The sequence below is a fragment of the Lytechinus variegatus genome, chromosome 6, assembly GCF_018143015.1.
Source record: "Lytechinus variegatus isolate NC3 chromosome 6, Lvar_3.0, whole genome shotgun sequence".
Lineage (NCBI taxonomy): Eukaryota > Metazoa > Echinodermata > Echinoidea > Temnopleuroida > Toxopneustidae > Lytechinus > Lytechinus variegatus.
The window spans coordinates 6,308,236-6,436,335 of record NC_054745.1 but is presented as its reverse complement, the minus strand read 5'-3'; the positions used below and the strand labels follow the sequence as shown (position 1 = coordinate 6,436,335).

The following is a 128,100-nucleotide window of genomic DNA, read 5'->3' as shown; positions in this document are numbered from 1 at the left end:
CTCTGTTTTGTTGACGATCAGCCATGCATTAAATCTTTTGTTCACCATGCGAAAGCTTCTGTGGGAAACCGGTGAAAACACGTTTATCTCATGAAATTATGGAAATACAAGCCTTATTTCAAATGACCAGAACTTTTTTATTTCTTGACCATTTTCTGTAATTTAGGTACCAAATTAAAGAGCAGATATTGAACTTTTCAGAAATGTGGTTTTTTTTTTTTGAAACCCAGATACCCCCCGCCAAATGAGTTTTTGGTATCCTTTCTTCAAATTGTTTTTGCTCACTCATGCGTGAATAAGAAATAGCCTAAGTAATATCAGATGAAAGAGGAGATTCTAAGCTTTAAATTGGTAGGTCATTTGTCTATTCTATTTATGATTAAAATATGATAAATGATCGCTAAATCTCGGTTTCGTTTATTCTGGGACGCACTGTATATACGAGCAGGTTCATGGTTGCTATAGCGACAGAACAAGAGAGGAGCAAAGTAGGAATGCACCCTCCACGTTCGCAATAAATATGTATTGATTTTAGGATGAAAACGATAGACGGGAATTCGAGTATCAGCGAACGATTCAACTCTCACTCGACCATTCCCTCAAATCCTTAATCAGAAATGTGCACGCTAAAAAAAAACGAAGAGCTACAAAGATCTAATTTAGCTCTTAAAGGTCAATTCCACTTCGATAAATGTTGATTTGCATCAACAGGGAAAATTCAGACAAGCAGTATGCTGAAAACTGCATCAAAATCGGATGTAAAATGAGAAAGTTATTACATTTTAAAGGTTCGCTTATTTTTCACAACATAGTTATTTGCGCAATTTAGTCACAAGCATTTCTTCCAGATTTGACAATAAGGACCAACTTGACTGAACCATGTAATATTATGAAATGTTAATTACACATGTTCAGGGAGAAATAAAACTGTTTTTCACAGGCAATGATGAGGAAATTAGAATATTTCATATTTCATCTAATAAAATACAAAAGAAATAGTGAGTGGTGATCAGTTCCCTTCATTGCATACCGATCATGATGTACATATAACTATTATGTAAAAGTGAGCGAAACTTTAAAATGTCATAACTTTCTTATATTACATCCGATCTAGAAATTTTCAGTGTTATGCTCGTTTGATTTTCTCTTTTTATTCAACTTTTTATTGGGGTGGACTTGTCGTTTAAAGAGCATGTATAGTGACTGCACTTCGGAGTGCTGATTTGTCTAGTTCAAGTTTTACGAGAAAAAATCAGCACTCGTGCAGTCACTATCAGGGGCGGAAATCTTTCCCAAAAGGTAGGGGGACATGGGGCTGGAAAATTTGACTTGTACTCGGTATATCACCCCCAAATTTAAGGTCATTTCGACGAAAATGAATTTGACAAGCAAAAAAAAAAGGGTTATCGGCCCAAAAGTAAAGCCATCTCGTTCTATAATAATGTTTTATAGAGGGGTGGATCCAGCCTTCGCCAAAGGGGGGGGGTGAAATACTTCAGCCATATTTTCCCCGATCGGCCGCTCGAACATGATTTTTGTTTTGTTTTTTTGAAGTGGTAGTTCTTATAATTGCTTCTTAGCTTTACTCTTATAAATCAACATAAACATATATCATAATTATATAATGCGAGCACGAAGCGCGAGCAAAATTTTTTTGGAAATGTTATGTAGTTTCCCTAAAATTGGGACATTCTAGGCAATGCTTGTTATCCTGAAAAAGATGTCTATGCAACTATACTATGAACGCGAAGTGCGAGCGGAAATTTTTGATACACGTTTCGAACTGATCGAAAAGGTAGGCCTACCTACTGCTTGCAGTTAGCCATGAAGACGTTACATATTTCAACAATCAAATAATGCGAGCGTCATGCGCGAGTTGAAAATTTTTACACTTTTACCTAAAGATTGGAAATTCTATGCACTTTTTGTGACTTAAACAGAATAGGTATATAACTAAACAATTGATGCGAGCGCGAAGCGCGAGCCGAAAATTTTTACATACGTTTTGAACTGATTGAAAAGGTAGGCCCTACCTGATAAGGACTACTTGCACTTAGTCATGAAGACGTTAAATATTTCAACAATCAAATAATGCGAGCGCGAAGCGCAAGCTGAAAATTTTTTATATTTCTAGTACATAAAAAATGGAAAATTTCAATCAATATTGTAATCGTAAAAACTAAACAATTGATGCGAGCGCAAAGCGCGAGCAAAAATTCCAGATTTAGACACTCTATTCATGTTTTGTAAATCATGAAAATGATGAGTAATAAGGGGATCCATCTACATTAAAGGGATGATCCGGACTGAAAATATTTATATCTTAATCGAGTAGAATTCACTGAGCAAAATGCCGAAAACTTCCTCAAAATCGGATAACAAATAAAGTTATTGAAGTTTAAATTCAGCAATATTAAAAGAAAAAAACAGTTGTCATGAATATTCATTAGGTGGGCTGATGATGTCACATCTCCACGTTCCGTATTCTTATATTATTACACAAAATCATAATTTTCATTAATTCATACTTGTGTGAATAATATGTCTCCTTTATATGAAATAAGTTGCAACAATAAATATCCAATGCACTAAATCAGTTGTCAATCCAATTTTCCTAGTTCTTGGAAGAACAAAAATTTAATAAACCTAATTTCATGTAATAAAATACAAAAGAATACTTTGTATGATACGTCATCAGCCCACCTAATAAATATTCATGACGACCGTTTTCACAAAATATTGCTAAGCTTTAAAATTCAATACCTTTGTTATTTGTTATTCGATTTTGATTAAATCTCCGCCATTTGCTCAGTGAATTCTACTCTATTTATAAAGCGCGAGCAGATGCAGGCGCGTGTTGCAGATTGAATCCAACAATCTAGGCATTCTAAATACAACTTTTATCATGGAAATCAAAACGAGCGCGAAGCACGAGCATAAAACTATGATATTCCGAACTAAAAAGGGTCAAATTCAGCTCAATATATTTCAAGCACTTTGTCGGAAAATGGTAAGGTGGATATGGATTGCACTTTATAAAGAGCTGATATTTTTCGTCATTATTACTTTGAGTTTTGACATAGGACCGGGACATCCTTAGGACAGTCATCATATGAACATGACTATCTTTCTATTCCTCTTCCTATGCGCGAGATGAAACAAAAGGGACAATTTAATTATTGAATTGATTTCTTATTTATTAATGTATAATGAGGGCGCGGAATTAACGTGAGTGCAAATTGCGAGCCAAAAATTTGTGATAAACAGTCATGAACAAAGGATTTTAAGTAGTTTGTTGCGTTATCAATATTGACACATACTACATACATAACTCGAAAATAAAAGGCGAGCGTGCAGCGCTAGCTGATACGTTTTGACAATCAGGCCTGACTTTATTTTGACAACTTTATGGCATACACGAAAATAATAAGTACCTGATAAATCAAAATTTGCGAGCGCGTAGCGCGAGCAGATAATGTTAATTTAGACCATAAAACTGACATTTGTACAGAACACTTTATAAAAATCTATTTGTAAATCACACAAACTAATGAAAGTTTGATTTCCGAGGTGAAATATGTCTTGAATATTGACTTCTAAACTTGATATTTTAAGCTCAATATTGAACAAGTTATGTAAATCACCTAACAGTGCGAGCGCTGAGCGCGAGCGAAAACTTTATATAGTGGCAAGAAAGATTTTTTATTTTACAAGTCTTCCCCTCATTTATTTTTTTTTATTAGTCACACGTCTTCCTCCTTTTCTTTTTTCTCCTCTCTTTACCTTTTTTCTTTCTTTCCCTTTGTCCTTTTTTTGGCTCCGCCAATAGACCCCCTGGATCCGCCTATGTTATATTATGTACAAATAGTAGGGGGGCATTTGATATTGTGTCCCCCCTACTATTTTGAGTAGGGGGGACGCGTCCCCCTGTCCCCCTGGGATTTCCGCCCATCATGGTCACTATTCACGCTGATTAAAGGGATGGTCTGGGCTGAAATTATTTATCGCTTTATAAATCACTGAGCAAAATGCCGAAAATTTCATCAAAATCGGATAACGAAGTTATTGAATTTTAAACATGTGAAAGTTTAGCAATATCTAGTGAAAACAGTCGTCATGAATATTCATTAGGTGGGATGATGTCACATCCCCGCTTGTTCTTTTGTATTTTATTATATGGAGTTTGGTTTATTCAAATGTTTTCCTCCAAGAACTAGAAAATATGATTGAAAACTGATTTGGTGCATTAGATATTTATTGCTGCAACTTATTTCATTACTTTATACGAGAGACATATTCACACAAGTATGAAATAATGAAAAAAAATTATGACTTTATGTAATACCGTAAGAAAACGGAAAGTGGGAATGTGACATCATCAGCCCAACTAATGAATATTAATGACGATTGTTTTTCACAAAATATTGCTAAACTTTAAACTTCAATAATAAATATTTGTTATAACTGCAGTCATGATACATTTTTCACTAATAAAAAGAGCGAGCGCAAAGCGCGAGCTGAAAATTTTGGATATTTTATAACTTGGCTGAAAACGATAAATTTTTACACGTTTTCGCTTTTCAACAAACATAGTTTCTGCTTCTGTACCTGAACAAGTCGTGTACCTTAAAAACATAATGCAAGTGTGAAGCGCGAGTTGAAATTATCGGTATTATAGTATTGACCCGAAAGTGAAATTTTGAGCACTGTCCAACATGAACGAAAATATTATTGTGGAGAGAATTTTGATCTCACTGAATATACGATAAGAGCGCGAAGCGCAAGCTGACAAATTTTTGAGATTTAGACTATAAACATGGCTATTTTTATCACTTTCGGTTAAGCGCGAGCTGACATCTTTTGATATTTTGACTTTGAACAATAACATTTTGACTTAAAACTCAATGGTTGTGCACATTTCATTTTACAAAAAGAACAAACTGAAGTGCGGCATTCGAAATTTAACAATCTGTGTATCTTAATGCAAAGCGCGAGCGAAAATTTTCGATATTCTGAGAGAAAATTTAAGCACTGACGAACATGAATGAATAATGTGGAGAGGAAAAATTGGATGTCACTTTGGAACGCGAAGCGCCAGCGTAGCTTTCAGTGTAGATTTAGACGTAAAAAATGAGGATACCGCAATGAAAAATGGAATAAAAGACATTGAATATCCAATGAAACAATAGGAGTTGATTTTTTTTAAGACCTGACAATTGGACATTCTGTGAACTGGCTTATTACATCTAATCTTTATATACTGTAATTAAAAAATACTTTCTTACATTTATCAAAAATGTTTGAAATCTTACCTAGATCATCGTCTGTATCATCAGTGTCAGCGTCAACTGGTCTCAAATCCATCATCAATGATGCGATGAGAAATAGAAATATTACAAAGCGATGCATTGTGGGAAATCTACAAGGCGTGAGAAAGGGGGAAAATAAAGTTTAAAGGAAATTTATGTGCCTTGGCCCGTCTTACAAAGAGTTACGATTGATCCAATCAATCGTAACTCTACACTGTAAAAACTGTGGTGTTAAAACTGACACCAACTGGTGTTAATAGAGGACCACACCCTGAGGTGTTAAAATAACACCCTAGAGATTGAACATAACACCAAAGAGTGTAAATGTATTGTAATAACACCTATAGGTGTAAAACTACCACCTCCAATTTAACACCGGTGTAAAATAACTGGTGTAGTCATCTGTGTACACCGGTTAACACCACAGTGTTTGCTGTGTATGGAAATCCATCAGTGTCATTATTTTTTTCTACAGAAAATTCGCACAATGTCCTTTGTAAACAAAGAAAGCATAGCGAATTTTCAAGAAAACAATGAATGCATGAATATATCATAGTAAGAAAATTATGTTTAACAAACATTCATGTTAGATGTTGACGTTGCTGGCCGTCCATAGTTGTGATTGATTGGATCAATCACAACTCTTTGTAAGACGGAGCCTTGGTGTCGGGCTGTCACAGTCTGTGGACTTGGGGTGGTTTCCCGAATGGCCCCAGAATTACTCTAAAAATCGAATGTTAAATCAACATTTGAAAGGTTGGAGGAGTGACAACCTTTTCCAAATGTTACATCCAACCTTGTATAAAGCTGAATCCAACATTTTATGTGTTGGGTAGAACCATTTAAAGTGGTAAATGTACCATTTAGAAAATGTTGTCACTCCTCCAACCTTTCAAAATAATGTTAAGTTAACATATCTTGTTTTTAGAGTGAATGATTATGTTCTGAAATGGTTGCCCTTTCTCACTCTTTGTCATATGATTAACCCTTTAAGGGAGGCATGTAAATCAGTTTGATTCAAGACTCTAAGTGCTGAATTTGTAATTGAATTTATTCTCAAAATTGATATACTCACTCGTCTTGACATGCCTGATCGTAAGACCAACAGGGGCCCGTTGCAGAAAGAGTTGCAATCAATCGCAACTCTAAAAATCAATCGCAAGTCCCAAATGCGCGTTGTTGATTGGTCGGAAATCAAATTGTGCATGATTTTTAGAGTTGCGATTGATTGCAATTAACTCTTTCTGAAAAATTAGTTTCATGCATTGGTGCTAATAGGCCATTACACATGTTACACACATGTTCGCGATCCAATTTTGGAACAAATCTCATTTTTCTCATTTTCTGAAAATGTGAATGGAACATATCATTTTATTTGAGGTTAAAATCAATCGAAAGAATACCAATATAACCATTTTCTTGATTGAGCTTATGTTGGTAGTAAAAAATGAATAAATCATTAAGTAAAGAAAAAAAATAGCCTGCACTTTGGGTTTCAACGGTATCAGTCACCAATTATAGGTGCGAACAAACTGAAAGACAGGCTTTAGTTTGAATGGCAAATGGTCATGATGGTGTAGAATCTCTCTTTACCAGCCTTAAAGGACAAGACCACCCCAACAAAAACTTGATTTGAATAAAAAGAGAAAAATTCAACAAGCATAACACTGAACATTTCTTCAAAATCGGATGTAAAATAAAGTTATGGCATTTTAAAGTTTCGCTTCATTTCACACAACAGTTATATGCACATCTCGGTTGGTATGCAAATGAGGAACTGATGACATATTTTTATTTTCTCCTCCCTGAAAACGCGGAATTCCATTATTTTAACATATTATGCTTTATAGGCAAGGAGATCCTAATCGTCAAATTCGTAAAAATTGAAAAATTGTACAATTCAAACAATAAAAAACAAAAGAAATAGTGAATGACATCATCGACTCTCTCATTTGGATGTACAGTAACTGGCTCGTTCATATAACTATTTTATTAAAAATAAGCGAAACTTTGAAATATCATAACTTTCTTATTTTACATCCGATTTTGATGAAATTTTCAGCATTGTGCTTGTCTGCCTTTTTTCTATTGATTCCTTTAAACAATAAGCTACTTGTCGATTATCATTTATTACAAATGTCAACTGTTAGCTCCGGTGGCTCTCTTTTTTTATGTCATAATTCTATTTCAGTCGACTTATTAACGCTTTTTAACCTTAAGTTCCATATAGAGCTTTATAGTTTGTAAAGGAGCACTTAGTCTCCATGCGAAACAAAACCTTATAAGCTTAAAAATCATAACACTCAAACATAACATCTCGAGCAATATGCTTGGTATTTAAGCAATTAGGTTTACATCTGCATGTTGCATCATTATGTTTGGCTAAGGCTCTTGCTTGCGTGCATTAATACAATCAACCTTTGCAAGCATCATGTTTGTGTATCCTCTCCAAGGTTTTATTATTGATATTATTATTTTATGACTTTCTAGGTTTCATATCGTAATTAATAAAAAGAAAAATAAGTCTACAAAAAGGGTAAGAATTAAGGAAGAAATATTTTACCTTTCTATAGAATAGATAGTCAGCAAAACGACGGCTAAAATATTTTACGTTCTGACAGCTAGGTGTTCTGCTTCTTGTTTGAAGCTTAAACCGATGTGCATCATCAATGTTGCATCTTCGTAACTTCGGAGTGCTGCAGTCCGTTGATGAAGTTCTAATCAATCGAAATGAAATGATATCCTTTTCAAATCATTCTAACGGATGAACGGTCCTTGTATAATTTGAAGGTGTTTACATCGTTTAGCATACGCGATGATATCTGTGGGATAGTTGTTTTTTTATGATATGGTGACAACTTTTACTGTCTTCTCCTATAGGTTGATAGGTATAAACTAGTTATTATGATGTCAGGAGCATGGCTCTAATAATGTTACCGATCAGATCAGGTGATGGCAAAGTAGCGACTCGTCGAGTTGACGACATGTCATGTCTCTTAAATAATAATGAATTGTAATATTTTGCCCGCTCGCTCACAGCCAATCACCGATCGGATAAATCTCGGGGCGTGTCGGTGTGTATTGCCTCTGTATCTCTAATTTGCCGCCACATTTATTTTCTGGGAATTTTATCTACCCTTCGCATAGGGGTAATCAAGTATCATTGCCAAGTCTTAGGTCACATGATCGAGGTCAAATATCAGTTAGGGTCAATGAACGTATATTGTATCATCATGTGAATGGTGTCTTTTTGTGAATAATCATTGGGGTGGACTTGTCCTTTAAATGGACTTTCTATTTTTAATTGAACGAGGGTAGATAGAAAAATATAGACATTTCCCTTTTTATACATTTTTCTTCTTCTAGGCCCCAACATTGATTTTTTTCACCCGTTAAATTTTCACTAATTGGAACTTCTGCACATGATGAAGATTTCTTTTGCCATATTTTGTGGAAAATGTTATCAATTCCCTTTTCAAATTGAAGTAAGCTGAGAAAACTTATTTTAGACTAGTTCATCATATAAACTTTTACCCATTATTAGGGATTATAGAGATTTATTCTCCGTCGAATAAGGCCAAAACATCCTCTTCCTTGGTTACATTTTAATACATTGTCTATGACTATTAAAGTGTTGCTTATATGTTTAAATAAATAAGTAAAATTCATTAAGCAAAGTGCTGGAAACTTATCAAAATCCGATAACAAACAGCAAAGTTAATGAATTTTAAACTTTATTAGCAATATTATTGTGAAAACATAAATATGCACGTCGTCATGAATATTATTTAGATGGGCTGATATAGTATCACATCCTTTTTCTCATACATGAAATTATAATTGTTTAATCTTTTTCATACATGTAATGATGTGTCGATCGCTTGTAATAAATACACATCACATGTTAATGAAGACATGCCGAGAACCGTTCATCTTTTCATACATGTAATGATGTGTCGATCGCTTGTAATAAATACACATCACATGTTAATGAAGACATGCCGAGAACCGTTTTGAAACACCGGAATAATGCAAATCTTATACTTGCCATAACTTTATTATTCCTTGTCTGATTTAAAAAAAAAAGTAATTTGTTTGTCTTATTTTTCTTTATGTGTTCAAATCCAATTGTTTTCAAACTGGAATATACCTGTAAGGCAAAAAAGCTAATTATCTGGGAAAGGCCAACTTGCTTCGAATGCTTTGCCCCATTTTTAATGGACTCTTTCTAATTCTGTTAAGCCAACTATAAACAAATATTGAAAAAAAGTTTAAGATCTACTCTCAAAGTCAGTGGAAAGGGGTGCTTATGCCAAAAATGAAAATAAATGTTTTTAATTTTATATTTTAGTGCTTTATGATTTGGAAACAAACAAGTATGATTGATACTCTTAATTTTAGGAAAGATAAAAGGTAGAAATAATTCAGATTTATTTAGTCTCAATTATGTGAAGTCTAATGACCCAGTGCAAATTTACAGCAAATTTAGGTCTAGCGCCATCTGCGACAATATGTGACGCATTAATTTGAAGGATATAATTTTTGATTTCTGAGTCATAATTTTGCAGTCGTCTCTATTTTTGTCGAAATGAAACGTACATTTTCTTGTATAATTTAATTTAAAATGGGTTTCCTTCTTCTTACACGAGAAGTTTAAACAGAGTAAGGATGGAAGTTGACGATTATCACTTTTGTAAGTAAACTATTCACCCGAAATATTAGATTTTTTGTGCCGTTGTGGTCGCGATGCTTTGTAAATTGAATTGTGTGTTGCTACTGACGCGGGCTAATCGTGCGTAGCAAGGTGTCGTGATTCATGTGTGTGATGCCGTGAGCGTGTGGCTGAGTGTGTCTGACGTCTGTGTAAATTGTGACGATGTGAATATTTGACTAGAATCTGATATTTGTTGTAAACATTGTAAAGATCATTGCCCAATTCCTACATGTAGAAGATGAAGACCCATATGTACATGTACATCTAGCCTGGAATTTGAAAGTTAAAAAACACACAAATTTTGCTGACAAGTGACATGGCAATTGGCATGTTTTCCAATTCCAAACAGTGAACACATGGTTCAACAACAACATTTCTGACCAAGACAAATTCTGAGAAGAGACAGTGTCACTGTCAGTGAGAGATGACACCAACGATAAGGGGGGGGGGGGGGCAGTAACAAGTTATCTCTGACTCAGAGATGCCAAGTCATGCATATTGCAAGTTCAAAGACCAGCTATGTGTGAGATTTTCTGTGAATCTGAGTGAGATCACAGACATTGTGTACAACAGCGTTCTCGCCAGGATTTTTCTTACGCGTGTCGCAAACCCGCCGATTCGGTGGTGGCCGATTTTACACGTGATGTTTTGATTTTCACATGTGCTTTGATGATTTGATCCCGGTAAAGTCAAGTTTCATTGCCAATCCGCGAAGTTCACTGTAATCATGGTAATATTGTTCTAATCGGCGGCGCACACCAATACCTAACTTAGAGTTGATATCGGCAAAATGTTGAAATGTTAAGCTGCTGTTTATCTAAAAATGTATGGGTCTTTTTGTCTGGAAATGTTTTAAAGTGTTTTGAGCTGTATTGACTTAAAATATATTTGAAATACCTTTCGTTATGGACTCCCGTTCTCCGAGAAGAAATATAAATCACGCATCTATCAGGACATGTTTTAACATTGTTTTGAGGTGCTTGAGTTGAAATATATTTGATATGCCTTTCGTTACGGACTCCCGTTCTCCAAGAGTAAATATAAATCACGCATTTTTCTGACAACCGCGGGAAAGAAAAATAAAAGAAAATAGAAGTCACAAATATCTCAGATTAATGAACGATCTATTGGGAATGTTTTAAACTTGTTTTGAGGTACTAACGAGTTAAAATATTTTTATATACCTTTCGCTATGAACTCTCTAAGAATAAAAATCACACATTTATTCTGACAACAGCGGAATTGAAAATAAAAGAACAGAAGTCACAAACATCTAAGTTTAATGAACGATCTATCGGGACATGTTTTAACATTGTTTTGAGGTGTTAATGAATTAAAATATATTTGATATATCTTTCAGTACGGACTCCCGTTCTCCGAGAGGAAATATAAATCACGCATCTATCAGAACATGTTTTAACATTGTTTTGAGGTGTTTGAGATGCCTTTCATTATACATGGACTCCCGTTCTCCAAAAATAAATATAAATCACGCATTTTTCTGACAACCGCGGGAAAGAAAATAAGACAAATTACACTCTAAAAAATAGAATGTTAAATCAACATTTGAAAGGTTGGAGGAGTGACAACCTTTTCCAAATGTTACATCCAACTTTGTATAAAGCTAAATCCAACATTTTAAATGTTGTGTAGAACCATTTGAAGTGGTAAATGCAAAATTTAGAAAATGTTGTCACTCCTCCAACCTTTCAAAATGTTGATTTAACATTCCATTTTTTAGAGTGTAGAAGTCACAAACATCTCAGATTAATGAACGATCGATTAGGTATGTTGTAAAATTGTTTTGAGGTCCTAACGATTTAAATATATTTCATATACCTTTCGTTTTGAACTCTCAGAAATAAAATTCACATTTATTCTGACAACAGCGGAAATGAAAATGAAAGAATAGAAGTCACAAACATCTAAGATTAATGAACGATCTATTTCAGGACATGTTTTAACATTGTTTTAAGGTGTTGAATCAAAATATATTTGATATATCTTTCAGTACGGACTCCCGTTCCCCGAAAGGAAATGTAAATCACGCATCTATCAGGACATGTTTTAACATTGTTTTGATGTGTTTGAGTTAAAGTATATTTGAATAGCTTTTTGTTACGTACTCCCGTTTTCCAAAAATAAATATAAATCACGCATTTTTCTGACAACCGCGGGAAAGAAAATAAAACAAAATAGAAGTCACAAAAGCTCAGATTAATGAACGATCGATTAGGTATGTTTTAAAGTTGTTTTGATGTCCTTACGAGTTACATGTAAGATATATGTTATATACCTTTCGTTTTGAACTCTCTAAGAAATAAAAATCACACATTTATTCTGATAACAGCGGAATTAAAAATAAAAGAACAGAAGTCACAAACATCTAAGTTTAATGAACGATCTATCGGGACATGTTTTGACATTGTTTTGAGGTGTTAATGAATTAAAATATATTTGATATATCTTTCAGTACGGACTCCCGTTCTCCGAGAGGAAATATAAATCACGCATCTATCAGAACATGTTTTAACATTGTTTTGAGGTGTTTGAGATGCCTTTCGTTATATATGGACTCCCGTTCTCCAAAAATAAATATAAATCACGCATTTTTCTGACAACCGCGGGAAAGAAAATAAAACAAAATAGAAGTCACAAAAATCTCAGATTAATGAACGATCGATTAGGTATGTTTTAAAATTGATGCAGTATTTGGTACCCTGGGGTACCAAATGATAATCCGCCATTTTGTTGAATTATTTATTTTATTTTTTGCGCTGTACCCTGGGTTACCAAAAATGTGTACAAGTATATTTTAATGTTTTGTACAGATTTTTTTTTCTTTTTAGTGATCTTATGTAACAATTAATGCATGCAAATGATAACTTTATTCTATTTGTTTACTATTATTGGCATAAGATTGTATCAAAGAAAGGAAATAGGCTTTGTGATCATCATTGTCCCCATCATTGTCATGATTGTCGCACCGATCGTACGACCGTGATCACAATGACAACAATGTAACTGTACACTATTACAACACAAGATGGCGCTGCACAACGCCGTACCCCGGGGTACTACGGTACCCCGGTGTACGGCGTGGTGCATCAATTGTTTTGATGTCCTTACGAGTTACATGTAAGATATATGTTATATACCTTTCGTTGAACTCTCTAAGAAATAAAAATCACACATGTATATGACAACAGCGGAATTAAAATAAAAGAACAGAAGTCACAAACATCTAAGATTAATGTACGATCTATCTCAGGACATGTTTTAAGGTGTTGATGAATTAAAATATATCTGATATACCTTTCGGTATGGACTCCCGTTCTCCGAGAAGAAATAAAAAAACACGCAATTTTCTGACAACAGTGGGAAAGAAAATAAGACAAGATAGAAGTCACAAACATCTCAACGATCGATTAGGTATGTTTTAAAATTGTTTTGAGGTCCTAACGAGTTTAAATATATTTTATATACCTTTCGCTTTGAACTCTCTCAGAAATAAAATTCACACATTTATTCTGACAACAGCGGAAATGAAAATAAAAGAACAGAAGTCACAAACATCTAAGATTAATGAACGATCTATCTCAGGACATGTTTTAACATTGTTTTGAAGTGTTGATGAATCAAAATATATTTATTATATCTTTCAGTACGGACTCCCGTTCCCCGAAAGGAAATATAAATCACGTATCTAACATTGTTTTGAGGTGTTTGAGTTGAAATATATTTGATATGCCTTTTGTTATGTACTCCCGTTTTCCAAAAATAAATATAAATCACGCATTTTTCTGACAACCGCGGGAAGGAAAATAAAACAAAATAGAAGTCACAAAAATCTCAGATTAATGAACGATCGATAAGGTATGTTTTTTAAAATTGTTTTGAGGTCCTAACGAGTTTAAATATATTTTATATACCTTTCGCTTTGAACTCTCTCAGAAATAAAATTCACACATTTATTCTGACAACAGCGGAAATGAAAATAAAAGAACAGAAGTCACAAACATCTAAGATTAATGAACGATCTATTTCAGGACATGTTTTAACATTATGTTAAGGTGTTAATGATTTAAAATATATTTGATATACATTTCGTTACAGACTCCCGTTCTCCGAGAAGAAATATAAAGCACGCAATTTTCTGACAACAGCGGAAATGAAAATAAAAGAACAAAAGTCACAAACATTTTAGATTAATGAACGATCTATCAGGACATGTTTTAACATTGTTTTGATGTGTTGATGAATTAAAATATATTTAATATACCTTTCGGTACGGACTCCCGTTCTCCAAAAATAAATATAAATCACGCATTTTTCTGACAACCGCGGGAAAGAAAATAAAACGAAATAGAAGTCACAAAAATGTCAGATTAATGAACGATCCATTAGGAATGTTTTAAAAAATTTTGAGGTCCTAACGAGTTAAAATATATTTTATATACCTTTAGGCTTTTGCTATGAACTCTTTAAGAAATAAAAAAATGAAGCTACAGCCAAAGCATGTGATACCTCCTTCGTCATATATATAAGGTACATTGCGTAATACCTTGGGTGAAGCACCTGGGATAGATCTGTCATCAGGACACTCGACAACAAATTTAGATAATCTGCCAAGATTTGCTGAACCATTAAATCAGGTAAACATGAGATGAAAATCGTTTCTCTTGGGTATCATTTGGGCATCCACTGAGGTCATTTTAAAACATGAGCCACGAGAGCGATTGCTTTGGGTGGTGACGGACATTTCATTGATTTTTTTTCAATCAGCGACTATACAAAAAAAAATTATACAAATTCTAATAACTTCTAAAGTCTTTGATGGATTTTCGTAAAACTTTCATCAGTGCTTATCATTATGTTTAAGTTCTGCTATGTTTACAGTAAACTTTTTGTCAGGGTGAACTCCCGCTTTAATGCTTGGTCACTTGAAAATGACACCTACGTATCACGAACGTGTGTTTTCAGTAAGTTAATTTTCAGTTGGGAAATATTGGAAATATACAAAATCACTTATTCATTTTTACCATGCTTTATTTTTTTTCAGGTTGAGACTTCGAAAATGTGTTGACCATTTTCATCATTTTGCAATTCAAATTCCCTTTAGAGAGATGTTGCAAAGTCTTAGGCATATTTCTGATCTGTACGATGCAGGATCTAGGGGCGGGGGAGTTGGCATGGCATATCGATTCAAAATACCTAACATCGATCTCACGCCACCCCCCCCCCCCCCCGAACATCAATCAATAGAACTGTACACACATGTGAAAAACAATACAAGAAATTATAGTCTGTTTTAGATGAAAGAATGAAAAATAAATGGTGAATCCAGCAATTAGCTGTCATACAAATAACATTAACATCTCGCTCCCGGGATCTCGCTTTTTTCCTTTCACAAAATCATCCACATGTACATGTATATCGCAAACCGTTTTAACATTCATTCACATTTTCTAATATCAAGAATTAATTTCTTGATGTCAAGTATTAATTTCTTGATATTAATAATTCATTTCTGATTTCGAGGGTCAATGTATTGCAAGAAATCATTCTGATTTTCAATCAGAAATTCTTGATATCAAGAAATTAATTCTTGATATCAAGAAATGAATTCTTGATATCAAGAAAATCATTCTGATATTTATTCAGGAATCAATTCTTGATATCAAGAATTCATTTTCATTTCTGATTTCGAGCGTCAATGTATTGCAAAAAATCAATCTGATTTTTTTAAAGAAATGAATTCTTGATATCCAGAAATTATTTTTTTATATCAAGAAATGAATTCTTGATATCACAAGAAATGAATCTTTGATATCAAGAATTCATTTCTGAATTCGATCGTCAATTTATTGAAAAAAAAATCATTCTGATGATTAATCAGTAATGAATTCTTGATATCAAGTTAGAAATTAATTCTTGATATAAAAATGTTTTTTGGTATCAAGAATTAATTTCTTGATATCAAGAAATCGTTTTATGATATCAAGAAATGAGTTCTTGATATCAAGAAATGAGTTCTTGATATCAAGAAATGAATTCAAGAAATTAATTCTTGATATCAATAAATCTAATAATTTTTGATATCAGAAAATGTTAAAATAGCTTGCCATACGCATGTCGCTGGCCGGCCAAGCCTATTACAGTTCATACATCCAAGAATTTCAACAATTATTTCGTTGTTACATGACAGCAGAAATTGAGAATGAACGTTAAGAATATACTTAGCAAGTAATTACCAGGAAAATTATATGGAACAATTCATTTTAAAATCAAAATTTCTTAAAAGTTATCAGAATACGGTATCATGTAAAAATGAAAAGTTACGTCGCATCGCGGACAATTCAGTTCCAAACATTGCGTGCAGGTCCGGCTCTGGCTCAGCTAGCTACCCGCGCCAGCGGGCTGGCAAAGCTAGCGTGGCTGGCTAGCCGGCTGGAAGTGGAAATGCGCCAGTGAGTGTCTATGCATGGATATTATCCGGTCAAGTGATAAGATCGTAGTTTGTCTGTTGCCGAAATGATTCTTAAACATTCTATATTTTTGAGGATTGATGATGAATGATGCAACAATTATTTTCGATGATTTTCCCTCATTCTTTATAATTTTTTTTTTGCCCGTGTCGCTCACTTTTTGCGCGTGACGCACCAGGAGCTTGTGGGATTTGCGTGTGTCGCATGCGACGCGTGTGTTCTACACTGGCGAGAACGTTGGTGTACAATGTATATGGGGATAGGCTGTGATAGTTGCGTGAGACTAGCCTGGTCCTGGAGGCGTTCGGGGGTAAAAATCATAGTACTATTCGTACCATTACCCCCTAACGCCTGGCGCTTGGGCCTATAGGGTCCTACATCAGAAGGGAAAATGCAAAGTTAATGCAAACAGCACCTTATAATTTGAATCTGACGTTAACACTTCTGTACATGGCCATGGGTAAAAATATCGGTTAGCAACGTTTGGTTAAAATAAAATTTACTGAAAGGGAAAAAAATCGCAGAAATGCGATGAAGAAATAAAAGTAGAAGAGAGTTTACTCACATTTGTTGTCTTCGCCATCTTGGATCCATTGTTAATGCAACCTAGTTACGTGACGCTTATAGAGGGCGGCAAAATCAAGTGCTAAAATGTCCCGCTTCAACCACTGAACCAGGGGGGTGTTTCATCAATCAGCGCTGACAGTTGTCGCGCGACAATATTGATGAAAGCTGACAGTTGTCGAGCGACAATATTGATGAAACACCCCCCTGGTTCAGCAGTAGAGGCGCACGGCCAATATTGGAGACTGTCTCCAATGTGGGAAATTATCTCCAATATCAGAGACTTTTGTAAAGAATTTGGGTATCCAATTTCAGAGACAGTCTCCAGTTTTGGAGACTAATTTCCTTTGTTTACATTTGCGGCAAGAGGATTACCTTGGCGGCAAATAAAAATGTGATAAGCAGATTCCTCATAAAAAATTACCCCTTTTCACCGTCTACTTTAAAAATTCACCGTCTACTTTTGTTTTGATAAGGATTTTTGTTGTCAATCACACACAAAACAAATGGGCTTCTGACCTCAGTGAGACAAAATTTTGGGTGGAAAAATCATGCTTTTGTTGGTGTTGTTTCTTTTGTCCTTTTGCAAAGGAAGTCTCCAATGTGGGAGATTGTCTCCCCTATTGGAGAGAGTCTCCCATATTGGCCGTGCGCCTCTACTGTTCAGTGGTTGAAGCGGGACATTTTAGCACTTGATTTTTGGCGACCCCACTTCTTGAATACATGTACCATATGACTATCTAAGCTAATGTCAGCCTCATATTTCTAGGCAGTTTAAAAGCAGGGAACAACTAAATGTTATCAAAACAAAACCGGAAAGTTTGCAAATTTGACAATTAACCAAAATTCTCCAGTTTACTAATTGATAAGATTGCAGATCAGAGCCATCATACACATGTTGGCCTATTTCATTCTTGCATATCTTCAAAATTGTCAAATTTTTATAACATTTAGTTGTTCCCTGCTTTTAAACTGCCTAGAAATATGAGGCTGACATTAGCTTAGATAGTCATATGGTACATGTATTCAAGAAGTGGGGTCGCCAAAAAATGCGCTAAAAATGACGACAATGTACATGTATGGTTTTGTTTTGAGACCGCGAATGTTATCGCAGTCTTTAGGATCTTTTCTTCAAAATTACCAATCTTTCCAAAAAAAACGGAAATCTACTGTCTACAGCATTGAATTTGCACACAAATCAAGTTTACTGCATGCTAGCGCACAGTGGCAAATTGTCCATTTATTGTGTACAACAGAAAGCCAGCTCCGCACAGCGATTCGGAGGCCGCTGATTGGTCTATCGCGCAGATAATATCATGACCACATGGTCACCAAAATACTTCATTCAGGTCATATGCAGAAGTATTGTTTGCGATAACGATATCTGGTCATATATCTGGTCTTGGTTTGTGATCGGATCGCAAGGTATCGATCAGAAATTATTGCAATTTGGAAATTTCATGCATTTTCATGCAATGTTGTGAAACACAGAAATAATTTGACTTTTTGTGCATGTTGCGATTGAGTATCGATGCTACTTTTTATAGTTTAAGGAAAATAAGAAGTAATCAAAATTTGCTTACCTTTGCGGTATCGTTGAGAAAACAGATCCTCCGAAAATACCTTTCTATAATTCATATGTAGGAAAGAGATATTCTATGTTGATTTTGGTACGAGGTGATGAGAATTGCAGACATGCTCTGATGGAATACTTTGTGGGGCACTGGAAGGCTTGCATTGCGCATGCTTTAATACTATTGGCTTGCGGCAATGGCTGGATGATGTCATGTTATAAGCAAAGCGTTGTCGCCCGCTAGTGGGGAATGCGATGCTATCCGTTCTATAAAATTTGCAACTCTGTAGCGGCAAGCCTCCATTCGACATGGCATAATGCACAGAATGAATGGCTGCTGCAACTTTCGGGTTGCCTATTGAATGCGTTGCAGCGCTCGCCCGCAATGACTTGAACGCAGGATGCGCAAAGTTGAACGGAGGGCGGCATCTGTGGAATTGCGGGCTCTGCCGAATTAAGGGCACAAAACATGGCAATACATTCCAAGATTTTATGAAATGCTGAGATAGAAGTTGAAAATAAATATTGCAGTTAAAAATAGATAAATATATTAAAAAAACATTGGTGCATAGTTCATTTTGTGAAAAAAACATTGTAGAATAAATAGATTGTAGATGATGTCAAATAATGTGTCGGTTACTCCAGCTAGGAATATCCAGGTATTTGATTCACCATGCACCTACATGTATATCTAAGTTGTTAAACACACCCTCAAACCAAGTATTCCAGACTTTTTGCATTTACTACGGAGACACCTTGACAATGCACCAGTTCCTTGGAAAAAGCAAGTCAAATCACAGTGGGAGCTGAGCGGCTTTTGACGAAAGTTGGTGGACCTGGATATCATCGGAATCTCTTGACATTGTAAACAACATATTTGCTATTGTTCGTCCGGTGCAAATCTTCGGGTGATCAGCTGTCCCAGTCTACCAACATTTGACAGTCTGTGATCACAGGCCGTTTTATCTGACCTAACAAAAGAAAACTCAAACGTACAATGACCCACATTTGTTTGTTTATATTTTGTTTAGGTGAGTTGTTGAAGATGGAGCCCGTGGCCAGGATGCCTGATGAGGAGCTTCTACATTCCGAGGTGGCCATCATGTCAGGTAGGTCAAAGGTCATGCTGTATCTTACGGAAATAGGGGGTATTTAAGGATGGTGCTCCAGAAAGGTTAGGTGGGCCTCCAAAACTATCAGAAAAATGAAGAATATTAATCTATTTCCCGACTCTGATTTTAATTTAAACTCGGTAAATATTGCAGTCCCATGTAGTCCCATATGTAGATTTTCATGGCAACACCATGGAAGTCTACATGTAGGACTACAATATTTACCGAGGTAAGTTCAAATCAGAGTCGGGAAAGAGGTGAATATTCTTCATTTTTCTGATTTTTTTTAACGAAATCAAAGTAATTTCAAGGAATTATGGACAAAAGAAGGCCATTTCATGGATTTAAAAATGTAAAATGTGAAATTTAGCAATTTTTTTCAATTTTTTCAATAAGGAGAGCGATTTATTGAGCTCCACGAAATTCTAAACGTGAAGGACTGCAAACGTGTAGTTTAGATGTTGACATTGCTAGCTTTCCACAGTTGTGGTTGATCGGATCTATCTTAACTCTTTGTAAGACGGGTCCAATCTCATGCTTGCTCAGTAGGGCATATATCAGAGAATGTTACCATGTGAGGCTTCAATGGGAATGTACACGTACAGGGCATTAGAGGGCCATGTTGCTATTATTGTAACTTTGCCATCGAATGGTCATTTTCATGGAATCCTCGATTTTGATTGGCTGATTGTTCTCATGGTAGTTACCATTGGCTGGCAAAGTTTCATGGAATCCTTGATTTGATTTGCCAATGAGCATTGTTACTGTGGTAGTTGCCATTGTGTGGCAAAGTTACTAAAATAGTTACTTTTCTGCAACCGGGCCCTGCAGGCCTGTTGATAATGAAAGGGGATTCCATTTGAAGTGATGGATATTACCCATTGCTGACTTGATACTTGATGTGGTAATCCCTTTGGCAGCTCATACAAGAAGCTATACTGAGATGATGAATAAAGTGAGCACTTGAGGAGGTACTTGAAAACTTACGAGTCTGACTTGATGTAAAGGACAGCATTTCATTAATGATGTTTTAAAAGAGATACATGTATATTGTTCATTGTCAATTATGTGGGGAAAATTTTACAGGAGAGCATACTACCTCAGCATTTTATAAATCTATAACATGTCGTATATAGTACAGATTATATAATGAATTTTTTACACAATGTAGAGTGATAATTTTAAAAATTAATGCAATTTATATTCAAACTCTTTTTTTTTACCAGGTGGGCGGGATCAGAACGGACGACCTCTTGTGACCTTTCCTGCACAGAATCATGGGATACTGGGGTCAAGGGTCATGGGCAGTGGGCTTGATCGCATCCTACGGTATTACATCAATATCACAAGGTGGGTATCGGAATGCTACTTCCAGTATTTCACTATGTTGGATTTAATCTTGGGTGGGTCACTGTAGGGAAAAAAATTACACAGGGGCTGTGGGCAACTTAGCCCCAAAAATACACAAAAGAGCTTTGGAAACTAAAAAAAAAGGAGCCCTTGAAATCCCCATTCATCTGAATGGTAAAGCTTGTCCAATGTTGCAGATTTAGACAGTAAGTTGTGAAAAAAAAAATGAATTTTCACTTTTTACAGGTTTTGGTCCACTGCACAAAATAGCAGCAGCTAGATGAAAAGTTTGGTATGTGCACGATAGACCCCAAAACATTGTAAGATACATGTACATAGATGCTTAGCATGAATTACGGTAATTACTATTTATTGAAGTAATTGAATGAAAAGAAAAAAAAAAGGTTGGGAAGGACATGATAAAACTATATTAGAAATAGCTTTTTCAATATCAATGCTTTTTTTTTGGCTTTTGAAAATAATTCTGCAATTCATTTGTCTTTTCTCTTGGTTCTTTCAGCCCTACCACCAAAGTACATGGTTTTGCTTTCATCGTTGATCTTCGGTTTTCGTCGTTAGATTTCATATCTATGCTCAAGTCTTCCTTAAACAGTTTACAGGTAAAATCAATAATAGTAATAATGATGATAAATAGTTTTTGTATACCGCATATGGCATTATGATCATAACGTGTCTATGCGCTTCCAAGGACTTTTATATTATTTCCCCAGCTGTAGCTTGACAGCAGTAAATACTTACAGCACATACGCATTTCAAGGAATTAATTCGTACCAGATACCCATTGAGCTCACCTGGATCGAGTGCTGCACAATCTGGATCAATTTCTTGCTGATGGAAACTACCCCATAACTGGGATTTGAACCCAAGATCTTCAGTTTGAAAATTCTGAAGACTTATCCACCGGGTCACAACGCTCCACAATGTTACATGTATCTCTTTATTCTGAAGGCAAGAAATACACATGTCCATATACACTATCATTTTATTGTGTCATTGCAAAAAAAGTCCTGATCACAACATTGTAGTGCAACAAATAAATTGTGGTTGAAACAGACATTGCAGTTGGTCATCTTGGTCCCTTTGTCATAAACCTGATACAAGCTTACAACGAGAAGTGCCTCAAAGACACTCATCTTGAATCACATTGCTCCTTATAACTTAACAAGCTTCTATCAAGTAATAGATGGTCACCTAGTTTTTGTCATTAAATCTTTGTAAGAAATTATCTTTGTGTTGGTTGAGACAAGAATTAAGGTAGAATATAGATGTACATCTCCCTTTGATTGATTCACCCATATCTTGAACCAATCTTTATACATGTACTTCTGTATATTTCTTGTTCTCGCAGGCTGAAACAAGCAGTGTAGTCGGTCCATTTGTACTGTACCTGATACAACCGATCAACAAGAAAAGCCTCAAAGACACTCAGACCTTACTAGCACTCAGGCAGAGCAAGAAGAAGAGCAATAAACACATGCCATCTACACACTTCCAGGTAAATGAACATGTAACCTGTAAAAGTGGAAACTTTCGCGGCAAATTCGGCGAGCACGAATTTAAAAACACGCAAATTTATGAGCATCTATTTTAATGCAAGTTTCGAACCACGGGTCAATTGCGTGTATGGTTTTGGCACTATTTTTTGAACTATAGGAGCGACATTTAAGCAAGCAAGCTTGAGCTCCAAAATCACATGCATCACGAGAATTAGTTTCAAAGCAATGCGATCATTTTTTTAACAGTCGCAGATCAGTATTTAAATTATCATTTGGGTTGATAATTGTTTTTGCTGTTTGACTTGGATTGGTGAGTGTTTGGATCTGTTTAGTTTTTGAGATGTTGGGTCGATTACCCAGGTTAGATTGATCCCATGCACTTCGAATAGCCATAGTCCCCCGGTGCTCGGCGGTCCACACCAGGCCAGCAGCGCCTCCGTTTTGACTTCCTTGATGTCCGCCCCGCAAAGAAAAGTTGCGCTAATTGTCACAAAAGATCATGATAAGATCAAAACAATGCTGAATTACGCTGCTTCAGGGCTAGAATTATATTCATTAAAGCCATTCACAGATGGGAAAGAAGGAAGTGGCTTTGTGATTATGAGTGTGCAGCGCGAATTCAAGAACCCGTGGATATGTTTTGAAGCCGCCAGGCGCGAAAAATTAATCCCACGAAAATTACTGCGTTTTACAGTAGACTTGAATCCATGGTATTTCAACTCTGTAAATATTTATAATTTTTATGTATTTCTCACAAGGGAACGATGGCTTTAGATCTTCCTTGTATTATGTGTAATTCCAAGGAAATCTTGAGTGAAATCACGAGTTTAAATGTGACGTAAATTTCTTGAATTTGCAATCAATTACAGAATTAAAGTATATTCTATTACGCTCCAGGAGCTTTCTAGATCATAATAAATAAATCATATTTGATATTCTTTCCCTGTCTTATATATCTGTTCCTATAGACTACCCTCGTCGTAGATGAGATGGATCTGTACAATCATGTTGATAAGAGCCAGCTGACAGCGGATCTTGGTGGTTACCTTCAGTACTCACACAGCGCTTGGGTCCGCTTCAGAAAGGTGAGTTCCTTGGAAACGATTTCCATGATTTCCATGATTTAGATTTATTTTAATGACAAATGTTTGTTGGCAGGTATTCCTATGACAAACCTGCACCGAATGATGATTGAATAAAAGGAAAGTAATGACTAAAGCAAGACTGGAGTTTATAGGTGAAGCAGCCACAGACTGTTCATAGTCTCTTGCATCAGAGTCCCATTTCATAGAGACTTGTTTCTATTACAAAGTTACTATCAGCCAATCAGATTGAAGGTATTCAATAGCTTTTATTAAACTGTTATTGCAAATTTGTTGTTATACATGTAACAATTTTTGTGAAATGGGCTCCAAGCGTGTGTATCACTTGCATTTTGTAACAGCAAATATATAACTGCAGCCTTTCACTAGATAAAACAGATTATAGGCTCCCCCTCCCCTTCCTGACTGTATAACCTTTACAAAAATACCCTGGTCTAGTTAGGAACAAATATCCTATTATAGACCTGCCAACCAGTACATTTTTGGCGTATTTAGTACGTTTTTGCAACCAAAATATGGTAGTACGTTTTTTCTTCTTTTTTTTGTAAAAAAAAAAAATTAAATTGTAATTTATTGAAAAAAATCATCTCTATATGTCTATTTCATAAAACGTACACAAATATGGTTATTAGATCAAAGTAATTTCAGGTAACTTGTTTCTCTTTTTCAATCATTTTGTTAAAACCAGGGTGAGAAATGCACATGTTTCAATGTTTTTGTTTTTTTTTGCATCTGCAAGAGCGGTGTGCATTTTAACTTGCATGCAGCTTGAGCACCACAATGAGCGAGGGATCCAAGCATTTTATTATGAAATACCTTTTTTTGGGGGAAAAATACAGTTTTTTTATCACAGAATACAGTTTTTTATTCCCAGAGGTTGGCAGGTCTGCTATAATGCCTATCTGTGAACAATAGAATAGTTTGTTGAAGGCTAGGCTGGGAAGTTTGAATTATGATGTGAAGACATTTCTAGCTGTCACCTAGTAGACTAGTTGAAAGTGTTGCTTATGATTTTGCCTGAGTCATTACATGCGTTTATTTCTAAACACGTTTGATCACTTAATAAACTGGCGCTGAGTATTAACCTGTGGGTGAAAAAAAAAACAATAAAAAAATTGCTGAAATGTCACATCTTTTCATCAGTGTTGTGCCTATTGATTTTCAATATTTCCTTGAAATTGTTTTGATTTACTTTGAAGAGTACTCTGTTCTTTCTTTGCTCTTAAAAGAGCGTTTCAATTGATGTCAAACTCTGTCTGCCTACATGTGGGACCACAATATGTACAATATTTATTTTAATGATCGTTTGACAGGTGTTAAAACGTTTTGACTCAGCCATGCATGTTTTGTTTCTACATTAGACTGTGGAGCCATTCTTTGTGTGTTATGAGGAAGTGATCCCAAAGCTGCCTGATGCCTTCTCCAGAATCGATGATCTGGAGAGCTTTGATCTCGGAGAAACGAGAGAGGATTTAGAAAGACAGCGGGAGAACATACAACATTTGATCAAAGACTTATTCAGGTGTGTTTAGTTTTTCATGTGTGATACCAATATGGGATAGACATTTGAGGGAAGTTGATCAGGAAACAATCCGTACAAGTATTGGGCTCGGTACAACTTATCAGACATCAAGTAACAGTCTTGCAGTCTGACTTCCCTTATCTTTTCGAGAAGTATTAGGAAGAAAAAAAACAGCATACAACATTTAATCAAAGACCTATTCAGGTGTGTGTTTTGTTTTTCATGGGTCATTCCATTCAGATAGAAGGTGAACATTGAATTGGGCATTTGAGGGACGTTTTGTGAAGAAAAATTGCACAGGTATTGGGCTCTGTTTAACTTAAATATAAATAGAGTTTCGCAGTCTGACTTCATTTATTTGTTGGAAGAGTATTAGGAGGAACGCGTGAAGCTGCTCGGCGGTGCACCATCTTTCTTTCATAGGCATATGATGGTCCTGAAACAGACCACTTAAGTATAAGGAAGAGAGAAAAACAGATAAAAAAAGCAGTAACACTTTCAAATGAAGATGTTTCTTAAAATTGTTTGACTTAGCGTTCTGTGGTATCCAAATTCTAAGAAAGAAAGGATCGGCATAAACTAGCTGGCTAGAATTGTATATCTAGATCTAGTTCATTTCATTATCCTATCTTTGCGAAATCATGAAATCTTATATGAAAAGTGATCACACTGAATATCGCCAACATAGTGAAATACACGTGGGGCAGTGCATTATTTTTGCATCTTATAAAAGACCCTATACCTGGCTGCAATGCCATGTGTAGTTTGACAATTTCTCAGAAATTTCAAACTTCACATTTTCTATCAGAATTATTTAGATAATGATGACCAACAGAATTGTATACCGTAGTGCCATTTATTCAAAACATTCAAATCTGCCAACTCCCCAATTCGTCATTCAGAACATATGTTATATATGGGAGGCCTATATAATGACATTTGTGATGACATTTTTTTTCAAGATTGTTTCCATGTCTGGCATTCATGTTTAAATGTCTATCTTTATAGGGAACTTGACCTAGAATCTCTGAGCCACAAGTGCGATGATCTCTTGTCCAAGATCACACAGTCCGACAGCGACGAGGTCTTCGCGGCAGTGGCCCAGAAGCCTGTCTTCCGTGAGGTACGTCTGCTGGCTGAATACTGCAGGGAGAAGCTTACTATGATGAAACAGAGGCTAGATGCGGCCAAGGATAGGGTCGAAGGTCGCGTCAAGGACGAGATGAAACGCATCAAGCTTCTTGAGGATGTACAGAATGTAAGTTATTTACAAGAAAGCCATTTTGTACATTTTGTTTCTATCTCTTGTTAGCTTTCTTTCTTCATCTCATTCCAGGTATATAATTTCACTTTACTTGCAGTGGCCCCAAATACTGCTACACTTTAGTCCTGTGACTGCCACTCTCGTTTTGCCTGATAATGACTAAATTATGGAAAATATATTTCATAGCATTATATGCAGAATCTTCAAAAGATGACACATTCACCATGGTAGAAAACTATTTACGTAGCTGGATCCTAATTTTGTTTAAATTCTTTTTCTCTATAGCTTTCCAACTGGTTGCTGAATGAGGGTCCCACAGGTTTAAAGAGACTTGAGATAGCAGACTCTATAGGCAGGGCAGAGATGTTGTGTAACCACTTTGAAACGGGAGTGGCCTCACTCGCATTGGTAAGCTACAGTGATCCACTTTATTTTGTTCTCTATGTAAGGTTGGTATTCATTGTATCTTACAGTATTCAACACATCAGGTACATTCAATCAGGGGTAGCACCGCAGTGGCGCAGGCATGAGTGAAACAGATGCCAATATTACACTTGCTATGCATACATATTTTGGTGTCCTGGGGCCAGTTGCAGAAAGGGTTGCAATCAATAGCAACTCCAAAAGTCACGCGCAACTTGAATTTCTACCAATCAACAGCGCGCATTTCGGACTTGCAATTGATTTTTTGACTTGCGTTTAAATGAAACTCTTTCTGCAACGGCCCCCTGGTCCCAAAATCAGATTGATTCATTTATTGTTCCATGAATTTGCCCTCCATTTACCCATTGAAATTTATCTATGCAGCCCCATAGATCATATCACATTATTGGTACCCGGCATGCACTGAGCGTTGGTGATGGTTGCTCAAGCTAAAGCCGGGGTAATAACAGGGCTTTGTATCCTCGGGCAAAAAGCGCTTTATAAATTCAGCTATTATTATTATTTTCTACCATCTTGTAACTTTTGTGGTAACTGTGGTTGAGATCTTAATGGGGACGCAATGATACGACCCCACCCTCCCTGAATCCGGAATTTACCTTGCACCATGAGATCCACAAATATGTGGATGTCATGTGACATATCTAGCCAATCAGAGAGGTTCCATGCATACGGCACTTTGACAGAGTATATAAGGCCTGCTTTTACAAACTATGCTCATTCTAGGCGTTGTGGCGTGCGCCTGTAATCCAAGCTATGTGGGGAAGTTACAATTTGATTTTGAGGTTCGAGCCCCGGTCACGTCTTTCGGATGGTGACGTTAAAGGTAGGTTCCAGACGTAAACAATCATATCTGATTGATACACGTCTGACAAAACTCAAATACACACACAATATGCTCATTCTCCTGAGGACGATAAGAGCACACTTGTCGAAACGTCAAGATTGGGTGGTCCTTTTTAGGACCAACACTTGCCCATGGTGTACCGCGAAACCTAGTACGCCCATGGAAACCTTCAGAAGTTAGAGGATGTAAAGAAACCCAATCTTTGGAACAGTGTGGACAATTACCAGAGCAATGCCCCAATAAACAGTTTAAAATGGTCATCTATTGTTCCATTCTTACACTGTATCCAAATACCTGCTCTTCTAATGCTCTGCTGCAAATGACTGATTTGAGGCCCTAGGATTTTGATACTGTAAGGACGAGACCACTTTTCACTCAGGCACATTTTTACATTGTGTAGAGCCTTATTTTCATAGGTCAGATAACTTTGCATTTACATGCACAGGTTAAATGCAGGACAGAGAACTTGCTATAAACAAGTTGGAATGTTAGATGCAATTCAGTTCATCTGCTCAGTCTTATCTTATTCGTGCAATGGTGCGAGATTTTGCATTCGGTGAAAGAAACGCTCTATTCAACTTGGCTAACGCCTTGTTGAATAGAGCATCTTTCTTTCACCTCATGCGAAATCTTGCACCATCGCACTCATGCCTATTCGCTATTTGTATATTGTCCAAGCTTTCCGAGAAGAAATGATTCCTAAGCCTTGTACGAAGATAACATTCTAATTACATATTCTATTTTGATTTTACTTTCCTTTAGGACAAATTAGGCCAAGCAGAGAGCTTAAAGGATGACGTCCAAGCACTGGTAGGAGAAGGAACTCAAGGCTTTGCTCTTCTGAGGAACGCAATCAGGGCTCTAGAAGGCCATGCAGAAAACTACCAGAGGATGCTGGATGATCGGCGCCACCTATTGTCCACTGTGAGAAATTTCTATGGTCTATATGACAAGGTAGGTCTGTTATTTCTGGGTTATCATTCTGTTTAATGTTATCACTTCAGTGATGTTTCATATACTGCACTTGTTATTGATCCATAATTAAAATAAAGGTCCTTATTTCTGGTAATCTTTACTCATTAGCATTATCCTTTTGAAAGTAAGATATGAATGGATAAGTACTGCAGGTTTCACAGTGAGGAATATGCTATTTTCCCTCCCTTCTGTAGTCGTTTTCTTTCTCTGTTTTGCTCATTTGTAGTCATTTTGGAAATGGCTGTAAAACAGTGAATTTGCGCAAGTTTGTTTTGATATCTCATCCCTCACAGATTGCAAGATGGTGTGTCCGAGCACTCAAGTTTGTTTTGATATCTCATCCCTCACAGATTGCAAGATGGTGTGTCCGCGCACTCAAGTTTGTTTTGATATCTCATCCCTCACAGATTGCAAGATGGTGTGTCCGAGCACTCAAGTTTGTTTTGATATCTCATCCCTCACAGATTGCAAGATGGTGTGTCCGAGCACTCAAGTTTGTTTTGATATCTCATCCCTCACAGATTGCAAGATGGTGTGTCCGAGCACTCAAGTTTGTTTTGATATCTCATCCCTCACAGATTGCAAGATGGTGTGTCCGAGCACTCAAGTTTGTTTTGATATCTCATCCCTCACAGATTGCAAGATGGTGTGTCCGAGCACTCAAGTTTGTTTTGATATCTCATCCCTCACAGATTGCAAGATGGTGTGTCCGAGCACTCAAGTTTGTTTTGATATCTCATCCCTCACAGATTGCAAGATGGTGTGTCCGAGCACTCAAGTTTCTCCCGCACGACATCGCCGACATCCATGATGACATCCGATCGGAGCAAACCAGCAGTCATCGTCGGCGGCAGGACATAGGAGACGCGGAGTACCGCTGGGTGGAGGACGTGGAGCGGTTCCTTCGTAAGCATCATCCGCCGAGAGAGGAGGATGTGACGACGATGATGGAGTATGCAGAGACCATAGGGGAGAGGGTGAGGAAGAAGAAAGCAAAGCACTTGTCGAATAGGTGAGAATATTTCTTTTCCATTACCAGGTGGATGTTTCAAGCTGTTAGTAAGTTACGTGCAGCTTTATGAATGACTGCTAATAAATTCTATAGGTAAATATTGACTCCAAACATTTTTTTGCCTAACAAAGGATCACAAATACTAGTAGTTGGTAAAGTCTCACATAACTTTTGAACAGCTTTATGAAACACCCACCTGCTGCTCATTCTCTTGAAGATAGCAAGAACGCACCTGTCCGAATATTGAGTTGTGGGTTGTCCTTTTACTGGACCAAACATATGCCCACAAAAGGATACTGGTGTACGGTAAAGCTTCCATACTGGATTATTTTATTGTAATCATTTTCAAAAGTCTTATCAAATTTATATTTATATAGTGGCTGGCTGAAATGCTAATGCAGGAGCATAGTTGTAATCTCTATATGAAGCATTATTTAAAGCCTAACGTTTGGTTAGAACTATCTGTTGATCATTCTGCCAGCTTATTGATTAATGGTAACTCAAAGCAGGTCCAGTTGGTCTATGTTCACAAAGTCTCTAAGCATTTGATCTATTTCTCAGATATTCTAATACCACTTGGGCTGGACCCATCCAAATTAAGCTTTATAGCAAGCTGATTTTTAATAGGTTGTTGATCTGTTCTGTTCACAATGCCCTGTTACAGGTATACTGTTCTTCTAAGAGTCCTAAACACCAGTACCCTTGCAGATGAGAAAGATGTCCTTCTGGTGAAGAAATGGAAGGGAGAGGTAGTTGGTTCTCAAGATGAGGGCCGGCAGGAGAAGACCCAGACCAAGGGTGCCATCCGGGAGAGGAAGGATGGTGATGGGGTGGAAGAATCAAGGATGGAAGCGGAGGAGAAGAGCGAGATGGAGTCTGAGGTTGATGACCCGCTGCTGAAGAGGATCGGGAGGCACACACCTAGCAATGAGCTTGAAGTGAAAGGTCAAGGGTCAAAGAGACGATCATCTAAAGGGAAGGTTGACGAGAAGGTGGAGAATCGGGAGAGCGATTTGGATGGTAGAGGGAGGAAAGGCAAAGATGAAAAAGGAAGAACTGAAGGTGGAGGGAATGAAGAGGAAGATAAAAGGAAGGAGAAGGTAAGGGATGATAGAGAGAAGGATAGAGAACAGTCGCAGTGGATCCGACCCAGTCAGGATTTCTGGGCGGGACGGATTCCAGGTGTGGTTCGCCCAAATCAGCAGCACGACGATGAACTTGATGGTAGGGCTGCACCGGGTTATGATAAAGTTGGAATGCCAGTCCAGGATGTCCATCCACACATTGCCAGCAGACTGCCAGCTCCAGATCCAACATCGCTTGATTTGAGCTCCCCTCATCTTGGTGTTGGTGGGATCCGGCACCACTTGAACAGAAACCAGAATGCCAATCCCTCTCCTAGTTATGTTACAGGACAACCTCTGCATGGGCTTCATGGGAATATTGCCTTACCCCTGAGTCCACAGATCGGTCCATTCCAGGGCGTGCCAAGCCATATGAACCAATCACACCCCAGTACTTTTCAAACTGGCCAATCACAGTTCTCTATTCACAGTATGAACCAATCACTGTACAGTGTTCCCCCCGGGATAGACCTAGCTTCCAGACAGCATGGACCTGTGATGAATGCATCAGTGCAGACGTGCACGTTGTACGACCCTGTGACCGGCATGCCTTATCAGTCATACATCCAGTCTCCACACAGTTCAAGCTTGCAGGGAGATCGACATTCAATGGACAATCTCTCAGATTCCCAACACAGTTATCCTAGGATGGGGCATCACAGTGGACTGGTAGATCCGCACATCTCAGGGATGCAAGCTCTTAAAGCACTCGTTGGACATCCTCAGCATCAGGTCACTGGTCAAGACAGCCTACATGCCCTCAACATAGGGTTGTCCTCCGTTCAGGATCAGCACAGCAGAAGCAGCACGCCTCACAGTGAACACAACAGGGAGCTCTCACCTTACGAGGATGTCCTAAATCGAATTGGGCACATGCGTGCAAGAGCACGCCGCAGCAAGAAGAGCCGTAGTAAGTCTGCCAAAAAATCAGCAGAGATGCGAGCAGCAAAGTCGGTCCCTAACTTGAGCAACTTGCTAGCACGTGTGAACCTTGGTGGAAGTGAATATGGCGATAACAGTCTTGGTGTTGATCGGGATCAGCAGAGCGATTACTACGCCAGATTGACGCACCTTGATGACCGATCAGGACGTCGGTCTTCGGAACATGCCACCAAGAAATGGGTCAGCCGCCTTGTGGCTGATGATCTCCATTATGCAGATTCGTCCAGTTTCCGATCAGCCTCACCAGCTTTGCCTTCGAGGCGTGAACAGCGACCTCTCACACCCCAAGAAAAATATGAACTTGAATCACTGACTTCGTTTCTGAATGAGAGCGATGATGACAACGATGACTCTGCACCTTTGGCCACTTCTCCAACCAGAGACCAGTTTAGCCTTGGGGATTTGTCCACTGGCCAGTTGCATAGTAGGGTCTTGCAAACAAGACCCCCAAACATTGACTTTGATGCAGATCAACAAGAGCTGGATCAAATTAGGCAGAATCTATCGGGGTCATTTGCTACTCCAGGTAATCCCAACTTGAACTTTGATCATCTTCATACAAGTAAACTCTCACCAAATGAGCATCATGGTAGCTTCTCATCATATGACCTCTCACCACATCACATTCCCTCTAGCCATAGCTCTCAAATACACCCCCATTCAACAAGTCGATCCTCCCACGGTGCCTACCATTCAGCCAATAACAGTTCTACATCATTTGGGGGGACCAGTCAAGGGAGTCCCCCGTACTCATCACGCAATCAACACCAGAGTAGTCCATTTGATAGGAGGGGTGGTCATCAGTCTTCTGTAGTGGCGGAGGGAGCAAAGCTTGCACCAATGACAGAGCAGCTGAGGGAGTATTTTGGGGAGGTGGGTGTGACGGAAGAAGAATTGGTTCAACAAGGTTTGGAAGGGAGACTGAGGAATGCACAGGTTAATCAGGTAAAGATATTTGAAATTCTATCTCGAGCAACAGTTGTTAACCATCATGATTAGCAGCATCAGTATCAACATTATCACCCTCATCACCATCGTCATCGTCGTCATCAAGGTCACTGTTATTGACATCATACACATACACTCTTAATTATCATCAACATTGTAATCATCATCATCCAATACCTTAATCATCAATGTCATCATCATTATTCTCATTTACCATTAACAATATTATATCATTTTCATAATTACAAAGTGATCGTTACCACGGCTGAAATTCATCTTTAATCCTGGAGCGGCAGCAAGGGGGGGGGAGGGACAGTGAAAAACTGGACGTAACATTCGTAATACAAATTTGCTGACCACGGTCTCTCTTTTCGATTTAATCTTTGATCTCTCTGATGCCTCATTTCAGGTTCAGGAGAGAGTGACCCATGATGAACTCAGCACACCAAACTTCTTAGCAGAGGCAATGAACACCCTGGTCAAACTAGACTCGGTCAACTCCCAACTACCTGTAGGGCTCCCTCCTGAGGCGAGACATAGGCTACAGCGCAACCCAAGCCTGCAGTTCTCCGACGAGGGCGTGATCATTGACGGTGCATCATGGGATGGGACGCTGGAGGCGGGTAGTGTGGCCACGACTGAACGAGGGAGCGTGGAGAGCGGAGTTGGATCAAGAGGTCAAGCCAGTAATCCCTAAACGTTGAAGGTTGTATACGGGTAACTGAACAAAGCCACATCTACAAACAAATTTGCTTGCATGAAAACTAAAAATTAATCACTATCAAGAGTCCCAGGTATTCTCCAGTTGATATGAAGCGACCAATTATTTTATTTCACTGAGCAGATATTTACCACAGTAATTCAAATCCATTGATTTAGATCTAGTTTTAAGATGAATTCAGATTAAGGTTCTACTTCCTTAGAAGAACAAGTAAAAGGTGCAAATTATTGGTTTCACTTGGGTATGTTGCTGCATATTGGTGCCACTCCTTTTTATAGCCTGTTTTAGCTCTCTTTTTTTAGCCATTTTTGTTGCATTTTTTAATCATTTAGTAATGCAGAATTCAATGTAATAGTCCTGATTTTGAACCGACTCATTTTATACCATCACTCACTTTTTTTACACGTAGTTTGACTGGGATAAAGCTACAGCACTGCAAGGGACCAACTTTAACTTTGATTATAAAAATAATTATATGAAACTCTTTTGTTTACAGATATGATAGCTTCAGAGTTACAAATTTCTTGTAGACCATTTTATAGATGACATTTTTATCATTGATTCATTTCAAAAAGCAAATGATGCAGGGAAAAAATTACACGTGGGCTGGGGTGATTTCGCCCCCAATCGGCTCAAAGGGATTCTTGAAAATCCCAAGTAGTTGTAATGTTAAAGATTACCCAATGTTACAGATTTAAGCAGGAAGTTGTGAAAAGTAGCCCTCGAAAAAGAAAAAAAAAAATTGCCTGAATGGCAAAGAAGTTAATGTGGATGACTTCTATCTCTGCGATAGCTTCATTGTACCTGATATGCATTACTCTGGTAACTGTATCAAATCTTGTGTATTATCTTTCTCTTTTTAATTTGCTGTTGACGAGCATTCGGAATAAGGAGAGAATGACGATGTGAATTTTACCGTAGACCTCTTCTTAAAATGGACACTGGAATCTCCATGTGTTTTATATTTACATATTACATTCGGTGTGTTGGACACAGATGAGATAAAAAAGGCAGAGAGGTAATGCATTGTAACTTAGTTCCAACAAAGCTTATTTCCAAGTCCAAATTTTCGATGTAAACCTCACGTCTTCGTCAGGGATACAAAGCTCACAGTGACAAGATATTGAAATAATAGATGCATTCATGTTTATGGTAGTCCTGGAAACGCGCAGGTTAAAAAAGCATCACCATCATAATGAAAGTATACTTGAGGCGCAGGCTGTAAATATTATTGCATAAGTGAGGGCATTATTTTTATGTCATAATCACTTGCTAATGACGCAACCACAATCATGAAAGTGCATGAAAAGAACAAGATAATGGATAAAGGCCTATATATATATATAACAAAATAATGCTGAAGATAATGCTTTCATTGCCAATAAAGTTTTTATTGTTCACTCGAATATATATATATATATATTTGTGTGAACAATATATATCATGAAACTAATTTACGATAAAAGCAGATGACAATGACCTTCAAAATATATATAGGGCATGTGTGATACAGCGAAACTTTCACAGGGGGGCCATGGGTGATTTTACCCCTGTAAAATCTCCATTCACTGTAACGTTTAATCTTCCTAAACTTTTAACAAAACAAAAAAAATTTATGATACTCTTTTGTTAAAAATATAGTAGGCTTAGAGTTTTAACTTTTTATAAGCTATTTTGATAGTGACATATTTTTCCCTGACTTGTTTCAATAACCAAATCATGTGGATTGAGTTGATGTGGAGTTTGTTGTTGCAGGGACTTCCATTGCTGCGATAGCTTCAAATATGTTGTCCGAGTTGTTAAGTAGTATGCAGCTTCACATACCTCAAGAGGCTCATGGGGGAGACACGAATGCCCAGTCGGGCCCTCCCAAACGATCAAACTTCCTCTTTTTCTTACAAAGGCCTCTGTCAACTTTTTCTTCATGGCCACAAAGTTTCCCTACATGTCCGGTAAGAAGGAATCCCATAGGAGAAATGCGGACCCATCCAGACGGGACGGAAGTAGGCGTGCCAAATCCACATTTCCCATAGATGAACCGGCCACCTCAAAACGTCGACACCATAGGGTAGTCATCTTTCCCCATTAACCCTATCGTGGAGAAGAAAGGAGGGGGAGGTCAATGTGTGATATAAAAAGCTTGTCCTCGAAGGTTCGATCTTGACGTTTGAATACGGCATCGATGCAGACGACGACAATATCGATTTCAATGTATGCATACATCAGTTCTTGCAGAGCCAAGCTGAGCTCTCTACCAGTGCGACTCTTAAGTGTCTAAGTGTCCCACATTTCGAAACTAGTTATAATTTTAATGTGTCCTGACATGAATTTTAGGTACTTTCACCCATCCTTTTCTTTATCTTCTTCAAGCATAAAGCTTATTGACTGTGTGGGTCGACAGTGCATTAGCTCAGGACCGAGGCTTACACTAACCCACGCATCTTCGCAAAATCCCTAACATGTGAGGGCCGACAGTGCATTATGTGAAAGTAACATATCACATGGGTCTTGTTGCCTCTCCCGAAGTGGTTCACGGCATCTTGGTATCCCTTGTTTGTGTCAAGAATGTTTGCCACATCATTTATCATTCTCATCCATGGGTGTGCGATGACCCTACCAAACAGTAGCTAGAGCATGAAGAGCTGTTTCAAAGTGCGGTGACAAGATGTATTGTAGAATTACTGACTGAAGGTCATATAATGGTTTGTTGACTTTTGTGAAATGCTCATGAATATGTTTCTTTACCAATATACATGTTGAACAATCATATAAAATATTGAATCTATTACCGACCCATCTCGGGATTGAGTAGATAGGGCATCCTGCTGATTTCAGGAATGCTGTGAGTTCACTGCTACATCCAGTTTGTTGGTTGTGGAAGAGGTCACAGCACTTTCTAACGAAACATGAAACCATGCTCTCTCCTTTCTTTTTGTATGATCTATTGAAGTGCTCATTGAAATATTTCTCTTGAATTACCCATGTCACATGCTTTACCTACTGTGGCTAGAGGATGCATGCCACATCTGAAGCTATTCAGTCTTGTTTCTTTAATCTCTCTAATTTTTCGATCTGAACAATTATTTACATTTGCTCTTCCCGTCATTGTGCTTGTTACAGACATGAAAACAATATTACACAGGATTGAATGACAAGTAGAATAATATCCACTGATGCCACTTTTAATTTCTAAGCCATATCAACATGTGATTAATTTCTTGTTAATAAGATGAGTCCTCTGATCACTGTACTTCTTCGCCTTTGATACCATCTTTTGCCAGAGGTCACGGACGTGGGCCCTGGCTCCTTTTTTTCCAGTTGAGATTGGCATACCTTGCTTTCCCCCAGGAATCTCTCAATCTTTGTGTGGTCTGAAACAAGGATATGCTGACTCCGTGGTGCACAGCGCTATTATCTAGCACCGAGCCCGTTGCATAAAATCTCGGTGCATTAAACACTTGTAGACTCGGTGGAATTGCATGATTCCTTCTTGTGGGATTTCCCACCGCCCCTCCCCCAGGCTTCCGCCGCCTATTTATACAATATGCAAACATTGTTCATATAAAAATTATATTTATTCTGGTCTCATGTTCTTTGATTTTTGTATGTATAACTCTCAGTGCTGCTTTTTAAGTCATTCTTTGATTTTTTTAACTTTAACATTCGCCAATCAGATTAATTGTAAATTTTGTGATATGAAATTGATTTCCTGATAAAACATAAAAAGTACATATCTCTGTGGTCCATACATTAGAAAAAATACATAATATCCAAGTCATGAAATCGTAGGAAAATGAGGGAATAGGGATACTTACTCCAAATCTGTCATACTCTTCAGGTGAACCCAGCATCTGTGGCTCAGATGGGTTGTTTTATTTTTGCATTGCCTCTCTCGAGGTCCTCTATGAGCAGTCTGGGCTTGACACCTTCTGACGATTTCGCCATATTCACGTTCAGGCCTTTGTCTAACCATCTACATCAAGAAACAGAAATAGGAAAATAATCCTCCACAAATCAATTTTTAGGGGAAAAATACATGTCAATAGTCGTATCTATTAAAAGTTTTCAACTCGATGTTAAGGTAATAAAATTTCATCTGCCCAACACCTTTCCCTACCTTCTCCTGCACCTTCCCCAAACCTGTGACTACCACATCCTTCTCGGCCATCTGCCCAACACCTTTCACTACCTCCTGCACCTGCCCCAAACCTGTGACTACCACATCCTCCTCGGCCATCTGCCCAACACCTTTCACTACCTCCTCCTGCACCTGCCCCAAACCTGTGACTACCACATCCTCCTCGGCCATCTGCCCAACACCTTCCACTACCTCCTGCACCTGCCCCAAACCTGTGACTACCACATCCTCGGCCATCTGCCCAACACCTTTCACTACCTCCTGCACCTGCCCCAAACCTGTGACTACCACATCCTCCTTGGCCATCTGCCCAACACCTTCCACTACATCCTGCACCTGCCCCAAACCTGTGACTACCACATCCTCCTCGGCCATCTGCCCAACACCTTCCACTACATCCTGCACCTGCCCCAAACCTTCATCTCCTGCTCTATGTTCTTGGAGGTGCCTCTCGGGGTGGCATTGAAAATAAATTGCCACTTGGGTTGGCAGGGGAACATTCTCCTGCACCACCCCCCTCAGCTGCGAGTCGCCGAAAACATAACACAACTGTAAATTTATGTTTAATTCAATATCACACAAATGAATAGGGCATAGACACACTTAACCATATATGATTTTTTTTCTAATTACAACATATCAAGTAAGGTTTTTAGGATAATGTGGTTAAGAATAACCACGTTATCTATCTGTACATGTTCATAACATTAAGATGATTTAGCATGTTTTCCTATTTTCATTCTTAATGCATCAATGATAATAAATAAATAAGAATGAATTAATAAATGAAAAAAATTAAAAAATGAATAACATTGAAGTTTTATACAATTGACCATAAATTTGGTTTATGGTGGCTTGTAAAATCACTAAGTTTTGTTGGCTAAAAGTAAAACAGTGATTACTTACATTACCTTTCTTCTTCGGTCAATTGGCTTGCACACCATCTTGTTTTGTTTCCTGCTGCTGGTATGCACAGAATATGCCAATGCTTGTGGCTGATGCACCATATGTATGCATCGATGACACTTTCATGCAACTTCCAATTAATAGGCCTTCTCAACCATTCTCCCGCCTCCTCTCCTATCTCCAGCCTCGGCACTGTCCACCATTCCTCTATCTCTTCATACACCTCCTCAACACCTATCTCCTTCATTGCCCCCCAAACCACCTCCACCTCTACCAACTCCTGACCAACACCTTTAACATTTCCTCAGCCAACTGGCCGACACCACCTCCCACCTCCACGGACACCTGCCCCAAACCTTCGTCGACCACCTCGTCTGCCGGCTGCCCTAAACAAGTTGGGGAAGTACACAGATGTCAATGCCTGTGTACAGGGGGCCCAAAGATGCTCGATGGGTTTGTATGCAGATTGGCCAGGACAGTATTGGGTAATAATCAAGGCATCTAGGTTCTCTTGGAAGAAAGATCGGCCATTGAAAAACAAATTGACATGGAAGTTTACATTAAAGTCTGGGCCACCGTCGACAAGGAGGAGGACTGACTTTTTGGAGGGAGCTATTGCTTGGGAATGTATAATGTGGTGGAGGTCGTTGAGGTGAGCAGCTACATTGGAGGGATGGTGCGGACCGCGAAGGAACACAGTTGCTTCTGCGTTCTATGGGAGCCTGAAATAAAAATTGAGAGAGAAAAAGAGCATTCTCCTGGATCCTCTCCAGTCTCGGCACCGCCCACCATTCCTCTACCTCTTCAGTATATCTCCTCAACACCTATCTCCTTCATTGCCCCCCAAACCACCACCACCTCTACCCCCTCCTGGCCTACACCTTCCTCCATCTCCTCCTCCGCCAACAGGCCTACACCACCTAAGTTTAGCATCCTATTTTCTCTTGTGTCACGTCGACATTGAATGTAGAATCTGAGCCGGGATAGAGCATGATGTTGGGTTCTGCAATTTTCAAAACACTCCGTATGTATAAAGTATGAACAAACCTATTGCACAGTATGCCTCTTGCAAATGTAATAATTCTCATCACCATGCTTGTACGACTGGGTGGCATGAAGTGGTCTGTAGTCAAGCAACGTCTTAATATCCTGTACAACAACATGTCTTGGTCTCTGGGGGAGAACAGTATAAGCATGGCAATGTCTTTCATAGCCAGTTGTGAGCCATTCCTCTCCAAGTCTAGGTGTTCCTGCCTTCAGGAAGTCTGAGCCATTGTAGGCTACAAATAGGCATTCAAAGCCAAGCTGCTGGAAACCCTTCATCTGGCGAAAATCGTGGAGTACCATGAAAATATTTCATTCTACCATGCATGACACCTAAATAGAAGTGAGCTTTTTAATGCAGTGTATTTTCTCACTCATAAATTAACAGAATAGTTCCAGAGTAGGTCCAGGGTTCCACTGTGCGGAAACGATTCTACATTCGGAGACTTGGTTGGGAGTTCACAAAAAGTTTGATTTGGACTCGTTCGTGCTGTTAAATGGCCATTGTGCATGCTGGTATGCATAGAATAATTATGTCTATGCTTATGGCCTGTGGCATACAATTTGAAGTGATGGGCTTAGTGCATCGCTCCTTCTAGTTGTATGTTTTAATTCATGTCTAATTAAGTCTACCAGGAAGCTTACTCCATCTCTCGTAAATCTGTATTTCTTGAACATATATCTGTCTTCATATAATTCAAAGGGATTTGATCGGTCGCGAAATACACGTTCCCTCCGCAGTGCAGCTCCAACAAGAGTATTTACCAATGCCCTCTTGGTTGTCATGGGCAGTGGAATTGTCGGATTAAATTGGCATTTGTCGGCAGGTAAAGAGTGACCGACCAAGTCCTTTCATGAAATCCCCCCCCCCACGATACACCTGCATGATTTATCCCAAAGAGAAGGGGCTGAACAAGTAGCCACCTTCCCTCTTTTACTGAGAGTGTAAATCTCATCATTTTTCCTCTTTTAGGCGGTCTTGTCCGGTGGTTGTCTTTTTGGTGGATGGTATGTTATAGTAGGATTACCACTTGAGATGATCACTTAGGTCATATCTTTACATTCTTGGATTCTTTCAAGAAGTTCATTCTCTTCATCTCGAAGGATAACAGACAATCCCCTATTATACAATGAATCTCCAAGCTGTAAGATATCTCCTACTAAGGTTAATCTTTGCTCATTGAGAGATTCAAGCATCTGCTCCATCTCAGTATATGTTCTCAGTATCTCTTCTCTGGAGCGCAGCTGCTTTGGTGTCAGGGTCACAGCAGCCTCCAGTGTTTGAGTGGGAACATTTGGTTTCTGTTAAAACAAGCATAAATATAGAACAGTCAAAAAATTATGCTCGACTGTTCATAAATGCTTAAACAAGTATGAAGTTTGGGGAGATGGGGGTTGTTTGCTGGGTTTAGAAATCTGGAAGACCTTAATGCCACTCGTAGGACCTGTATTGAATTACATACACAACAAAAATGTTATTCCATCCTAGTTATTTCACAATGAATGCACGTAAACATATACAGTATCATCTATATTATTACATTGACATTGACATGAACTTTAAACATATCTTTACACTCTTGAATTCTTTCAAGAATTTTATTCTCTTCATCCCGAAAGATAACAGACAATCCCCTATTATACAATGAATCTCCAAGCTGAAAGATCTCTCCTACTAAGGTTAATCTTTGCTCATTGAGAGATTCAAGCATCTGATCCATCTCAGTATATGTTTTCTGGATCTTCCCTTGAGCGCAGCAGTTTCTTTGTCAGGGTCACAGCAGCCTCCAGTGTTTGAGTGGGAACATTTGGTTTCTGTTAAAACAAGCATAAATATAGAACAGTCAAAAAATTATGCTCACCTGTTCATAAAAGCATAAACGAGTATGAAGTTTGGAGGAGGGATGGGGAATGTGTGCTGGTTTTAGAAATCTTGAAGACCTTAATGCCAGAAACACAGGACCTGTATGGAATTACATACACCAAAAAAATGTTATTTCATCCTAGTTATTTCACAATGAATGCATGTAAACATATAACATCTATATTATTACATTGACATGATCTTTAAACATGTCTTTACACTCTTGAATTCTTTCAAGAATTTTATTCTCTTCATCCCGAAGGATAACAGACAATCCCCTATCATACAGTGAATCTCCAAGCTGAAAGATATCTCCTACTAAGGTTAATCTTTGCTTGTTCAGAGATTTAAGCATCTGCTCCATTTCAGAAAATGTTTTCAGGATCTCTTCTCTGGAGCGCAGCTGTTTTTGCATCAGGGTCACTGCAGACTCCAGTATACTAGTGGGAACATTAGGTTTCTGTCAAATCAAGCATAATATAAAAAAAGTCTCAAAATTATGAATTGATGGGGTTAGTGCATCGCTCCTTCTAGTCGTATGTTTTAAATCGTCTCCAATTAAGTCTACCAGGAAGCTTACTCTATCTCTCGTAAATCTGTATTTTGTTTAACATGTCCCTGTCATAATTCAAAGGGATTTGATCGGGGTGAAATACACGCTCCCTCCGCAGTGCAACTCCTACAAGAGCATTTACCAACGATCAATTATGTTTACAATTTCATTTTGCAGCTTACTGTCACGGTAGAAGCATGACCCTCTGAGAAATCTCTTATTCAGTCCAACGAAATGGCACAGTACTTGAATTTCTTTCAATTCTCCTCTCCTCTCTACCCCACTTCAATTCATTTGTGTGCTCAATATCCCTGCATTCAGGATTTCCTATTGACAGTGATTCAACCCTGCTGGGTGAATTAAATCTTCATTGAAAGATTATTAAGCTCGAAAGCCAGAAGGGGCAATACTTGACTTTCGCAGATGCTCCCGCCATGCGCGCGCAAATACATAAGGGAATCTTGTTCTCATGACATTTTTCCTTCTGAGGTATCCTATCCACAAAGTGATATACATGTAACTCTGCTAGGCAAATTGATTCTTTATTGAAGGATTTTATAGTGAATAGATTCCCAATGCAGCTTGAAAGCCAGAAGCAGCAACACTTGGAAGTTCCTGCCACGCGCTTGCATACAAGTTTACGCACAACTTGCGCAAGACTGTGGTACTCCCGAACGGCTTTATTACACTTGCCGCACTTCAATTTTTATTCAGTTTTGGTTTCTTTGTCAAATGAGAATGACATTGTGTCACTACAAGGTAGCAAACCATGGTGACAATCATGTCTAATTGAAGCCCCCTGTCAAACAAAAAAAAAAGATTTTTCCATTTTCGGGGGCTACTCTTGACAACCTGCCTAAAAAATCTGTAACATTGGATAAGCTTTACATTGTAAGATAGGACCCTGTACTAAAAATGAATGAAACCTGTACCATAGATGAGCCATTTCTCATTTTATTGTAGGAAGTGTATCAAGTTTTACAATGCCCTTTTAAGAGAGGAGTCTTAATAGAACAGTGTTACCGGTATTATATATACAACTCAAACTTTTTTCAAAAAGTTTTGTAACTTTATATTAGAATGTATATATACTACAATAATTTGAATCTTTTTTTAATATGATTTTAATTTTTAATCATATTTATATTATTATAATTGTTTTTCAGTTTGTTTTATAAGCACTTGAAGATCAAGCGCATGCATCTTCCTTTTGACAGTGTGATTTTGTAAAGATATACATGTACAAAAAAGCAATATTTGAATCATCTTGAATTATTAACACATAGCAAAACCTGCCCTTTTCATCCAAAGAAATAAAGGTAAAAAATGTTTGTTTTTTTATGTACTGGTATGTGTCCATGATATTGACAAAATTTATTCAAGTCTCATGGCCCTGTTGAACAAAGGTTTATAGTGATCAGTCTGTATTATGAAATGGCCTATCAAGATCATTGTTGCATGCATATTTTGCTCAGAAGACTGACCAGCAACCAATCAGAATTGGTCTTTCAAACAGTGATTGATCACTACCCAGGGCTTTGTTATTGGGTCTAGGTATACCGTTGAGTGGGCTGTTGCTGTTAAAATATTTGGGGTTCATTTTATTAATACCATGGTCACATTTGCTCTACGGCGGCCGTACAGCAAGTCAAAAACAGCCGTTGTAACATTTTTTTGTACTAGCTACCTACATGTATAGGTGGTTTGAATAAAAATAAATGAAACGGATGTGTTGGACTCGCCGTACGGCCGCCGTAGAGCAAATGTGACTGAGGTATAACAATAACAAATTAGCAAAAACATTCAAGTAGATGTTCTAAATGGCAGTATGACCAAGTTATTGACAGATAATCTGGGGAGCATTCTATGAAGGGATTTGTTGGACGTTTTTATCCGACAGTAACCATGGGAACTGTACCCCTCAGCCAATCAGAATCAAAGAAAGTAGTCAGATCTGACATCTTGTCGGACACAATGGCCCGAATTCACAAAGGTGGTTTAGGAAACCCACATTGTGGTTGAGTCCATGGTTTATGCAGAGTATAAATTACGCTTAATTTATCACGTATTATGCGCTTGTCTAAAAAATGTCCAATGCTGATGCATGCTTTTGTCAAAGTGCGCCAAATTGACGCCTGTTACCATGGTTACATACGCTATTTTATTCATGAGTCAACTGTTTGAAGAGTGGGCTCATTATTCAAAACAGTAGATTCATGAATAAAATGGCGTGGATAGCCACGGCAACAGGCGTCAATATGGCGCACTGTGACAAAAGCGCACATCAGCATTGGACATGATTTTTATATATGTACGCGGTAAAATAAGCGTAATTAATACAGGAAATCTGCATAAACCATGGACTCAACCGTGAGTTTTCAAAACCCCCTTTGTGAATTCGGGCCAATGGGTGTATAAAACTAAGTGGCGTGTTCTCCGTCCTCAAAACTTAAATCACCTTTCACCACCTTGACCAAAACATGACCTTGATCAATTCTAATGATTTGATTATTTTCTACTGCATTGTATTTATTGCCTATTGAGTCTTGTTTTAAAAGCACCTTAATCTTGATACTCAATAATGAAAAGTGATGCTACAAAATTGATGTTTATTTATGATATTTGAATGTAAAATAGTGAATCAGTGCCGATCTGTAAATACTTGTTATGAAAGGTTTATTTGTCTATCAGCTTTATACATGCTTACTTTATTCTATTTGTAATCTGTATTTTTGTTTGATGTTTCCTGTGTCAGAGATACAAAACTTTCATGATCAAATTCATAAGTCAATCCAGTTCAAAAGAAAAATAACAATCACATTTTTTCGTACCAATTTGATCAAAGTTTGTCTGTTAAATTTATTTAAAATTATGAAAACCCCACCACAAATGAACTTCTCCATGCCAAGTGTTTAAAATAGATAAAATATGTGATAGTGATGTGCGAAAGCCGGGGTAATAATAATGATAATAGCAATGTGCCGTGGAATTGATTCTTTCTACATGGATGGCGCGATACAAATGCCTATCATAATTATTATGTGGATCCTTGTTACTTGATAAACCATTACAGGGGGCCGTTTCATAAATGTAAATGGTATACACCAAAATGTTAATTGGCGATGGTTTAGCGCGTCATTCTTAAAATCGCTCTTACGAACAGCTTTATGAAATAGCCCCCCAGGTTATGTTTACGCTTAAATTATCTCATAAAACTACATGTAGAAGACTTCTGCCAAGTTACACATTGATTCAGTTCAATTCAAATTTTATTTCCATAAATTGAATAAAAAGAAATTATAAAGTATCATCAAAATACATTATAAAGCAATTTGGATGTACACTGGATGAATACAAACACTTTGGCCCGAATTCACAAAGGTGGGTTTGAAAACCCACGTTTGAGTCCATGGTTTATGCAAATTTCCTGTATAAATTACGCTTAATTTAGCGCGTATAGGGCGCATGTAAAAAAAAGTCCAATGCTGATGCGCGCTTTTGTCACGGTGCGTCAAATTGACGCCTTTTGCAGTGGTTATTCATGGTACTTTATTCACGAGTTCACTGTGTTTTTTTTTTCACGAGTCCATATTTCAAACAGTGGATTCATGAATAAAATAGCGTATTTAATCATGGTAACAGGCGTCAGTTTGGCGCTCTGTGACAGAAGCGCGCATCAGCATTGGACATTTTTTATACATGCGCCCTTATACATGCTAAATTAAGCGTAATACAGGAAATCTGCATAAACCATGGACTCAACAGTGGGTTTTCAAATCCACCTTTGTGAATTTGGGCCTGTCAGTTACAAGGGGAAGAGTTTAGGTATGGACAAGGCCATTTTGACATGTATTAAGGTCAGTTTCCTACATTACATTACTTGAATGACACAAGAATAAACAATAAATACTTCAACTTGAACTTCTCTTAATTTAATTGAAAAGTGAAATATTATTCATTAACTGTACAGTGAAAACTGAAATGAGTTCTGTTTTATCGCTCTATTGGCGTGTGTCACAAACTCTGTAGGATTCAGAATTTAATATTTATTTTTCTTGAAGCTTATTCCAATTATGCCAAATTTGTATTCTCAACCTTGTGCTATTATAACATTGTTACATAATACAGTTCTATTGAATAAATTAATACATAGATGTTTATACATTGTACATTTCCATGCTTTGTTAGTAGCATACATTCATGTACTTATGCCATATGTTACTTTTATAATCAATATAATATATGGAAGATGATATATACATGTGTATATTAAAACTACACAGCATATACTAATACTTTTATTGTTGATTTGACTTATTTTATATCATCATTGCATCAAATATTTTCTTCTTTCAGGTACATTTCTCTCTTCCTGGCTTATGCAATATTTTGATAAATATTTTTGGCATAGTGATAGTGATATTTTACCTACATGTAATTGCTCCTTTTCAGCAAGTAGCCAGGGGCCGATTGCACGAAAGGGTCTTTGCAAGGACCGTCTTTCGTGTCGCCCATCTTTTATGATGGCGCATCACATTTATTTCAAATGCGTTTCACATGATGTGAAGCGCATTTTAAATAAATCATCTGCAAACATATTTCATTCGCCCGTTAAAATAAACAAAATATTTGTTTATAAAATTATATGATATATCATGAAATTGTGTAAGATTTGTTAGAAAAGCAAGCTAACAAATCTTATTCTTTATCATAAATTTCAGAAACGCACAACTATCATAAAAGATGGGTGACACGAAAGACGGTCCTTGGAAAGACCCTTTCGTGCAATTGACCCCCGAGTACTTCAGGCTCAAAGTACTCTTTGAGAGACCTAGAAATGAGGTTACATGTCCTACCATAGTCATATTGTAATCCTTTCATAAAACCTCTTAAGTTTTCTGGAACAATTTAAGCTCATGAATGATTTCATTCAATAAAACTAAAAGAGAAAATACTTCACCTTTTTTTCAGCAGCTTGGAAAAGGAAGGAAAACCAAAAATACTCATTTTCATTTATGGGTTTCTTTAGATATAAGAAATGTATATTTTGACCAGAAACTCTAAACAGGGTAGACAATCGATTAATACCTGTGATATCTGAGGGAAGACAATCCCTAGATGGCCCAAGTAATTTTAAATGTTCCCTTATACCGAGGCCACCTGTATCAATAAAGTGAAAAATGAGTGAAAACTGGTCTTAAATGATCACAAAAATGTGGTCATTGGTCATAAAGTGAAAAATAGAGTGAAAACTGGTCTTAAATGACCACAAAAATTGCCTCCCATGTGAAAGAAGTTCCTGTCCACAGTCGCCATGTCTTCCGTTTCCCCGTGGTGGCCTTAATAGATGTTTAACTGTGTATTAGCTTCAGTCTTGGCCCATTAATGACTTAAATACCATAGAGCCATGAGTTGATGATATATGATGAAGGGGATTCATATGTTGAATTTAGCAGCTTTCTTGGCTGTGGATCGGACTGGGCAGCTTGCCGCCGAGATGTGGAGCTGGAAGGGATATGGGCAATCTGTGGAGGAGAGAATGAAATTGGTATAGAGAGTGAATAGACATACAGACAAATAAATTAGGAGGATGGAGGGTGGTGCACAGACAAAATGGAAAAGCAAGGAGAAACAGAATGGCCCGAATTCACAAAGGTGGTTTTGAAAACCCATGGTTAAGTCCCGGGGGGGGCCACTTACATTGACGAGTGGATACCATGCGCGACCAAAAAAACACGTAAAAAGGATGTCCTTTTCACGATAGGGCACGTTACGTACGTAACGTGATAAGGGTGTCAAAAACACAAAAATAATGAAAAAAGGGTATCTATTTCGCTAGGAAAATTACGTGTTTAGGGTCGAATTTGCGGGGATGATAAAACAAAATTAAAATGTTTTAAAGGATGTCCTTTTGCCCTAATACTACGTGTTTAGAGTCCTATTTGCGCGAGGTGTAGAAGGTGAGGTCGTACTAAACCAAATAAGGTAAAGCCGACGACCGAAGGACCCGTAACAATAAAACATTCCTGTACTTGTTTAGGGGTTCATTTCAGGGAATATTTGCCAAGAGTATCGTTTTGTTTCCAATACTTGTTAAGGGTAGTGTTTCACACGCCAATACTTGTTAAGGGGTGCATTTTCAGAATATGGAAATTACGTGTTTAGGGTGCTTTTCGAGACCCCATGGTCGCGCATGGTATCCACTCGTGAATGGAAGTGGCCCCCCCGGGGTTAAGTCCATGGTTTATGCAGATTTTCTGTATAAATTATGCTTAATTTAGCGCATATTCAGTGCATGTATAAAACATGTCCAATGCTGATATGCGCTTTAGTCACAGTGGACCAAATTAACGCCTGTTGCCATGGTTATTCGCGCTATTTTATTTACCCTATGGGTTTTCAAAACCACCTTTGTGAATTTGAGCCTATAAGGGGGTGATAGAGAGAGAGAGGGGGATGCAGACAGGATAAGAGAGGGAATGGAGAGAAAAGAACATACAAAATGGGACAGAGTAAAAGGGTGGGGAGGGGGAGGTAACATAGAGAGGAGGTGGTTTAGATAATGAAATAGAGAGAGGGGGTATGTATGGAAGCTTAAAAGTGCCACCGAGATGTTGAGATAATTATCTCGGGAAGTCGACATCTTGATAGCAAAAGATAAGATGACGAGATCCCAGATCTCATCATGTCGACATCTTTTAGAAGAGATGATGAGATGACAAGATCCCGGATCTCATCATGTTGACATCTTTTAGAAGAGATGATGAGATGACAAGATCCCGGATCTCGTCATGTCGTCATCTTTTAGAAGAGATGATGAGATGACAAGATCCCGGATCTCATCATGTCAACATCTTGTAGAATAGATGATGAGATGACAAGATCCAGGATCTCATCATGTCAACATCTTGTAGAAGAGATGATGAGATGACAAGATCCCGGATCTCATCATGTCGACATCTTTTAGAAGAGATGATCAGATGACAAGATCCCGGATCTCGTCATGTCGATATCTTTTAGAAGAAATGGTCAGATGACAAGATCTTCGATCCATGATCATGTCATCTAATCATCTCTTCTTAAAGATGTAGACATGACGAGTTACGATATCATGACATCTGATCATCTCTTCCACTGGATGTAGACATGACGAGATCCAAGATCTTGTCATCTGATCATCTCTTCTACAAGATGTCAACATGATGAGATCCGAGATCTTGTCATCTCATCATCTCTTCTAAAAGATGTTGACATGATGAGTTCCGGGATCTTGTCATCTCATCATCTCTTCTAAAAGATGTCAACATGATGAGATCCGGGATCTTGTCATCTCATCATCTCTTCTACAAGATGTCAACATGATGAGATCCGGGATCTTGTCATCTCATCATCTCTTCTAAAAGATGTCGACATGCTGAGATCTGGGATCTCGTCATCTTATCTTTTGCTATCAAGATGTCGACTTCCCGAGATAATTATCTCAACATCTCGGTGGCACTTTTAAGCTACCATAGGTATGGGTAGAAAATGAGATATTATGCAAGAGAGAGAGGGAGACCATGAGGAAAGTTTAGAGATTGGAAATCACTAGAATTCTCTTCAAATAAAAACCAAGGAAAAATCAGAGAGTAAAATTGCCATAGACAGAAACTGTAATTTCATTTAAAATGCACATGTGTACAGTGTATAAGCTGATACATTGAATAAAACAACAGAACGAAAGTGAGTAGTACTAATTTGGTGGATCAAAACAAATGGTTACAAGACAGTAAGAAATCAGGAGGATGGGCAAGTAGATGGAGAAGATAGCTAGGCTTTAACTATGGAAACAGAAAACCAGGTAATAAATACTATATAGGGACATACACTAAAGGACAGTACACACAAAGAGAAGGAAGCAGCCAGAAAAAAAGGCAAGAAATTTAAAGTAAGAAACTAGCCAAAGGCATGAGAAAAGGAAGGCAGGAGGAGCAGATGATGAGGAAGAAACGAAGGGAGAATGAAAACAAAAGAATAGCAGAGAGAAGACAAAAGGAAAGCAGTAGGAAAAGAAGAGGGATAGAGATGGAGAAACAGAGAAATGCACTGTAGAGATCGAAAGGAGCAAAAGAGAATGGGAGAAGGGGGAAAGGGAGAGTAAGGTAAACAGAAACATACAGAAGAAGAAATGCAGGAAAAAGAAAGGAAGATTAATAAAACAAGCAGCAAAGAGAGAGAGACAGAGAGAGAATAAATACAAGGTTGGAATACACATGAAAGAAAAGGAAAGAAAGCCAGAAAGTAAAGAGGGAGGAAAGAAGAAAGCAATTAAGGCAGAAAGAAAAAAAGAAAAAAATAACGAAAGAAAGAAAGAAGGAGGAAGGAAGGAAGGAAGAAAGACGGAAAGACGAAAAAGGAAGAAATTAAGGCAGAAAGAATTGAAATGAGAAAGAAAAAAAGAAATAAAGGAAAAGAAGAAAGAAGGAAAATAAAGAAAGGCAGATAGATAGAAATATAGAAATAAATAAAAGAAAAGAAATAAATCAAGCTGCAAAGAGGTAGAGAGAGAGAGAGAGACAAGATACTAAATACACATGTCTGCTAACCAAGAATGATCAGATGATATACCTTTTGATTTTCCTCCAAACTTTCCATTGGTATTGCTGGGTATAGATGGAGACGACAGGGCCTGGATGCCTGGCGTTACCCTATATAGAAGAGCGACCTCTGTTGGCGAAGTTTGGTTAATCATCGACTGGGGGTCAGGGAGGTCGAGCAATCGCTGCCCTGTCCTTCTTGTCTGCTGGTAAAATAATGCAATAAAATGGAAATGTTAAAGGTATGTTTAGAGAATTGTTTATAAAAAGTAAAACCTGCAAATTTTGGATTTTCTTTGACTTTTATTCTCAGAAATTAGGTTATCGAATCAAACGGATGTTCTAATGAAAGAAAGTATTCAGGTATTGAGCAAAGGCATTTTTCTGCTCACTCTCATTTTCCTTCTTGCATTCACTGCGTGGATAAATATGAATTCAAAAATATTATAATGATGTTGCCTTTAGTCTATTAGCATACAATATAGATTCTTAGAATTAGATAGAGTGCATGAAGGTATAATAAGGCACACAGCACATAATTTGTCCATCCTCTAAAAATAGGCTTTAACTGATAAAATACCTTCACAAGAAATTTATTATTATCCTTTTGGTATAAGAATTCAGGTTGATTTGTTGGTTCATAATTCTGATTCATAATCAATATATTAATAAAGCTTTCTAGATTAGGCCCAAATTAAGAATGAAAATACTAAATATAAAAGCATTGATTGCTATCACATATGCAATTATTGTGCAAAAAGCACCAATGAATCAATTTTGCTTGATATTAACTGGTCTGATAAGCTATTAAATTTTCCAAGGTATGGGCCAGATTAAGAATTTATAAGAATACAAGGTTGCTTAAATCATACATTCTATGCCATGATTGCTAAACAAGATTACCAATGTCGGTAATCTTTTGAAAAAAGTTCTAAAGAATTAATTTCAGAAAAATTAATAATTGAAATTTACTGTCACATGCATATATTCATAGCAATATATATTGAGATATAACTTTTTTCTAAAATTTGAAAATTATATGGTCTATTATTGAGAACAATATATACAAAATATCATAAATCCCTTACTCTGGATATCTACAGTTAAATTGTATAATTCATTTATTATTCTGATTGAAGTTCTTGTTGAATTTTCATGTTATATATTTAAATATTTGTATTTAAATGTTAATCTTTTATTTAATTGACAGGCTTACAATTTTCTGATCAAAATCCTGGTCCTTTACGCCATATTCGGACTGGCCACCATGGTTACACTTCTCCCTGGCTTTAGTGATGCTGTTAGAAGTGGGCGTAGACCTTGTGGTAGTGGGTGTGGCCTTTGGGATGGTGGGCGTCGACCTGCTGGTGGGCGTATTCCCTGATTTCTGGGCAGCACCTACAGGTAATATTTCAATGCGTCCAAGACTAGCCTTTGCCAAGGGGTGGGACAGGGGGGAAGAAGAGGAGCATCTGTTTGTCACCTTGGTGACAGCAGTTGAAGCGGGCGTAGCAGTGACTGCATGGGTAGAGCTGGAACGAGGGCGCTGATCATGTAGTTTACGATAGGTATACCCACCTCTGAAAATGATAATGAATAGATTAAATTACAGATAAACTTGAGTAAATTGGCCCATTGCAGGTCGAAGCAATTTTTTTAGACCTGGGGCGCGAAGTATATAGCAAAATTCATCTTTATGATCTTTCCTACCCTACATACTTTCTTGGATACACTCCGTAATAAAAAAAAATCAATCCATACATTAATCTATTAATAAAAGTAATGATGGTGTTGTTTTACAGAATGCATGCTCCAGCCAAGACGTTCTCTTTGAACCACACCAACACTCACTTGTAATTAGCTGTATAGTTACTTGAATCCTTTGTTTGCATGAGATCATTCAGATCATCCATGACGGCGCGTTGCTCGCTTAAAGATACAGACCGAACAACATCCTCCTTGCGATCCGAAACCGTCCCAGAACTCGACGGACGCATCGGCCCCCGCAGCTGGAATGGCTTGCGGAGCGAAGCCGCGTTCTCTGTCTCGGCTGCATGACACGACCTGACTTTTAAGGCCGACCTTTGACCTTGCTGGTGGAGGTTGGAAGCGGAGAGTTTTGCTGATATAGAGCTGGATGGGGAATGTAGGTTGGTGAGCTTGGCAGATTTACTGATGAGCTTGGGGAAGTCGTCGTAAGCGCTGAGGTAGAGGGAGTTGGAGCGGCGGAGACGGGACTTGGGGTCGTCTGGAAGGCCATAGAGGATTGGCTTGTCATGGACCAATGAACAAAGCTTCCATCCTCGGAACATCTGAGAAAAGATGAAACAGTGCATAGATGTAGATACATAAATGAATAAATAAATAGATGAATAAATAAAGATGAATAAATAAATAGATGAATAAATAAAGATGAATCAATAAATAGATGAATCAATAAATAGATGAATAAATAACTAGATGAATAAATAAATAGATGAATAAATAACTAGATGAATAAATAAATAGATGAATAAATGAATAGATGAATAAATAAACGTGCATGGGTCGGCGGTTTTGGCGGGAAACGAGTGGGCGTGGTATGCGGACGCGGTGAGTAGACGGTGGCGTGAGGTCTACTCACCACGTCCGCATACCACGCCCACTCGTTTCCCGCCAAAACCGCCGACCCACGCACAGAGCGCCACCTACGTCAGCCCGCCGTTACCGCCGGCCTAGAGCTTCCCCCACGTCCGCACGCACGCCACAAGTACCGCCGCACGCCGAGCGAACACTCACTCCTGAAGACGGACAGTCAACCTGTCCGAAACGTCGAGTCTCTCTACTACTCATCATCTCTACTCGCCGACTCAAGCCAGCATCTCCTCATCAGCTCTACTACTCAAGCTGTTCTCACTCAGCATTCCTTCTGGTTTACAGTCCTTTTCAGGACTATTTTCAAGAAAGAATACTCTACTCTCAAATCTCCACTTTCTCGCCTATCCACTTCTTCTCTTCTATCCACTGTTTCTATAACACTCCACATGGTGTACCGTAAACCACATCAGCAATTGTACATGCCACCATGCAAACCTTCAAACAACATCTATAGATGTTATGTTGTCTACTTAAATGGCAAAACATCAGACCCCTCCCTCCCCCCTCCCTCACATGTACATGTACCTTGGGAACTCATTACAGGAGGGACCTTGTTTATGTTGATTTGCAGCCCTTCTGATATAAAATATTTGGAAAATAGTGAAAAACATCAATTTAGGGTGTTCCATAGAGATTAGAGTATTACAATTAACAAAACAGCAAATTTGTAAATTTGCATAGCTTTTTTTGTGCTTTTTCATTTGGTTTACATATTCATCTTCATAAGATAGCAAGTCATTGGTTTTCACACAATCAGTCATTTACAGAAGTAAAATTTGAATATGAATTTTATTTTTATTTTTGCTGACATTCACATTTGAAATCACTTTATTATTACATACATGTACATCATGGCAACAAGAAAAGAAAAACTTGTCCTTTTGAACTGTAAGGTGACAAAGTACTGCCAAAATTCTTTGAGAAAAAAAATCACTGGTGCTTAGTAATTATATTAGATTCATATACTAGCATTAGCCTCTTTTTACTTTAGTAGATGGCAGGTTTGAATCCCACTGGTTCCAATTTTTGTTTACTTATGATCTTATGATTTTCATTACAGATCGAGCATACCGTACTGATCTTATGATTTTCATTACAGATCGAGTATACTGATCTTAAACAAATAGGAGTAATGCCGAAAATTTTGTTTAAAATTGAGCCTTTTTATTAAAATACTTTTCATTGGTATCCAAAAATATGTACCCCCAGTAAACAATGAATATATATTTTTTCATGTTAATGAATCCGGGCCGTCAGCAGTAGATGTAGACAGTGTCAATGCATATGCATGATGCAGGATTATATTATACAAGAAATTTCTATGAGATTAGGAAATCGTATACAATAATGAATGTTCCTGAGTGCAAAAGACAGAATACTTCATGAGGTGAAAGATGAAATGATCCATTCAACAACACATAGCCTCGTTGATAGATTTAGTATTTTTGTCTTACACCAAACGGAAGTATTCTCTCTTTTGCACAAATGAAAAGAAAAGAGCATTCATTATTTATTTTATATGACATCTAGAAAAAGATCCCTTATCATTTGACATTTATAAATTTGAATAAAAATGCAGAATGCAAAATCAGTTGGTGATTGTCGCATACACCACTCACACACTGCAAACACAGGTGCTTTAATGTGTAGCACTGATGGTCTCGGAGCACATGGATCCAAATTGCACAATGGATGGATCCAAAATTGTGCGGATGATGACGTCATTGTAAAATGGGCTGAATGACTGATGACAAACACCAAATCAAATGACAATTAATAAAGAATAATTTTTTATATTGTTTTATTTTTATGAAGATGGAACATCAGCAGTAGATATGGACTTAGTAACCATCCATAGGAGTAGAAATAGATCCGCATTCTGAAGTTGGGTTTATTTCAAAATCTGGGGCCCGTAACACAAATCTTAGCAATGATCGTAGAACATTCTTATATGATTGATTCCACTGACTACAATGTACAATCAATCATAAAAATCAAGTTTACGATTAATCGCTGACTTTTGTGTTACAGGCCCCTGATCTAAAGTTTTGGTCAGACTATGGAAAGCCAATTGTGACATAGATCTATAAATAACTTGAAAGTCTTTTGAAGTCTCAGGTAATATCAAACCATGCCATTTTGTATGGATTTGGACAGAAGATAAATTGATCACACTTACCCTAGTAAATTTTCCCCCTCTTGTCAGGAGACTCAAGATCTCCTGCAGAGAAAGGCTCCTGGAGGATCCCTCATCTTCTCCCTGTTGTCTCTTCTTATTAGAGCTCCCTGTATTTTAAGATAATAAAACAATGATTGGTAAGGATTTAGAGGGAGGGGAGGGCAGCTTTAATTAAAAATTGGGGGCTGAGTTCAAGTACTAGGCACTGCATAATTATTGTACATCATAATCATCATCATTATTATTATTACTATTATCATTATTATCAATATCATTATCATCATCAGTAACATCATTATTACCGGTTTTGACATAACGTATATGTTTCATAAAGTATGCGATCCATATCTATCCTGAGTGTGAGTGAAAGAAACAAAAATGAAAGTAGATGAAACTACATATTTAATATAGCTCTTATAAATTTGTAAAGGCAAATACACAAAAAGCTGAAAATAAATAGAATGAAATAGCTGAAATTATCTAAAAAGATGAACTTTGACAATCATGCACAAGTTACAATCAATAGTAGATTGTAGTCATTAAGCCCTATTTTTTGTTGGAAACATTGTTTTTGACAACATGAACCTTTCTCAGAATACTTGAGTGCAGTGGACAATAAGATAGAACAAAACATGATTGATGAAATGAATAAATTGAGACATACCAGTAATGTGAAATGGTTAATTTGAAACTTCACAACACTATAGTGCTTCAACAACCTGTTCATATCAATATTCACATCTTTACAAGCAACTACACATGTATGCTATACTAAAACACACTTTGTAAAGGTATTATTTCCTCAAAATATAGTAAGATTGAAAGAAAAAAAAAGATGGTGGTATTAAAGCTAAGGAACGTCTTCTTGATATTAAGCAGGGTATAATTTTGCTTTACAAATTTGAATAGCATTTTTGGTCATAAGAGAAAAACTCTCAACTAAGTAATGTACAGTCCTATATGTAAAAATATGCTAAACAAAAGAATTTATGCATAGCAGTCTTTCGAAAATTTAAAGCAAATTGCGATGCAATACCAGGAAAATCATTCCCTGTTAAGGTGAATTAAGGATTTCCAAAAGGATTAACCCATGGCCTGCTAGAAATGGATGGTCCTCATATTACAGAATTCAGTATTCAGCCGGTGAATCATTCACCTTTTATTTCTCCTTCCAAGCAGGTCTTGCTTTTGCCTGTGAAATAGACAGAAGAAAAAAATGTTAATGCAATTGCAAAAATAAGATATCGTTTCTTGGGGATGTGGAAACAAAATTGTCACTGTATAAATATTAAGAGTCATCCATAATCTTTTATTGCAGTAAATTATCTGGGGGTTCTTGGAAATTGAAGCAAGTATGATTTAAAATGAGAAGTTCTACTTCTTGACATTCATTTGGGGAAGGCTAATCATAACATTGTTTAAGACATTACAGACAAAGGAGCAGGAAACCATATTTGTGTTGGATATTAATTACTATCATTATTCAGAAATGATGCTAACTTAGATTTGTTTATTAAGAAAACTTTGTCAAATGAGCAAAAGCAACCAGGATCAGACATGAAATATCTTTCCTCCAACTTGTAACTTAAACAAGTCCAGATTACAAGATTTATATTCCATCAGTCTTAAGGGAGTCCTGTTAATGTAGTCCTACATAAAGGTATGCAAATATTGCATAAGCCAAAAAGCTTAATGCAGTCTCTATATGTTGTTCCGCTGAACTACATTGGCTACTCTCCCTGGGAATGATAGAAAACTGCCACAGATTGTTAAATGAATTCCCCAAAACTATTATCAACCCTCTCTAGAGTACACCTTCCCAAGAGTAAAAGAAAATCATGTTTATTATTTTATTTTGTGGTAATTTCACAAACCTTTTGGCAGCACTCTATTTCTAAACTCTGCAATAAACTCTGGTTTGACCTTTGCCCTCTCATCACTGGCAAACAAGAGCTGTTTGAGGGCGCTGTCCTCTATTAATGACTTGTAACGACACGGAATATGATCACCAATGAAACTTGAATATTGCATGATGGTCTTTCGCTGCATGTTGAGAGAATTTAAGAGTGGAAAAATACAAAATGGAAAACAAGAGAGGATAAAATGAATTCAAATCAAATGAATTCAAAAACAAGATAGAGAAAATTATTTTCTACACTTTACAATCAATATCTTAATAAAGCACAATTGCAAGTAGGCCTATTTAGCTGGTCTGACCTTAATGCTTGTGCGCAATCAGGGTAACCGTGCTAAAGCTGGGGTAATGTATGCAGTGCTTACAAACATTTGTATTAAGCACTATATAAATGTTGCATATTATTAAAAAGCTCATGTGTTGCTTAAATCTAAATGTGTCCTAATTGTCTAATGTATAGAGGTGAATAAATTTCTCTTTCCACAAGTACACTTCAATTAGGAGAACATGTGACTAGACTTTTTCTATGACTTTTTGTTAAACTTGAATTAAATAAAGTAGTCTAGACTAGGCCCTAGATCTCTAGGCTTAGGCCTAACGTTAGAGGTCTTAATTCCAGGAGATAAGTAAGATAAGTTATTTATTACTGGTTTCCAGGAGTGTAATGCCAATGGTTTCCAGAACATTTTACTGGGCCACAAACTGGACCAGTAAAAATTAAGTGGAGACCAGTTCCATCAAATTGTATTCCAGTGCAAGCATGTAACAATGCTCTGGCTATAGTATTCTATTTCTAATCAGTATTTTTTTAGTAACTAAAGTAACAGTTAGAAAAAAAATTATTTTCATCGAAAAAGTTTCAAGACCAGTATTTCCAATTAAACTTAACGTTACTTACAGTTCAAGACCATTTTATTTGTATACTAAAGCTATCTCTAATTTATATGCCTAATTTTACTTTAAGCCTAAGGTTAGATCTAGATTCTATACCTAGAGTTGGCCTTCATAATTAAAAAAAAATGGTTCTGGTTCTTACTTCTTCCTTCTTTTCTCTGTTCTTTTTTTTTTAAGATCTAGACCTATTCTAACGTTAGTTAGGTTAACGTTGTCGTTAGGCTCCTAACATTCCAACGAACATTTTTCTCACCAATCTAATTTAGATCCCTATTTTGTCCAACTAAAACAAAAACTAAGTTTGTTCCTTGGTGCACTGCTTAATATCGGCCCTTTTTTTGCTCTAGGAAGTCCAAGAAAGTCCCGAAAAAAGTTATTGTGTCGATCAATTTCAGACTCAGTCTTCGATATCAGCTGTTTTCTCGTTTTTGTTGAACTTGCCTATTACGACATAATATACACCCAAAGCGCGCGACCTCACGTGAACTTGCCCTCAATAGTGACAATCAAGAGCCAATGAAATTTCTTCTTAGACGGGGAAAGTTTTGCCATTGAAATTTATTCACATATTTCTTCACAATTCAGCCAATGAAAGTGGGCGTAACATTTGTCGCTCCGATAATATCATTTGGACTGGAGAATTATCGCGAGGGGTGTAAGCATCGTCGTACGAGCGTAGGGATTTTACGGGTAAATGCTACCCTGGTACCGGTAATGCAACTCTATGGAGTTTGTGTAGAATCCGTATGCAAGTCGAAGTTCGTCGGCATATTGAGGGCGAGAACGGATCATCTTGGAAGGAGAGATGTCGGATCGGGATAGTACGGAGGATCAGCCCCAGGGCCAAGGTAAAACACACTTTCTCTTTAAATTAACCATTATATTAGATTTTCAGCATATCATGTTCCTTCCGTGATTATTTCCATGCTTGTCATTGACATTTTCTACCGGCATTTTTCGCCGTAAACTTCGTTCCGAGATCGACCCGCATACATTTCCGTACATTACGAGTTCAAAACAAAATGGCTGAATGGGGAATTTTGCGAGCCGGTATACTTTGCAAATTCGTATAAAATTCATGAATTCAGAGACCTGACAATGCAAGACGGTGTCAGATACATGAAGAAGAGATGTTGAAGAAAAGAAATACGACACTAATTCAAATAATTTAGGCCGAAATGAGTGTAAAGTTCATTGGTCATTGTTTGTCGTGGGGTGTTGTTTGCTGGCTGTTTTCTGATTGCCCACAAATCTAATGCCATATAAATGGCCATTGCAATGCAATTTACTGCTAGGCCAGTGGCAGTAGTGATCATTGACGACGTGAAAAAAATGCAGATCCTTGTTCATGTCTTTGACTCTCGGAGTTTGATCTAACTTTAGACCTAACAATGTTACGTCTTAGAGTTTTTTTTAGTCAAAAGTAGTGATACCATTACCACATCTATTTGGTACAGATTCCTGACCAGAGTACGATTAGGCCTACAAGAAAAACAGAAACTTTTAAAACTAAAGCAAGCTGGTCTATCAAAGATAGCCAGATTTAGAGAAAATAACATTAAATAAAGAGACTTTTACCAGTAGTGCTATACCCATTGACGGCTAGGCATTCGCATGGAACACTCAGTAAATCTATGTATGTGCATGATGTGACATCTGAGCATGCTGAGCCACGTACACATGGACCAAAACTTGCAAAAGCTTCAGTCTCTGTTTTATTGGTTCCGCTATGAAATTCTGTTGGTTCCACTTACCAAATACAGAGACCGAAGTTCTAACTCGATCTGTACAGGGACTCGATGGCCATATGTTTATGTATCAAGTTCGGATAAACCAGGAAGTAGGAATTGTGCAGCAGCCGAAGTCACTATTTTTTCCCCTTTAAAGTTTTTTTTTCGTCCCCGTTTTGGTGCATTTCAGGCCAAACAGAATAACTATCTTTATTTTGGCCCTGTTCTTTTTATATATTTTTATGAAATAAAGACTAAAATCTATGAGCCCCGTTGGGGGATTTTGCATTGTTACATGTAACCCCCTAATAAAAAATGGTGGCTGCATGATGGCGAGCCGTCTGTGTACGAGGAGAAATAAAAAAGCTCCTCGAAATAGCTGGCTACCAGCTGTCTACGTAACACATAGCTTTGGTTATCGATTAGATCCAAGTTAATCGCTATAAATGAAGTTGCCTATCCAAGATTTTTGTTGCATGCGCATTTTGTTCAGTAGACTGAGGAGAAAGTGAAACCAATCAGTATTCTTTCAAATTTTGCAGGGGTAATCTTTAACTCTTTAACAGGGTTCAGATGAATTTGATGCCTGCACCAAAGACGAATAACTCAAAAGGCGAGCGATGCTCGTCATGCTAAAGTGAAGTGCGCTTTCGCCCCACCCAGTTTTCCACGAACTCACTAGGATCAGAGTGGCTGCAAGCCAGCGGCTGCAAAGGACACTGGTTGGTTTTTCTTTCGTTGAGACCAATGCAACCAGGGCCTCGAAAGATTTAGAAAAAGATTTTGTGACACAATGACATTGAAAAATAGAAGTCAAAAGGGGCCTCAAAGCTTTCGAGCAGAATCTTCGTCGGAGGCAAAATGACAAACATATATGTATATATATATTTGTCATTTTGCCTCCGAAGATTCTGCTAGGATCGAAAGCTTAGGCCCCTTTTGACTCTCTGATTTACTCCATTGGCTCTCTTTTTTTTTAGATAAGCAGTTTTCAGCAGCTTCTTTTTGCCAAAAATAGAAGTTCTCAACTTTCCTTATTGTGGGTTTTATAGAGCAAGGGGACCATTTCATAAAACTTGATTTGATAACAAGTTTGCTTTAACAGTTAAAAGCTACCAAATTCCTTCAATCTGATTGGCTGGTAGTATTGTTATAGAAAATTGAGCATTTGTTTTATAGTCTTTGTGAAATGGGCTTCAGTTCCGTTTTACTGGACACCTTGAATATTGCCCAACGTACACAACAATGCTCAATTGAACACTGATGTGCCATGATAACAGTCATAGACTATGGCGCTGGGTCCCATTTTCTTAATTATTTCACCTGTCGATTTTCTGCGACCATCACCCTCCACACATGCTAGTCCTTTGCCCCTTTTCTATAATTTTTTTCTAGAAAGGCGAGCACTTCATTTCCATCAACACTTTGTTGTTTCCCCCTTGTATTTTTTTTGTCTTTGTACACTGTATATTCTATTTTGTATTTTTTTTTTTGGGGGGGGGGTGTTTCCTCTTTACTGGGCTCTGAACCACTAAAGAACTTTAAAGTTAGTTCATACTCAAAAACTGGTTTTGTATGTTATTTTAAGTACTGTATTTTCATTTTCATTTTTTACTTTGTATTTTCGTTCTTTCTTGTCAGTACTATATGTATTTACCTGTATACAGGGTGTACAGATGTTATTTTGATCAAGTGAAATAAAATGAATTGACTAGAAAGACCAGTTTCTATCTTGCTGGTGTTGTGTAAGAGACTACATGTAGCTCCATTGGTCACCGGTCACCTTTATAATCTAAAGGAGACACATTTAAAATGTAAAAATGTGAAGTAAAATCTCTTCAAAACATCCAGCTTTCTGTTTAGAATTGGAGAAATTTTAATGATGCTTTACTCTAAATTATAGAAAAGGGTTTGCTTGAAAGCCTTGAAGAGGTTGATTATAAACGTGTTTTACTCCTTGTGTTGTCAAAGCAAAGTTATGACGGATCAATCTGCCTCAAAGTTGAACTACATTCCAGCAAAAGTACATAAGTGACAGATATACATGTAGTTGGCTCATCATCATAATCTATCATAGAATACTGTATGTAGTTCCAGAGCCACTTATTGTTCGTTCTTATGTGTGGCACAGTGGTAATGTGTTATAATTTGAGTACCCCCCCGCCCCGAATGGAATTACCTGGGGATACATGTATGTATCCCTGTACTCTGCAGGCCTAACTGTTGAAAAAGGAATTGGATAGGTAAAGTTGCACGGACAAGTGATTCCCAGCATCAGGCACAAATGATGGGGGGGGGGGGGTAATAAAGATTTGGGTTTTGGCTGTGGATGCACTATTGATAGGCACCAAAGGCCCTTTGGATATTTTTTATTTTTGTGGGGGTCGGGCAAAAGAGGCACATTGCCCCACCCCCTTTGAGGTTCCATCTCTACTTTTTTATTTTAAAGTTCTTTGATTAGAAGGTGCAGTGGTAGTGACCTGTGACCTTTTTTTGCTCCTTAATCCCCCCCCCCCTTCTCAATTTGTCAATTCTGCATCTGCCTTTGCTTTTGAATTTTAAGGACTTCATAAAGCCATTCATTGTGCATGTACTTCATAATGCCGTTCAAGGCCTCCATTTTAAAATGACAAGTCCACCTAAACAAAAAGACTTTCATAAAAGGGCAAGTCCAAGAATTCGCGCGCGTTACGTATGGGACATTTCAGAGGCTTCAATGACCTGAAAAATAATGTTAATTGACTTTGATTACATTGAATACCCTCATGATGGTAGACATCTAGGAGAAGAATAATCATGGAAAAAATGGTGGCATATGACCTCGACCTTGACCTTTTAGAGAGAAAAGATGGGCCGTTACGTATGGGACGCAGAAGAAAGACAATTTTTAAAACAATTTTTTCAAGTTGAGAATTCTCTGAAAATATTTCATTTGACAACTTGTAACTTAGTGTGATAGAAGTCACAATACTCTAGTATATCTAAGGCAAGTTTCATGTCATAAGCCAAATCCCTCTAATTACAGACTCTAATTAAACAAATTAATGACATGTTACGTATGGGACAGTTACGTATGGGACATATTGTCCCCATAGAGAACGTACACAATTTTCCCCATAATTCAACAAATTGAAATAATTTAAAATATGGAAATAACAAAAGAGTTTCTATCTTTTAAAATGTTCTATTGAGACATATTTGATATGACTGAAAAGGAAATTAGCCATTTCAACATTTTTTTCCTTGTTTTTCATGGTTTCATGAATTTCTTATGTATTTCTATTGTTTTTTATTTTATTCATATTTTTCCATTTTCACATTTTTTTCACTTCAATTGTTTTCATTAATCAGTATTCATAACAAATCAGTCTTTAAAAACTAAAGAAAAGGTAAATAATCACTTTTTAGAGCACTCTTGAATTTGTTTTTCTCCATTCACTTTGTACACAAATCTCCCCATTGACATTGTGTGTAAATGTCCCATACGTAACATGTTGTCCCATACGTAACAATTTTTTAATTAACTTTTAATTAAAAAGTAAACTCTATTTTTGAAACTTTTTGGGGTATAACATTTTCATACTTTATAAATTAGAACTTCCCAGAGATGCAACAATGCAAGTATTGTATTATGAGAAATAACTTAAAAAAACATCCTCAAAATGTTACGTATGGGACATTCCATCCTTGGACAAGACCTAATTTGCATAATTAATTAGATGACAACACATTTTTTCCCCAAAAAGTAATAAGATGTTAGGGGGTCCATGTCCCACCTATGACTAAATCTCACAAGTTTTGTTTTTATTTTCTATGAGTTTTTATAATTGTCCCATACGTAACGCCCATTTTACCAATTATGCAAATTAGGTGCCCCAAATTAGCATAAATATGCATATTATCAGATTTTTCTTAATTAAATTTTAAAATTTAACATTTGGGCTTTCTTACCCCACCAAAGATAACTTCTTAAATTAAAGATGAAATTTTGCCTTCTAGGGTGACCTTTTCTTGGACTTGCCCAAAAAGAGAAAAATCCAAAAAGCATAACACTGAAAATTTCATCAAAATCGGATGTAAAATAAGAAAGTTATGACACGACCGGTGATCCTTTCTTAGATGCTATCTCAATGAAATTGCTTGTAATACCAAAAGAAAGGATCACAGGTTGTTAAAGTTATTCGTAAGCTACTCACCTACCTAGGGCTAGAAAGAGACTTGAATGTTTTTTTTCTTTGTACATGTAGATGATGATAATCATTTTTACTGTAAAAACACATTTTCTTTTCAAAAAATATTCTGACTGAAATTTGCGAATTTGCCTATGCCAGGAAATATATTGGTTAAATCCCAGTTGGGCTTATTCTCTGTGATGGCAGTCTGCATTCAAGGAGGGATGGGTGTACCCTTCTAGTTTGTATGTAGACCTGTGTCCAATTAAAACCGTCTATGGCATCGTGGCAATCAACAGAAATACATACACTGTACATGTATTTATTCTAGACAGTTGATTCTATTCTTTGTGATTTTGTTGGATTAAGCTTCCAAACTTTTTATGCAAAAATTTATTCAATAAAAAACATGTCACCAGGTATTTGTATTAATCTTTTTGTTCTAAATTGGGCTTTGTGGAGTGTTTCTTTCTTTAAATTTGATGAACTTCATTATTTATGCAAATTTATTCAAGTCAAGATCAACAAAAATGCAAAATATGGATTCCTCTTGAGTCTATTTCTCATATTACTAAATTGTTGTTATAATTTTCATAGACAGACTGGTTCAGAAAACTACTACAGCCTCATCTCAGCCTTTCATGACCCCCCCCCCCTTGGAGTTGCCTTGAACGGGTGTATTAATCTAATTCCACTCCCTCAACCCACCCTTTTGAGAACCCCCGCCCCTCCCCTCCCCCAGTTGTCTTGAAAGGATGTGGCTACCCCCACTCCACTCCTTTGCAAATTATGCAGACCATGGTCTCAAGCCTGTGCCCCTAACATTGACAAAAATGTCGAATTGGGTGAATGGTGGAGTGGACTTACTACAAGGTCCATGTTTGAACACTAAAAATGTCCTGTCTCTCTCATGTGACACATATGTACAGTGTTTGTGTATTGATAATTCCTTTTTGTTTCACTAGTTTTCCAAGGCCTAGGGATTCCCCATCCTGCATTGTAGCCTGTATGGTTTCAGTAATGTGGGTGGCGTGCTATTTTTGTCTCAGTTGCGAGGCGATCTCTAGGCACTGCACTACCATAATGATGGCTGAGAATAAAGGTTTACCGGAGTGCATTGTAAAATGTGTGGCTATCTATTCTGAAGTCTAGTTTAACTTTGTAGACCATGGCCAACTCTGTGTACTGTATGTAGATTATGGGAAGCCAAATATTGCGAAGATTTTTTGTTTACATTGTATTTTTCTTTAACAGTCTTCTGTTTTGGCGTTATAATAGTCTTAATTTATAAATTGGCCCTTTGTGTTGTTCTCTCCTTTACAGTTTGTTTGTCTCAACTTACATTGTGCAATTTTTATACCCATGGACTTTTGTTATGTTTTTATTTTTGTTGTAGGGCCTCCAAAGACACGAGTTTTACTGATGGAGCTACCCTACTAAAAAAAAGACTTATACATGAATAAACAAATAGATAGATAGATAGATGAATGAATGAATGAATGAATGAATAAATAACGGCTGTTATGAATAGATAGATAGATAGATGGATGAATAAATAAATGAATAGATTAGTAAATTAATAAATGAGTAAATAAATAAATATATAAATAAAAAAAATGAACGAATGAATAAATTAGTAAATGAATAAATAAATGAATGAATATATAAATATGAGTAAATGAATGAATGAATAAATAAATAAATAAATAGATAAATAAATAAATAAATAAATATGTACTTACTATCTTCTTTCCTCATTCTAAAGTTGAAGACAACTGTCTTTTTAATATCATTCCCAGAGAATACTGGGGTAATGAATGATTTGAGTGTTATATAGCTGATAATCGATCCTGTACATTATGTGCATGTAGGCCTACAGTCATGTGCCCGTACTCTGAAGTCGGATTTAACTTAAAGTCAGGCTGAAAGTTGCGGTTTAAGTATGGATAGCCAATACTTACATAAATCACTTTACAGCTTAGAGATTTCATACTTCAGCTCATTTGACTTTCAAATCATTCGTACATGTAATTGTCAAAGAAACTTGTATAAAATAGATGATTTTCTCCACCACCGATGAATCAGCAAAGAGCATACATGTAATAAACAGAAGAAACATAATAATAAAATTTTTGATACTTTTGGCTTCCCATACTTAACCACAACTTTAAACCTGAGTTTAAGTTAAACCTGACTTCAGAATACAGGCCTTAGAGATTGGTGTGATTCATTCTTGGCTATCCATAGTCCAAGGCTCTACACAAACTTTTTTTTGTGGCCCGATTGGTCCACCAAAATTTCCTCCATTTCATATTTTTTGGTGGCCCGCAACGCAAATCAAAACAATAGTAAACATTACAATTTATCAAAACTTTGGGAGCCCAACCGGGCCTCCAAGTGTGGGCCTTTACAGAATATTGGCCTGACTCTCATTTTTGGTTGCCCCGGGCCACCGTGTTGACTGCTTTAAATGTCGAGCCCTGGTTAATACATAAATTTAGACCAGTTTGAATTTTCAGAATATCAGCCTGCATGTGTCTATGTGTGTAATTGAGTTTGTTCAGGTCACTGCATATCAAATATCAATCAGATACATACATGTAGACGTACATGTACATGTATGAGATGGACCTTGAAAGGTCACCATCTGAAAGACTTTACAAGGATTTGAACCTCAAACCTCTGAATCAATTCCTAACTTCCCCTCATACGCTCTTGTAACTGCTCATCAGAAAGTGTGTTTGATTAAATGCAGGGTTTTTTGCCAGGTTTTAATACACATCTGCATTTTGTACAGCATGTAAACAGGAAATAAATAGGCCTACATTATATAAATTTTATGTACAACTCCAGGCTACAATGTGCTCCATTGTACTTGTACAAATATGATGATTTTGTCTGCTGTAGTGGTGATGGAGATTTTACAGGACTTATGAGGGATATGGATAGCATGTACTGTATAAAGATGTCAACATTGTGACTGGATATTGCGCAACATCCCTAGCAATGTACATGCAGGCCTCAACATCAACATAGTTTATGTTGCATCATGTTACTCTATTGTTCTTCTTTCACGTTGATCATTTGGAGAACTTAAAGGTCAAGTCCACCTCAGAAAAAGTTGATTTGAATCAATAGAGAAAAATCAGACAAGCACAATGCTGAAAATTTCATCAGAATCGTATGTAAAATAAGAAAGTTATGACATTTCAAAGTTTCACTTATTTTTAACAAAATAGTTTAATATGAACGAGCCAGTTACATCCAAATGAGAGAGTCGATGATGTCACTCACTATTTCTTTTGTTTTTTATTGTTTGAATTATACCATATTTCAATTTTACGAATTTGACGATGAGGACCTCCTTGCCTGAAGCACCAAATGTTAAAATAATGGAATTCCACGTGTTCAGAGAGGAATGAAACTTCATTTCACATGACAATGATGAGAAAATAAAAAAAATCATATTTCATATGATAAAATACAAAAGAAATAGTGAGTGAGTGATGTCATCAGTTCCTCATTTGCATACCGACCGAGATGTGCATATATTGTTTTGTGAAAGGAAGTAAAACTTTATAAAATGTCATAACTTTCTCATTTTACTTCTGATTTTGATGAAATTTTCAGTGTTATGCTTGTTTAATTTTTCTCTTTTTATTCAAATCAAGTTTTTGTTGGGGTGAACTTGTCCTTTAATACTTAAAAAAAAAGGGGGAGGATTTTTTATTTTTAGGCTGCTGGGGGTTATTTTTTCACTTGGGGCAATTCCTAAAGGGGGGTTCATTTTTTAAACATCTCTTTTGTTTGCATTTAACATTAACAAGCAGTGTAATGTACATGCAATCATTTTACCCACTGTATGTAGAATATTGATTCTCTAAATGTTGTGGAGTGTTCTTGTGGCAGGTCTTGGGACGACTCTAGAATTGTACAGTGTACTTTTTAAAATTGATAAATAGGCATTTGAAAGGCAAAACATTTTAAAAACACTCAAGAGCTACATAGATGTAAACTTATCGACCACACTGGCAAAATATGAAATGCTACATTTTGCCCTATGGGAATATCAGGGGCACTTTTTATCATCTTAATAGCATAGACTCCCCCCCCCCCATCTCAAATCCATATTTTAAAAGTGATTTGCTAACATTGATCTGACTTATTAAAATCTGAGCTAGAAGGTCACACTTGTCACCTGAGTCTGTGATATGTTACAAAAATTAAGCCCAGAAAAAATTGCGTTGGAAAATCATTATTTCGTGCTTCAAAAAGTGAAATATAAAGTGACTGGAAACACCATCTTAATTTCATCCCATATTTGTGTTCTAATTAAGCATCTTCAAGACGCCTAATTACAAAATTGGGGTTTCTCTTGTTGTATTTCTAGCTTTTCATTCTCAATAATGGTTGTTTTCAGGGTTTTTTAATTCTAACTTGTAATACATGTACATGTACATGAGCTTGTATACATGTTTCATCTTGGTTTGAGAATTTTTAAAAATGGCTGCTCACAAAGTTGAATAATAACTTTTAAATACATTATAGATTTTAATTAAAAAAAAACATCTTCAGCAGCTAGTTGAAGCCTCAAGCCTTCATTCTATAATACTACACGTACGTTTGAATGTCTATACAGTGTATACTATTGTGCACATGTAGGCCTCCTACCTTTTTATTGTTGGCATGAATCATGGCATGGAAGATTCTATAATTTGATTTATGTGGGGGCCTACTGATAAAAAAATGGGTCTGTTTCGAAAAAGAAAGTTTGTACCATATAATATACCTAGTTTATTGTTCTGTGCATGGACTATATGTCTACATTTTTTGTTTTTAGTAGAGCTATTGATGATGTGTACCCCCAAACACAAACACCCCCTCTCTCTATATATAAAATAAGTCGAAATTACATGCATGTAGGACTAAACAACTTTCTATTCTTCTATCTATCTTTTTAATTTGTAATATATTTTAAAATCTCTGTAATAAACTTTACAGATTTGCAGAAAAAAAAGAAAGAATGTATTCAAACACATTTGAACAATTAGGCCTTAAAGTTTAATAAAAAAAAATCAGTTTAACTAAATCTTTGACGATGAAACATTTAATTGGCAGGTGTTAAAATGGGATTGAATGAACTTTGTTATTGATTGGCCTTTTGCTCCCTTAATAGGTTATTAATAAGTACCTGTAATGTTCATGTAACTCGTGATTAGACATAGGTGTCAGACAATACATTACAGACTGGAAATTTCTGATATTATTTTGAGAATGGAAAAATTCTGAAATTCCAACAAATATTGTGATTTAACAGTGTACACAATTAAAAAATGAAGGAAAAATTAATACCCAATATGAGGAAGGCATGAATAAATGAACAATACTCTCCTACTGTAGTCTGCTTTATATGACTCTGAAGTTCCAAATGTTAGTCACAATCTATGAAGCTACATGTATGTTATTTTACTTTTATGGAAATTCAATTCTATAATTTAAAAAGTTAAACTGGATTTTAAAATGTGGATGAATATCATAAATCATATATGTTCTCATTATTATATAAAATTAACTTCATCACAAGTCAGTGGAACTCAGAAGCGATACTATATTGTTAGTTTGCAAAGCTATGTCGATTGCCATGATAAGTTTATTTTTAGACTCACACTCCATACATTTGAAGTGCTATTGATAAATAGAGTAAAAAGGAAGTGTACAATTTATAGTATCTGTTTCCATGCTGCCTTTTCTATTACTCTAGGCCTACATCACATGAATATATTTTCCTCTTGAGATAGCAGGCTTGTTATTAGGGTTATAAATAGCTTTAATCGGGACGTGTGCCAAGACTTCTTCTTTTCCATTCATATTTTTTTCCCTGTTTTATACTTAGTATCCCTTAATATGATTTGGGAGAAATATGTTTTTAGAATCATTAATTTTTTGTTTGCCTTTTGTTTTGATATAAGACACCCTTCTTTGAGGGCATCTTATCCTTCTCTTTCTTCTCCTTTCTTTTTCTCCTTTTCTTCTTCTTATTCTCTTTCTTCTCTTTCCTTCTTCTTCTCTTTCTTCTCTTTCCTTCTTCTTCTCCTATTCTCTTTTCTCCTCTTTCTTCTTTACCTTCTCTTTCTTCTTTCTCTTTTTCTCCTCTTTCTTCTTCTTCTCTTCCCTCTTCTTCTCTTTCTTCACTTTCCCTTTTCTCTTCTCTTTCTTCTCCTCTTTCTTCTCCATCTCTTTCTTTTCCTTCTCTTTCCTCTTCTTCTCTTCCTTCTTCTCAAGACTTCCTTCTCCATTAACTTGCTCTCTCCATCTACTTCTCTCACCCTCCATCTTGCACACAAACCTGAAAAAGCCTGAAAGCTTTGTGGTAACAACACGAGTGGCAAAGCAGCATTTTAAAAAATGAAGACAATAAGTGTACATACCTCAACTTTGTAAACAAAATAAAATGAGAGAAACAAACAGAACTTTGGAAAATGTGTACTATAAAGGAAGAATAGAAAAGTGAAGCAGAAGAGAACATGGGAGGGGGGTGAAGGAAAACATGAAGGGCTACATGTAGATTAGAAGCAGAAGATAAACATGTAAAAAGTTTCAAATTAGTGATAAAGAGGGGGGGGGGGGTTGAAGACTTCTTGTAAAAAGAGAGGGTTTCAAAATTATTTAGGCAATTAATGATGAAGAAAGAGAAGGAGGGGTGCAGAAGACAAAAAGAGAACATGTAGAAGAAGAATATGAAGGAGGAGAAAGCGAAGGAGGGGGAGGGGCAGAAGAAAGAGGAGGATAAAGAGAAGAGGGGTCAGAAGACAAAAAAGAATAGGAGGAAGAAGATGGAGGAGGAAGAGAAGAAGGAGGAGAAAGTAGGAGAAGAAGGAAAAGAAGAAGTAAGAGAAAGAAGGAAGAGAAGGGAGGAGAGGAGAGAAGAAGATGAAGAAGGAAAAGGAGGAGAAAAAGAAGAAAGAGGAAGAAGAATAAATATGAGAGGACGGAAGGGGGGGATGAAGAGAAGGATATAAGATGATAAAGGGAGGAGGGAGAAGAAGAGTCCTGATGGATGAGAAAACAGAATTAGAAGAAGGATGAAATGAGGGGATAGCAAAATTTTAGCAGTTGCTTCTCTTCTCATTTTTTCTTTTCTTTTCTTTTTCCACAAATTGAAGTCAACTCGAGGAGTTTTAAACGCATAATCACCATCTCCAAACTTCCACTTTGCAGACCCCCTATTTTCTTTGTTGTCAACTACATGTACATGTATGACTAAGATTTCTAAGCAGAATGTGGTAGGGGCGGTTGTTTCCTCCCCACCCCCAGTCAAGAGAGTCCATTCCTTGTCTGATGCAGTACAAAGCCTCATCTTCAGTTGTGGTTTCTTAACTTTACATCATTCAATTAACATTCCTGATGTTGGGTTGGCAGTGAAATACATTTTTTTTTAAATAATACCCTCATTTTGGCAGCTGCTTTTATCATGAGTCATTCAGCTTAAGCAACAAAGCCTAATTTTGAACCCAAAATGAAAGTAATTCTCGTTGTGGTTTTTTAGTGTGTACACTTTGTCCCCCATCTCAGAAACCACATCGCGGTTCTGTATAAAGCCTTTTGAGAATTGTGAAATGCCATTCTTAGATTTGTTATATGCCTGTGGATGAGCTGTAAGCATTGAGGTGCCTGTTCACACTGTAGAAAATTGTTCAAATACTACACAGAAGTTTAGAGTAGAGGAGTTGTTTATACCAGACCAAAATGTTATACTGCACTTCTGTATAAATAAGCCCTCCTGATTTGTATTACATGTAGATCACTCAGACAAAGAAAAAGTAACATTAAGGTGCATTGTACGAATATCATAGAACAAAATTATTTCAAAGAAATGAAAAAAAATAAATTAGACCAAAATATTACTTTAGAATGCAAATGTTCTAGTTTTTTATTCTTGTGCATTTTAATAATTGGTTGTACATGTATTTGAATAGATAATAAAGAGACAAGACATCCTAGAATAAAACATTTAAAAAGATCTTTGAGGTATTCGTATAAGGGGCAATGCTGCTTTAATAAAGTCTGCTCTACCCCCCCATCCCCATTCTCCCCCCCCCCATCCCCCTCCCCCATCCTCCTCCCCCCCCCCTCCAATCTCTACATCTTTTTATTACAATTTACCACAGACATTCCATTCTGCACAAAGCATTACACTCAGGCGTACAAAGAAGAACCAGTTTTAGCCAATCATATTCTAGTTTCATTTTACCATCTGATTTCAAACAAAGGAGAGCGATACGTTTTTGAAGAAAAGTATAATATTTTAAGAAATAATACGTAAGCTTTCTTTGTCACAGAATTTTTCCAGCATCAATCTTTCTCCTTTTTCGGTTCATTGTCTGGGTTGTTAATTAAAAGCTTCTTTGATGCTAAAAGATAAGAATTTAATTTCTTTTTCTGTTGTTTTTTTTTGGGGGGGGGGCAGGGTGGGTGCAATCTCATTTACTGAATACTGACTTTCAGTTTCTTCCAAACTGAGTTAAAAATTTCTAATAAATTGAAGTAATGTTTGTCATTTTGTAAGTTTTTACATATACATGTACACACACACACACACCATTTGTGCTTGATGAGACTACATTCTACATGTATGTGTAAAGCCATCTGTGCCTTGGTTGGTTCTTTTAGTATTCCACCAGCCATCGTACTGTTCACATTGCTTCCAGTATTAGTCCAGAATTAGTCCAGAAAAATCAGTGCTATAGGGTAGCTCAGTTCCTGATGGATTCAATAACAGGTGAAGTATTTACTCTTGATATTTTCCAATGAAGGGTATGGGCCTGATAATGATAATAATAATAGGCATTTGTATAGTGCCATCTATCTACATGCTGATATAATCTGTTCCGAGGTGCATTGTATTACCCTGGCTTTTAGCTCGAGCTGCCTTTCAGCGCCCAGCGCTTTCAAGGAATTAATCCTGCCGGGTACCCATTCACCTCACCTGGGTTGAGTGCAGCACAATGTGGGTAAATTTCTTGCTGAAGGAAAACACGCCATGGCTGGGATTCAAACCCATGTCCCTCTGTTTGAAAGATGAGAGTCTTAACCTCTAGACCAGCGCTTCTCAACCTTTTTTTTACTCAAGGACCACTTTGACTCTCACAATTTTTTTGAGGCCCACTTTGACTCTCAAATTTTTTTGAGGTCCACTTTAGGAAAACGTCCATTTTAAAGAAAAAATGTTTCGTAAAATTTGAATACAAAGCTCTGAATCGCATTTGAAACAAACAGTTTGAGAACTATTAACTGCATTTGCAAATGTTCGGTAAAATGGGCGACAATTGCTATAAAACCATTGCTTTGCAACATGTATGATACCTAGGCGTGCTTTAGTTTTGCTTGACCTGCATTGGTTATCGGACATACCATGTTCGGACAGGTCTGTGAAATATACTATAGTTTTTCTATTATTTTTTTGTCTTCCCCTTGAGCTTCTCGTGGCCCACCGTTTGAGAATCACTGTTCGAGACTACGGCTCCCCCACTAATGATATTTGAAAGATATACTGGATATATCAGTTTATAGTTGAATATCACTGTCTATTTGTTCCGTTGAATTTTCCCAAGTTCCTCCACATCTTCCTTGATCTTGGGGCCCGTTTCATAAAATTAACAACTTTACAGTAACCGTTAAAAGCCATTGAAATCAGTCAATCTGAATGGCTGATAGTAAACTAGATTAATAGGTATTGTGCATTTGTAAAACAAGTCTTTATGAGATGGGAGCCTGATTCTATTTTGTCAATAGAAAATATATTGTGAAAAAAGTATAACAAAACTGTGATGATTGTGTATTATTACATGTAGAATTTTAATAGCTGCATCAAATTTTTGGATTTTTCCCTCATGACATCTCAAACAGCCCCTAAAATACCCCCAAAATACATACTTTGGGGTGACCATTCTTTCTAGAGTCACCCCAAGATCTGTCCAATATAAACTACATATACACGGCAGAATAATGATTTCTGCTTTTACTACATAATTACTTGTTACATGTACCTCTAACAAGTGGCCCTTAAAATGAAAAGAAATAGCCCCAAAAATTCTACAATCGCCCCAATGTGAAAAAAGATAGCCCCTAAAAAATAAGTTGTTCCGGAATACCCTGCTACAAAGTGTAAACTTGTGTGATGTGCGTGGGTGAGTAAAGTTTGTACATGTATGTACATGTATCAAATTTATTGTGTTATATTATAATTTTGTCATTTGAAAATGTCATTGATGCTTCAGTTCACAACTTTATATCTATTTGAACATCCATCTGAAAATGCCATTGAATGTAAAATGAGTCTTTTTAATAGGATTGGTGTACAAAACAAAGTACAGTACAGTAGCCACTTTCACACCACCCCAATAAAATATACCTCGAAATGTCTGATTTAGATTGTTTAAACCCCAAGTTTACACTGTAAAAATGCTGTTTAAAATTTTTAAGCCCCTCACATTCTATCAACTGCTGTTTAAACATTTTAAACAACTGTTTAAACATTTTAAATACATGTAGCTATTTAATCATTTTAAACCGCTGTTTAATCATTTTAAACCGCTGTTAAAACTTTTCAAATAAGTTAAAAAGTTTAGACAATTCCAAAAAAAGTTTAAACAACTTGTTGTTTAATAGAGTGACAGGCTTGAAGAACATGCCATTTTGTTTTACTGTGCATGTAATCAATTTCCTCTATTGAAATTTATTTTGATCATGAGTTAGAATACCGCTGCCTAGAATCCTGTGGCAAGGCTTCAGTCTATCCACATTTTATACATGTGGAGCGTTGTGGCCCAGTGGATTAGTCTTCGGACTTTGAAACAGAGGGTCGTGGGTTCGAATCCCAGCCATGGCGTAATTTCCTTCAGCAAGAAATTTATCCACACTGTGCTGCACTCAACCCAGGTGAGATGAATGGGTACCCGGTAGGAAGAAATTCCTTGAATGCTTTGAGCGCCTAGGCAGCCCAGCTAAAGCCGGGGTAATAATAACAGCAGGGCCCGCTGGGGAACAGTTTTCGGAACTAAAGCGGCTTCCCTGGGTAAATATACCTATATTATTATTACATGTATAGCCTATAATGATTGTGTTTGGAACATTTGCTAGAATGCTCCCCATGGAGTGGAGAAGGTGGACACGTATTGTGTGTTTTGCACAGAACACTGTAGGCCTACATTGTATTTGTAGTTTGCCTATCATTTTGAGTTTGGAAACTTGGCTGGAATGCTCCCCAGGGGGTGGAGAAAGTTTGTGCAAGTACATGTATGTGTACGCAAGCTACGTGTAGACTTCATTGACCAGAGTATAATAATGATATTTTTATGATTTGTTGAACAAACAAAAAAGTATGACTTTTTATGTTTGAAGGGTGTGAATAAGAATACCAGTCGTGGTATGATCCAGTCATTTCATGTGCAATGTAGAGTATGAATGTCCATAATAAACCCATTCAATGAAATTGATTGTGGACTGTGAGAGGATAGATGGTCAAGTTGACCTTTACAAATGACCATGATACCGTGATAGATTCATGAATTATATTGCAAGCATTTCTTTTACTGTTGTGTATTTAAAGGGCAAGTTCACCCTGACAAAAAGTTAATTTTGTAAAATAAATAGCAGAAAGAGTATTAAAAATATGGGTTTGAGGAAAATCCAAAGAATATGAAATATTACAATTTTGATTACTCAATGAAATGTCAGTTTCTCAGAAGATTGTTTTATTGTACCTTCAGTATCAATACATGTATTTCACACCCATTCCTAAAATGAAAATTAAAAATAAGCCATCATGAACCATTCAAAAAATAAATTTATGCATTTTATATTACATAACAAATGGGGGAGCTGCTCGTTTATGATGTCAAAAAATCACAAACTGGAAATCAATAAATTTCTTAATCTGTAATGGATTTTTCTCAAGTTTTTATACCAACTTTTGATGATTTTTTCTGCTATTTTTACAACGAACTTTTCATCAGAGGGAACTCCCCCTTAACCCCCTTCTATGCCAATAGAGCCAAAGGAGCATTTCCTTTAATAAACGAATACTATAGCCAGTGATATTCACTAAGAGCTTTTACAATATATAATCTTCATTCTTGAACACCAAGGAGCATTAGTGACAATTTTTAGATTTACTTATAATAGAAAACATCATGGAAAAAATCACATCGGGCTCAGAACCAATTTTACTCCCTGAAATGCTCAAAATAGCCCTGGAAACTACATGTAGAACAAAGGAGCCCTAGAAATCCCATTCATTGCTGTGCTAGAGCTTATCGAGTGTTGCAGATTCAGGTGAAGTTGTGAAGAGTACCCCCCCCCCCGGAAAAAAATAATGAATCAATCAATAATAATAAAAATAAATAAATATAAATTTACTTTTGCCTGAAGAGTATGCACTTTTATTTTCTAGTTACATGTATCAAAGTACAAGTCCACCCCAAAAAAAATTGATTTGAATTTAAGAGAAAAATCCAACAAGTAAAAAATGAAAACTTCTTCAAAATCAGATGTAGTGTACAGTAAAATTACATTTTCAAGTTTTTGCTTAATTTTTACAAAAGATTTATATTGGGATCTATGCAAATGAGGGGGCAGATGATGTCACTCACTACAAACATGACAAATGAAATATTCTCATTGTCCTGTGAAAAAAAGTTTTATTCTTCCTTTTATAAACACATGGAAATAACCATTGTTTTAACATTTCATGCCAGTTCTGTCAAGATGGCCCTCATTGTCAGATCTGTAATAAAGAATTTGAAAGAGAAAGTATTTGTAGACGTTTATTATTTCATTGATTTATTAAATTATATCATTCAGTTTTTCCCATCTTGTCATGAATTTGTCCTTGCTGTGATTATATTTATTTAACCTCCTGCAAACTTCAGCTCTCAATCTAGCTTAAAACTACTTTCATTTCCTTCCTACTTCAAGATGATGAAGAAGAGAATGTGTGGCGTAGCTCACAAATATTTGAAATTCCTTGTGAGAATTACTTTCAAGTTCAGAATATTTTTCTCTGTTTTTTTTTCCTTCTTTTTAAAGGTCAAGTCCATCCCAGGAAAATGCTGACTTGAATAAATACATGTAGATCAAAATCAAACTAACATAGTGCTGAAGATTTCATCAAAATCGGATGTAAAATAAGAAAGTTATGACATTTTAAAGTTTTGCTTATTTTTCACAAAACAGTGATATGCACAACGGAGTGACATGCAAATGAGTCAGTCGATGATGTCCATCACTCACTATTTCTTTTGTTTTTTATTATTTGAATTATATAATATTTCATTTTTTTAAGATTTGACAATAAGGACCAACTTGACTGAACCATAAAGTATTAAACAATGCTAATTCCACATGTTCAGGGAGGAATTAATGATATCACTTGACAATGAGGAGAAAATTAGAATATTTCATATTTCATATAATAAAATACAAAAGAAATAGTGAGTAGATGACGTCATAATCTCCTCATTTGCATATTAGCCAGGATGTGCATATACATGTAACTGTTTTGTGAAATTAAGCGAAACTTAAAAATGTCATAACTTTTTTTTATCCGATTTTGATGAAATTTTCTGTGTTATGCTTGTTGGATTTTTCTCTTTTTATTAAAATCAACTTTTTCTGGGGGTGGACTTGTCCTGTAAAGACAATTTGTTTGTGTGAAATGCTTGGATCCATTCTCTTTTCATAAAGCCTCCCAGGCTCCCACCCTGTTTCTAGTCTGCTATGCAAACCTTTCACTTGAGGTACAGTATTAAAGGATGTGTCCACCCCAACAAAAAGTTAATTTGAATAAAAAGAGCAAAATCCAACAAGCATAACATTGAAAATTTCATCAAAATCGGATGTAAACTAAGAAAGTCATGACATTTTAAAGTTTTGCTTAATTTCACAAAATAGTTTATATGCACATCCTGGTCGGTATGCAAATGAGGAGACTGGTGACGTCATCCACACTATTTCTTTTGTATTTTAATATATGGAATATGAAATATTCAAATTTTCTCCACATTGTCAAGTGAAACAACGATTAATTCCTCCCTGAACATGTGGAATTAGCATTGTTTAATACTACATGTATATAGTTCAGTCAAGTTGTTCCCTATTGTCAACTAAAGTTGTAAAAAATGAAATATTGTGTAATTCAAACAACAAAGAACAAAAGAAATAGTGAGTGATTGACATCATTGACTGACTCATTTGCATGTCACTCCGTTGTGCATATATTACTGTTTTGTGAAAAATAAGCGAAACTTTAAAATGTCATAACTTTCTTATTTTACATCCGATTTTGATGAAATTTTCAGCACTATGTTAGCTTCTATAGAGATGTTTAATAATCTATTTTAGGGTATGGGGGGGGGGGTTGACAGTTACGAGAGCCCCTCACAAATGCATTCTTTCTGGTAGTGATCATTGTCATGTACATGTACAAGTAGTCTGCAGGCACAGACCAGGGCCTGATAGAAGCTTTGATTAATAAATGGATCTTCACACAAGACCAGCACATATAAAACTTGCTATTTTACTTTTACTTTTTAAATTTTATTTTGATTTTACTTTTTTCAATTTTAAGAAAACAAACGTTAATATTATAATATATATGATGGCAAAAATAGTCATATTGACCCCGCCCCCCCCCCCCCCCCCCCCCGCTACTGGTATTTCAATACACAAGATACTGTTGGATGTGTATTCAGACCCCTTACATACTTGTATATGTATTACTCAAATGAATGGTTTGCACAATACCAAAGGACATATTGTACAGTGTTGATTCAAAAAAAAGTTCTCAATCAGTGAATGAACTTTTAGTGACTTGTGGCATTTGTGTTTCCTAGAAAAAAAGTCTCTTTTATTGCGGAGAATGTCCTGGTACTTATTGCAGCATAAACCTGCATTCTAATCCCCAATTTAAAAATGTGGCATTTTGTTTATTAAAAAAAAAAAACACCTTCCATTATTAAATTCTTCAAATTTCTTCTAGTATGACCCCCCCCCCCCCTCCCCTTGTAGAGGCTAATTTGTTTTATTTTTATGTGTTTATTCAATTCATTCATGTATTTATTTTAATTTTTAATTGTTAATTAATGAGTTTCCTTTTCTACAGTATTTTGCTTGTTCATTTTTTTTAGATTTACAAAATCGAGAACAAAGAAAAGTAGGGTTATGACTCGGCTGTAGTTATGACTTTTTTCTGTATAGAAAAGCTATATGTATTGCTAATGAAGTCTATCAGTGAATCTGATAGTGATGCAGAATTGCATATATCATTCATTCTCCCTTTATTCTGTTCTTTGAAATTCCTGGAGGTATAACTATTGATGCCTGTACTGGTTTTAAAAAGAATTTCTTGGAAGTATTTGTTTAATTGGCTGGTTGTTCTGTTTCACTCCAACTTTTCCGGTACAAAGCCTTCGTCAGAGCACCATCATAATTATTTGATCATTTAGGGCTAGTAGCGATTCAAGCCATTGCCATCAGAGATATGCGCTTGAGGTTTACCAATTCCAAGAAAGTTTGATGACATCATTTTGACTAATGGTTTAACAAGAGCCCAGTGGCACAATGGTCTGTATTCAATCCCATGATATCACTGACCAATCATGACCGTTGTTGCATGTGCATTTCGTTGTTGAGATCAATGTCTGACCAATCAGATCTTATATTTCATATTTGTGATTGATAGCCATGCTTCGTGTAGCATTCGCTGTTCTGTGGTGGTGGTAGTGGTGACAGATATCATGAATGAAAAGGAATTCTGCTTTGTCCTTCCTACTCAATATCATTCATGTTTTGGGAATACATTTGCTTTTTCATTTTAAGAAGGGTGGGGTTAGCAGAGTTCCAGGTTCCTAGCCCATCAGGCAAATCAGGGAAAATTATTTTACTTTTTCTAGTCAGGGAAAATCAGGGAATTTGATTTTTAAAAATACCTCAAATCTTGGAAAATGCCTCAAATGAGGGAAAAATCAGGGAATTTTGATCAGCCCCTAAGTCGAAAGCAAGGTAGTCAGTCAGGCTCTGTTTTATATCTTTGTTGCATATCAAAACAACATCCATTGAATAACTGGTTATGGTGGTACATGTACTTATTAGTTTTACATTATTATTTTTATACTGAAAATTATAAGTCACTGCAACTTTAAAAACATACAAAACTGGGAGTGGGTTTAAATAATAATCAGGGAATTTTTAAACTTCATTGATCAGGAAAAAAATCAGTGAATTTTGTTTTCTTGAAAAGCTTTGAACCTTGGAGTTGTTCTGTTTCATCCATCATTGCATGTGGCCCTACGCTTGAGAGATTAAAAAATAGGTTGAAATTAAAGAATAAGAATGTATTTCAAACCAACTGTTAAGAAATATACAGGGTTTTTTTCCACCCAAAGTACTGGTATTTTCACTATTTATTTCAGCATGACTATACTTGACATTGTGTCAAATTAACTTTTATTTTTTAGTAGAAAAATCTAAGTTACATGTAAATCAATGAAGAAATGCAAGAAATAGGTGGTATTTTAATTGTGAAAAATTATATCTTGAGTTTACAAGAAATACATTGAATGCTGATTAAATTCATTCATTGCATTCACATCTCTTATGATCAGGAGTAACCTTTAAAGTCAATGCCTACTGAATAATAAAGTCAGACCTAGTTTACATTGTAATCCGCATATAAAGGCTTTTTACTGGGAAAGGGAAAGCGTTCCTCCACGTAGTGACTTGCATCGACGGAACACGATTTTATAGTACTGGAGGAAAAGGGCGCCAGGAACTCAACAATGCGGCCGAAACTTCAGCTGACTGAATGTCACAGCAAGAGAGCGATGGAGAAGAAGAAAGGGAGAGAATTTGAGATCAGGCACAATTAGAGTGTATGTAGTGGAAACTGGGTATTACAATCAAAATTCAAAACTACAGTATCTTTTACATTCAAATCTGCAAAACATTTTTAATATTTGGCCTGATTGTGGGGCTCGGTGTAAAAATGGCAGAGGTAAAAATGGCAAAGGTAAAAATGGCAGAGGTAAAGATGGCAGAGGTAAAGATGGCAGAGGTAAAAATGGCAAAGGTAAAAATGGCAGAGGTATAAATGTCGAGTCTTAAACTCCCATGCCAAAAATTCCCAAAGCCCCTCCATGTACAGTATATTAAATAAGAAAGGTTTGGAGAAGAAAATAAGAATTATAATGTTGGACTAATGGAAAGGATTACATATCTAAATCACACCGAATTGATAACACTTGAGTTGGTATTTCTTATTTTTTCGCTCTTCTAATACTCAAATTTGAAGCTCACTTTGAATCCCAAGTATTGTAATTAATTAATTAAAGGGGAAATTCACTCTGACATAATAAAGTTTATTGTAAAAAAATGCAGAAAATTATTAACATGATATTGATGAGAGTTTTAGGGAATCCATCAAAGATTTCAAAAGCTACTAAAATTTTGTATCTTAATGGTGATGTCATTTGCGAGCAGTTTTTTTTCCCCATATATGGTTTAATAAAGAAAAATGAAAATGTCTTTTATTGTACTTTAAGTATGTCAACATACAAATAATTTCATATCCGCTCCTGAAAGATTTTTTTAGCATGTCATGATCTTTACCTCTGCCATATTTGCCTCTGCCACCTTTACCTCCATCTGCCAGTTTTAACCTCTAGCTGCCATTATTACCTCTGCCATTATTACCTCTGCCATTATTACCTCTGCCATTTTTACCTCTGCCATGTTTACCTCTGCCATTTTTACCTCTGCCATTTTTACCTCTGCCATTTTTACCTCTGCCATTATTACCTCTGCCATTATTACCTCTGCCATTTTTACCTCTGCCATTATTACCTCTGCCATTTTTACCTCTGCCATTATTACCTCTGCCATTATTACCTGGCACCGATTGTGGAGTTGTAAAAAATATTTTTTTTTATTTGGGGGTGGGGGTATTTAGAGAGATAAGGGCAAGATGTTTGAGATGAAGAAAGAGAGAGATGCACCTGTAGATGGAAGATGAGAGAAGTAGATGAGGGGGGGCATAGAAATGCACAGAGAGGGGTTGAGAGAAGGTGGGGGGGGTATTTTGGAATATTAGAGGTCTCTCACCTTCCAAACTACCCCCCCCTTCTCTTTCTTTCCATCCCTCAACTACCTATAGAGGGATAAGGAGGAGAAGGAGAAGTTGCAAGAAAATGAGAGAGCTGAAGATCGAGAGCGAGATAGTATACCTGCACAAGATGAGAGAAGTGTTGGATAGGGGGATATTAAGAAAGGGAGAGGGGGAGAGGTGTTTTGGAAGATGAGAGTGAGTTTGAGGGAGATAAGGAGGAGAAAGAGAAGTTGCAAAAGAATGAGAGAGAGGGAGATACTATAGAAGATGAGAGAGTTGGATAGGGGGATAAGAAAGAGAAAGGGGGTATTTTGGAAGATGAGAAGGATAAAGGAGGAAAATAAGAAGTTGCAAGAGAATGAGAGAGATGAGAGAGTGAGATGGAGCGTTCAGCTCGTAGCTGAAGGGAAAGGAGGGTAAAAGAGAGTTCAGTGCATCATTTATCTCAAGATAGCCGAGCGAGAAGGTCGTTTAGAGTTCACCCGCTCTCTCCCTCTCTCTCCACCCCACACTGTACATGGGGAATTGTATTGGGCTCGCATCCCTTACACAATGCTTTGGTTTCAGTGATGAACGAACATGAATAATTCTCCCTTTCTCTGTCTTTGACAACGTGGTCCTTATCTTGCCTGAGCCGACTGACGTTTCATCGTAGTTTCGTTTCGTAGACATACCCCCTCTCCCATTCATTGCTGAATAATTAAATCTTTAAAATAGAAATATAAAAGAAAAGCCCTGCAGCAGTGGAACATTTATCAGCATCTGCTTGGTTATTATGTACATACTAGTTCTTTGGAAAAGATAGCAATTTCGCTTTACGATTCCTTTTCAAAGAATTCACTTTTTTAATGGATCTCTTTTGATAGATTGAGGAGGGAGGGATACGTAGATACTGATTTTCTGACATAAACTGGAAGCTCGTGTGCCGTCAGTATGATTTTACCATCTTTTAAATGCGTTTTTTCCTGAAGTCTTATCACAAGATATGCTGATCTGGAAACTCAAGATTGAAAATGTCCGTCTCTTCCTTTCTTTCTCCTCACTGCCCCCTCCCCCCATGCCCATCTACAGTACAGTACATTCTTTTCTGCTTTGAACTCTTCCACATGTCATAAACAGAGCTGTTTCATCCTCATCCTTAATAGGTCCTCACATCTTTTCTATGTTCTCAGTCAGATCCATTATTAGCAGACCTTTTATGATAAAGCAAGGTTATTTCAGGTCAGGGAGAGCTGATCAGAGGCTTTCATACCCACCCAGTCCCCCAAATTACCTGGAAATTCAAACAATTGGTTTTGATATTTTTAAATAGGCTAGAACATTTTTTTTTACAATTTGATTTCATGCATTGACATGGCATGACTGCCTGTGGTTTGGCGAGGATTCAGCTTTTTTTCGCACTGTACAGAGCAATGAGGAGATTTAATAAAACTAGAATTTAATTCGTCATGCGGACGAATTAGGTGGTCTGTCTTTATACTCGCCATCATGATTTATAGACACAGATCTTCACGGATCAACACGGCAATGCCGGCATGATCCGGGGAGGTCCGGGATAGTTTTGCCCCAGATGACTGAACACGGCATCAACACGGCAGCTTCACACGGATCTACACGGATCATGCCGGCAGAGCACGTAGTCAACACGGACCAACACGTCAGCAACACGGACCTACACGTCAGCTACACGGACCAACACGTCAGCAACACGGACCAACACGTCAGCAACACGGACCTACACGTCAGCTACACGGACCAACACGTCAGCAACACGGACCAACACGTCAGCAACACGGACCAACACGTCAAATGCGTTATCCATTGAGCCACGATATTCCCCATAGAGATTACACGCAAAATACATGTGATATGAAAAAAAGTAATTATAATCTGTTTTATCTTGCTAAATTTAAACTTTTATACCTTTAAATTATCATAAAGGATCATGTAAGAAGTGGCAAAAAGAAAAAAAAGTGAAAAAAAAAATTCATCTTGTTCACCCCAGGACTCGAACCCGCGCCCTTTAAGAAGCAGTCAAAGCCACGATATTCCCCATAGAGAATACACGTAAGCAATTTTGAGAATTACAAGTCCAATTTTGCAAGTGAAATACGGGCATGATCTCGGCATCTGATCAAAAAATGAAGGGCACACTTGCGAAAGCTTAGAATCTCAGCTACAACATACTAAAAGCTTAAAGAAAACTGACAAGAAAAAATGGAGATATGGCTCACGAAATAGAGGAATGTCGAATCTGGTTTTGAGAAAAAGTCATGTCCCATAGAGATTACACGCAAAATGAGGAAAAATGACATGCCTCTTTTCATCGCTGTTTTACGCAATGATGCGTTTCTCAAAACGAATATTTATGTTAACTGAGGAGAAAGAGTACATTCTAAACTACAACATACCGAAATCTGGGCGAAAAACGATCTATATTCGAGAAGTTACAACCAAATTTGCATAAATTTGATGACGTCATTTTTGAAAAAATGAAATTTTTAGTTTAGGCGCCATTTTGATGACGTCACGATATAATTTAGGGACAATGGTGACATGAAATCAAATCTACAACTCATACTCTATCGATTTATGAAAAAAAAATTGGGGGTCAACGGATTATTTAAAGAGCTACAGTGAATTTTCAATAGGCATGTTTTTGCCCATATATGGCCTATAGTGAGAGCTCGCGCGCACACGTGCTGCAAACTTTAACGGGTGTTAATTTCGTCATTAATGGTCGTAGAAGGTTGATCAAGGTATCAAATTGTTAAGAATTTTATTATCAATGCAATGATGTAAAAAAAACGGTGTTTCTGCGTTGCGTTAAGGTGTAACGCGCGGAAACGCGCGCGCATGCGTGTGCGCGCGCAAATTTTTGAAATGCTTAGAATGACCTAAAACGTACTCTCGTTTGGTCAAAAAGTGATTTTGAGCATTTTTAAATTTTGACGCGCGCGTACGCGCGCGTCGTGACCTCCAGGTGACCTTTGATGACATGACCTAATGACCTTTGACCTGAAGTTGATGTGATGTTAATTTGACTGATTTTTGATAATTGATAATGGAGATATGATTGATAATGTGATTTTACAAAATGGCGCCTAGATGACGTCATCATGACCTGATGACCTTGAAAAGCTTATTTTGACGTGTCCATGACAGATCCTATAGATGACATGAAATTCAATGAAATTGACCGAATCCATTTTGAGATAACTTGGCGACAAGAAAATCCGTAAAAATAAATAAAGTAATAAATAAGAAGAAATTGACGAAATTAAGAGGTGATCTGTCATAAATGACAGACCACCTAATAAAAGGATGGGAATTGCTTTTTTCATGGTTAGTGTACTTTAAAATAATTTTTTAAAAATTATTCAGTTCAATTCTATGTCGCTTTGAAATAACATGCTGTAGTCTGAAGTCAAATTGTGCAATGTTTACATGAAATAATGATTTACATTCAAACATTATATATGTACTTTTATAATGTCTACATGTACATCTGAAAAGAAAGCAGTTGATTTATTGAGGCGTGTTCAGTGTAGTAGGCATATCAAAGAGTTTTTCATATATCATAAAACCAGCCTGAATTAGCATTAAAGGTCCTGCATTGCGAAAGAGCTAACCAAAACCCTTTTCATAGTGAGAGCCGAAGTGGAGTTAGTCCGAAGTCCAGGAGGAGTTATTCCACTTTGGAGGGCAATATGAAAATTCTGGGATTAGTTCGATCCGGATTCAAAGCGGAGGTGAGCGTGATCGGTTCATCACGGACGGACATTTGATAGATTTTGGAAACTTTAAAGGCTTGTAACAAATTAGGAATAAGATGAACAAGGTTCCTTTGTTTTTTATAGAGGAGGTTAGGACAAAGTATGCTGAATGATGAAAAAAGTTTGTTACCATTGTTACCTACAAACATAGGAATCCACTAAATGTGCCATATCACGGACGGACATGAAGAAATGTGGTTTTCAGAATTTCGTACATTTTTTTATGTTTCTATCTAAACGGCTTAACATTGACCAATAATTGTTAATGCAACTTACACTCAGGTATGTTAGCTTCTATGTTCATCATATTGATTTCTTAATCAATATCAAACTTCTGAGAGAATTGCAAATATCACAACTATGGAAAGCCAGGAACATTAAAGTGATTGGTTAACATTGGTTTGACTTTTAAAAAATCTGAGCTAGAAGGTCACTCTTGTCACCTGTGTCTGTGATATGTTCCAAAAATGAAGCCCAGAAAAAATTGCATTCAAAAATGATTATTTAGTGCTTCAAAAATTGAAATATAAAGTGACCGGAAACACCATCTTAATTTCATCCCATACACTTATGTGTACTATTTAGGTGTCTATAAGATGCCTATTTACAAAATCGGGGTTTGCCTTGTAGTTTTAGCTTTTCATTCTCAATAATGGTTGTTTTCAGGGTTTATTAGTTCTAATACATGCACTTGTACACATGTTTCATCTTGGTTTGAGAATTTTTTAAATCAGCTGCTCACAAAGTTAAACAATAAAATATGTTTGTTCAAAATATTTTCTAACTATGATGTAGGCCAACAATGTATATTCATGCATTCATTGCTTTCTTTAAAATTCAGTGTGCTGCTCCTTATACAAATGACATTGTTAAAAGATTTTGTAGAAAATATCATGACAATGATGGATTTCCATAGAACTGCGATTGATCGGATCAATTGTAACACTTTCAAAGACAAAATCCTGATTAGAACATCACAGTACCACCATATTTTCTGTGATCCAGGGCAAGTATGAAAAAGCCTACATACCCAGTAGGTTTGTACATGTCTTGGGCCAGGTCAACATGCAGACAGGATGTTATTCAAGTATTGCATAATTGTCATGCATCATTACCCATAATTACTTAAACCAAGGGCAGTTCAGACTAGTGTTTTTATGTTCATTACCTGTAGTTAAATCGTTCAATGATACTGTGTTGTGGAGATATGTGAACTTACAATGTAGACTATAAAAGTATACCTTTGCACACCTGTAGGTCAACTTTGGTTCTGTACAATGCCAGTTAATGCCATATGTAGGGGAAGGCGGGTTAAGTTGAGCATAGGGGCAAGTTGAGCCACCACCCCCAGGCTAATAATAAATGAGTTAGACATTGTGGTGGTTTCATGTATTGCGATGACCCATTGCATAACCCTTAACCCCACCTCTTTGTTTTCAACTTTGAAACAAAAATTATTTTTTTAGAGGAAAAAATACAAATTTCAGCCAAAAAAGTAAAAAAGGGTACAAAATAGATAAGTGCTTTTTACCCACACACGTCTTTAAATAAAATTATAGAAATAACAATATTGTTAGTCCAGGTATGGATTCTCATTCTTGTCATACTTTTACATGATGACTGCATAAGAAATGTGTGGATGTCAAAATATCGCAATAAGTTTGGACTGGGGTAATTTAAGCCAAATCAACATGGGGCAAGTTGAGCCATGGTAATTCTTATGGTGATGTATAATAAAAAAAAAAAATTAAAAAATGTAAAAAGCCATTGATATGCAGGCAGAAATGAGCAAATTCACATGACAGTTCTTTTACTTTTCGAAGATGTTACTTTAGTATTTATAGAGAATTAGCAAGTGAAAAGACTTTAAATGAAAAATTGACATCCTGGTTCTTCCTGCTTACATTTTGTACATAGTTTGTGTGACATTCAGCCTCCCATTTGATCGCGTACAACAAGCTAAGTAGGCGTTGTACAATACATGTAGGTAACCATGTACATGTATTCTCTCCCATGTGAGATCGAAAAAAACTTGACACCTCACAAATTCCCATTTTTAAAAAATATATCATGAATGCGTAATAATAGTCAGTTTTGGTATCTCACGTAACACATTATGAATAATGTCTCTATACGCTTCAAAAGGCCTTGGATATTACCCTGGCTATGGCTTAAATAGCCTTCCAGCGCTCAGTGCATTTCAAGGAATAAATTCCTGCCGGGTACCCATTCACCTCCCCTGGGTAGAGTGCAGTGCAATGTGGATAAATTGTGCTGAAATTTATAATATATGACTGGAAAGAGTATCTTCCAAAAATAATTTGAAACTATATTTATTTATTTCTTGATTTCAATTTGGATTTGGTAAAAAAAGATGGACTTGTTATTATTTTGTTACTGACAAAGTTTTAGTACATGTACTAGTATTATCTTCATCATTTTTATTTTTAGTAGTACTATTTTTATCATTATTGATATTTTCATTATTATAATCATTAATTCATTATCATCATTATTGTTGCTATTGTTACAGCTGGGGTGCAGGAATTGGCCACAAAAACCCTCCACATTCAGAGTAAGAGGTACTACCTTGATGTCAAACAGAACAGGAGAGGGCGCTTTCTAAAGATAGCAGAGGTAAGCGAGGTGCGTTCAACCCATTCATCTTCATCTTCATACCTTTTCTTAAAGGTCAAGTCCACCCCGGAAAATTGTTGATTTGAATCGATAAGAGAAAATTCAAACAAGCATAACGCTGAAAATCTCATCACGATCGGATGTAAAATAAGTTTGAAGTTTCGCTTATTTTTCACAATTACATGTATATGCACAACTCAGTGATATGCAAATGAGATAGTCGATTATTTCCCTCACGCACTATTTCTTTTGTTTTTCATTGTTTGAATTATACAATATTTCATTTACCATATTGCATTTATTACAGATTTGACAATAATGACCAATTTGACTTAAACCATTTCCTGTTGAAATAATGCTAATTCCATATGTTCAGGGAGGAATAAAATATTGTTTCACATGACAATGAGGTGAAACTTAAAATATTTCATAATAAAATACAAAATAAATACCGAGTGGTTGAGGTCATCAGTCTGCTCATTTGCATGCTGACCAGGATGTGCATATAGATGTATATCTGTTTTGTGAAATTTTTTAAAGCGAAACTTTAAAATGTCATTCTTTGATATTTTACTTCCGATATTGATTAAATTTTTCAGTGTAATGCTTGTTGCATTTTTCTCCTTTTAAATTCCTATCAACTTTTTCTTGGGGTGGATTTTACCTTTGATATAGTTTTAATCTCTTCACTCTAAATGTCAGAGATTGAAAATAAATCCAAATGGATTGTCACTGTTATGAGGGGAAGAAAACAACAAACCCCAAATGAGATTGAAACGCAGTATACATTTACATGTTTGCCGGAGTATTATGAGTAGCACCAAAAATTGTGTTCCTTGCTTTTCAATGTGTACATGTCAATACAGTACCAATTCGATGATGCCGAACATCCTTTCGAAACAAATTTGGGGGAATTTTAGTGTCTTTTATACCATGTTTCAACAATGCATGATAAAAAAAAATATCCACAACCAAATTTATTTTCTTTAGCATGGTCAGCCCCCTCCCACTCTCAAAACCATTCTGCAGAATACCGCCAAATAGTTGCTATGTTGTGGTATTTTTAGGGTCTGCCAGAAAAGCGGGAGTATTCACACACACACACATCACCCAAAACGATTGATGTAACAATAAAAGCATTGTGTTGAACAACACCCCCAACATCTTTAAGCACAACGTAAAGTAGAAATCAAAATTTTCACTATCAAAACCCATTTTCAAATCATTTCAAGTTTCCACGTTTCAATTAAAGTGCATAAATATTACTGTACATTTAGATTTGAGGAAGAAAAAATCCCTCAATACAGTCAAAATTTGATCAACTTTCAATCTCTGATACTTAGAATGCTATCATATTTTCTTGTCATTTTCATACATGGCAAAAGATGGTTATTTTTGTAATTGTTTCACTTGTTTTGTTTCATGATTAACACTTTTTTCATTTCACTGTATTCCCACAAAGGTGAGAAAATAAACTTTGCGTCCTGGCTACTTTTTTTAGCTCACTGACCAAAATTTGCTACATTATATTGCACTACAACTACATGTACATGCACAGGAACATTTGACTCTAGGGGAAGTTTAGGGGCTCTTTTTCAGTTTTCCAGCTCCTGGGAGAATTTCGGGGAAGCCCCGAGCCCCCATGTCAATATTTATTCCGTGGCCCCCTTTTTTACCTGATTTTCATCGCAGTGGATTCGGTAGTAATTTCTTGGCTTCAATTTTCAGTATTATCCGTAATAATATGCAACATTTTTTCAAGCAGTGGAGCTGTCTTTCTGTATCAAAAAAATAATAAATTACCATCTTTATCCATTCATTTGCAAATTTAATTATCTACGCTTTTCTTTTTAATATTCATACATATACTGTAGTGCACTATGCAAACTTTCTGTTGACTTCCTGTATTCATCCTTCTTTTTTCATTTTCTTTAATACTCAGGAATTTTTCCTAATTCCTAGGGTTTTAAAGTCAAAGTACCATTTTGTTGTACAGGTATCATTTCCTTATCGCTAATTAAGTTTGCATATTGATATATATATATATATATATATATATATATATATATCGCTCTTTTCCAGGGTTGTAATAGATGATGTAGATCTGAAATTCTAATTTTAGAATATAATTGTAAATTGTAAATGCCTGGGTATATCAAAGATGATCTTAAGTATTATTGGCAATTGTTTTACCATTTAATCCGCCCACTCTTCGCTGAAAATAGAATCATGGGACGTGGGTCGTAATTTTACTTTCATATTCATACGTGTATAAATGCATCGGGTAGAGTGATTCAACAAGTAGATTGTGAAATCAAATCGCGATGTTTGTGTGCATTTAAAGTTTGAAAGTTTATAAAGCATTAACTTAAAGGACAAGTCCACCCCAACAAAAACTTGATTTGAATAAAAAGAGAAAAATTCAACAAGCATAACACTGAAAACTTCATCAAAATCGGATGAAAAATAAGAAAGTTATGGCATTTTAAAGTTTCGCTTGTTTTCAACAAAATAGTTATACTTGTATGAACGAGCCAGTTACATCCAAATGAGAGAGTTGATGACATCACTCACTCACTATTTCTTTTGTATTTTATTATATGAAACATGAAATATTGTTATTTTCTCGTCATTGTCACTTTTTTTTCCTCCCTGAACACTTGGAATTCCATTATTTTAACATTTTGTGCTTCAGGCAGGGAGGTCCTAATCGTCAAAGTAGTAAAAATTGAAATATTGTATAATTCAAACAATAAAAAACAAAAGAAATAGTGAGTGAGTGACATCATCGACTCTCTCATTTGGATGTAACTGGCTCGTTCATATAACTATTTTGTTAAAAATAAGAGAAACTTTAAAATGTCATAACTTTCTTATTTTACATCCGATTTTGATGAAATTTTCAGCATTGTTCTTGTCTGATTTTTCTCTATTGATTCAAATCAACATTTTTCTGAGGTGGACTTGACCTTTAAGTATTTCACCCACGTGTATGCAAGTCATCATTAATACCAATGTTACCACAACCACATTAGTACTGGTCAATGATTTGATTAATTATCGAAATCATGTGGTGAAAAGAAACCTTGAATTAATTGATATATTCAATAATGGTTATATCATTATGTTGATATACCATAGTACATGTAGCACGAAATGACCAACATATTGTCCAAATTATATGAAAAGTTAATCCCCAAATGCACGCTTTTCATGGACAAGCGTTGATGAAAGCCTTACTTTTATTTCTCCATTTCACTGTCATGTAATAGCAGCTCATAAGGAATTTTTAGACTCGGCGCTGTATCGTTATTGGTGATATTTTACTGGCGAAATCTTGTCAACCAGCACTATTTGTTTTTGCCCTGTCTTTTAGCTTACGATTCTCCTCTTCTCTTTTAGCTTTGCTAACATAGCCTTTACGAGTGCATATAAGGTACCAGACACCTGCTACCTATCCAATGCATGCAAGAGATTCAACTAGATAACTGCTCTATCATGGAGCTCCTACGCATAACCCGTGCTGGCTGGCTTAAAAATAGAACTGAACCCTGCTTGACTCTTCTTTCTTGAGTCAAATCACGCCATGACTGGTGCATCCACAGATCGTTCGCCTTGCAGCTCCTGTGCATTTATACCAGCTTGTCCTGTTTGCGCTATATTTTTAAAAGCAGTTGATACAGAAATTTGAATATTCATTCAGTCAAACCTGTCATTTGCGGCCACCTGAATATACAGGTTTTTATAGTGGCCATCACAATTGAAAATGAATGCATACATGTACATGAAGGTACGTGTAAATATGGAACATACCATATAAAAAGGCCACCTGTCTGCTGTGGACATTTTTCTGTTACCCTTGTGCGGCCCTTAAAGGTCAAGTCCACCTCAGAAAAAAGTTGTTTTGAATCAACAGAGAAATTTTATCAAGACAAGCATAATGCTGAAAATTTCATCAAAATCGGATGTAAAATAGGAAAGTTATGACATTTTAAAGGTTTGCTAAATTTCACAGAACAGTTACATGCACATCCTGGTCGGTATGCAAATGAGGGGACTGGTGATGTCACTCACTCACCATTTCTTTTGTATTCTATTATGAAATATCTTTAATAATTTTCTCCTCATTGGAAGTTGTATTCCTCCATGAACATGGGGAATCACAATTGTTCTAACATTTCATGGATCAGTAAAACTGGTCCTTATTGTTAAATCTGTAAAAATGAAAATATTGTATAATTCGAACAATAAAAAACAAGAAATAGTGAGTAGAGGACATCACCGACTGACTCATTTGCATGTCACTGAGTTGTGCATATCACTGTTTTGTGAAAAATAAACAAAATTTTAAAATATCATAACTTTCTTATTTTGCATGATTGCATCCGATTTTGATGATATTTTCAACGTTATTCTTGTTTGATTTTTATCTATTGATTCAAATCAACATTTTTCTGGGATGGACTTGAGGTCTGATTTTAGTAGCGACCTTGCATAGAGAACAATTACAGACCACAATATGTTTTTTCCTTGTTTAGAATTTGCCATTGAAACATATAATAATAATTTAATATTGATGAATCCGTCTATAAAGATAACCTGCTTTAACACTGTAAAAACTGTGGTGTTAAAAATGACACCAAACTGTGGTGTTAAAAATGACACCAGTTGGTGTTAATAGAGGACCACACCCTGAGGTGTTAAAATAACACCCTAGAGATTGAACATGACACCAAAGAGTGTAAATGTAACAACCATAGGTGTTGTAATAACACCTGTAGGTGTAAAGCTACATGTAACACTACCAATTTCACACCGGTGTAAAATAACTGGTGTGGTCCTCTATGTACACCGGTTAACACCACAGTTTTTGCTGTGAAAGCTCAAATTAAGAATTCAAAGGGGAAAGGCCATTTTTCAAAAGGGCACTTCAAGTTTAACAAAGGACAGGGAAGGGATGCTCAGTTTGGGGGGCATCCAAGGCCATTTAAAAAGGCCATCATTATTCTATACTTTTCTATGGGACATTTGATTGTAGTACAAGCAAAAAGACACACAATGTTGGTCCTTCATAGGTCTTCACAGGAAGGGCATCAAGGCAATATAAGATCATCAGAGGCAATGGACTGGGATGTCCTTGGGTAAATTTGAGCCCTGTTGAATGAGAAGAAGAAAAACAAAGAAAGTTCAAATGAAATTAACAAAAGAAGGAGGGGGAGGAGGAGAAAGGGAAGAAGAAGAAGAGGAAGAAGAAGAAGAAGAAAGAAGAAAGAAGGAGAAGAAGAAGGAGGAGGAGAGGTTTTGGATTACATGTAGGAGGATAAGGTGGAGGAGAAAACAGAAGAGGAAGGTTAAGGAAAGAGTGGTAGAAGGAACAAAAAAGATGGGAAAATACAGAGTTGTAAAACTAGAAGAGCAAATCCTATTATTTTATTTAACAAACATCTGCTAGAATTTCAGTTTTTAAATAAAAATTGACGCAAGGAAGTGAATTTCCATTTGTAATGCACTCATGCTTGTAATCAGCAATTCTACATTCCCCGAGTGGCTTGAAACCTGTTTCTTTTATGCATTAGAATTTTAAGAATTCTATCCACACTTGATCTTATGATGGAGGAGCAGAAGGCAAAGAAGAAGGAGAAAAGGGGGAGAAGAAGAAGATGAAGAAAGAAGAGGATATACATGTAGAGAAAGAGGGGTTAGAAGACAAAAAAGGAAGAACAGGAGGAGGAAGAAGAAGGGAAAGAAAAAGAAGAAAAAAAAGAAGAAGAAAAAGAAGAAGAAGAAAAAAAAGAAGAAGAAGAAAAAGAAGAAGAAGAAAGAGGAGGATAAACTTGTAGAGAAAGAGGGGTTAGAAGACAAAAAAGGAAGAAAAGGAGGAGGAAGAAAAAGAAAAAAGAATGGGAAGAAGACAGAGAGGAAGAAGAAGAGAAAAAAAATATAAAGAGAGAGAGACCTATGACAAAAGTGCCACAGAGAAAAGAGAAAACAGAAGAGAGAGAAACGTAATTTCAGTAAGCTAGGTAGTATCATCATTAGATATGAACTCTCCCTGACCTCACATGTCCCATGAATTCATAATGTCTTGCCCAGGGCATTTGAAAAAAAAAGAAGTTCTATCTCCCTATCATTCAATCCTCTGTATGGTGACATTCACTCTTGGTAACAATCCTATTCTCTGCTTTTTGACATTCATGATTTTGTTGTTTTATTTTTTTAGCTTAATGATATCAGTCTTGACAGCAACAACAGATTGCAACCTCTTTGTTCAACAAGCATGCAGTCTTGGGAGCAGTTTATTTGATAATATTTTTACTGACATCTTGTTATAAGCTACTGAAATTCTTGAATCTTATTGGCTCAAGAGCAAACTGAAAATCTCTGACAAGATTACTCCTGTGGTCATTGTCTGTATTAAAATGCATGATCTCACAAGGGTGGATCAGAAAATGTGATATAGTTTTGTTCCCTCGTATTTTTGTTTTATCAAGAGTTGCCTTTATAGTTTACAGGTATTAGATGGGAATGTATCTGCTTTATGTGGTGTTGACATTAAATCCTGAAGATCAACAACCAGCATTTATTTTGGTTTTATTTTTGCTCATTTCAGGAATAGCAAAAATGTCTGAAAATAGATCGGAGACCTGTTTCACAAATGCCCTAGTTCTACTTCTAGCAATATATTGATTCATACTTTTAATATTGCAAATCTGTTATTGTAACATGTTTTATGAAACCGCCTCTGATTTTACATCCATATTTCATATCAGCTGGGTATTTTTGTGGTCTGCCCAGGAGGGGGGCAGAAATGTCTGAAAATAGATCTTGGGGGAGGGAGGGGGTGTTTCATGAAGAGTTAAGAATGATAGAGTTGCACTTTAAATGTCTAATTGTACATGTACATGTATGTTTACATAAAAGGTATTTATCACATTGGTCAAATCATGCTATACAAAAGAAGAGGTATGCTGCAGCATATTTATTGATAAGATTGTGCATTATACTCATACACACATCAGCATTAAGCATGACATTATTAAAAGTCACATTTAACTCTTTTGTGAAATAACCCCCCCCCCTCAGATTTTGCATTCATACATTTTGTGAGAGTCTCCCGTATCCATAGATTTTTATTTGCATTGATGCAAGCATGTAATGGCCGTTGAACCACTCTCTGATTACTGTCTATCATGTGAGCAAGAGGCCTGATGCTTCGCAAGCAATTTACCCGGGCAAGAACCCTCCCCGGTTGTTTTCCTTAATTTACCAGTATAAAGGAGGATAATTTTCAGCCACTTTTTTGTGATTTTAAACGTAGGTAGAGATTGGGTAGAGTTGATGGAAGGTCATATCAATACAACTGAGGAGTGATTGTTTTCACTTTTTGGCGGTTGTTTGTTTGTTTCTCAAAATGGTATTAAAGCTAGTTGTACAGCATATGAGTGAATTTACGATTCCAGAGATTGTTTCATGAAATAAAATGACAGTGGCTCTCATTGACAACTGTTATGAGCTACTTGAATGCTTGAATCTGATTGGCTCAGAGCCCGATTCTGCGCTAGCAATTTACCTAGGCGCATTTTTTCCCACATTATTTCCCAGAAGGATAGTTTGTACGGTTACACTTCGTAATTCCAAAGGTTCGTAATTCTGAAGGTTCTTTATTCCGAAGGTTTGTAATTCCGAAACACGTAAATTACCTATACCTCGATGTTCGTTATCCGAAAACGAAAAAGGGTTCGTTAATCCGAACATATGTGGCGTAATTCCGAAGGTTCGTTAATCCAAAAAGGAAATGAGGTTCGTTTGTCCGAAAATGAAATGAACAACGAACCTCATTTCGTTTTCGGATTGTCGAACCTTCGGAACAACGAACCTTATTTCGCTTTCGGATTAACGAACCTCCGGAATATCCGAACCTTTGGAATAACGAAGCTTCGGAATTACGAATGTATATGAGTTTGTACATAGCAACATTTATTGTGATTTTAAACGTATATTGTACATGTATGTAGGTGGAGACTGGGAAAAGTGAAGAGTACACGTAAAAGCCTTTTGTCATTTTGTGTTATTGTTTAGTTTGAGTTTTAACGTTTTTTCTCAATATGGTAGATTATCGAGGAACACAGATGTTAAACAATCATGTGGGTAAAAGTATGCACCTGAATTTCTCCACTGCGAATATGAACACATCAACCATTCATGTTCTTTTATAAGCTGCGGTCACAGGGATGAGAATGCATAGTAAAGTCTGGACACAGCGTGTTCACACTAATAATATTGATGGCCTTGTGTTCATTTTGCATTAAATATATTCAGGTAATACATTAGAAGTAGATCATCATTTTCTCCCTGTAAATATATCAACCACTCGTATTAGCTACGAGAGGGATGAAAGTGCACACAGTGTGGACAAATCATGTTCACACTAATCTATGTTCTTCTGTTGATTTTGCATAAAACATTGTATTCAGTTCCCTGTTCATTCATGCGAATATGAACACATTGGTCACTTGCATCATTAAATGACAATGAGATGGATACCTTGTGGACAAGGCATGTTCACACTTGTATTCGCTGACCATCTGTTGAACCCGTCCTCATCAGTTTGCGGAGGTTCTGAGCAACGTTCATTTTATCAGAAAGGCCAACCACCTTATACACTCCCGGGTACATCAGCCAGCAACTCCACATCACCCACAGCGATTCATTCCCACGTTTTTTTTCCTCTTCGTTCATTCGTTAAGGACCCATCTCATCGCATCGTCGTCTTCCCTCTCTCTCTCCTCTCTCTCTCTGCGCATCCCACCCCTACCGTCCCGGACGGTGTCCTCTGCGTGAACTCCAAGCTTGTCAGGAGATATTTATGTAATATATGCCTTTTTTCTCTCTCTTTCCCATACGATGCGATGCTGTCTGCCCAAAGCTCGCATAGACTTCGTACAATATGTACCAGTGTGTGTGGATGTGTGTGTATGTGTGGGGGAAAATGCATCGGAGGGGTTTTTTATGTGTAGGTGTGTTTGAGTATTGAGTAGTGGCGGATGAACATGGGTGTGTGTGTGTGTTTTTTGTGGGTTACATTTTACATGAAAAAAGCAGACAGACTTTGCCCAGAGAGAGTGTGTATGAGACCGTTTCTCTCTTTCTCTATCTCCTACTCTCTCGCTCTTTCACTCTCGCTTGATATATATTTTCTTTCTTCCTAAATTTTCTTCTTTTGCTGTTAAAAAATGGTGTATACTTCACAATCCTTTTCCCATTTTATATTTTACAGAAATAATTTTATATTGTTCGATCATTCACAATCTTTGTCCCATTTATATTTTATAAAGTAAGCTTAATATACATGTAGTGTTCAATTTTTAAATACTCTGAATATGTTACATTTACAGATCTCTCTCTCTCTTTCTCTGAACGTATGTTCAACTCTCAATGCATTTTTTAAAATATGCAGCTCTTTTTGTCAGATTCTGACTTTTCTGAATGCTCAATTATTATTTTTTTTTATATTTACTATAAATGTGACAAAATTTCTTAGAATAAATGTGGCACAATGGCAAATAAAAAAATACAATGCTTCTGAATAGATAACTGAGCTTTAAAACAAATTTGATTATGAATGAGCCAACCTATTTATTTTTTTTAGCAGAAAGGATGGATATTAGAGCCAGATAAATATTAATCAAATGGTGACACACTGAAAAAATGTCCAAAAGAAGTATGTATACAACTTCTGACTATTTATAAATTTGTTTAATACCATTTTTATTTTTTATTAGGGACAGTGATTATCCATATTGTACAGGTATTGAAAAAATAAAAACAAAAGTCTGTCTAGGTTCTTTGCATTTCTTGTGAAAAATCATTGAAACCTTTTCAAAATGGAATTCATGTTTTCAATGTGCACATTTACCATTTTAGGTCAATGTTATTAAAGATGGAATGACTGGTTTTCATTAATGGAATTTTTTTTTTCAAAACAGAAAATAACTAACCTTATTTATCAATTATATATAAAGTTTTGCCATCACATTTCAGAATTTACTTTGTCTAGATAGAAAGATTCCTCTAAGGAAAGGTTGTGATGAGTTTTCACTCTTAAAGGAAGAAAATTAAGAATGAATAGGGGAAATTTATGGTGGAAATATGCATTTGAATCGCATTATATTGACCATGGTAATATATTGTATATCCAAACAGTGTGATATATTTCATTCAAATCAGTCAAATGTGTTTTATACCCAAACTTTACTTTGAAGTTTTCACTTTTGTTATGGTATTTTGCTTCAAGATTGATATGCATTGCAGAAGCTAAGTATCACATACATGTACATATATCTTTCACAGATTAAAAACAAAATACAAACGTAATACTTTCGAGAAGAAATAATATGGAAATAGTATTATAAAAAAAATATATATACAAAACATGAATGAATAGGAAGCCCAATAATGCATCTTTTGTTTCATTTTTTTGGGGGGGGTCGCAATATAAGTTCAAATATAAAGACCAAAAGTCAGCAGGATATTTCAAATAGTTATGATGTAAAAGAAGAAATTCAAATTAACCCCCAGACAATAATTTCTTTACCTTTCCTTTTGACTCTTTGGAAATTGCTCGGAACAATTTGGTTCTGTATATTTTCTGCCTTGTTTTATTCAATTTATGTTTTTTCCAGGATATCCCATTCTGATTGGATGTTGTTGGGGTTTTTTGGTGTGTTTTTAAATACTTTCCATAATTATTATATTTAATTTTATAAACAACACAAAATTGGCAGCTCACTGGCTGAAACATATTGCAAACATAAAAAATCAATAGAAATAGTATATAATTATACTTTTAAACATTAACACAAATTATGGGTCAACTTGTAAAATTGATAAATTGCCAACTGTCATTAATAAAAAAAATATAGTAGCCTAAATAATAATTCAATGGATTTCTACTGTGTTTAATATAAAACACAGAAACAGCCACTTCCTAATTGAACAAATAAATATTAAAAATATAGATTTTTTTGCTAAAGCAAAGGTCAAAGTGTGATTGAATTAGATTATAAAAAAATATGTTGTGCAGATTTAACAGATATGAGTTAAAAAGAGCTTATTACTTTCAGGGGATTATGACATATTAAAGAAGTTAAATAATGTCAAAAGAAACAGTTATTTGCAATGTGATTTCTACAGGTCAGGTATGTCTAACATGTGTCTTCTAATACCGTTTTTAGCACATCCGGCCCGAAGGGCCAGATGAGCCTATGACGTGGCATCCGTTGTCTGTCGTCCGTCCACAATATCAAAATGCTACTACTTCGCCATTTCAAGTCCGATTTCGATTCTGTTTGCTTTAGATATGATAGCAGTAGGTGGGGAATCAAAACTTCTACACAGAATTTTGAAACTCATTAAATATGCTAATTTATGCACATTTTTCAAAATTAAAAAAAAATGCTTCTTTATTTTTTGACCGATTTTGAATTTTTTGCTTCCATCTGGTAGAGCTTCATGAGGTTCACCAAACTTCTACACAGAATTTTAAAATTTTGACTAGAACAATTTTGCAATTTACGCATATTTTTAAGGATTCACATATGCTTCTTCTTAATTTGTTGACCGATTTTGATTTTTTTTCTTCCATCTGGTAGAGCTTCATGAGGTTCACCAAACTTCTACACAGAATTTATTTATTTGGAGTAGAAAATTATTTATGCTAATTTATGCGAAATTCATAAATCACAGAAAATACCTCTTCTTTATTTGTTGACTGAATTTCAAAATGCTTCTTCTTCATCATTTCAAGTCTGATTTCAATTCTGTTCATGCTTTATATGACAGCATTAGGTGGGGATTAAAAACTTCTACACAGAATTTTGAAACTCATTATAAAGATGCTAATTTATGTATATTTTAAAAAATTCACATAAAGTGCTCCTTCGATTGTTGACCGATTTTGATTTTTTTTTCTTCCATCTGGTATAGCTGCATGAGGTTCACCAAACTTACATGCATACACAAAAGTTTGAAATTTTTTCTAGATCATTATTTATGCTAATTTTATGCAAAATTTATTCATAAATCACAAAAAATGTTTTTTCTTCTTCATTTGTTGATCATTTTCAAGTTTGTTTGCTTTATATGATAGCTCGAGGTGGTGATACAAAATTGCAACACAGAATTTTGAAACTCATTAAATATGCGAATTTATTCATATATTTTTAAAACTCACAAAAAATACTTACTTTATTTGTTGATTGATTTTGATTATTTTTGTTCCATCTGAGAGCTACATGAGGTTCACCAAAGTTCCGCACAGAGTTAAGAAATTTTGACTTGAAAAATATTTATGCTTAATTCATATGAAATTTATTTGTAAATCACAAAAAATGCTTCTATGTCATTTCTTCATCAATTTCAATTCTATATCCTCAATTTATGTCACCAAGATATACAATAGTTCACTACAGTGTCAACTTGGCTGAAATCAAAATGACGAAGAAGCATTTTGAAATTCAGTCAACAAATAAAGAAGGGGCTTTATTTGTTGTTTGATTTTGATTATTTTTGTTCCATCTGAGAGCTACTTGAGGTTCACCAAGGTTCTACACAGAGTTTAAAAATTTTGACTAGAAAATTATGTACAGTATGCTTTAATAATTTTTATGAAATTTATTCGTGGTTCACAAAAATTCTTATGTCATTTCTTCATCAATTTCAATTCTATATCCTCAATTTATGTCACCAAGATATACAGTAGTTCACTACAGTGTCAACTGGGCTAAAATTAAAATGACGAAGAAGAAGCTTTTTGAAATTCAGTCAACAACTCAACAACCAGGATGCGCATACATTTATGTGAAATTTAGCAAAACTGTAAAATGTTATAAGTTTCTTATTTTACATCTGACTTTGATGAAATTTTCAGTGTTATACTCGTTGGATTTTTCTCTTTTTATTCAAATCAACTTTTTGTTGGGATGGACTCTGTCCTTTAAAGATAAATTATAGTAGTTGCAGTAAACACTGATTTCACAAGAAAATGTGTGAAACCAAGCTTAATTGTTGCTATATCATCGAGGATCTAGATCTGGCACAGTTACATAAACTGAACTTTGTGAAATCTTGAAATCTACGCTGAAAATGTTCACACTGAAGATAACCAACACAGATAAGCGCATGTGGGACAGTGTATTATTATCGCTTTGAATGTCGGCTCGACGCTTGACCCGAATCCTGTGCTTACTTGCTAATTTCTCAGCAATTACACAATTTCTTCCAGAATCCTTTGGCACATATTTTTTCTTTATACAAACAGACACTTTGGTGGTCATTTCATTGGATTCTGTACGACCTCATTTTGAAATCATTACCACAACTGGGGGGTGTTTCACAAAGATTTAAGTATGACTTAGAGTCGCACTTAAATGCCGGGTTGCGTACGGTATGAAAGGCTTGACCGCATTGGTCAGATCGTCTCAAGAGGACGCGCACTGATGCGTATCTATCAATAAGATCGCGCGTTGCATATCTTGTACGCGTCGGCATTTAAGTGCGAATTAAGTCATACTTAAATCTTTGTGAAACACCCCCCTGGAATTTATCTTTAAGTATCTAAAACATGACAGAACTTGAACACTGGAATAAAAAAATTGTCATTTTCTAGTGGGGTTCACCAACTCTTAAAGATAAATTCCAGTTTTGGTAACGATCTCAAAATGAATTTTTACAGAATCTAATATAATGACCATCCAAGTGTCTGTTGTATGAATAAAAAACATGTGCCAAAGGATTCTGGAAGAAATTGTGTAATTGCTGAGAAATAAGCAAAATGAGCGGGGATTCGGTCACTTCCGTCGGGTCTTTATTCCAGCAATAATAATACACTGTCCCACGTGTGCCTATCTGTGTTGGTGATCTTCAGTGTGAACATTTTTTCAGCGTAGATTTCAAGATTTCACAAAGTTCAGTTTATGTAACGGTACCAGATCTAGATCCTCGATGATATACTGACAATTAAGCCTGGTTTTACTGACATTCTCATGAAATCAGTGTTTACTGCAACTACTGGAATTTCTCTTTAAGCACCACTATACAAGTCCCAACAAGCATCTATATAGATGTTTTTGTTAGTTTTCCTTGTTTCCCATTTGCAGTGTATTGTTTCAATGTGATGTGTCTACAGGCCCCGATTGGATCATGCTTGCAACGTTCTTAACATTCTTGGAATTGAGGCATTCTTTCATGTACATTAATGTATGTAGCACCCCCCCCCCCCCCTTTCATCCATCCATTCCTTTTCCTTCAAGTATCATTTCCAATATCACAACACTAATCGTCTGTACTTACGAGGACTAATGATTACTTTTATAAAAGCTTCAGAACATTCCATAGTGTGTGCAATGTCAGCTTGATCTAATCTTCTTTCCAAAAAAAAATCTAAAAAGCAAATTTGATAAAGTTAAACCCTAATTTTGAATTTTGGGGTAGTAATTATGTGGGACGATTTTGAAGTGATCCATTATATCTTAATACAACTTTGAATCTTCATGCTTAATCTACTATCCTCATTCCATCTAATGACACCCCCCCCCCCCCCGGGGAAGGGGGTCGTCACTGCCATTAAAGATGAAAAAAAAATACTTTAAATGTGTTGTTTTCATGTACAGGCATTGTCCACAGAGGGGCAAACAATGAAAAAAAAAGTTTTACAAAATTTAAAAAATCAGGGGAAAATGGTACATGTACATGATCTATGCATTTCAATGACCTAGATAATTGTAAAGCAAGGGGAAAATACACAGAGACTCGGGGGCAGTTGCAGGGGCATTCGTATTTGCCCCTAAAATGCTCAAAATAGCCTTAGAAATTAACAAGTGCCCCAGAGAATCCCCAGAACACTCCCAAGTTTATCAAATTAACCAGAGTGCAGACAGTTAACACTCTGGGTAGTGAAAAGTTTACCCTGAAAATATAAGATATCATGTATTTTTATTTTTTAAATTTTTGCCCGGTGTAGTAAAGTGAATATATTTCACTATCGAAAGTGCAATATTCAAGGCTTTATTTTTAGTGGTGGGGGAAGCATGCCAGAATAGTTTAAGGGTATTCTGAGGATAAAAGATAATTTCCTGTTCAGGATATATTCTGGGATCCATTTGATAAAACTTGCATAACAACAAATATACCTACGGTACAATAGCAGTTAAAAACTACTGAAATCATTCATTTTCATTGGCTGATAGCAAACTTGTACATTATTGTAACAAGTGTTTATGAAACAGGGCCCCTGAATGTCCCATGTTGCCCACATTTAAATGACAGTGCCCACTTTCTCCTTCCTGAGGGCTAATTCATTTTCATAATTTCACTAATTTTTTTCTGTATACAATTTCTTGGCCTGCAGTATTGCGTATTCCATGAAATCATGTAACTTCTTTATTCTTCCCGGACTTCTTGATATTTTAAGTCGTCGGTATCGCAGAAAACTGGGGGCATTTTATTTTAACACACATTGTACAGTACATAGCGAGACTCATCCAGGGTTCTGGAAATGATTTTTTGATAAGTGCTGCTTGTTTTGAATAAAAATTTGATTTTAAAGGTCACGTCCACCTCAGAAAAATGTTGATTTGAATCAATAGAGAAAAATCAGACAAGCACAATGCTGAAAATTTCATCAAAATCGGATGTAAAATAAGAAAGTTATGACATTTCAAAGTTTCGCTTATTTTAAAAAAATAGTTATATGAACGAGCCAGTTACATCCAAATGAGAGAGTCGATGATGTCACTCACTATTTCTTTTGTTTTTTATTGTTTTAATTATAAAATATTTCAATTTTTACGAATTTGAGGATTAGGACCTCCTTGCCTGAAGCAGAAAATGTTAAAATAATGGAATTCCATGTGTTCAGGGAGGAAGAAACTTCATTTCACATGACAATGACAAGAAAATCAAATTATTTCATATTTCAAACAATAAAAAACAAGAAATAGTGAGTGAGTGACATCATCGACTCTTTCATTTGGATGTAAGTGGCTCGTTCATGTAATTGTTTTGTGAAATGAAGCGAAACTTTAAAAATGTCATAACTTTTTTATTTTACATCCGATTTTTATGAAATTGTCAGCGTTATGCTTGTTGAATTTTTCTCTTTTTATTCAAATCAAGTTTTTGTTGGAGTGGATTTGTCCTTTAAGCGACAAAAAATGGCTTTCACTCCAAAAGGAAAGGGACTGGGGTCATGAAAGTACGAAAAAAATGATACTCAATCCAAAATGAAAGTGATTTTGATTCAATAGCACATGGATTGGATTCCCAGGGGTTGCTGTCCATTGTAAATTTCACATGCAGCACCCACTTGGCAAATCATGGGGGTACTTCTGCACCCCTGCTCCCCACAGCCAGCTTGGAATCAATATGAAATAGTGATTCTCCGCAAACTTCCAAAAAAAAGTACAAGGAATAACATTTTTTTTTGTAGCCTAGTTATGAAGAATCAATTAAAAAAAGTTGTGAGACAGCGGCTGCAGCCGGCTGTGAGGATTGTTTTTCCCCTTCTTTCATCCAAAGGGAATTTCTCAGTGCTAATGAGCATTTTGTTTACTTCACTTTGAGTGGTAATGGGGTATTTGTGGCTTCATACAGATGTGAGGTGATTATTAATACTCATATGAAAGTGGAGGGCCTTCATCAGCCTTGTATGGTTTCATGGTGATGATGGCAGTGATGGGCTCGGTATCACACAATCATTGGTTTAGGATGATGGTGATGCTTTCGCTGGTGTTGGTGGTGGGGATGATGATGGTGATGATGGTGGTGATGGTGAATTCAGTGATGATGATTTCGGTGATGATGATGATATTGGCGAAAAAGATGATGATGATGATGATGATGATGATGATGGTGATGAATGATGATGGTGATGACAATGATGATGATGATGATGGTGATGATGATGATGATATTGATGGTTATGATTGTGGTGGTGATGACGATAGTGATGATGATGATGGTGATGAAAATGATGATGAAGATGATGACGATGGTGATGATGATGATATTGATGGTGATGATGATGATGATTATGATTGTGGTGGTGATGATGATGATGATGATGATGATGATAATGATACTGATGGTTATGTTGTGGTGGCGATGGTGATTTCAGTGATGATGATAAATATATTGGTGATAAAGATGATGATGATGATATTGATGGTTATGATTGTGGTGGTGATGAAGATGGTGATGATGATGATGATAATGGTGATGAATGATGATGATAATGATGATGGTGGTGATGATGATGATATTGATGGTTATGATTGTGATGATGATATTGATGGTTATGATTGTGGTGGTGATGACGATGGTGATGGTGGTGATGGTGATGATGGTGATGGTGGTGGTGATGGTGATTTCGATGATGATAATGATATTGGTGATAAAGATGATGATGATGATGATACTGATGGTTATTGTGGTGGTGATGATGATGATGATGGCGGTAGTGGTAGTGGCGGTTGTGGGGTTGATTATGATGGTAATATGGTGATGATGATGATGATATTGTTGATAATGATGATGATTTATGGTAATGATGGTGATGATGAAGATGATGATTTATAATGATGATTATGATGATGATGATGGTAATATGATGATGATATTGTTGATAATGATGATGATTTATGATAATGATGGTGATGAAGATGATCTAAAATGATGATGATGATAATGATGGTGATGATGACGATGATGAGGATGGTGAATAAGTTGAACAGTGAGGATAATGAAGCTAAATGATGTTCATTATGATGGTGATGATGATGATTATGATAATGATGTTGGCGATAATTTTTTTTTTTTCTGCTAATGCTGGTGATACTGATGGTGATAATGTTATGATTTTAATAAGAGCATGAGCATTTACGATGATACTAGTCCTGTATGATTGAAAAGTACATTTAGCATGTAGTTTGAAAACTGACACTGGCTCTGGTCCGACGGTCCCAGACCAGTAAAAATTGCTGTCGGCCGGTAACTTTTCAGAAATACCAGATTTACTGGTCTGACATGACCAGTAAAAAAATATGTCAAGCTGATATATATTTTCTCTTCTTATCTTAAAAATGGCCTTCCAAACTTGATAAATGGTTCTCATGAATTGTGTATGTATGTATGTGTGTACTGTTTGTTAGTATGTTTTTTGGGGGGAGGGGAAATAATAGCAATAGAAGACGGCAAAATAAGTCTTTTTTATGTTTTTCTTTATTTTGGGGAACCAATAAATTTTATGTTCGGACCAACAAAAATGGAAAAAAATGGGTTTCTACTGGTCCGACTTAAAGAGCTTGGACCAGTAGAACAAAAGGGTTAGTGTTGAGCCCTGAAAGGGTTTTAAAAAAAAAGATCTATGTTTAAGTACATATACATGTAGTATCTTGATATAAGTGCTTACATTATACATTTTCCTCTAGTTTCAATATTCTATCAAATTTTTTTAAAGATATGTGTTTGGGGACTACATGTATTGTGATTAGAATTAATATTAATCTGGAAGTCCACCCGTTTATTGCCTCAATGTGAACAGAGCTGGTTTGGTCAGTGAATGGACAGGTCAATTAGTCTGTTATTGTGACGAGTTCATACCCAAACCACCCTGGGATCCTCGAGCCCAGCTGCCAGGGTCATACGTAAGATCAATCCCAATATAGAATTCTGGCTGGGAAGCCTCGTCTCGTCAACATCCTAACTTCATCTTCCCCCCCCCCTTCCCCCATCTCAGGGTGCCCAAACCCTTCAGAACATTCCATCCCGCTTTGATATTTGACCATTACCGGAATATAAGCATGCATGGAGAGTAGAGAAAACAATGATGGGTAAATTCCAGGACATTTAAACAGGGGTTCATCCCGCAAGGTTGTTTGGAGCGGCGGCGTATGCGACGCTTCATTGTGTCAAAAAGAAACTTTCCTGTGTAAGATAACTAGTATCATTAACCACAGGAGTGTCCTAGCCCATGCCTGACCATTTCCCACACATAGCATATAAATGTCACTCTTCTGCATTAACATTATGTGTCGGATGACGTATAGGGGAAGCAACTCCCACTGTGGTCGTGGCGTGTGCAACGCATCTTTTGTGAAGAATGCTCCTGATCGTCCTGATTAACCCAAAGAAATTTTTTGCACCCAAACCTTTTGATTTATCGCTCCCCTCCCGGAGTACCTCCTCTCCTCGGTGAGAGGTGCGCCGAGGGGGTCACTGCGGCTACCGGTGGTTTCATGAATCGCGCTGCCCTCGCGGTCTGATGCAGGTACAGTCACTGAATCACCCCATGGCTGCGGAGTTCCGAGCCATCGTGTGACCTCTGACTCTGCCTAGGCACTGGGCAGGCGGGGGGTGCGCAGCCGTGATCTCGAGGTGGAGATGGGTGCCGTGTGCAAAATGTAGGTGAAGATGTCTGGTTTTGCTGCCCTCGTTGTTTGCCTGCTTACGTGCAACATATATTTTAAATGTCTGGAAGAAGGAGAAGAAAGGCTCTTGGCTAGAGGCTTTTTTTCTTCTCTCTTTATACAGTATACCCATGCAAGGCACATATACACCTCTACTAGACGCCGTGTCAACATCATTTATGCACACGTGTATTGCAACGCATCTCTATCAAGATTTCCTATGCAATAGTTCACCATCTACTATAGATAAGAGTGATATAGACACACACTAAATCTTTATACACTTAATACTCGCATCGCACATAATTAGCCAGATGAAATCATACAAGTGGTTATTAGGAAGATGGAAAAGATTGAATGAGGTGGGGACAAATCTTTTAATATTAACTTTTAAATGGCTTCTCGGGGCAGTGGCCTGTCCTCTCTGTATTGTAGCTGCAGGTTTTAGGTTCAAACCGCGTGTATACCCATCAGCTTTAATCATCCTTTGCAAAGTCTGTATAAATGCCACTTTTTGGAAAGGATACATGCATATTGACAAATGCTTTTAATGGGTAGCATAGATAATCACCAGGGCTTTTTATTTCCATTCTGCAACATCCATTTAGATTTTGTCAAAGAAATTCAGAGGTTGAATGGTTAGCGCCCTCTCTTGTTTGGAAGCATCATTGATGTCTTAAGTATGTTCTAGAACATGGATAACTAGTGACATATTTTGTTTTGATCATCATGTGATATATTCATTGCTAAAACCTACCAGCTTTTATTTGCCCAAGGTTGGACTGGCACCATACCATGGTATTTTAGCATGCATTTTTGATAAAGATAAGAATTTGTGTTTACCACTTCAGGGTTGAATAAAAACAACTTTGAATGCTGCTCAAAACCAAACTGACATTCTCGTGACCATTGTTAATAACCTCATCACGGGGTGATTAACATCACATTAATGATTACATTGATAACTAGATTCACCTAAATATAGATGTGCTGCAATAAATAATTGCCACTTTCGCATACATACATTTTTATCTTGTGGCAGCTAGTCATGTTGGAAAAAAAATATCCTTTACCAATATGAAGGTGACAATACCAGAGTTTGAATGTGATATGAGTGCTGCATATTTAAGTGGCCATAATTATTTTTTTTATTGAGTATTATCATTATGCCATCATCATTAATTCATCATCTTTATTCTTGTTGTCATTGAACATTATTAGGGTTGAGTCAAAAATATTTAACGCCGTTCAAACGACTGTTCAAAGCATAAGCATTTTCCAATATTGACACCTGTTTGGATGTATGAAGAAAATATCTTTCCCCCAAAGTTAAGGAAATTTCACTTTTTTTTTACATCCATGAAACATCCTTCTATTTTCATTAGTTCCTTGTAATTGCTTGTAATTGTTCAAATTTAGTTGGAAATTATCAAGAAAATAAAGGATATTCCCCTCTTTCTTGACTGTAGAAGATAATTTTCAGTTGCTGTCACACTTGGTCTACCTCCATGAGAGTCTGCATGTGGGACTACAGTGGCCTCGATCATGCCCTATATTGATTGGTCTTGATGGCCATGCTTGTATTTTGTGCCTTTTTTTTCATTTGTGTTGTATTGTGGATAAATGTGCCTTGAAAAAAAAAAATGGCCTTGACCGTTACATTTTTAAATTGGTTACAGAAATCTTCGCTCCTATTTCTTATTTTTCCCCCCTCTCTTTCTCTCTTTTTGAACTTTGACCCAGGTCGGAGGTAGAGGAGGTAAGAGCCGGCTCACGTTGGGCATGTCCGCCGCTGCCGAGTTCCGGAACCACTTGACGGACTTCAGCGAGCATTACGCACAGCTTGGGCCCGCCAGCCACGATAACCCGCCAGACGACGGACGACTCAAAAGTGAAGTCATCGTCAAAGAGAACAGACGGTATTACCTTGACCTCAAAGAAAACTCACGGGGGCGCTTTTTAAAAGTAAGCAATATTTGGTGATCTGGGTACATAGCCACATCAACAAAACCGACTACAGACCGATCAAAGCTAATACTTCATTTCAAATGGCGTATCATCAGACAGTTTGGTGTTGGTGTTATTGGTGTGGCTCTAGTAGTAGAATCCAGTCGAAGCACTTGTATTACAAGTAGATTCATGTATCATGTTGCCTTATAGCGAAGGCGTAGTAAGAATTACACACACACACATGGTTAGTACCTTTGAAACCAGGGGAAAATACACAGGAGCATGGATCAATTTCGCCAGTAAAATGCACAGAAAGCTCCTGGAATATCTCTTATTTACTGTAATATTAAAGAAAATGTTGAATATATACGTAGGAGATATGAAAAGAAGCCCTCCAAAATTATTCTGATAAAATTACCTGTTTGGAGAAGTTCTTACATGTATAGCCGAGAGTGGTTTGATTATCATAGTCATATCATTTTGTGACATCTGACCATATCCCTCACAATTTAGTCATTACAAATGGTTCTTGTAAACACAATAATTTGTTGTAATGATATTCAATGTTATCTCTTTGTTTGGTTCCTGGCAGTGTTTCATGATTGAAACAAACAATTGTATTAAACTCTAAAGGTCACCGCACACCTTACGACCCGATGGTCCGTGACCGAGTGATGGGAGATGAATCGCAAGGTAGTCATAAGCCTCGACACCTTACGACCCGTCTGGTCCGCGACTGAGTGAGGGGAGATGAATCGCAAGGTAGTCATAAGCCTCGACACCTTACGACCTGACTGGTCCGCGACTGAGTGAGGGGAGATGAATCGCAAGGTAGTCATATGCCTCGACACGCACACCTAGCGATCTGACTACCATGCTGTCTGTGACTCACGCATGCGCCTTTTGTATTTTGGCCACAGCAATTGAGAAAATTACGCTTAGTACTGCGTATGCGCATTGCATATCGTGTACGCATCGCAACTCTGCTGTCTGATTGGCTGGAAGATGGATTGAGTTTGCAATCCAGTTGTAAGGATTCAACATGTCAAATCTCTGACTGGTCTGCGACTACCAAGCTGGCATCACATCTCCCCTCACTCAGTCGCAAGCCAGTCGTAGACCAGTCGGGTCGTATTAAGGTGTGCGGTCGCCTTAAGTTTATGGTGAACCAAGCTTGTACACCGATTGGTATCCAGCCAGATTGAACACAGTGGTCCGTATTCTGAAGTCAAGTTTGTTCTAAACCCTGGTCTAAAGTTGTGGTCTATCTATGGATAGCCAATTGTGACATAAATCTCTATTGGTAGAGATTCAATGAATCAGCTCATTAAATCATTCTCAATTGTCTTAGAAGAATGAATGAGATAAAGAATTAGGAAAGAACACGGTGCACATTGAAAACATACAATAGATAAAATTTTGAAGTGTTTGGCTTCCTATAAATTTAGAGCAGAGTTAGACCCGACTTTACAATTGATTGCATTCACTGCAATGTATAATTAATTGTGAAAATCAAGCAAACGATCAATCGCTAAAATTGAAAAAAAAATATTTAAAAAATGCTGATTTAAAGGTTCCAAGGGATTGTTGGGATATAACTGAGGAGGGGAGACGATTCCAGTCTTTTATAGTCTGTGGAAAAAAAGGAGTTTGCATGTGCATTTGTTCGGACATGTTTGATGTAGAACTGCTGGTCATGGCCCCGTCTTGCTCGATTTTCCTTTTAGAGGGATGTTTTCCTTGGCCTGTATGGTGTCAGGTTTAACTTAGACCATGGTCTAACTCTGTGCTAAAATTATGGTAAGCCAAACGTGTCAAAATTTTTATTAAGTTGTGTGTTTCTTACGTTTACTGTGCTCTTTCCTGATTCATCAATGGTGAAGACAATTATCTACTTATACTTCCTAGACAATTATGAATGATTTGAGAGCCAAATGAGCTGAAATATTATATCCTTACTGTTAGTGATTTATGTAACAATTGGATATACATACTTAAACCACAACTTTAAACCTAAGTTTAAGTTAAACCAGACTTCGGAATATGGGCCATTGTAGTTTATGTCCATTAAACCATGAGTCATCTTGAACAAGCAGGTGATTTTGGAACTCTGCCTTTCATTTGTAAACATGAATGGTATCTCTTTCTGTTTATACCTTCAGGTGTCACAAACAGTGAACAGAGGAGGTCCAAGAACACAGATCGCCGTGCCTGCCCAGGGTCTTGTAGAATTCAAAAACGCCCTCACAGAGTTACTAGATGAATTTGGAGTGGATAGCACAGGTAAAATTGGAATAAGTTGAATTTCAAAATTGGAAATTATTTGAATGGACTGTCAGAAGCATGTGAAAGGAGGGATTTACCCTCCTGTTCAAGGATTTCCAAATTTTGTTAAGGGTCTTGTAGGAGTAAGAAATGCTCTCACAGAGCTACTACATGAATTTGGAGTGGATAGCACAGGTAAAATTGGAATAAGTTGAATTTCAAAATTGGAAATTATTGGAATGGACTGTCAGAAGCAGGTGATGGGAAGGATTTACTTTCCTGTTCAAGGATTTCCAAATTAATGCTCTCATAGAGTAACTTGATGAATTGGAGTGGATAGCACAGGGAAGATTGGAATAAGTTGTATATCAAAATTGGATATTATTGGAATCGTCTGTGAGAAGCATATGATAGGAGGGGTTTGCTTTCCTGTCCCCGGATTTCCAAACTTTGTTAAAGGTCTTGTCTAATTGAAAATTTAAAAATTTTGGTAGAGACTAATTCTTCTAAAAGCGTCTGATAGGAGGGATTTGATTACCTGTTCAATGATTTCCAAATTTTGTCAAGGGTCTTGTAGAATTCAAAAATACCCTCAGAGAGTTACTAGATGAATTTGGAGTGGGTACCACAGGTAAATTAGAATCGGTTTAATTTCAAATTGGAAATTACTGGAATGCCAATGGACTGTAGGGAATAGGATAGGATTAGTTTTCCACTTCAAGGATTCCCAAATTTTGAAATTGCCCTCACATATTTCATAAATGGTTGTTGTGGATAACACATGTAAATTGTAATAAGTTGAATTTCAAGAGCTTTCCTGTTCAAGGATTACCAAACTTTGTCAATGTAAACTCAATGAAATTGGAGTGGATAGCACAGATAAAATTGCAATAAGTTGAATTTCAAATTGTAAATTGTTGGAATGTTAATAAACTGTAGACAAATATAAGATGGGATGGATTAGATTTCCATTTCAAGGATTCCCAAATTTTGAAACCTTCCTCACACATTTCCTGAATAATTGTTGTGAAAAGCACAAGTAATTTGGAATAAGTTGAATTTCAAGATTGAAAATTATTGGAAATTGGAAATTTGGAATATACTAGACACAGAATATAATGGTATTGATTGACTTTCCTGTTCAATGATTACTTAACTTTGCAAGGGTCTTGTAGAATTATAAAATGCCCTCACAGAGTAACTAGATGAATTTGGGGTGTATAGCATAGGAAAATTTGAATGAGTTGAATTTCAAAATTGGAAATTATCTGAATGAACTTGTTACAACATGTGACGTAGTTGATTGGCTGTTATGCTCAGGGATTTCCAAATTTTGAAAATAGTCTCAGTTTTCTCAAATCTGACCTTAGTGGAAAATCAATTTTCTTCCGGGTCAAGGTTTTTTAGAAAAAACATCACAGAATCAAATAAGGATAGAGAGTAAAGATATATTGGAAAAAGTTACAATCCAAAATTGGAAATTGAAATTTGAAAAAGAAAGCACAGGGTAATCAACATTTTCCCCGTTTTACAAGATATTGGAAGCCAGGGGAAACAATATGCAGCAATTAGAAACATTTGTATTTAGTGCTGTAAAGATTTACTTTGATTATTGTGATGTATCTACTTTTGCAAGTTTATGTTTCATGAACTGCCCTCGAATATAGCACACAAATTTTTGCACAGTAGCGCCATCTTCCGGTGAACTATAGACCATACACTTACGTTTTTACCAACCCCACGCTAGCAAGCGCGGTAAACGTCCTCTTTGATTTTCGCCCTCGTGTTGTATTTCATTATCTTCGTTCACAAAGTTTCTTCTATTTTTGTTTTGTTGTGAAGCTTTAATCTTCTTATTTACATTGCTTTTATACACAGAGGAAGGTCAAGGAAATGTCCCAGAGAGTAGATCATTTAGGGTTGAAAATAAAAATTTCTACTTTGACATCGGACAGAACTTCCGTGGAGTTTACATGAGGATCAGTGAAGTACAGGTTAGAAACTGATTAGATAGTTCATGAACTGACTGATATACCTCTTTTGACAAATATTTATATGTGTAAATGTGTAGTGTCGTTGGTGTTATGTTTGGTTTGGATGTTGCAATCTGTGCCCCGCTTTCTTGGAAAGACCCAAATGTACATTGTATCTTGATTGTACTTATATTATTATTTGTATCTTGTGTATATTTTTATGCTTGTGCATGTATGTGATTGTGGTTTTTGAAGAAGCGGAAAAAGAAGCTATTACTTTTATTATTACTACTATTATTATTTTTATTATTATTATTAGATCAGATTAATTTAACCCTCAAGTGACCGGGGGGGGTGAATCAACCCCCCCTCAACATTTTCTGCGATCATTCCGCCGCATGAAATTTTTTGACCACGCCACTCACAGAGTTTATACTTTCAAGTGTCACGCATCTTTTGAGACAAAATTTGCGACGCCTGGGTTCCGAAATTACGCAACATTTGTAAGTGCATGTCAGACCAAAACTTGTTCCAAAACTTGATTTTGTGTACAAAGTCAATGCAAATTGAGTTTTCTCATCTTATAAAGATATGATTATTTTTGCTTTAAACAGCTGAAATCAATTGATTTTAGCATAATTATGCTTCAAAAAGGTTGTGCAATTAAATCTGGTGAAAAAAACTAAGAAAAACAAAAGGTTGAAAAACAAAGAAATCCATAAGAAATTCATAAAACAATAAATACTTAAGAAATTGATTTCCAAACCGATGTTTGATGTTATGCGAATGCTGTTCTTCATCATCATCACCTCTCACCCTCTTTTTCTCCACTTTTATACCCTCCATCCCAGCCTCGAAATCAATTCCGCACATCCGTCACGATTCCGGAGCGATCCTGGGCCCGTTTCCGAGACATCTTCTCAGAGTACGTCGACAGGATGAAGGAGATTAGAGCACCCGAAGGAGGAGGTCAAGGGGACGAGGGAGATTAGGATAATCCAACACTCACCTTAATCCCCTCAGAATCCTCATCCCCCTCAACAGAAGAGAAAAAAAAACAAAAAAAAGAAACAGACTCTATACCCTCTGCCTCAAGAAGACTGGAAAATGACGAAAAAAAGGAGAAAAAAATGGAGACAAGAAATCTATGACAGATGATTATTACATAACAGTGTGTGTATTCATGGCTTGGGAAAAAACAACAACAACAACATGAGATGGATATTTGTGTGGGAGAGACAGTTGTGATATAAAAAAAATAATAATTTATATAAATCTAAAGATTTTATCATATTGAAATGGATTTTTTGTATCAATGAAATTGAGGAATGATTATTTTTTTTTTGCAAGTGTGTTGGTTCAATAGAGAAGGTATTGAAACAATGTATTTGGTACAATAAACCACCAAAAAAATTGAAAAAGTCGAGTTTATGAATTCCAAATATGTGTATGCGGACACAGCTAAAGTTTCTTTTTTGTTTTGTTTTGTGAACACATCGCCATGACAATGATTTTAAGTCTCGGTAGGTGAGAAAAGGATCCATAAAATTAAATTTTAAGCCAATTGTCCAGAAAAATATAAATCATATTTATACACGATTTGGATATATCACTGATCACATAAAAAATGATCTAACTTGACTCTCCCAAATTGAAAATTTTGAAAAGTGAAATGGGTGTTGTTAGAGTTTACCTCTGAATCAAAGACAAAATATTTCAAATTCATGCCTGCTAATAGAAAAAAAACATGATTGGTATCAATTGTATGACACAATATGCTTGCGTGATAAAAACCAAGCAAAGAAGATGAACGAAAAAGGTTTTTAGCAATGCTTTTGTAATAATTTGATTTTAACAATGTCTAAGAGAATATTTTAAGGTATTGGAGTTAATTTGCAGAGGAACAATGAGCCATTTGAAAAGACAATAAATAACAGGACAAGGGGGGGGGGCGGTTCAAGGCTTGAAAGGGCACAACGTGACAAGGATTCAATTGCACCGACCAAGGACAGGAAAAACTGACCGTGGGATAAAACTGGCATCCGGATTGTTCATGCTGACACGCAGGATGGGGATACATTGAAGGAGGGGATGGATTACAGGTGAAGGACAGAATTGCCCGCGACACGGATAAACGGATGGTGAGACCGCTTCAGACGGAGTTTCCTTTTTACGGAAATATGTGTAGAGTTAACAGCCTGTGTGATTGCATATAACAAAATAGAGCTATTTAATAATTTGATGAAAAAAAGAGGAACGATGTAAAAAAAAAAGAATGAGGGAGACATATTTGTACATGTGTTTATGATAGAGAGCCTTTTCTAACATCAGAATTTTGAGTTTTCTTTTCTCTATTTTTCTGGATATATCTGGTTCCTGTTTCTCTTTTATAGTGACTGAATCAGACTTGATTACTTTTTTATAACAGGGGCAAGCGTAACCATTGAATTAATGTTCATGTGGTCCAGGGGCCTGTTTCACAAAACTTGTTATGATAACAAGTTTGTTAAAAGCTACTGAAATCCTTCAATCTGATTGGCTGATGGTAAACTTGTTACAGAGATTGTGCATTTGTTGTTATAACAAGTCTTTATGAAACGGTATTGTGATCTGTTCCAGCTTATTCATACACTCTTCCTTGCCTATATGTGGTATTCGATACTTTGTCTAAAAGGCATTAATTTTGTGATTTTTTTCTACTATCAATTAAGTGAAGGTGAATACTTTATCAGTCTTCTGTACAATTCACATTGGATCACAGAATTCGGAAATATGAAAATAATTTCAAAAAATCAGGAAAAAAAATCAAATCATTTGAAATTGTTCACTGTTACTCCATGCAATTACTAACGGGTCAACAAATTATTTCAATCTTACGCCTGCCCCTTAACAAGCATGTACAAAATTGCCAGAAATGTTTGACAAATCTCGGCCTTCACAGTGTAGAGAGAGAGAAAAAAATTCTGAGATAAATAAATCTTAAGAGAGTTATATTTACATTTTTCACTTGTGTCAAGCTTATATATATATGAATATTGGATATTTTGTCTTATTTTTTTTCTCTGTTATAAACAAAGAATTCTGCACATTTCTTTTTAATCCTGCCTACGGGAGCCCTGTAGCCAGGAGATGCCTCATAGAGTTATTTATATAATCATAGAGAGTGTTTTTTGTGTTGTGATGACCAACAAGGTGTTTCAAGCCATTGAGAGAAAGAGAGAAATATATCTCCCAATCTAATGTATAGTGTTGGTTTGTTTAGCTAGCGAGTTCACCGTTGCCCCCACGTAGCCCTATTAACGTATGGATTAGATCTGTAGTGGTATATATAGAGAAAGAAATTGGCAGCCATTTTGCTCCTACCTTATTGTTTTGCAATTACAGTGTAAGCGGTGAGGGCCACTCACTGGCAGCCATTTTGGTACACCCATCTTCATTGACTTGTATTAATGTTTATTTACAGCCATTGGCGACCCTAATCCTGCTTCATATCAGTCTTTTCAGCTTTTTAAAGAGAAGAATGCATTCTTTTCACAAGGCCCCACACTTACTTTTTTTTCTTGGACCGATCAGTCCATCAAAATCATCAATTTCATATTTTTGCTGGCCCAAAAAGCAAATTTGGTGGCACTAAAACAGTAGAAAAGATTACGATTTATCAAAACTTTGGTAGACCGAACGGGCCACCAAGTGTGGTCTTTTGCAGAATTTTGGTGGCCTGACTCTCATTTTTGGTTGCCCCGGGCCATTGCTAATGTCGAGCCCTGCTTTACAAGACTGCACATGCATCTAAACGAAGCGTATTCTTTTTGATGCCCTTAATATTGTGATTAAAACTTATTTCAAGCCAATCCATATGAGAGAAGATTCTTGTCAAAGCAGTCACTTATAAGGGCTTGTATTCTCAAACCGAGCTCATTCATCTTTTTTTATCATTGGATTAGGAAATTGTAGATGTAAATGGTTTCAAAAAGCCGGTGAACATTTGTGAGATGATTAGGAGCTGTAACTAATGTTAGATTACCCAGGGAATCAAAATTATCATTTGGAAAGAAACTAGAGCAGATTGACAAAGGGTCGGAATGTTTGATTTAGGACAAAGTGATTCCGGGGGAAAGAGAAAGGATTAGTAAACTCATGTTTGGTTGTACATTTGTGTATTATTTATGCTCGTTTGTTTCTTGTTCCATTTTGTTTGTTTAGAAAACAGCACAATCTTAACTCCAAATGATTATAATGGAATTAACATGAATGAATGATGGGGGGGGACCAGCAAGGATGTTTGTTTTATCCTATATTATTTTCTTATTGGTTATATTGCCAATTGCCTGTCAAATGCAGTGTCATTTTTCCTTTTCTGATTATAACAATCTCAAGAATTCTACATGTATACTGGTCAATCTGTTCATTCAAATATTTTGGAATCAGAAAATTCTCTTAAGCATAGCATATGCTCACTTTTTGTTCACATTTCTGGTCTGAAAAAATATGTTGACCTTGACGATTATTCAGCTTTCAAACTCAGTATTAAAGTTACTGTTTAGTTTGGCACTATTTTCAGAAATCATATGAAGGAAAATAAAACATTTTAAGATCAATGATTTTGAATTTTAGTGTTTTGGAGCTAAGTCAAACCTTTCAATTTGAAGCTTTGAATTGTTCATTCAATGAAGAAAAGGAGACGGAGAGAACATAAAGTCCCCCCCCCCCCCTCATCCTATTCATTGGGTGATTTTAAGTTCAGTGTTGACCTTTTGGTGTCGGTGTTGGGTCAATTTTTACACGATTATAACACCAAACATAAAATGAAGATGGTCCCGAAAAGTCACTCACTGGTTGTTGAGATGTCAATAATGTGATCTGGATCAGGTTTTAAAAACTCTGAATAAGTTTTGGAGCTAGGGGAAGCAATAATAATTTCAACACCAAGGCCAACACCGGACTTGAAATCACCCACTGGGTTGATCTCAAGTGGAGTCATACCCCAAAACCACTTATCTTGGCATGGAGTGTACAGATCGAAGTAGGAATATAACATCATATTACTTTCAATTTTCAAGTTCACTGGTTGTATTTCCTTCTTCAATTAATCCACAGAAAGTTAAAACTAAGCCTAGAGAATGAAGCAGATTCTGTTGCTATTTCCTTTTCTTTTCCATATTTTATTTATTTTTGTGAAAGTGAGAATGTTGAAGTGATATTTACCACCAAAAAAAGAAAGAAGAAAAAAAAAGAAAAAAAATGTGTAAGACAACATTGTATCGTTGTGTAATCTGTTTGCATGTTAAGATATACAGGACGGTAGTATGGAGGGTAAGAAAGTGTAAGGTCTGGGTTTTTGTTTGGCCCGAGAAGTTCTACATGCTTGAAGAATTTCTTTAAGATAGTTCGTCATTTAGGATATTATCCCTTTTTGCATGTTATTTTGCTCAAGTTTCAAGCTTTTTCGCGTTGAAAGAATGTTGATATGATTCAGTGTAAAGCTGTCTATGAGGTAGCTTAAATGGTGAAAGGTTTAGCTAATGGTTTATCAAATATATATCGTCTCCAAATTTGAGTGGTTAAAGGATTAATTACTGGTAATATTGTTTTTGATGAATATTGAAGGTTCAAGTAGGCGTAACTGCTATTTGCTAGTGGTTTAGGTGATGATTTATCAAGTATAGATTAAGTCATCCTATATTTGAGTCGAAATTGAAATGGTTAAAGGATTAGCAGAACTCATGAATGGTTAAGTGTAGATGATGGTTTATCAAGTATACAGTATACTAAGTCATTCTGTATTTGATTTGAGATTGAAGTTAAAGGATTAGCATAACTTTTAATGGTTTATCAAGTATTTATTCAGTCCTCCTATATTTGATTTGCGTTTGAAAAGGTTAGTGGATCAGTGAACGGTTAAGGTTGTGTAGGATAACTAGTAAAGGTTGAATTTGAGTAGGTTAACTTGTAAAGGTGTATGAGATTAAATGATTATTGGTTTAGAGTGTTTGATTCTGAAGGTAATAGCTTGGCTCCTATTATTGCAGTTTGTTTGCATGTCCTGTACACTATTGCAAGTTATGATGGTTATAATGGTTAAAAGCACTATAAGTGATTCTGTTAAGTATCGTGTGATAACTAAGAGTTTAAAAATAAGGGTTTGAAAATGGTTTAAGAGTTTGAAACCCTTGGTCAGGGGAGATGCTACAATAGATCTATCTGTAAGTAATGCTACTGGGATATGCATTGCAAGTTTTAAAGCACTCTGTAAGTAATGCTTTCAAGTATTGTGTAATAATTAAGAGTTTGAAAATGATTAAAGATATTAAAACTCTGGTTCAGGGAAGATGCTACAATGTATCTGCTTGTAATGCTACATGTACAGCAATGTGCAACTGTGCATTCTAATTTTTCAGAAACTAGCTAATCTCCATTTGAATAGTAAAACTTAACTGGTTTAAAGATTGAATTTAAGAAATTAATGGATTTGTTTTTAAATAATAATACATGGAAGTTAGTGGAAGGATACTACATGTACAAGATAATTTGAAATTTGTGTAATGTACTCCATTAGATTAGTTGAATCTTGCTCATGAAGAGGTTAACTTTGAGTGAAATAAGATTGTTCAAGATGTTTCGGACAGGAATGCATTTCATTGTAATCCTGGATGAACTCCGGCTAAATTCTATTTTGATTAATTGTATATGTTATATGATCAACAAGTGACTATTCTTACCTCTGGCTAGTTAAAATAGTTTTGTTCAGTAACCAGTATGATTGGTTGATAAGTTAAATAGTTAAGCTTGAGTCAAAGTGTCTTAGTCAACCTTTACTTTTGATTATTTCCTAAGTTCAAATGGTTGAATAATTTTCATTCAAAACAAATTTTGTGGATGCCAATCTTGGTTGTTAACCCTGACTGACAAAGCATTGTGATTGATCTGATCGTTCATAATTGAAAAAAATCATGGCAAACTGTGTAAAGAAAAAAAGTCATAATCGATTGCAAACATTTATTTCATGTAACAAAAGATGTAATCAATTGTTCAATATATCATACATAAAAACATGGCAAACTGTGAACAAAAAAATGCAATTAATTGCAAAGATTGAATTCATCTCATGTAAAATGGCCCAAATCAAGAAACATGAGATAAAACCAATTCTACAATGGATCATAACTATTAAAAAAAAAGCATGGCAAACTGTTAATAATCAGTTGCAATCAATTACAGCCTTCAAGTATTGCTGTATCTCTTCGTGTAAAAGGGCCCAAACCAAATGATATTACCTTTGATGGTTCCAACTTCTTTTAAGAATTTTGATAGGAATGTTTATAATCTTCATGAATATACTCGAGAAACTGTATCTACACAGGATTTTGATAAAAAGGTATGTTGTGTTGTTTCAGTCAAAGAGCAGTTAGTAGTTTGCAGTCTGCTGCCCTCATTGGGTGAAAATAAAAGCATTCTATTGGAGAATTGCAAGGAACTTGTTATCAATTGCAAGTAAATGTTAGGTCCCTAAATCGGTCACAAGTCCGACAATTGATTGTAAATTTCATTTTGAATCCTGCCAGCAAAGTCAACATATAAAATGCGTTTTTGTTCAAAAAAATTCTAGATATGAATGTATATCCATAAATTCATTGATTTCTTGACAATTTGGGGTGTTCTCCTTTGTTCACAAAATGACATTTTCGCAAATTTTCTATTGAAAAAAATTAAGACACTGATGGATTTCCATAGAGTTAGGATTGATTGGATCAATCGTAACTCTTTGTAAGACAAGGCCCCGGTCTGCTTCTTTTAAGAAGCAGTTTAAAAACAATTGATCCAGTTTATCAAATGTAAATTTGGAACAGAAATTTGCATTTGATTGCAAGAAACTGAAAATCAATTTCAAGTCAAGTTGAGGTCCTAAAATCTTCCGCAAGTTTGACAATCAATTGCAAACAAAGAGTTACCATTGATCCGATCAATCGTAACTCTATGGAAATCCATTTGTGTCATAATTTTTTCTACGAAAATTTGCACATTGTCCTTTTAATGCAAAGAGAAGCGCAGTGAATTTTCAAGAAAACAATGAATGCATGAATATACATCACAGCTAGAAAATATTTTGAGCGAACATGCATAATAGATGTTGACGTTGCTTGCCGTCCATAGTTGCGATTGATCAGATCAATGGTAACTCTTTCTACAACAGGGCCCTGGTCTGCTTCTTGGATCAAGATTAATAATAATTTTGCGGGAGTTAAGATTAATACCAACTGTATACACACTGCAAAAAACTGAAAATTGCAATGCAAAATTCTTACATGTTTTGTTGCAAGACTTCCTCTAAGGATATACTGTAATTTGCTTTATGTGTGTGTGTGTGCATACTCTCTTGGTTAGATTATGTCACTTAGGGGGTGTTGCAAGAAAATATTTGCAATCAATCGCAAAAATTCTGTTGCAATTTTACAACTGATTGATCACTTTTAAATATAGCAAATCAGATGACACTCCTTTTTTCACGAAGCAGATTAGCAATCGATCACAAATTTACAATTAGTTGCACGGCATATGCTTGATTTCGGGAACGAAAATAGACTTGCAATTAATCGCAAGTTTCTTGCAATGTCCCAGTAGTCGGGGTTATTAGTACTCTATCAGATGGGAGTCATTCATGTGTATTGGAATTCGAAAAACATTGCACTGCTACATGAGGAGATTTCTGGATATAAAATGGGCATTTATAAGTCTTAAAGTGCGTGGATGGGGCAGTTGTATCTGGGGGGAAAAGGTTGAATAATATAACGGTTTCTAAATGAGCAGCAAGTTTAATCTTCGAAAGATATGGAATAGGCATAATAATACGCAAAATGAGGAATTGTAAAAGATATAAATACTAGTATATATTTTTTGTTATATTTTATATGCTGCAAGTATGATATGAACATAAGATTCAGACAAAAATTGCAAGGGTTTTTCATTTCATTCTATGTTAAAAGATGTGACAATAAGAATCCTGCAACCCAGAATAATGCCCATATCTATCATGTGATTGAAGTACACTTTACTTCATCTAAACCTTACTTTGCACAAAAAACGCAAACTGGCCTTTTGAAGCACCCCTTTTTCCCAATTTCAAGTGCACTTCATGGAAGTCAAAAACAGAAAATTGCAAACTTGGAACCCAGATATTTAAAAAAAAAATCATTTTTTATTATTTCAAGTGAAGGAGCTTGTTAAAACAGCTTTCTTATGGTGTATTATCATTTACACTCATAATTGCAAGCATGCTCATCAATGAAGACCCTTCAGTATTTTTTGAACATTTGAATGATCATTGCTGCATCTTTTGATACAGGTTGCCAACTTCCGCAGGTTTTTGTTTAGTGCAATCTATGGTATCTCACCTGCAGCACACAGTAGTGGGAAAAAAGACGTGATCAATTCACTGTCAGGACCTCATACAGCAGAAATAATATCTTGTCAAAATCGGATAAATACCATGTGGGAAAAAAAATTAAATTATCGTAACTTCCCTCGCATGATCGCACAAAAGCAAATCAAAACAACTTCCCCACATGCCTCAAAACTCTGAGAATATTTGCTGTGAAAATGCAAATGATCGTATAGGCCCACCAAATTTATAGTATCGATAGAGAGATATTTATTGTTCATGATAAAGACAAAGTCGAGAGCCGTTCTGTAAAGTTGTTATAGTAACATATTTGCAATAACAGTTTTAAGCTACTGATATCATTAATTTTGATTCGCTGGTAGCAAACTTGTAGATATTTTACTTTTATTATCAGAACAAGTCTTTGTGCCACGGGACACTGGTCTCGGAATGAGGAAAAATTGAAATAAATCTAAATATTTGGCATTCACCTTTGTTTGAAACGCTTCACATCCAAATGATCAATGTTCTTAAGTTTATGCTAAGGGCAATGTATACCAAACAAATCCTACCATTTTGTTCATTGTATTTATGCAAACTTAAACGCTTTTTGTACAATTATCATGGATCAGTTTTAAAAATACAATACATGCAGTTGTCTTTTATCATCAGACTTTTAACCTTTACATATACACGAACCAGAAATTTTCATTGGAAGAGGGGGGGGGGGGGGTAGAAGCTTATGATGGTACTGTAAACTACATGTTTTAGAAGGTATGCAGTACACATATCATTCTGTGTATTTGAATATTCATCTGCAGATACTAAACTTATGCCATGATCAACTAAACAAACTAAAAGTAGAATAACAAAAAAATGTTTGAAGTCTGCGAGAATTTGGCTCCTCCAAATTCGCCTAGGTTTCGTCTCCCTCATCAATAGTCATTAATTGAAGTGGATATTAGTGAAGTTCTTGGTAATAAAACTATTTATGTAAGAAACATGTGTATAAAACTGAATTTGCTCGGGGCAGAGCCGGGGTTAGGGGTGTATGTTGCTACAGTGTTAATTCATGTGTGGAGCCACAACAAGACTATCTACAATATTCAAATTATCTCTCTAAACTCCCGGTAACATATTTGCAATTGACTTCATCGAATCATCTGTGATCCATTCAAAAGATTGGAGTCATTTTCAGGGGAAAATGTTTAAAACATTTGGGCTCTTTACAACTTCACATGTGGCTGGTGTTGTTTTCCACAGAATTGGGATATACCTCATGTGATTAAAACTTATACAGGTTACTATGCCAGCTCAAAAAAAAATGATAAAAAATGATAATCCTACCAAAAAAAATTTTTTTTTAGAGAGTCGATTCTGTTTTAAGAAACAAAGCTACGTATTATATAGAGGAAGATATATATTTTAAAGAGTGGGATCATTAAGGAGCTTTAAATATTTTATTTTTTGTTTGTTGTGAGAATATCTTTTGATTCTTAAAATGAAGCTTAGCTTCATGATTCCACACAGCCAAGCTTATATCAATGTAATGTAGATTTAGTATGTAACAACATTGGAATTTTAAGAAAAAAAGTAGATGTAATAATAATTGTTATTTATGAAAAAAAAATGTATTTTCTTTTTCTTTTTATTTTGTTTTATGTTTCTTGTTGCTTGTCTAATCCTGATATTGATGGCTTTTTGGGTCATTTGAAAATATGTGTTCTTTTTATTTTCCTTTTATTTGTTGAGGAGTCAATGATGTAGCCATATTCATATTGGATTTGTTTGTTTGCGAATTTTCATCACTCCAGTGAGCAAGCATCTATCAGTGTAAGTTGTAGTCAGCAGCATACTTAGGTTTTTTTTCCAGCTTATGAATATTCATAATGCAGTGTGGCTTTGTATTGATATTCATGTTTGTCTTTGAAAAGAAGAAAGCTGATTGGCTGCTCACTGGAGATGATGTCATAATGAATATTCATTCTAGAAGCTTTTAAGATACACACTGACTGATGTGACTGTAGAAGCTTCACCACTGTGTGTGAGTTTTTGAGTCAGTTGCTGCCTACAACATGAATATATATACATAAACATGAGCACATACGAATATATGAATACTAATTAGTCTGTAGACTTCAAATACAGGCTTTTTTCTTCTGTACAATGCATTTATGTAAACAAAGAGCATTTATTATTGGATTATATAGGATGACCCAAAAAGTTTTAAGGTATTATTGTATTTTTGTACTATGTAGGATGTTCACTGATGTTCATTAAATGGAGGAAAAGAAAGCTTTAGTGTTTTATCTTCTTGTTAAAATGTTTGAGGAACACACACAAAAAAAAAGATTTAGAGAGAGAGGAAGGAAAAGAAAGAGGGGAGATATGGAATGAAGAGTAGATGAAAGAGAGAGGTACAAATGAAGAGAATAGAAAATGTAATACATAAATATATTGTCGTGAAAGAGGAAGATGAATGTAATAATTTTGAAGTATGAGATTGAGATTCGGAGTGATCAAGTTAAAATAATATTTGGACGTCTAAGTCTTGAAGGAAGTCCGTCTATGTGGATGAGTGTGGGTCTAGTATTCTACTGTTGTATCTCTTATAATCAAGAAGTCTTATTTATATCATTAGTTTTTGGGGTGTAACAATTTAAAGTGGGAGGAATTTCTAAACTTGATCTGATTGGTCTACAGGTAACTGTCTATCAAACTTTCTCTGGTATAAGGGGTGTGGTGATGCTCTCTGCAATTGACTGGGGCTGGAAGTGTGAGTCATACTTCTTCCTTGAAGTAAGCTGACGTCACTGAGGGTTGGTCTTTATGGTCAAGGTTAAGGAGTTAAATGGTATTGGGGGTTTAGGAATTCTTAGATGACATTGGGGAAGTTTGTAAACAAGTGAAGGTGAATGACTGAAAGGATAACAGGACAAAATCGTGTGTCAGGCTGGCTTAACTTATTAAAGTATTTTTATCCTACTTTAATAAGTTAAGCCAGCCTGACACTTGCACAATTTTAGAGCAATAGATCTTGAAAATCTATATTCAATTCTTGCACTCGTAGTTCATCCGTTTTTATCTGAACCAAATATAGATAAACCACTGCGCTGACTGGCCTACTTTTCCTGAAGCCATGCGCTCAAGCTGATACCCTTTTCATAAACCTATCCTCCAATTAGCCACCTAAGAGTAATGCGGATAATTCAATAAAAATTGCGTTCATAAACTCCGAAAATAAGCCGCATTATTTTTACGAGCGCCCGTCCTGAAAAAGGCGGATAATCGCCATGACAACTGGACACGCCCCCTCCGATGCGGTTGTGTTGGAAAAGGGTGACCTTGTGACCGCACCATGGCAATTATCCACATTATTTGGAAATGCGTTCATAAACTCAAAATCTTGTCCCGATGCTGCTATTATGCGGATAATAGCAGCATCAGAGTAATGCGGATAACTCTTGTCCTCCTCCAATTTTACGACCAAATTATGCTGCTATTAGCCGCCTAATTCATTTTAATGGGGTTTATGAAAGGGGTATCAGATTAATGCCTGCGCCGTCACATCAATGAAGGAATAGTGCACAATGCCATCATTGACGTCAGAGAATAGTAATTTTTCTTGAGTGGGCGTTTCATTTTTCAGGTCGGGGGTTCAAACCGGACACGTCAGACCAAAAGACGTAAGATGGGAAATGCTGCTACCCTATTTGGCGTTCAACGATTAAAGGGATAGAGCCACGATCAATTGGGCAAAGCAAATTTTCAGAGTAATTCATTTCATGTCTATTTCGAACAATAAGATATGTATTTTCTTCTTTTTTTTCATCTAAAAAAAAATTAAAAGATATTTAATTGGAAACCAATGGTCAAATTTAAATGCTTTTTGAGTAAAGCAGAAAATTGAGTCAAAAATTGTTGAAGGGGTGATGAAAATGAACGTTTAATGTATGCTACAAAACTTCACTAATTTATCCTATTAAGTGATAGAAAGATGGTGGATAAATAAACAGATCATTCACTGGACAACCTAAGAAAATAAACATCAACAGCTATACAAATATATATATTACAGCATATACAGTCTGTGTCACACAGAAAAGAAACCTGTATTCATAGATAAACTTATAACAATTTTTTTTTACTATAAATTTGACACTGAGGGTGAGAGCTAGCCTATCTGATATGCGCCGGGCTAGTGGGCAAGTTACTGGTCACTAGCCTGACGCATAACGAATAGGCTAGGTAATAGTGGAATCTCATCTGTAATTTGAGCTCAAAGGCACCCTTCATGCATGGCAGATTAGAAAGAATAATATTGAGGCATACCAGAAATGGTTTGCGCAGAAACTCACATGTGAAT

General features: G+C 36.3%; 3 protein-coding genes across 6 annotated transcripts; 2 read left to right on the top strand and 1 right to left on the bottom strand.

Moving 5' to 3' along the window:
- The first annotated feature begins 9,852 nt into the window (after nucleotides 1-9,852).
- On the top strand, nucleotides 9,853-34,244 carry LOC121416924. 2 transcript variants are annotated; one of them, XM_041610455.1, is made up of 13 exons: nucleotides 9,853-10,002; nucleotides 19,680-19,757; nucleotides 20,987-21,110; nucleotides 21,631-21,730; nucleotides 22,480-22,626; nucleotides 23,596-23,712; nucleotides 25,092-25,252; nucleotides 26,261-26,510; nucleotides 26,802-26,924; nucleotides 28,567-28,758; nucleotides 29,529-29,791; nucleotides 30,456-32,802; nucleotides 33,215-34,244. In XM_041610455.1, the coding sequence occupies exons 1-13, from the start codon at nucleotides 9,978-9,980 to the stop codon at nucleotides 33,500-33,502; spliced, it is 4,215 nt and encodes a 1,404-aa protein (XP_041466389.1). In that variant the 5' UTR covers nucleotides 9,853-9,977; the 3' UTR covers nucleotides 33,503-34,244. The 2 variants fall into 2 exon arrangements, with proteins under 2 accessions (XP_041466389.1, XP_041466390.1); XM_041610456.1 differs by lacking the exon at nucleotides 9,853-10,002 and adding an exon at nucleotides 10,169-10,187.
- Nucleotides 34,245-51,802: 17,558 nt separating this feature from the next.
- Nucleotides 51,803-56,515, bottom strand: LOC121416759. Its single transcript, XM_041610216.1, has 4 exons — nucleotides 56,512-56,515; nucleotides 55,424-55,530; nucleotides 52,459-52,919; nucleotides 51,803-52,187 (listed from the first exon to the last, which is right to left on the bottom strand). The coding sequence occupies exons 1-4, from the start codon at nucleotides 56,513-56,515 to the stop codon at nucleotides 51,803-51,805; spliced, it is 957 nt and encodes a 318-aa protein (XP_041466150.1).
- A 2,398-nt stretch (nucleotides 56,516-58,913) lies between these two features.
- Nucleotides 58,914-118,372, top strand: LOC121416922 (transcriptional activator protein Pur-beta-like). 3 transcript variants are annotated; one of them, XM_041610452.1, is made up of 6 exons: nucleotides 58,914-59,080; nucleotides 88,604-88,716; nucleotides 109,914-110,135; nucleotides 112,283-112,403; nucleotides 114,264-114,379; nucleotides 115,210-118,372. In XM_041610452.1, exons 1-6 carry the CDS (start codon nucleotides 59,038-59,040, stop codon nucleotides 115,348-115,350), a joined length of 756 nt encoding a protein of 251 aa, XP_041466386.1. In that variant the 5' UTR covers nucleotides 58,914-59,037; the 3' UTR covers nucleotides 115,351-118,372. The 3 variants fall into 3 exon arrangements, with proteins under 3 accessions (XP_041466386.1, XP_041466387.1, XP_041466388.1); XM_041610453.1 differs by having other exon boundaries at nucleotides 58,916-59,080; nucleotides 88,604-88,707; XM_041610454.1 differs by lacking the exon at nucleotides 58,914-59,080 and adding an exon at nucleotides 72,883-72,913.
- Nucleotides 118,373-128,100: the final 9,728 nt, after the last annotated feature.

Bases quoted from the DNA above. Each gene is read 5' to 3' on its own strand.
- LOC121416924 (XM_041610455.1), top strand. From the start codon at position 9,978: ATGGAAGTTGACGATTATCACTTTT. The intron at 26,511-26,801 runs GTAAGTTATTTA...TTTTCTCTATAG, and splicing joins TTCTTGAGGATGTACAGAAT to CTTTCCAACTGGTTGCTGAA. The intron at 32,803-33,214 runs GTAAAGATATTT...GCCTCATTTCAG, and splicing joins GGAATGCACAGGTTAATCAG to GTTCAGGAGAGAGTGACCCA.
- LOC121416759 (XM_041610216.1), bottom strand. The intron at 52,920-55,423 runs GTAAGTGTGATC...ATCTTTTCTCAG, and splicing joins GAGGGGGAAAATTTACTAGG to ATGTTCCGAGGATGGAAGCT. The intron at 52,188-52,458 runs GTGAGTGTTGGT...TATCATTTTCAG, and splicing joins AACTATACAGCTAATTACAA to AGGTGGGTATACCTATCGTA.
- LOC121416922 (XM_041610452.1), top strand. From the start codon at position 59,038: ATGTCGGATCGGGATAGTACGGAGGATCAGCCCCAGGGCCAAG. The intron at 59,081-88,603 runs GTAAAACACACT...CTATTGTTACAG, and splicing joins GGATCAGCCCCAGGGCCAAG to CTGGGGTGCAGGAATTGGCC. The intron at 114,380-115,209 runs GTTAGAAACTGA...CCTCCATCCCAG, and splicing joins TGAGGATCAGTGAAGTACAG to CCTCGAAATCAATTCCGCAC.